The sequence below is a fragment of the Eleutherodactylus coqui genome, chromosome 3 (genome assembly GCF_035609145.1).
Source record: "Eleutherodactylus coqui strain aEleCoq1 chromosome 3, aEleCoq1.hap1, whole genome shotgun sequence".
NCBI classification, from domain to species: domain Eukaryota; kingdom Metazoa; phylum Chordata; class Amphibia; order Anura; family Eleutherodactylidae; genus Eleutherodactylus; species Eleutherodactylus coqui.
Window position 1 is genome coordinate 240,297,167 of NC_089839.1, and position 137,041 is coordinate 240,434,207.

General features: G+C 44.7%; 1 protein-coding gene across 2 annotated transcripts; it reads right to left on the reverse strand.

Annotated features, from left to right (window-relative positions):
• Positions 1 to 1,089: 1,089 nt before the first annotated feature.
• On the reverse strand, positions 1,090 to 119,522 carry CAMSAP2 (calmodulin regulated spectrin associated protein family member 2). 2 transcript variants are annotated; one of them, XM_066597167.1, is made up of 18 exons: positions 118,643 to 119,522; positions 89,618 to 89,877; positions 57,428 to 57,589; positions 52,508 to 52,591; positions 50,614 to 50,646; positions 45,018 to 45,159; positions 38,246 to 38,385; positions 36,909 to 36,999; positions 35,055 to 35,127; positions 33,324 to 33,358; positions 30,347 to 30,416; positions 25,716 to 27,870; positions 21,889 to 22,025; positions 19,736 to 19,959; positions 16,749 to 16,821; positions 14,986 to 15,110; positions 10,799 to 10,917; positions 1,090 to 7,783 (listed from the first exon to the last, which is right to left on the reverse strand). In XM_066597167.1, the coding sequence occupies exons 1-18, from the start codon at positions 118,782 to 118,784 to the stop codon at positions 7,478 to 7,480; spliced, it is 4,371 nt and encodes a 1,456-aa protein (XP_066453264.1). In that variant the 5' UTR covers positions 118,785 to 119,522; the 3' UTR covers positions 1,090 to 7,477. The 2 variants fall into 2 exon arrangements, with proteins under 2 accessions (XP_066453264.1, XP_066453265.1); XM_066597168.1 differs by lacking the exon at positions 50,614 to 50,646.
• Between the last annotated feature and the right edge of the window lie 17,519 nt (positions 119,523 to 137,041).

Genomic DNA, 137,041 nt, shown 5'->3' on the forward strand with positions numbered 1-137,041 from the left:
TATCAAATACTTACAAGTTTTCCAACAATTTGTCAATATAAACTGTAAGGCCTCCTTCACACGGGCAACACCGCATCGCTGCGAGAAAAATCGCAGCGATATTGCATTGCTGCACCGTGCGATATCGCTGCGATTTTCTCGCAGCAATACCACGTTTTTGTAGCGCTACAAAGTTGCATGTGACGCTACAAAATCGTGCGACTTTGTAGCATTACGTGTGAGGATTTTTGGGGGGGGGGGGGGCTTGAAATATAAGCCCTACCCCGAAAATAAGCTGTAACTAAAGCTTCTCCCCAGGTCCTGGCACGGATCTTCTTTTTCATCTTTTGGCTAGGGATTGAAAAATCCCCGGCTGCTGGAAGCGCTGGCTGTGATTGGCTGACATTCAGCCAATCACAGCCAGTGCTTGAAGAATGGCTGTGATTGGTTCAATCACTGCCATTCATTGAGCACTTGCTGTGATTGGCTAAGTGTCAGCCAATCACAGCCAGCGCTTCCAGGAGGCGGGGATTTTTGAATCCCTAGCCAAAAGAGAGGAAGATCAGTACCGGGATCTAGGAGGAAGCTGCCGCTGGGCTGACAGCTCGTCTAAGGTGACGTATGTGTGTTTTTTTTCCCCCCGGCAGTTAGGGCTTAGATTATAGCTTTGACAGTAGCATTTGCTATTGTCAAAGTTGCATCGCACTGCATGTAAACCGCGTTTTTGTTCAATGCGATGCAACAGAGAGGAAGGCTCCATAGAGAAACATGGGCTACAAAACCTCGTGTGTCGCGGGCATATCGCTGGACCTACGAGGTTTGTGTGTTGTTTTGTAGCATGCTACAAAACATCGCATGTGCGAAGAAACCCATAGGAAAGCAGGGGCTTAACATACATGTGATTTGTAGCATTGTAGCAATGCTACAAAATCGCACGACTTTGTTGCCCGTGTGAAGGAGGCCTAAAAGTATAAACATGCTGTTCAAAGTAGATAATCCACCACAGAATTTAAAGTTTAATTTTAACGATGAAGCAATCCGTAAACGGAGAGGAGAAGCGACTGAGGACAATGTCCTTCCCGATAAAACAACCAGAACAAAAGAACACAATGCAGTGAAGAGATCTTTTATTTTCCATTGCTTGCAGCGATGATAACGCAAGCTATAATGTGCAGGTTTCCTTTTACCTATCACATATATGTACATACACACCAATATACATAGTATCTACACAGTTCTTTAGATCTCATTTACATGCAAAGAATATGACACAGATTCATATTAATGAGACACATCCTTGTGAACATTCATACAAAACTTCAGGCATGGAAAGGTTTTGGATGCCTTTGAAGATCTTTAAAACATCAGTCATTAAATTTGTGTTACTCCATGAAAAAGACAAAAATGATCATCCTACAAAAAGCAGTACTCTCTTTAAAGGAAATGTGCATGTGTCTACTGTAGGAGCACGATCGCAATGTAAGGGTTAAAGTGGACACCCAATACTGTCTAGGTAGAGTATGACAGAAGAATGGGAAAAGATCATACAAAACAAATGATCCCGAATCACCGCAGAAAGATACATGGATTAAAAAAGGGAAAGCAAGTAGCAAAAATGATAATACTGAATAAATAGCTCTGACAGTGAAAATACGAAAACCATAACAGAACTAATAAAAAAAGGAAAAAAAAGAGCAGACTTATATTTTTAATATCAATAGACAGTTTGTAATACTTAGAATATGTAAGGGATTTTAGGGCAGAATAAATTAGCGCACTTTAAAATGGAATGTAGTAAAACCGTAAGAGGTTCTGTCCTAGGTCAAGGTTATATGCCTATAAATGGAACTTTTTAATGCACAGTAAGTCTTGGTTCAGTGCCGGATATTTAGGAGGTCGTTGTACGGGGTTGTTGTGGCTCATCCATGGATTGTGATGTAGGGACATGAGTAACTGTTCCCACTAGCACCATGGCTTCCATTTATAACAAAGCCAGAATGCAGAATGCTCTCGCTCACGACCTGAAGGTTGCAGGTTCAATCCCTGAATGGTTCAGGTAGCCGGCTCAAGGTTGACTCAGCCTTCCATCCTTCCAAGGTCAGTAAAATGAGTACCCAGCTTGCTGGGGGGTAAATATGACTGGGGAAGGCAATGGCAAACCACCTTGCAAAAACAGACTGCCAAGAAAATATCACGATGTGATATCAACCTAGGAGTCAGCCACAACTCGGTGCTTGCACCAGAGGACTTTACCTTTACCTACCATGACAGGTATACCAGAAATCAGGATTATGTTTGACATTATGACAACTCCAATGACCACCACAACAATTTTGAACAGAGCCAAAATGAACTCAACGCCTCTATACAGCCAGGGCCTCGAAAATATCAACTTGCAATGAATTAGAATATACTGTAAATTAAAAAAGTCTGATAACATTTTGTTTATAGCTCTATGAGCACATTAGTACAAAGCGTCTTCAAGCTACCTTCCAATAGGTGGTGCTGTGGAGGCATATTTCCATCTTGTATTTGCATAACGTTTTTCCCAGGAAGCATTGCATACCTTGTAAGACTCCCATCCTGGCTCTCTTCATAAGGAGAAACAATACCTCCCAAACCTAAAATGATTGCATTAGGAAACTGAAAGAAGAAAACACCTTGTATTTTATACAGTCTATCCATTTTAGACATGTACTGTACATTACTGCAGTGTTAGGGCCCAAATCTCTGCCCTTTCAAAAATGACTCCACTCCCCCACCCCACCCCCCTTCCTTCTTCCTTCAAACAGTCTACATATAAAGTTATGAAGCCTGCAGTCCCTTTACCGACAAACTCAAGAGGTTACTTGGGACACCATTATATGTCCAGTGGACTCTAGTGAATGTCATACTAGTGTTCAGGCTGCTTACATGGACACTATATGTAGTGGAATCAGTTAGTGAAAAGTAATCACAAATGTGTTCAGAACAGAAGGCTAGAGCTTTATACCGGTCATTAAACAAGATGCAACAAGGTGGAATGGAAGTTCCTATAGGGGTGAAGTGTATCATATATTTAGTGTGTAATGGAAATTAAAGGGGCAGCGCATCAGATACACAAATAACTGTCTTGATGCAGGCTTCTACTCTACAGATGAGCTGATCGCACACTGACTGTATAGATTTCCCAACGGTATCACAGACAAGAGGCCTGATACAATCAGTGTACAGTATTGTACCTATTCAGAGAGATGGGAATGTTCTATATTGTAACAGATATTAAATGCAAAGCAATGAACTAATACTAAAGACATTCCGTAACACTGCTATGTGTATGTGCTTTGCCATTCCATCACCTTTCATTGCTGCCAGGGGCATTGTGAGTCACCACTAATTGGGATATATATGCAGAGAACACACAGAAGGAGAAGTAAAAGAAATATTGGAGAAATATTTCAGAATATGATTAAGAAGGCAGATTTGCTGCTCATAATTAATGACCGTCCTAATTAGTGTTGAGAAAGTAACTTGCTGTTTTGAAACGCAAAAGATGTTAGATGCATGGAAGCCTTGTGGTATTGGAAAGGGGCAAACAGTACCCAACAATGTAACAGAGGGGGTTAAAGAGGTATTCCGGGAATTTAAAATTTTTTTTCTATTGACGACTGACGGGTCATAAATAGATGATCTGTGGGGACTTGCAGCTTGGATCCCTACTGATCAGCTGATTCCCGGGACCGCTGTCAGTGTGGTCAGCACAGGAAGCAGAAAGCGCTGACCAAAGCGCAGCGCCCCAGTTTGTGATTGCAGACGCAGCTCCAGTTGAATGCAATGCTTTGGGAGCGTGCGAGAGGCCATTGTGATGTCACAACATCAGTGCCAGAAAATGTGATTTGGCATTTGGTGCTGGACACCAAGGGAGAAACCTCTCCCTTCTCTTATAGCACGGATAGGCTGGCTGAGCTGTGTATTGCTTCAGTTAGCCTATCAGATTATTTCTTGGGGTATTTATTCTGGCTCCTCTTTAGGGAGGATGCTGGTAATGCATTTCTTTACTGGTCTTGCTCAGCAGTTTGTAAATCTTGCCTTTGAGTTTTTCTTTCAGTGCCTTGTTTTTTTGGGCTTTGGACTACGACTATCTGCTTATCCTTCTGGTACTGACTTTGGTCACTCTTCAACTCAGACCTCAGCTTATTTGTCTGTATTGTCCCACCATACTTTCACATATTCTGTCTGCTCCAGATCACACCAAGGGACGTATAGGGAAGGAGGAGTTTAGGTTTCTGACATGGGGTTGCCTTTTTTGGGGTGGTTTTTCCGCCTTTATTGGTAGGTCCAGTTGGAACAAATCCGGGAAAGATTCTAGTCCTCACCTATGTTTCTACCTCCCTTAGTTATCCAGTCTCAGACGTGTAGCAACCTAGAAACCTCCTGTGTTCTACGAGCTATTCACCCGGTCGCTCTCTGTTTCTGAATCTGTTGGCCAGTTTCCTTGGCAGGACTGGATGGATGTGACAGTTCATTGAACCCAGCAGCTTAACTTTACTGTGCTGCATACTGAAATAAAGAATAAACAAGCTAATTAAAATGCTTTAATTTAAAGGGAATCTGTCACATACTTTACGCTCACTGAGGGCAGTATAAAGTAGCGACAGACACTCATTTCAGTGGTCTGTCACTTAGGGGGAAAATGCAATTGCTTTTAAGAACTTACGTATTGTTCCTTCAGCTCCCTGAAACAGAAGAGGCATTCATGAGGCATTGCTATGCCACCCATCAAGATTGACAATTTTATAGCTATTACGGTACAAAAAAAACCCCTGCTAATAACGATGGCTGGCATCTCATCAATAAGTGTGACTCAATGCTTGCAGGGACTAGAAGGAACAACCAGTAAGTTCTTAAAAATGGCTGCACTTTAACCCATAAGTAACAGACCGCTAAAAATTACTGTCTCTCTTATTATTTAATGCTGCCCTCAGTGAGGGATGCATAAAGTACATGACAGGTTCCCTTTAATAAGCATTTTTACATTTTATGGCACAACCTGTGAATTTCAAATTATCATGCCCATGTCAAAAGCATTTTTCGATTACCGGGCATTGGGTACTATAACAGCAACATTCCAATGAACCTATGTAATGTCCCAAACCAACCGTTAATAATTCTCATTTTGTGACCTAGTTCCATAACGTGAGCCATCACTAAAGGAGGGTACAGCTGATTAACGTGATGCTTATTCATAATTTAGTGTGGAGTTCAGAAGCTGAATGGCCAAGCTTAATTATTCATTTAAGTATAAAAGTAAGACAACTACACTTCCCCCAACACACGGCTTTACTGCAATACAATAAATGATGGAAAGGTCTACAGCTCAGATACAAAAGGCCTGACAGGTAATGAATGCACCCTTCCCTGCAGCAGATCTAGAAGACATTGCACCATCATACATGGCAATGATTCACCGCTGGCCCACCTCCTATACATTGGCCTGTTTATACATGTCCTTTTTCGCTCTATTTTATTTTTTTGGTAACACGAGTGTCAATGAACTAAGTTACATTACATTCTGCAGGTCTTTGACCATCTCTGTTTAGTAAAAACAAATTAAATTAAATGTACAATCCATTCTCCTGACATACCTACTCGTATATAACAAAATAGATATTAAAAGTGAAAAAACACTATTCAAAATGTAATGACCATATGGTTCATCTTTGCATTTAGCTTAAAAAAATTCTCACATGATATGAAATACTTTACAACACATCTCATAAAAGCAACCATACTTGTCCTTGAAATGGAGAATATAAAACACCCACAAACACGCTTACCTTTCATCCCAGAAAGTGCATGCAACTAACTCGACAAGATGCATGGCCCTGTCCTGCAGCATTAGTGTTATACCCTACCTGTCGCCTAATGCTCCCCCTCGTAACACTGCTTCTAGTGCTTTACATTGGCACTCCGATCACCTTGCTGGTTCTCTTATTTCTCTAGTGTAATAGTTTGCATGTGATATAAGTTCAGGGCTTGTCATACTGTCTCTGATGAGGTCTGCCGATACCGTGTTTCCCCCGAAAATAAGATAGTGTCGTATAATAATTTTTGCCCCAAAAGAGGAACAGGGTTTTTATTTTTGGGGGATGTCTTATACTTACCTAGCAGGTGCTGTCAGGGTTTCTCTCGCTGGTCTCCGCAGTTCTGGCAGGCTTCCTTGCAGTTCTCAGCGCCGACAGAAGATCGTTTGCTGGTAACGGGGTTTGTAAACTCCGCCAATAGCAAGCGATTGCTCCGACTGCCTCTTGAGCGCCACAGCTTAGCCAATCACTGCAGCGCTCGATGAACCAATCACAGCCATCGCTGTGACGGCTAGGTGAGTATTGCTTTTTTTTCACGTAGTGTAGCCAGGGCTTATAGCCCCTGACTGAAAATGGGGATAGGTCTTATTTTTGGGGAAACACAGTAAGATGTCCCATGAATCGCCAGACCTTTGCATCCACCATATACCCACTCAAGTGACGTCACCCAATCTCAATAAATATCTTACGCAACAGTGTGCTAAAATGCTAAAAATCAAGCAAAAATCTTGAGATATTATGTTGACAGCAGCAAACTGTTAAGACAAGTGTTTGCCCACATATAAAGGATCTAGCACTAACCCCTCTTAATTTTGAGATAATGCTAAAATAAAAAATAATAATAGTAAAAAAATAAAATAAGCACAGATACAGTCACTCTCCATGAGGTGATAAAACAGTCATTAAAAATTAATGAAGCATAAATGCTGACTACACTAGGCGTTATATGCAAGCACATTGCACTCTAGGAATGTCAGACCGGAGAGAGTACTTAAATACACCACTTTCTTGTAAAACTTGCAGACATAAATATAAAGTTAGTGATGCTGTCATCCAAATACATGCTTACTGGCTTGCATTTTTGAGGTAAGCTGGCCTATCCAACAATCCTTTTACTGCCAGAGAGCTTGGAAATACTTCGTAAAAGTACATGTTGCCACCCTTCTTGGCAGTGATACCAATTCAATAACACATTTTACGCCCTTCTCCGAATAGAAAAAAAAAAACAGAATAGACAAAAAACTTGATTTATCCTTTGTAACTCAACATCATCTTGCACACACGCAAATGCAGAATAAAAAAAATGTATAATATATAAGGCAAGAGATGTCGAGTACCACTCACCAGACATGGACAAATGTCAGTGCTTCAGTGTCATACCGCACATGCTCCTTGAATTCAGACGGCACAAAGTTACTCTCCCAGTTAATGTGAGTCAAAAACATTTCGTGATAAATAACCCCCCTCCCTCACACATCCCTTTACTTTGCCCACCCAATCCCACCCTTAATTAATACTGTCCTACATTCCAGTTGTGTGTAAAGACAGCAGGAGGAAGGGTTTGTGTTCACGCGATACAAGTCTCATTGGCAACAAGTAATTGCTATCTCCAGAAAATTTAGGAGGCTCAATTTCTTTTTTTTTGCCAGCCACCGCTATGCTTTGGAAGAAAGTAGTTTTTTGGGGGTCATAGGTCTCTTAGCTTGCCATAGGTGGCTGTGAATGGTCACAGCGTCAACACTGGCAGACATGGTTTTGGCTGGGATCTGGCTGAACTGTTTTCGGTCGGAGTTATATTTGTAGAGACCATCCATCATTTTACGATTTATGGAACGCGGTCCGACGCCTGCCAGCTTGGTTATATCCTCCGTTTCTGGATAGTAATTATATATTGAGCGGAACTGACATCCGGAGTCGCGGAACAAGATCAGGAAGTTGTTGGCGTTAGATTTCTCCATTTCCTGTGAAGGTGGGATAGAAAACAAGAATTAGAATATATTGTAATGTGATATTCTACCATTCCTTATCTTTTATTCAAGCTTTTCAAACAGTCCTGTGATAAAGGGGTAATCCCATGTGCTTTGGGTCTACATTCCAACTGAAATTGGTGGAAAAAGCTACAATTCAATGTTTATGAATGTTTTATGACAAGTTCCATAGTGAAAATAAATGGGTTCACACATACACAAAGGCCAAATATTAATCGAGTAACCTGATAAAAATAGATATACATGCAAGATATCAAAAGACATTCAAAATATTAAGAAATGTATCACTATGCAAAACAAGATGTGAAAAGATACAAGATACAAAACAATCTTCTACTTAGCATCCATGGTACGAAGGTAAATCAATCTGGGGAAAGGGTCGATGTTAATCAGCCCCAGAGTTTGAGAGTAAACTTCACCAGTACCCTTCTATGGTGGACTCCCCCTTGCCATGGTCTTCAGTGAACTTATAAACCATGGATGACACTTCGTGATACTTCTACTAAATTATGCAATGAGACATTACATAGCCATACCGTCAAGTGTTGCAAGGCAAAGTTTTTTTTTGCTTATCTAGAGAGACACCATGCAAGTCCTTAAACATCATGATGTAAACATTTCTTCAAGCATCAGCCTGTGCTCGGTGTAACATGGGGGCTATCCAAGCTATGAGTGAATGTTCAATTCTACTAAGTTTCTGTTTATGAATTTAGAGTCAAAAATACTCCTGCCATACGCAATGCTAGTTCCCAATTTGCAGTGTTAGATAAGGCAAATCAGTAAGCATCTGGTCCCCAGAGAACTCTGAGGAGAACCAATAATAGACAATATGGCAAGACTATTTCCTAGAGTAGTTCCTACATTGATCTGGCAATCAACAGTGATCACAGTGGTCGAACCCTCATGATCGGGCAATGACAGCAACTCCTAATGATGTACCACCAATGTCTACACAAAGACAAACCTTGTAAAAACCTGTCAGATTGGTTTCTTAATTTTATCAATACTTGTATTCTGTAACTGTATGTCATTCTGATCAATACTTGTATTATGTAACTATGTCTCATTCTAGGAGTATGAAGCAAGAGCTGTTTCTTTAAGACTCTGTATGCTTCAAATTTTGGAAATGCTTTTGACCTTGAAAATCAGATAGAAGTACATCTATTGAAGGTTTTTGTTTCTCAGCCACTTGTTCTATATATATGTCTTTTTAATTAAAATATGTTGATGAAATTCCTAGACATGGGCACCTGCTCATTATTTACAAAAGCTGTCAAAAGAAATTTAATATAGGCCTAAGACTATGAACACGCGTAGTTTTCAGAAATTCTTGAAATTAGTATTAAATGTCTAATTTATAAAACAGTTGTTTCTGTAACTATTCATATACTCCCTATTTCTTGTATACATTATTTTCATTAATTATGGTGGTATTAAGCAACATCTGATGTTTTGACAATTTTTGTAAATCCTCATGTAGCCCCACAAAGCTATTTTGGAAAACATAGGTACTATGTCTTTAAAACTCTAATTAACTACTTCTTGTTTATTTCGGACCTCTTGACCACAACGCCAATTTAAAACTTGCAGAGATGAATCACATAATATTGGGATTTCCCATATTACGAAAGTCATTGCATCCTCTGCACAAGCTCAGTAGGCTCAAAAGGCTATAACTAACTAATGCTGTCTGTTACATTAAAAATTTGAGTGCTTTTGATCACACCACATCTCTGTGTGAAATTATTAATGCCACCCCATGCAGCTGTTGGCTGTATATAGAATGATCCTGGGCGGATGACTGGTCTTAGTGGGTAGTAATTTATCTACTTTGTCAAACCCTTTACCCATTCAAGGATTTCCAGTAGCAAAACATTCTAAGAGAGGTTCATTCAAAATTACTTGTTATGGAAATTAATGGTAGCCCAAGTTCACAGTTCACACCAATGTGATTTTCTCGTATGTATCTCTGATGGGTCTACAGCTTGTGAATCATGATCAAGAGGCCGATCATTGGTTGGTGCAGAGTGGATTGTGGGTGGTAGGTTAGTTAGTACTACAGAACAAAGTATATTTTGCAGTGCTGCTGGAACACTACTGGTTACTGCTCTTCAAGCTGCTTAAGCCGCAAGCAGGATAAGTCCTGTGGTCTGCATCACATCATTGAAGGCGGCATAAAAGAGAATTAAGTGAATTAAATTTCTTTTTTTCGGTCAGAGGGGGGTACTAGGGGCAACACTATTAGTAATGGGACTCTCTGGGGGAGAATAATCACTATTGGGGGAACTACTAAATAATGGGACTCTCTAGGTGAGCATTATTATTACTGGGAATACTATGAGGGAGCATTACTAATGGGGGCATTTTGGGGTAAAATTACTGCTACCGATGGAACCATGAACGGCACTCTGGCACAGTTACTTTTGGGAGTGCTATTATTATAGAAGGCATCATGGCAGAGTTAGTCTTGGGGTCAGTATGTGGTAGCACTATTACTGTTGAGTGCTCTGGTTGGAGATACTGTAGGGGAACACTGTGCGTGACACTATAGTAGTGGGTACTATATGTGTGGTACTAGTATTTTCAAGGGTACCATCTATACTGTGGTATAGTATCTGAGGGCACTAGACAGCACAGTAGAAACACTATTTGAGGTAGCAGCTGAGTGACAATTTTAGGCCACCAGAACATGGAATTTGTGTTGAGAAGGTGTGGAGGAAAAAGATGAGGAAAGAACTCCAGAAAGAGGAAACATCAACTGTGAGTGACTGTAAGTAATTATGTATTTTGTCTGTTACTGATCAGTGCCGTTCTCTCCTGTATGTTCTACAGCACTCTGTACCAAGTAGATCTCAAGGCCCTCCCAAAATATAACAGCAGATCTCCACTTCTCTAATGTTGCCTATCACTGGTCTATGACATACCATTTTTCACACAAAGTCATATCTGGCACCTTTGAACCCCAACTATTGAGTGATTAGCACTGACCTCCAAAATCTTGTTCTTCTGCCCCTCATTCACTTTACCAGCAAGACAACAATGAGATATAGCATTCTGGATAATGTACTTGTTAGATTTAGCACTGGGTTCCTTGTACAACTTTGGTCCTGTAAGAAAGAGGTAAGGTTGGAAAAATATAGTATGTAGCAATCAATTTCCTAGAATTATAACCAAACAAAGGCTAGCCAGTGTATGAATTACTAGGAACTTCACTTTTCAATTACAATTCTCTTTTTTTTCAATGATTTCCTGAATGCAGTGTTATGATTGATGTAATAGTATCTTATGCTCGGAGCCCCGATGGCATCAATAACATGTCTAAACATAGCAATGTCATGCCAAGTGTGTGGACCCAACGTTCATGTCACAAATGATTTTTGGAGGGTTTGGAAATTATCTGTATAGCAGCGTTTGTAAACTTTATTTTTGGAATGAAGGTGTCAATATTTCTCCATATTGTTAGTCTCATGTATTTTAGGCTGATGACATAGACAGACTTTATACAGTGATATGCCAAAAGTCATGTGACAGGAACTAATATCATGCAGGACGTCCTCTAGTCCAGCGAAGTTCAGCAACTTGACTTGGCATTGGCAGGATCTCGGGTGCGTATGGATCTCTCCACCATATCCCATAAAAGTTGAATCGGGCTTATGTCAGGCAAATGTGTAGGCCATGCCATTCGTAGGAACTCTCTAGAATGCTCTTCGAACCAATTTTGAATAACTTGGGCCCAATAGCACCGTGCATTATCCGGCTGGAATATCCATTATTGGGGTCCATGAAGCGCTGTAAATAGTCGTCAAGTAGCAAAATGTAGCAGGCACTGGTTAATGACATGTTTAGGCCGACCAGTGGACCCCACATGATAGGAGAACACACCTCCACACCAGTATGGAACCACCACCAGCTTGCACAGTGACTTGTTGACAACTGGGGTCCATGGTTTCATGGTGTCTGTGCCACACACAAACCCTACCATCAGCCCAAAACAACTGGTATCATGACTCATTGGATCACACCCAGGGTTGCCAGCCGCCCAGAAATTCCTGGACAGTCTGTAAAAATAGAGCATTTTCTTCTATCTATTAAAAAAAATAGATTTGTCCATGAATTTTTTTTGAGGCTGGTATTACTTGGACGGCTTATTATGATTGTAATTATCAGCATTTTACAACTCACAGAAAATATTGGTAATGAACTCATATCAGTATCTGACCTACAGGCCTGTTATCACTTATAATCTTTATCATTCATTATGGTTTTCTAATTGGTCTGTAAAAAATGTTGGCTTTCCATGATTTTTGGAAAAGTTGTCCAGGCAAAAAACAGAAAAGGAAAAAAATCAGGCTAGCAACTATGATCACGCCATGTTGACGGTCTTCTAAGGTCTAGTTAGCAACCTGACAAGCTCAGCCTGGTATAGTGATGTTAATAGTGGCACTCTGGTGGGTCGTCTTATTCTGCTCCCATATCCTATGGAAGCTAAAGAACGCAGCTCTGACCTGTGAGATGTGTGTGGGAGCTCCTGCACTAAATAGATTTACTCCGAATCACAGTAAGGCCAAATTCAGATGGCCGTATGGAAGTTGCACCCAAGAATCTTGGGCGTAACTTGCATCAGTGTACGGTTCCATCTGTAGGGACAGTGAACATTGTATGTCCTATTCTCATCTGTGATAAGGACGAGAATAGGCCATGCATCGCTTTTCTTCACACAGCCTATTGCTCGTGTGTATAGCCCCATAGGAAATACATGGATAGCACATATGCCAAAATTATGGCGGTCTGATTGAAGCCTAAAGTTCATGAACAATTAGATTATTAAAAAAGACGCAAACTGAATTGTTGCATGTAAGTCATGTGACAGAGTTAATATTGACGCGCATGTGTGTACGCGCTCTCATTGGAAACCTTAATGGGGCTTTGCAGAAAAGCTAGTCCCTTTCCATATGCCAAAGGCATATGTAAGTCAGAGAGCTAGTCTTCTGCTAAATGAGCGGCGAGTCTATACAATGACTAGCTGTATGATCCCTGGTCATACTAACCTTCTATACTGTGTGCAGGATCTTCAGTGTACTTCTAGGTGACGTTGCTTCACCCTGCTTTTCTCTGCCTCCTGTTTGTGTTCTGCTTCTCCATGTCAGCTTGTACAAGCAGGAGGCAGAGGGAGCAGCGTGAAGCTGTATCTCAAAGATAAGTAAGAGACTCTCTAGTGAGAGCTTCAGAAGTAAAGCACACAAACTCTATGGCCCAATGTCCATGGGCGAATTTGATTTGCGGAATCCGTGCGTGGCACCCGTGTGCGAGATTCGCAAATCAAGCCGCCTATAGGGATAGCTGCGCGATCTCCCTCCATACACGTCCTGCGGCTGCAGGATGTAAAAACACTATGGGGCCGTCACTAAGGGGTTAAAGGATTGTTGACGATTGTACTTCGAGAATCTTATTTTGCAAATTTTTCGATCCTTCTTGGGCATTTCTGTGCTTAAGAACATCCAGCCAGTGGATTCTTCCTGCGCTCTTTCTGAGTCCATTACAATCTGCCTTTCTTTCTGAAATCCAACCTTGAGGTTTGAGTTTTCTCAGGTCTTCCTCCCCTTTTTAACCAAAATTCAAGGATAGTATGATCACTGCCTCCTAAGGTCCCAGCCACCCTTACTTCCTCAACTATTTCTTGCCTGTTGGAAAGAATTAGGTCCAAGATGGCAGAATCCTTTATTGTTTCTTCTACCTTTTGGAAAGTTGTTGTCTGCAAGATCGGATAAGAATTTGTTGGACCCATTACTTTTACCTGAGAGAGATTCCAACAAATGTCTGGATAGGTAAAATCTCCCATGATCACTATGTTGTGCTTTTTTTTTTTTTTTTTTTTAAAGCTTGGCCATCTGATATAGAAAGAGTTCATCCATATCTTCTGCTTGTCCAGGTGGCCTATAGTTAATGCCCACAATGGTGTCCTTTCTGTTCTCTCCTTGTATTCTTATGCAAACAGTTTCTACAGAACTCCCATGCTCTGAAGCTTGAATCTCTGTGGAGATGAATGTTTTCCTAACATACAACGCAATACCTCCTCCCTTTTATCAGGTCTGTTTCTTATAAATAAGTTATATCCTTCACAGCTTGTATTCCAATCATGTGTATCATCCCACCAAGTTTCCGTGATGCGTATGACCTCATATTTCTCTTTCCGTGTTAGGAGCTCCAATTCTCCTTGTTTGCTTCCCATGCTCTGGGCATTTGTGTAAAAACATTTTAGTTTGTGATCGGTGTCTCTTGCTCCTCTACTTGCCTTCTGAATTTTTTTCTCAGTTTTTTCTTTCCACTTCTAATAATAAGGTTCTCAGTTTTATACTTTTGCCTGGCCTTTTACTTCCCTTTTCAGTCAGCCGAACCTCTCAAAATTTACCGTATCAAAAAAGTTACATTACTCAAAAAAGTAATTGTAGTATGAGGAGACTCCATCTTCTCTGTAGAGTCAGAGAGCATAGTGAAAAATGTAGGCGGCACATGAGGATACATTAGTGGAACCGCAAAAGGAATAAAAATGGCAGATGGCTCATAAATAGCATATCAACTTGAATAGGTATAATACACAAGAGCCTACTGCATTATTCTTTATTAGTAATATAACCTGTACTACACTATATAAGCAAAAATATATAAGTAAGTTGCTGAAGTGCTTCTTTAAGAAGCATGTTCTGCACATCATCTATAAGGCCTCATGTCCACGGGGAAAATCAGGCCCGCCGCGGATTCTTCATGGAGAATCCCACAGCGGGTCTCTCCTTTCTTGGGGACATGAGGCTAAAAAAAAAAGAATTTACTCACCTGTCCGGACGCTGCGGACCTGCCCTCTGTCGCGGCCAGATCTTCTTTCTTCGGCCCGGCGGATGTGCTCGGCACGCCGTCAGCGTGCCACGCGCATGCGCCGGGCACTCCATTTTTTTTAAAACTCCTGCTCTCCTGTGCGCAGAGAGCAGAATTTCAGGCGCGGGTGTACCGTGGTTCTGGACGGCTTCCATAGGCGCCTCAAGGGTAAAATGACATCGGCAGGTATTTAACTACCTGCGGGTGTCCAATGCATCCCTATGGTGCGCGGATCCGCGTGCGGGAAAAACGCTGCGGATTTTAAATAATCTTTTTACCGTGGACATGAGGCGCAAACCACCCACCTGTGTACTCTGTAGCAGAAGTCACTGAAGAAGTAGTGGAAGCATTTTCCCAGTCTTTTTCACCATTACGACTACCAGCACGGCCAGGCGATATAAAACCTTCTACAGATTCCACCCTAAAAGGACTGCCAAAAGAAGCAAGCAAAAAAGGAAAATGATGTATTAGAAAAGTAGAACTATGTTCAGAAAGACAAGAAGTCTGGCAAGTAAACTGGAGAAGGTAAAGTTGCTGGTGTCGGTATATCAATACGACATCATAGGAACGGTTGATACATGGCTGCATGACACAACTGGGTGGTTAATCTTCAGGGCTATATCCTATTTGGGAGGGATAGGATTCATAAAAGAAAGGGGTGTTTATATGTGCCTAGTGACCGTAGAGGGAGATTGAAGGGTGAACCCAACAATGCAGTAGATTTAGCATGGATGGAGCTTCAGTTAGGGGCATTATTAGAATATAGCATTTGGGGGAGATATCTTTCCCATAAAAGACTGTATACAGGAGAACTGGTAATAATGTACAAATGTCAATCCAGGAATCTGGCTGTAATTGGCTGGCGCTCTATCGAATCACAGCGCTCGCTTTGCTGGGGACGGGGTATTCAAAGCTCCATCACCAAAAAGAAGCTGAGATGTCAGAGCGGACAACACTGCAGTTTGCCGCAGCGCCGCTGGAGACCATCGCGAGGCATCGGAATGCCGCGGACCAGGTGAGTATAGATTTTTTTAATGCAGGTTAGCTAGGGCTTATTTTAGGGGGGTCTTATATTTCAAGCCTGTCTTGAAAACCAGGGTAGGTCCTATTATCGGGGAAACACCGTAGATGGATATTTCCTACGTGTTTAATGTAATAAATTAGCAGAGTTCAGGTAATCTTGGTTATGCGTCTCTTTTCACTACTACAAACTAGCCAGGAAGGCTCATCCTGCAACAGTGCTGCAAGGGGTTAAGTCAACAAGGTTAAGCTTTATATTATGAGTAAGGCCGACTTCACACAGGCGAGAGAATCTTGGGAGAGATGTGCATTGTCAGACGCACAAATATGAACCCCATTCTTTTGAATGGGGTCATACACATGACTGATGCTATGTGGGAAACAAATCGCGGCATGTTCTATCTTGCAGCGTGTTCTCGCATCGTAGCACCCATTGATTTCAATGGGGCTAGCGGGAGCAGCATCGGCTCCATTATAAGCAATAGGAGAAACTTTGCAATCCTCTGTGACAGCCGCAGCGGATTGCTTTTTCCCCAAAGTGATGTGTTGGACGTAGGACATCAGTGTTGCAAGGCAACAGTGCCAACCACTGAGCCACCGCCCGCAACCCTAAATGCATGGTCTTTCAGTCCTATCCACCTCCCACTGAGTACAATGCAATAAAGAAATGATCAGTTTGTATTCCGTTTTTGAAACGGTCTGCAGTTTTGATCCAGTGTAAAAATGGAATTCAGAAAGAAAATACAGAAACGGATTGAAACTGAAGACCTTCGGCTTCTCTACACTTTGTTTATTCCATTGGGTTTGAAAACTGAAATGTTTTTTTTCCCCGTTTTGCTATTCCCACGACGTCTCAGCTTTGGTACACAGACTGGTAGAGAGTTCTTAGCAAAAGGCTTTAAAGTCCCAAAACTTTAAGTCATGAAAAATGTATTTGGGGACAACATGACCGCAAGAAAAAATAAAGACCAAAAAATGTATCGCGGGCATTTAAAAAGGTCATCTTCCTTTGTTTCCCTTAGGTTCTTCCTTGGTGAACAGTTGTTACCTTGGTGTTCTTTTCCCAGAATTCACGCTTTCGCTGTCCCCTGTATTCAGTGAGGCCAGGGAAAAGCTTGAAGCTAAAAAAAAAACCAAAAAAACATTTTAATGCTGTAAATGATTAAATTCTACAAATGTAACATTAATGCAGAATCATGGAATTATTAAAGTGATTTTCCATGGGGAAATTAATTGTTGCAGATATCTTGCTATGTGACCCATTTAACGACCAGCGTCCTTGCAGTGAAGAATATCTGAACTCTGGGAACATATGGGGCAAATTGAGAAGTTTATTGCAGTCTTAAGCTGGATAAGAGAATATTAGAGCTTCAGGCACGTGTCTTTAGTGTGTGTATATCTATGCACTATATATACTAGATATCTATAAAAGTGTGCCCATCTGTAAGACGTGTTGTATGTATGTGAAGAGCAGAAATGGTGTGGAATTTACATGTAAAACCTCTGCCACTTTTTCTTGCAGATTGTGTGGTGAAATCTGTGGTAAGTGCGCAGCATTTTCACACCAATAGTTGCGACAAAAAACACATTATTTGGTGCCTTTTTTTATATTGAACTTTCTGCAGAATTGCAGAAAATCCTCAGCAGATGTGTGGCGGTACCCGGTGTGTGAGCTATGTGCCTTTAGACTGGTCTCCTATATACAGTGCTATTACTGGATATACTTTTCTTCAGCTAGCAGTCTTCCTTCTGTTACAGCCAATTATTTCACATTTTGACCCATCAGTCCAGGGGACCTGCTGCCATTCCTCTGCACCACAGTCCCAGGGTTTTCATGCATAGTTGGGTCGTTTGCCCTTGTTTCCACTTTGAAGTTACGGCTTTTTGGATGCAATTCTTCCATGAAGACCCCTTCTGGTCACACTGGTCAACAGTAGATGGGTGTACCGGGGTCCCACTGGTTTATGGCAGTTCTAAGCTGATGGCACTGCTGAACATCTTCCGATTTAGAAGTGAAGTAAGCATGTGTAGTCTTTCATCTGTTGCAATACGTTTTCTTGGCTGACTATTGCATTTACAGTCCTCAGTGTTTGTTTCTTTTGCTAGTTGCTTTGTGCTTCTTCAAAAGAGCTTGAACAGCACATCTTGAAACCTCAGTCTACGAGGGAGACCTTGCTGATGCAGTATAACTACCTTGTATCTTGCTGCAGTGCTCAGTCTTTCCATGGTGAATGACCTGTGACATGAAACGGTCTTCCACAACCTCACCTTTGTAGCAGTTTGGCTGTTCCTTACCTAGTTTTAAGCCTCCTTCACAGCTGTTTCTGTTTCAGTTAATGACCGCGTTTCAATCTACATGTGCAAATCATTATCATTATCACCTATTTGGTATACCGATATACTTGAGTTTAAGCAGAGTTTTTCAGCACAACAACGAGTGAGGTAAAAAAAAACAAACAAACAAAAAATCTCAATACTCACTTATCAGCCAGTGTCTGTGTCCACGGCTCGATGCTCTACCAGGTGGTGCGGCCAGCTGCTGCATTCTTCTCCCCGGCTTGTTTTTGAAATGCCTGCCGTCAGCGCTGTGATTGGATCGAACGCCGGCCAATCACAGCTGGAGCTCGATAACCCAATCACAGCCATTCAGTGATGTTATTCTGAATAGCTGTGATTGGCCGGCGCTCGATACAATCACAGCTCTGACGGCGGGGATTTCAAAAGCAAGCCCGGAAAATGACAGCGGGGAGAAGACTGCTGCAGCTTGCAGTACCGCCGGGGACAGCATCGCACCAGGTACACAGACACCGGCTAATAGGTGGAGCATTGCTTTTTTTTTTTTAACCTTTTATATACTGGAGTATAGCTCGGCTTACACTCGAGTCAATAAGTTTTACCAATTTTTTATGGTAAAACTTATTGACTCGGCTTATACTCAGGTCGGCTAATACTCGAGTATATACGGTAATTGGCGAATCCTGCAAAATCCCTGACTTTGTGCCGGCATACCTAGAAGAACTGATGCTGTTTTAAAGGCAAAGGGCGGTCACACCAAATATTGATTTGATTTAGATTTCTCTTTTGTTCATTCACTTTCCTTTTGTTAATTACAAAATGCAAACTATTAACATGTCTATTTTTGAAAGCATTTTACTTTGCAAAAGTTTTAGGCAAGTGTGAAAAAAATAAAAATAAAAAAATTATATAAAGAGTGAGAGTTGAGGTCGGCAGTAGCTTCTAAATTTCTGGATGCACTTAAGGCCTCATGTCCACGGCACGCGCAGATTCCGTGCAGGGAATCCAGCACTGCCTGCGGCCAGTGAGCCCTGCTTACCTGCATTTCCTCTGTTGCGGCGTCCGTGCGAATCCCTCCACTTCTGGGTTCGCTGTACTGCGCATGGTCCTTATGGCTCGCCGTCAGACATCCGCAGTACAGTTTTTGTTTTTTTTTAAATAAATCTCCTGCTTTCCTGTGGATCCATCCAAAGTGTCAGCTGTGGGTGTGCCGCGGATCGGAGGGCTTCCAAAGACTTCAATGGAAGTCAGCCATGCAGGATCAGCACAAAAGTGCAGCAAGCTGTGATTATTTTTCCAGATCAAAAGGTCCGCAAATTCGCATGTTTTGATCCATTTGTGGGTGCCCATGCATCTCTATGGGCAGCTTGATTTGCCGATCTCCCGCAAATCAAATTTGCCCATGGACACTGGGCCTAAGAGAGAACAACTTCAAAGACAGAGGTGATCTGCAAGTAAGAATTAGTGCATAAAATGATCATCAGGCGACAGAAGGAACAAGTCCCCAATCCACAGTACTGGACTTTTATCCAGTAAGTACAGAAGTTTACCTAGCGGATGAAGAAAAATGTAAAGAGCAACTACTGATTCATATGGAGTCATACTTCCTCACACGGTGCACATAGTCATCATGCCTATTTATACATCTATCATCAGTCTACATACTGGATTTCTGTCTATCTCATCCCATCATACCCTACAATACCTATTAGTTTAGTGACTCCAGTGCGGTTATATTACCTGGAGGTGGCCCGGTTGGGGTTCTAGGCAGTTCCACTTGCTGGTCTCTGTGGATGGATTTCGGCCTGGTCTTCTTCGATCTGTTAAGGTGAACTCGAGGTTTAATGACAGAATCCATGTCTTGCATTAACTTCAGTTGTTTCCTTCGTAGGTATTCTTGTTTGATAAACTCCCGCCTTGCCTTCTCATCTTCTTTCTTAGTCCGTTCCTCTTCTGACTTTCGTCTGTGTAAATAATGTTGTATATTGGCGTTATATATGGTGACGGCCTAAAACTCTAATGCAGATTATCAGATGATTATTGCCGTTGTTGCTACATTTACAAAATGATAAAGCACTTAGCGAAGCCTTAATAACCTTATTAGAATTCATTAAAGACTTCATCCGATTGTGCGGAGTGATTGCAGCACGGACCCTCTGTGATAAATGCTTCAGGCTCAGAATACACTGCAGGAATCGTTACATAGCACGCAGTCTCCGAGGATCATGGATTCAGTACAGGAGTCTTGCTGTCAAGTTCTCATTTATTAGAATAAGGACTTCACATCAATGCTTCCATATTATACACAGAAACCTTGGAGAAAAGGCACACGCTGTGTCCAGATTTATGCCAAGCCACAGGAAGTCCATGCTGCAATATCTATGGAGAGGTGCAAAAACCCTTAGCGCATTAACCCTTTCCAATCCACTGTCTGACGTCTTCCTACATCCTGATTGAAGCTTGTATAGCTCGAATGTGGGAAGACGTCCGACAGGGTATTCTTACCGTTTATTGCCAGCCACTCTGCTGTCGGAGCCTCTCTGGCGCACACACACACTAGTGTTAGCCAGCAGATGGCACCGTTGTAGATCAGCAAAAAGAGAAAGCCTTTTAGGAAACCCTGAATCCAAAATTGGATTGGAAAAGGTTAAGGGCTCTTTCACATGAGCCTTGTTTGAGTGCTCAGATAGCCGTGTTAAATCGCATGAATGCATAGCAGCCGCAAGCACATCGTGGCTGCCATTAACAAGACCAGCTCCCCCTCCCTTTGCCAGCCGGCTCCCATAGAAGTCTATTTTTTGACACATGATTTTCTCGGAACGTCAAAAAAAAAATTGCTCATCTGAAAGAAACCATAGGAAACCACCTTTTTTGACGCACCTAATCAGCGCTAAAACAGCGCTCGTATAAAAGCGGCCTAAGGAAGAGCTTAGTGAGCGCTGCATCATTTTTTCATGTAGTCTAATTCATACATGCAGATGTAAAATCAGTGTAGTTATGTATATCTACTAGTATATACACATTACTGCACTGACACTGTTGGATATGAAGTGCCAGCTGCTGTCTCTATTCTCATGCAAAGAGAAAAAAAAGGTAAATGAATACGGAAAATACTTAGAAATTCTTTGTATAATACAGAAAAAAATATATCCTTTTTGTGTATTTCTTAAAAAAAAGAAAAAGAAAGAAAATTCCTAATATTGCTGGCCCTAGTACACATATTGTATCAGATAGCCTTAAGGCCCATTTACAGGTAAGGTTTGTCGCTTAAACGAAAGTGCGTTACGTCTGAACGTGAGCTATCGTGCAGTTTTTGTTTGTCGCTCAGTTTCAGCCTGATCATGGCTGGATCGCTCACTTCTGGTTCCATCTAAACGCTCCCCGCTTGGTGTCCCACATAGGAATGTGATGAAGCAATGAAGGAGAAGTGAGCGATTCTCAACGACGATCCGCCTGGCTAAACATTCTACGCGAACAACTGAACGCATTAGCGGTGACGTCACTTGCTTGTGCGCTCGTTCAAACGAGAATCGTCGCATATAAAAGGGCCATAAGGCTCTATTCACATCCGTGTCATGGTGACAGTTATAAATGGCCACCACCCCGCAGTACCAGATATGTCCCATGATGGACACCAACCGTGTCCAATGGAGCAGTCGGGGTTCCATCCTGGTGTTTCTGCGGTTTGACGGGAGGAATAGCGCTGTATGCTGCACTATTTATCTTGGCAAATAACACAAAATCGCGCAGAGGGTGAAGATAAGAACCAGTGCGGTCAGAAACCATCTAAACACACACAACTGCATGCGAACCTGTGTGTTCAGCTGGATACCATCTCTCCAGCTGTGTTAACCAACCTGGACAACAGGTAAGTACTGGTCCTATTCTCTAACCTGGCTTCTTCTTTCTTGTGTTCCAACTCCATCTCTTGCTCCATCTTCTTCTGCTGATTTTCCCGTTCTCTCCTCAGTCTTTTCTCCAGAAGAGCGGCACGTTTTGCAGCCATATCATTCTCCTCCTGGCGATCATCCTGCAGCAGAGTAATGCGTTAGAGGAGTCTATCCAGAAGGTTTCCCAACCGTAAAAAATACTGGAGCAGAAGTAATACACTAAAGAAATCTAGTGTTTGGGACGGTAATGTTAATTTCCTCCACTGTTACCCCAAGTTAAAATCAAGTCATCAAATGAGAAAAAACACAGTAAAGAATAAACATAACATTTTAGAACCACTACAATATGATAAAGCTTTAGTGCTGCAGACTGGCCTTAGTGGAATCAAGGCAGATTGTGTAGACTTGGCCTCGTGTTCACGGGCAAATCGGATCTTCTATTTTTTTCACCGCGGATGTGTGTGGAAGCACCAGCCGAGACATCAGCGCAGCAGTGCACATTGGTGCACATGCGCAGTGGAGTTTTTTGTTTTTTTTTTAAACTCCTGCTTTCTTGTGGAATCCGCAGCCCGTCCGCAATTCAATTGCGGTTGGGCCTCGGATCAGACGGCTTCCATTGACTGTGGGAACCGCACTGAAATGGAGCATGCTGCGATTTGTTTACTGGACCAAAACAAGTCTGCATGCTTTAATTCAGCTGCGGACGCCCATGTGTCTCTGTGGGTGGCTTGAACTGCGGATCGTCCGCGTGGGTTCTGCAATTCAAGTCCGCCCGTTGACATTAGGCCTCAGGTCTTTTTTCCCAAAACACCACCAGTTTTGTAAATGGCCCATTCTCTAAAAGTGCACCAACACACACCGCCCATCAACAATACATAGCAGACCCTTTTAATCTCATGTAAAAACCCTCTGAAGCCACGGCTTTAAAACTAGGCCATTGTAAAATACTGTTTTCAGAGCAAAAACGTCCTTTTTATTAAAAAGATGGGAGTAAAAAATTCATACAAAAAGTAGATGTTCTAACTTTAGCCACTATCATCTCCCTGTCTATTTTACGATTTGTGGTTCCAGTTGTGTGTGAGGGAGGCGTCCGACTAAGACGGTATGGTTGTCTTCCTGCAGCTTATGCATCTGGGTTTTATCACTACTTCCACGTATGAGACAATTTACCCATTTATTAGGGCCCTACCCTCAGCTTGTCCCTCCATTTGGAAAATAAGGAATCCGCTACCTTTAGTACTTGAAATAGTTTCAATAAATAAAGGCGACCAATGACCGAACCCACTCCACCAAGTAGTCGGTCAGCGTAGATCGGCTCTTCAACTGCAATACTTTTAGAAAAGACCTTATCTATCCTACAGTATCTCTTAGATCCCACGGTAGGACGGTCAGTTCCAGCTAGAAGCTGCTGGGAGATCAATGCGGCTCTTTGACAAATTAGGAAAAGAACCTGACCTTGGTGTCCTCCATCAACCATGCTAAGGATATTACCCTACTGCATATCCTTTGCAGACCCTACAATACCATATGCTGCTTGGATAAATTTATGTCCATTTTCCTCAATGCTCGTTCTAGGTGCCTGGAGACCAGGAGCTGTTTTTATTGTCGTATTTAGACTTTGCTCAAAAAGAGGACACTGGAACCAAAAGTTCCCCTGACACGAAGGCCGGCTGCACACGGACGGGTCCGATTCCACATGCAGGAGCCCATAGCGTAATCAGACTGTTTCTGGCCGGCTACCTTGCGTACCTGGTCTTTTCTGTATTGCGGATGACCGTGGATGCTCGCCGTCGGTCATGCATAGATTTATTTTTTTTTTTAAATGTTTGTTTTTCCCACACTGCCGCTAGGTGATGACGCGGGTACTCATAACCTATCCGCAATGTCAATTGCAGATGGGCTGCGGGTTGGATGGCTTCCATTGACTTCAATGGAAGCCATCTGTGTGGAGCCCGCTCAAAAATAGAACATGCTATGATTTTTCCTCAGCTCTGGAAAAATGGCAGTTTGTTTCCGCGAGTGTGAAGGAAAAAGCGATTTCTCATTGCATGTTCTGAATGGTATTTACCATGGATCCTCCGTGTGGATTCCGCATCCAATATCCGTTTGTGTGCAGCCGGCCTAAGCGGAGCACAGGGTATCACCCTGCTGAGACTGTCAGCGACCAGTTCTAAAATCTAGTGGTAATCAGCAGCAAGTTAATTCCCCTGCGAGACCGCTTTACACAGTTCTCATTGAAATCAGTAACGTGTCTTTGTATTGCATAGATGTTCCTGGTCCTGCAGAACAAAGATAATTTGTAGCCATTTTAAGTTTAACTAGATATGAGCGAATATACTCGTTTCGAGTAATTACTCGATCGAGCACCGCAATTTTCGAGTACTTCCGTACTCGGGTGAAAAGATTCGGAGGGGGGGGGGGAGGCGTGGTGGAGCGGGGGGTAGCAGCGGGGAACAGGGGGAGCTTTCTCTCTCTCCCTCTCCCCCCCCCACTCCCCGCTGCAACCCCCCACTTACCCACGGCGCCCCCCGAATCTTTTCACCCAAGTACGGAAGTACTCAAAAATCGCGGCGCTCGGGCGAAAAAGGGGCGTGTCCGAGTAGGTTCGCTCATCTCTAGTTCTAACACATGAGCCTTCAATGGAGGATCTCCATCTATTAACTCACCCTGAAAAATATCCCATACCATAAAAAGGATATTTCTGTGTAGTGCTCTTAGTTGCCAGGAAGACTCTTGCTAAACTTCTAGCTCTCCTGCTGAACAACTGGCGACATGGACATAGAAAATGTAAGAGCAAGTTTCATAATACCCAGTTTCCCCCCCAAAAAGACCTACCCCGATCTGTTGGGATTTTCAGGGAGGCTGGACATATAAGCCCTAGCTGGATTACATAAAAAAAATACAGGCAATACATTTAGTACATTTACCTAGCAGGCTCAGTCCATGCCCCTCCCGCTGCTTCAGCAGGCTTCCTGCAGTCCTCGGCCGCCCACAGAACATCGCTTCCTGGTTACAGGATTCATAAATCCCGCCTCCAGGAAGCGATTGTTCTGATAGGTTTTTTAAGCACTCTTGTGGCTCAGACAATTCATAAATTCCACCTCCACAACATGATGGCTGTGATTGGCTGAGCAGCGCTCGAGAACCAATCAATGCAGCACTGGATTTACCAATCACAGCCTTCGCATTGATTCATCGAGCGCTGCATTGATTGGCTGAGCAGCGTTTGAGAACTAAGCAGAGTCATTGCTTCCAGGAAGCGGGATTCATTAACCCTTTCCAATCCACTGTCTGACCTCTGAAGACATTATGATTTAAGGCTGTACAGCTCCGATGTTCGAAGACATCCGTCGGAGTTCTCTTACTGTATATTGCCAGCCTCTCTGCTGTCAGAGCCTATCCAACGTGTCACCTCTTGCAGTACTGGCTTTAGCCAGCAGATAGCGCCGTTGTATAATGGCAGAAAAAGAGTAAGCCCCCTAGGAAAACCAGGATACCATTTGGATTGGAAAGGGATAATCCTGTAACCAGAAAGTGATCTTCTTTGGGCAGCCAAGGACTGCAGGAAGCCTGCTGGAACTCAGGAGGGCGGCGGGAGGGACGTATACCGAGCCTGGTAGGTAAGTATAATAAGACACCTAGTACAATAAGACCTAGTGCCTCTTTGGGGGGAAAAATATATAACAGGGTCTTATTTTCAGGGAAACACGGTAGCTGTAACCGACGGCCCGCCACTATTCACACGGCACACAACAGATTACTTTACCCTATACCAATAAGTGCCATCCTGTATTTACACATTTCAATATTAAAAGAACCCAAGTACTAACCTTGAAGAAGAAGCCACAACAAACTTTCTGCTCTTCAGTGATCGGTTCGTTCTCAGCTTCTGCTTTGCACTTTTCAGAAGTCTCCTTTGGAGGTTGTAGCTTTGATAGGGGGACCTCAATCAGATTGCCATTTTTAGTGTTTGCAAAGCTCCTCTGACTAAACACTTCATCATTGGGTGTAACACACACAGTTTCTTTAATAGGCTGTGACAACACTTCAGATACGGTTGATTCAATGGGTTTTTTCTCAGTTGGTTCCCGAGTCTGATAGGATTCTTCTCCTTTGTCAATGTCTTCATTTCCTGTGATCCCACTAGTAGAAGCTTTGTCTATATCAGACACTTCCTTAGCCCCTTGATCTTCAGTTACAGGTTTTCTATCATCTCCAAAGTAAACAAAGGATCTTGTTTGTGTCTGGCTTGGTGAGAACCTTCGTAAGCGTGGAAGACTATCTACAGATTGTGGAGGAGTCAAAGTGCGATTTAAAGGTGTTATTTTAAGCTCGTTGGGGCGAGGTGTCCTTTGGGGTTTCACAGGAAAAGACAGTGTCTTTTTGATTGAAGGTTGAGGGGGTCTGTGAGCTTGCCGAGGAGATTCCAAGGTTAAGCAAGGAATTGGGGACCATGTTACAGAGGGCTTCGTTGCTGGTTTTGATTCCTTCTGGGGCACTTTTTGTGGTGAGGGTTGTGGTGGAGAGATAACCCAGGCTTGCTTTTCTCTCATTTGCATTAACATGTCCTGCTGTAAAGCCAGTCTTTGCATTTCTTGCTGGAGAAAATTCAGAGAGGTATTTAGTTTTTCAATGGACTTCGTGTATTCTCCTACGTCAATTTCAGTCATGTTTTCTTCACTTGGGCTTGTGAGGCTCCAAGATTTTTCAGTATCTACAGGGGTTGTAGGCGATTTTAGCCATCGGGGTGATTGCTCACTATTAAATTTTAAGGATGGGATGCCAATATCTAAAGGTCGCATTTCCTTTCCTGTTGACTCTTCTAGATGGGCCTTCTCAGTTTCCAAAGATCCAGCTTCTTCTTGCAGGTTAGAGAGACCATCGCCCTTCTTTTTTACAACCGTCAGAAATGCAGTTCTTCCCATTTTCTGCCTTTGACGTGTAAAGGCCGCCTCCACCTTCTTTTTCTGTGCTTCAATAGCTCTTCTTTTTTCTTCTAATTTCATTCTTAGCTGCACCACCTCAGAGGCCAAGAGTTGGGTTGTGTCTTTGCTTTGTGGAAGAGAGTTTACCTCTTGGATCTGGCCAAATGCAACAACTTGTGGAATATTTAGTTCTGACCCCTCGGGGGTTGTTTTTTGGGAACTACTCCCACTGCTCCTGCTGTCTCCATGATTGCGTTTTCTGAATTTCTGTTCTGCAAAGCTGGTCATTTTGACACCAGAACTGGAAGAAGCTGTACTACCCGCTTGTGATTTGCCACTAACAGAGCTAGGACAAGGACTGACTGCTTCCCGAGTATTATTTATGTGAATTCCATAATCCTGTTGCAACTTCACATGGTCTTCTAAATCGGAATCTAAACTGACAGTGTAGTCCTTCAAGGAAGAATCCTCATCCATAGTTTCTGGAATGTCTTCTGACTGTATATGAATACCAGTGTCCACCTCTGTAGTGTCAGTAAAGGGACTTTGGGATCCTTTTCTGTCCATAATGTCTAAATTAGTCTCTGTAAGAGGAGATAATGGCAAACTGAGATTCACATCAGTGTTATGAAGAAAAAAGCCATTGTTTACTTGATCAGTAATGGTAGGAGTTGTCTTCTCTGGGTTGTGGATGATTTCAAGGGCTTCTTCAATACTTGGAGCTTCTATCTGAGCATCCTGTTCATCTGCAAGTATCTTATTCTCATGTGGGCCGTTGGGCTGTCTATTTTGGTCACCTTCATCTGAGTCCCACTGGTTGCTGGCGTCATCGTAGTTCTGTGGTACCTGACTCCATTCTTCATTAATGCTATCAGATTGGCCTTGTCCATTGATAGGTTGGAAGGAAAGATTTTTTCGGATGTGTTTTGGAACACGAGTCAGGTTCAAAGGGAAGCCTTCATTACTAACAGATCTTCGGATCGGTCTGCTTGGGGTTGTTACTCTGATTCCATCTTCTTTATCAAAAGAGATGTCAAACGATACACCGTGCATTGAAGAACTAAAATGAAAAACAGAACATTATTGTTCAAAAATCAAAAACACTTCCTTTCTCCCCTTGCATGTCCCGTCTTCCTTCCCTTTTTGTATTTAAAGCTAAGGAGTCATCAGAAAATGACCTATTTAATGTTTTTGTGTTAAACATATTTTTAAATAATTTTTGGCAAATATCTTAAACATTTTTGGTCACAATCTATATATTAAAAAAACTAAAGTCAAGCATTTTTCACATTGACCACAGAACCTAATACTAGTCTGTCACTTCCTGATCTGTAGAGAGAACTTTTCAGCAGTCATCTCATAAACGACACAGGCAGGATTACAATGAAAGGTAAACACACATACATTATATATATATATATATATATATATATATATATATTAGGCAATTAGTTGTGACTATCTACTCCACCCCATTTGCAAAATGACCTCTACATAGGTCACAGAGCATGTCTAGCACAGTCTCCCATACAAGTTAATGGGTCAGCTCCCGTCCACTGTGTGAATGGCCCATGAAACTGCTTTAAAGCATCTCTCTAAGCGCTGTAAAATGTATCTCAGCAAAAATGACAGTTGTAATATCTGGTTTTAATTAGTAAAAAATCTAGGCGATATAGTCCCTTAAAGGACTCATTTACATGGCACTATTTTCAGACCATGTGCTGCCCTTGTATTCGATAGACAGGTCACCTCCCCAAAATAGCTTATGAGGCTATGCAGGAGGAGGATTTTTCGTATTGACCAATGGTAATTGCTGCATATCCTTTTTCCGCCTATTTTGCAGGGTCCATGCAGGTCGGACAGAACACCGGACTGGTGTCCGTGTGCTGTGTGACATGAGTTGCACAGGAGTTTCTCAGTCGCAACTCACATAAGGCTGTATGAATTTGGCCTGAAGGTTTACATCCATGTATCGGATCTCACCTGGCACTGGTTCTCCCCTTACTTTTCAGATTTTGCTAAAACAATAGTTTTCCATTTTGTATATTTTAGGTTTGCTAATGAACACGATATAAATACGTTTTGTTTTCTCAGTGGGGTTTCAAGAAAACGGAAAGTAAACGGAAAAACTTCGGTTGGCTTTCTTTTGTCAGGTTTCAATTTTTTGCAACGGAAAAGTAAAGCCCAAAAAAATCTGGAAACCTGACTGAATGGAAGCAAACTAAAACCTTTCCATTTGCTTTTTTTTTTTAAACCATATTGAAAATCAATGAAAAATAAACCAACGGATCCAATGTTTTCCCCGTTTTGATTTCAGTTTTTCTCCTCTAGAAACGAAGCAGAGAGATGAAAACCCTACACTGAGCCCTAAAGCTGCCTGCACACGGGTGGATTTGCATTGTGGAGTACGCGGTGGATGTCCGCCTCCAGACTCCGCAGCAAATACCGCCCCATAGCATGCTATGGAAATACAGGATTTCATCTCCATGAGCGGAAATCGGTTGCGATTTTCTGCTAGCAGAGAAGATCATGGCATGCTTGGATTCTGTGCGGGCTACACACAGACAGCTTCCATTGAAGTCCATGGAAGCAGTCCATCTTGCGGCCCTTCTGCCGTGGACACGGCAAAAGTGTTGCGGAATCCGTGTCATCGCCTAGCGCCGGCGCCTACTGTGCATGCGCAATGGAGCAACAGCCGGCACATCCGCAGCGTAGAAAGAAGATGCCGGACAGGTACACAGGGGTCACCGGCCGTGCACCGAGTCGAACTCCGCTGTGGAAATCCTGCATGCGGGGTCTGACCCGTCTGTGTGCCGGCAGCCTAAAGCAGGTGTGAAAACATCCTCAGACTCATTCACTGTAATGTGAAAGTTACGGAAAAATAGTAAACACTAAAAAGCAAAAAACGTAATTTATCTGCATGCTCACAAGGAATAAACCTTCGTAATAAAGAATACTCCCCAAAGACCGATGACAAATACACTTTATAAGCTGAAACGTGATGAACTAGACATTAATTCAGTTCCCAAAGCTATCAGGAGCGCTAGAAATGTGCCCAACAAACAATTTTGTAGAATTCTGTAACTTTGAGTAAAAAGGTCTTCAATTGGCTTCCCTCCAGCAATAATAAACAAACATATCTGCTGAGTTAACATATCCTGTATCTTGACACTTTAACTCCCAGAACTGCGAATCACGTTCATTCTTGTTATGAAAAACGTGAGACATGAATAAAAATGGGGGCCGTTACATCATCACTTCCTGCAAAGAAGGTGCACCAGACTTCAGAAATGTCAATTAGAGGTAAACTTCCCATCTACAGATGGAAATTACCATAATTTATGTCTTCATGTGCCGCTTTAGAATGTGCATTCTAGCATTTACCATTTTTTTTTAACATGTTGAATTTATTCCACGAGGAAAAATAAATGTATTAGAAATGCGACTGCTCCTCCCTCGTACGTCCAGCATAGGAGGCACAAGATAGCAGCTTCTCAAGCCAAGCACATAGAGTTACAGTTGTCAGGTTTACTCACCGCTTCTCTTTGGGCCAAGTCCCAACCTGTCCGTCTACGTAGGACATTGAGGACGATCTTCGAATAACAGCTGAAAGGTTAACATTAAAATTAGTAACACGGATTTATGTTTTATCATCTGCAACTGGACATAAGCAAAATATTTTTCATTGTAGCTTTTTTTCTGGGTTTCACCTAAAGACGCAATATTGTCACCAAGACATGAAAAACGCTGCTTCATCAAGACATTAGCGAGACGCCAGCTGAGGCATAAATAGTCACTCCGAGAAAATACTGGAGGAAAAATGTGTGTGAACAGGAACCACCACAAAAGTGCATGCAGTTTGGTCATAAGGGGAAAAAATGCATCCGGGAACACTTGACATTTCCAGACAGTGGTATCTACTTAGAACAAACCCTTCATCTGTGCAGTCTTAAAGGGAACCTCCATAAACTAAGTTATAGTGCTGTCAGAGGAGGTGACGGGGAGTCAAGCCATGTATTTTTCATACTTACCAGCTCTCCTGCTCCCCCGGTGAAGTTCATGTAGAGCACAAAAATATGACTCTTTTCAGACTGCCGTACACATTGCTCACCAGTAGTGGTCTATAGTAGAGCACAGCACGGCAATCTAAAAAATAGTCAAATTTTCATCCTGTAAGAGGACTTCACTAAGGAACACCGTGGGAGCAGGAGAGCGAGTAAGTAAAAAAAAAAAATATATATATACCTCCCGGCTTTCCGTAACATCACCGAACACCACCATAACTTAGTTTATAGTGCTGTTTAAGGCCTCCTTCCCACGAACGGATTTCCGCCGCGTAATTCGCGGCGAAAATCCGCTGCGTTGCACGCAGCTATTAGGTTCTATTGAACCTAATAGCTCCATGCTCACGATGCGTAATTCCACCGCGGAATTACGCACCGCGATTTCTCCCGTCCTCACCCGCAGCATGCTCTATTTTCTGCGGGTGAGGACGGGCTGTACGCACTGACGGCTTCCATTGCAGTCAATGGAAGCCGTCCATTCACGCTATCTCCCGCTGTAACCAGCGGGAGATAGCGTGAAAAAACGCTTTCCCGCCCACCGCCGAGCGTCATATGACGCCAAATGACGCGGTCCGGCCGCGTCACGTGACACGGCTGGTGACGCGAGAGCGGTGGGCGGTGACGAGCGGTGACGCGGCGGTGGTGGGCGGGGAAGCGATTTCACGCTATCTCCCGCAGGTAAGTATAGGGGCTCTGGGGGGCGCCGTGACGGGCTTCACAGCGGAATATTACGCTGCGGAGCCCGTCACGCTCGTGGGAAGGAGGCCTAAGGCTGACAGGTTCCCTTTCAGTGGTGACCATTAAAACCAGGGGGCTGTGTGATCATGTACTGCACCCTCAGGCACTAGACATAACACAATGTATACGTTTTTGCCTAGAGTGTTCTTTTAGATAACAAGTGTCTGAAAAAGATGCCATCACCAATGTAATTGGGATACTGCGAGACAGTAACTCTGATGGTTGCAAAAACCCTTCTGGCAAAAAAAAAGGATATTCTTAAGCAACTGCTGGGAAAGACAGCCTATAGATTCATCATAGGTTCAATGTATCATGCACCATGTAAAGGGCCCCATAAGGACTTACGGTCCTCAGTCTGGAGAATCACTTCAATGCTCTGAAGCAAATCTGTATGCCCAGCAGAAGGTGCCAAGTCACGGAGGTACAAGATATTACTAACGCTTCTAACTACAGAAAAGGTTCTTTAGATGTTAGGAGTACAGCACTAGGAAGGTACTGCTATTCCTTATGGAGACCCAGCTGGTGCAGGAAGCCTTAACAACGATTATTGCTCAAAAGATGTCTTTTGAGCGACTTTTGAGTGATAATCATTGTGTCATTTACATCGCAAGATGATCGCTCAAGCAGGGTCGCTTGTCTTCTGCATCCAGCTGTTCCCCACTCCGAGCGCCTGGCTGTTATACAGCCGAAGGCTCTGAGCGCAGGATGCAAAAGACAAGCGGAGTGCCCCCGCATGTCTTCTGCATCCAGCTGTTCTCTGCTCGGAGCACCCGGCTGTTATACCCAGCCGGTCATCAGGGAGCCGAATACAGCTGAAACAATAGCATCAGCTGTATCCCGCTGTGAATCCTTGATAACACTCATCATTGTCTTTCAGCACGCTGAAAGACAACAATGAGCGACAGCTTAACGAAATCTGCACAATGTCAGTGCCGTTACACACGATTATCGCTCAAAAGACGGCTTTTGAGCAAATTTTGAGCAATAATCGTGTCTAAATGGGCCTTTACAGACAATGCCCCCTGGGAAAATGCAAATAAGCTCTCCTTTGGGAAGAGAAATTGTCTCTCTAGTGCCACCTATGGGTAGCTACAATTATAGCAATAACAGAAGGTAATTGCCAGTAATTCTTACATTCAAGAAGTTTTTATTAAACATCTGTTTGTCAGAAACAAGAATATATGACCCGGCATGGTAAGATACTCACCCACAAACTAGTTATACAACATGTCCTTGTCAACCACATGAATAGAACAACAGATTTCCATTTTACTACAAAATAGGTGACTACAACAGCTTATAAATCTATATTGGTAGAGGGAATAAATGAAAAGAACACGGAAGAGCAGCAAGAAGGGTAAAGTCATGTGACAAAAATATGTAGTGGCTAGGATAATGTGCTAATGTTCCATATGATAGCCAATTGTTTAAAGGGAACCTGTCATGGCCCTTGGGCTCCATAAGTTATGTTATGAGGCTCAAAGGAGAGGAAGCAGGGTGTCCAGGGACACTAAAATGTTGAAGACATCAACCCAAAATGCTCTGGATGGCCGTTCTCCATTAGCCAGGAATAGTTTGTCTCACAGCCAGGTCTTTTTACATGTTACATGAAGAAGGACTGGGCACATTTGAAGGACTTCCAAGGCCACAATAACATGCTTAGAGTGCTGATTTAGGTCATCGTTCTCACAGATAGAGACAGAACTCTTACCTGGACCGGGCGGTGATGACGCATCTTGGGAGTTTCTACAAGATAAATTATAAATCATTTACTTTTGTCACCTTGGAAAGTTAAAAAGTAGTTTAAAAGACTTCAGAACTTCCTGTAGCAGTCGTCAGGCACTTCTATGTAGTGATCTGTTGATCTATAGCTATTAATGTAGATGAAGAGCATTGCAATATTTCCTCTACATGTGGACACGCCAATTTAGGAGAGTGACTGTAGATCTCCAAAGGCAAAAGGAATGTACTCTGGGAAATTCCAGAACTTAGCAAAGTTTTTGGTCATATGTGGACTTAGGCCTCATGTCCACAGGCAGGTTGGATTCCATGCAGGGAATCCCGCACAGACTTTAGCCCTGTCCGCGGCCAGTGACCCATGCTTGCCTGTTTTTCCCCCAGCAATGGCATCCGCATGGATCTCTGCGCTTCCGGGTCTGCTGTACTGCATACGTTCTTCATCGCTCGCCGTCGGACATGTGCAGTACAGTTTTAAATTTTTTTTTTTAATCTCATGCTTTCCCACGGGATTCGCTGCACATCCGCAGTGTCAGCTGCAGAAGTGCCGCAAATCAGACGGCTTCCATTGACTTCAATGGAAGCAGTCAGTGCAAGATCAGCACGAAAAATGGAGCATGCTGCGATTTGTTTTCCAGACCAAAAGGTACGCGAAACAAATCTGCGTGCTTAAATTAATTTGCGGGAACCCATGCTTCCCTATGGATGGTTTGATTTGCGGATCTCCTGCGCAGGTTACGCAAATCAATCCCGCCCATGGACATGAGGCCTTACTGACCTCACAGTAAATGTGCAATGACTAGGTCCAGTTAGGTAACCTTTACACAATGATCCTACAAGGATCTTATCAAGATTTAGAATATGGGTGTAGGTTATGAAATACCTTTCAACAAACCATTTACATTGAAAGTGGCACCTGTCACCAGGGTTAGCATAACATTTCTATTACTATGCCTACCCAAAAATAAGACCTACTCAGATTTTTCAGTGGGGCTTGAAATATAATCTCCCCCCCCCGAAAATAAGCCCTGGCTGAGTTACATTAAAAAAAACAAAACAAAAAAACCCACAATACTTTACCTACATTTTTTAATTGCCGTAACGGCGTTTGTCCCTGCATCTCCGGCGACGATAGCGTTGTCTGCTATGGAGTGAGAAGCCGCCTCCGGAGATGCAGAGACTCCGCTGAGATGAATGCTGTTCAGCCAATTACAAAATCCTGTCTCCGCAATGCGATGGCTGTGGATTAGATCTTAGAGCGCTGCTCAGCCAATCAATGTAGCGCTGGATGAACCAATCGTAGTCATCGCATTGTTTCATTGAGCACTGCATTGATTGGCTGGCAGCGCTCCAGAACCAATCCAAGCCATTGTTTCCTGAAGACGGGATTTATGAATCCTGGAAGCGATCTTCTGTAGGCGGCTGAGGACTGCAAGCCAGTGCGCCGGAGCTCTGCAGGGAGGACACCGACCGCGGCTAGGCAAGTATGATTAGACAGCCCTCAAAAATAAGACCTCTTTTGGGGGCAAATATTAATATAACACAGGGTCTTATTTTCAGGGAAACACTGTATTTGGCTCAGTACACATAGCCTCAGGCACAAAATAGTAGGAATAGTATGACACAAGTGTCAGTTCAACCCTGGAGAAGGGTTATATCCATATCAATGGCAGATGATAGCAAGTGAAAAAATAAAGTAGCATACCTTGCATTTGAGGAACTTGATAGTGTATGCCTTCTGTTGAATCGTGATGATTTTGAGGATGCCTTCATCGGTCCTGAAAGCAAAAGCAGAATAGAATGGTATTACTTTTAGGAAATTCATAATGCACTGGATAGAAGGCTGTATGTATTGGGCCTTTTTATACCCCGTACTTATGTATCTAGGCCACAGAAGTAATGTCTCTCTCTGTACATTAAATGCAGCTGAGAAAAGGTAAGATAAGAACGTAGAACAGTAAGTGAAGAAATAACTATATAGGAGTTTTCACTAACAAGAGGATATGCGATATTCATGCAGGAGGTATTAAGGGGTTATTCCCATTACACAAAGTGATGGCAATCCCATATGATCCTTTTACACTGCATCCCCTTCCCAGTTATTCCCTACACAGCGGCATTCGTAACCACCCAGCCGTGTAAGGAGCAGCAGATCAGGTCCATTCAAGTGAATGGAGCGCAGGATAGGAATATGGAACTTAACCCCTTAAGGGCCAGGCTGTTTTGGTCCTAAAAGCACTTTTTAGGGAATTTATGGATGTGGTGGTTTTATTGTCCTATTTTTTTTTCTTTTAGCTATCAAAATTATTTTCGCAGCGTTTTTTTCCCGTGACATAGGGTGAATGCATACGGGTGGAAATTCCGCCACAGAATTTCCGCCCATACACGCTGCCATAGTAGTGCATTGGTTTATGCAATCCTATGCAGACAGCCACGATTTAACCACGTGAAAACTTGTGCAGTAAACAAATCGCAGCATGTCTGATTTCTGTGTGAGCCGCACGGAAATGTCAGGGCTGACGCACCGACTCTGCACTGCCCATGCATGGCTGTGTGCCAGCCGATACATCGCAAAGCAGAGAGAAGACACTGGGGGAGGTGAGCTGCAGGTCACTGCAGGGACCCGGCTGTCTGCATTCATCCATATAGGGCTATTTTTTATATATTTTTTTCCACTGACTTTTCTCCAGCTTTTTTTAGTTTTATTAGGGGTAAAAAAAGGTTTGCTTTCTTTAATTCATAATAGTTTGGGGTTTTTTTAATTTGTATTTTTGCACTAAAATAAAGTATGGGAATGGGTTCCTGATTTTGTTTCAGACGTTTTGATATATAATTTTGGATCACATGGGCACATATGATGGTGGTTTGGGTTGGCATCAGCTTTGGGTCATTCTCTTTTTAATGTATATATTTTTATTTTATTCTGTAATTTTTTTTAAACTTATTTTTGTAACTATTTTTTTTACCATCCACATCCCCCATGACGTCACACAAGACCACTGGGGGTCATTCACTTGGTCTTTTTTGTTTTCACACTTTCCCACTGTAGCAGCAGCAGCAGAATCCAATAGAGCCCCTAGTTACAGGGTAAAACACCCCTCTGTAGTGACAACAGTCACTAACGGAGCTGATTAGGACTAGGACCCTGCAGCTCTGTTGTAACAGGGCACTCAGCGGTCACGTGATCGCCAGGTCGCATAGTGGAAGTTATACTTCCACTTTCACTTAGAAGATAGGGGCTCATTGAGCGCTATGTACCAGGGAAAGGAGAAGGCAAAAGCGGTTAAAAAACGTTTCTCCCTTCTCCTCTGGGTTCTCAGCTATGTCTAACAGTTGGGGCCCAACCTGCCCCTGCTCGATTGCAGGAGCAGAGGCTTTAATCCAGCGCCATATTTCTACTATGGTAAACTTACCGCGCTTGGTCCTTAAGTGGTTAAAGATAACCTGTTTGATTGAACAAGCAGTCTGATCCACAGGCAGCACAATATAACGCAGAAGGAGATGTGCAGACCGATATACAGTTTTGCGGAAAAAGATTCAGTGCAACTTAAAACCTTACCTTGTGTATCAACCACTCTTGGCTGTACAAATGACGGCTTTACTACTTCAAACCACCAGAAAAGTTCTGCCATGAACACTAAATAGTTGGCCTAAAAAGACAAAAAAGATGTAGAGAATAAAAGAAGGGGTCCGCTAAATGCAATAAATTAAAAGGTTAAAAATATCACAAATGTAGTCGACTAGGCGCTATCCCCTTTATTAGGTCTAAATAGAGAAAGTTTGTTAAAGGGGTTTTTCCAGGGAAATACTATTGATGACCTATCCTCAGGATAGGTCATCAATATTAAATCGCCTGAGGTCTGCCGCTCGAGACCCCGGCTGATCGACTGATCAGACACCAACTGTCAGCGTAGCTACACACAGGGGGCGGAGCAGAAGCTACTGCTGCACCCGTATAAGGGTCGTCATTTGTAACTCTAGGTCCCATTTATTGTAATAAGAGCTGTGCTTACAGTTACAAGTGCCAGCCACTACACAGGGGTCGGAGAAGTAGCTTCTGCTCCATTCCCCTCTGTGTAGCGGCTCTGACAGCAGGCGCTTGATCAGCTGATCAACTACTGATGATCTATCCAGAGGATGGGTCATCGATAGTATTTCCCAGAATTCATAGAGTTTAACCAGAAGATGTTATGAGACTGGCACATCAAACAACGACCAGGTACATGGCACTAGTGAGGACCGACTTGTATTCCCAGTGTGTATATGGCAGTGTGCGAGGCAATGTCCACGGGCAAATTTGATTTGTGGAATCCGCGCGGGCCATCCCCAAATCAATCTGTCCATAGAGTAGCATGGGTGTTCACAAATGGATTAAAGCATGTCTTTTGGGGGGTTTTTTGCGGACCTTTTGGTCCGGAAAAACAAAATCACAGCATGCTCCATTTTTGTGAGGTTCACGCACGAACGGCTTGAAGTCAATGGAAGACATGCGATCTGCGGCACACCCACAGCTGACACTGCAGACGTGACGCAGATCACGCGGGAAAGCAGGAGATTAAAAAAAAAAAGACAACTGTACTGCGCATGTCCGATGGCGAACCGTGAGGACTATGCGCAGTACAGCAAACCCGGAAGTGGAGAGATCCGCGTGGACACAGCTGCTGGGGAAATACAGGTAAGCATGGGTCATTGGCTGTGGGCAGGGCTGGATTCCCGCATGGAAACCGAACCGCCAGTGGACATGAGGCCTATGGGTGCTAAAGGAGGCGACAGCTTACTTTTAAGCACGGTCCTAAACCATATACAACCCTCCTGTATAATTCATAAATATATATATTTTTTAAAGCCTCCTATAGAAAAGTCTTTACAGTTTCCATTAAATAAGCTGGTACAGACCTTTATAGCAGAGGATGCATACAGCATATCTTCCAAGCTAAAATGACAGCATCCATTCAGATACTCTTGGCAGAACTCCTGAATTAACTGAAGGTTATACAGGCTGTCAGCCAGCGACATAGACTCTTTGAAGCAGATATCTACAAAAAAAAAACCAAACATACATTTCTACAGAACATAATGATAAGTGGTCACAAATCCTTCCAATAAACTCACGTAAACTGAATTTGTAGCTTTTTCATTGCTAGAAGAGGACACACAGAAATACCCAAAATTCAAGCATAAACAAAATACTAACAACGACCTGTCCGTCCGTTTGTGAGTGACATACATGCTCCACCCCTGACCACATGATGGTGACATCATCATCGGTCCTGTACGTACTGTTGTCCAGCTAGGTGTTCGTTACATTCCATAGCAACTAAAACCGCAGTGGGTTTGCAGTCTGCCCGTAAGCTGCACAAGGATGCAGGACCTGTGATGACGTCACCGTAATGTGAGAAGGATAACAAGAAAATGTGGCAGCATACATACGGTGCAAAATCAAGCATCAAATCTTTATTCCTCATGTTTAGAAGAACAGGCGATGTTTCAACCTCTCTGGGTCTCTATAAAGCGAAATGTCGCCTGTTCGTCTAAACATGGAGGAATAAAGATTTGATACTTAATTTTGCACCGTGTGTACACTGCCACATTTTCTTGTTATATTTATGGACTGCTAGTGGAATCAAGGTTCAGGTTCTTTGAGTGGTGCAGCATTGGAACCACCTCACCCTATTGGGTTAGTTCCTTTATGCGCTGTTGGTATACGTAATTTTTACTAGTACGTCGTGTGATAAGGGGCGGAGCACGTAACTCCCTCACTGGCGATAAAGGACATTTGATGATGTCAGTCATGTGATCAGGGGTGGAGGACGCAAGTCATTCACTCGGGATGAGCGGCACCGTCATGCGATCAGGGGCGGAGCATGATGGTGATGTCATCACAGGTCCTTCATCTCCAGTGCTGTGCTGCTTCTGATGCCTGTTGTATGGGATGAACAATGTATGTAGCAGTGCTGTGTGTGTGACGTGCATATGGCAGTGCTGTGTGTGTGACGTGCACGTAGCACAGCTGTGTCACCAGAAACACTGCTACTATAATTTCCTAATAATTACTAGTACTGTATATAAGACAGAATGATAATAATCACTTGTATTCAATGTTTTTGTTATCAATCCTCTTTTCTGAGTCTCCATGTCCAAGTGTTATTGCTTCACCATTACTAAACCTAGACAGAGGGAACTGCATACATAGCAATCAGTCCCCCAAGAGTTCTCCATTATGGGCATTGCCTGAATCTTCCCCATCAACCCTGATTGGACATCAGCTATTTTAGGGCAGCCTGCACTATTGGGAACAGGCAGCCTCTCCCAATGGTGAACACTTTTTGGGAGAATTCAGACATTGTAGATCTGCAGTGCGGATTCTGCACTGCCAATCCACGGCACGTTACAGTACAATCCCTTACACAAATGGCGCAAAAACTCTGCGTGAAAAAATTGGCAGGCTGTGCTAATTATTTTTCAGACATCTGTGGTGAATCTACAGCCCAATCCACAGCAGAGTCCGGTTGTAAAACAGTCAGATTTTGCCCCAGAATTGAGACCTGCGGTGGAAAGCTTCTGTAATGGCTGGACTCAGCCTTAACAGTTTTGGATTTGCTTTAGTACCTTTAAAACCCCCAAAAAACACATAAAAAAATTGCAAGTGAAAAGCGGTTTGTGAACACGACCTCCACGCAAAAGTTCGCCCATGAGGAATCTAATTGCATATAGGATTACTGTACACAAGTATATTAGGTAATTGCTATATTTATAATTATCCAATGGTGAACTAAAGCTTTAAAGTCCTAAGTCACGAGGCGGCTTAACGGTTTGAAATAGTTACAGTGCGGGGACCGGATGAATAAAGCAGAACACCCCCGCATGTAATGGGAAGTGTAGATGTTGCCGTGTAATGCACACTTGGAGCAATGCAGACTTTTTACAGTACCGCCAATGTGAAAAATTAAACTGCAAAACCCAAAAATGAAAGTAAAAGTTTGTCAGTCTGCAGAAATCACAGGCGAAAAACTTCCTCTTGATCCCTTCCAGGGAAGGGGATGAGGGGGGGCTTGTAGCATTCCTGGTCGCCAACAGACTAGTGGGAGAGGCTGCTGCTGCTGCCAGTTGCCTTACCGCCAGAGACAAGTCTGATCTGAGGTGTGTAAGAAGGACAGGGAAACCCATGGTGTCCTGGGACACACATACAGGAATTCTTTGTATATTACTCACAGCTTTCATTGCAGTATGAGACCGGATCTGATCAGTTGCTCTTTTAGAACCACAGCTTTGTCTCCATACCCTTTAGGGCTCAGTCCGTAACACAGGCCAAAACATGGCATGCTATGCTTTTTTCATGCACGAATATATGCAAGTGACAGACGCAGGTCTGAATATCCCAATGAAAATCAATGGAGATTCAGCACTGTGTATTACACATGTATGTACATGCCCATGTGAATGAGCAGTTACAGTGTGGAAATCTTGTAGGAAGCAGTGACTGATCCATTTGCCTTCGGGTTGTTCACACATGTCTTTTTCAGAAAAAAATGAAGCAAAAGGAAAAAAATTGCATTGAAGAGAATGGAACTTCTTGCAACTATCACGTTATATTGGTTGACCTTGGATACTGAAAACCCTGTACCCTGAACATCTCTCCTCTGCGTGTGGCCACTGAACAGCGTGCAAACATATATGAAGTCGCTTTCAAATAGGCAATAACAAAGTAAATTACAGAATTACAACTGTAAAGACCTCACATCCAGACCGTGAAAAGAGCAGAGCAAAGTGGGTGGCCACTAACCGAATAGTATTTAACAAAGAGAAATGCAAAGTCCTGCTTCTGGGCAAGAAAAATGAAGAAAGCACAAACAGAATGAGAGGAATTGAACTAAGCAGCAGCACATGTGAAAAAGATTTGGGTAAACTAATAGATCACAGACTGAACATGAGTCAACAATGTGATGCAGTAGCAAAAAGGGCAAACACAATTCTGGGACATATCAAGAGAAGCATAGAGTCTAGATCACGTGAGGTAATCATCCCCCTCTACTCTTCCTTGGTTTGACCTCATCTTGAATACTGTGTACAATTCTGGGAACCCCACTTTAAAAAAGACAGACAAACTGGAGCAAGTTTAGAGAAGAGATACCAAGATGGTGAACAACCTGCAAATCTTGTCCTACGGTTAAAGGATCTGGGAATGTTTAGCTTGCAAAGAAGGCGGCTGAGAGGAGACTTAATAGCTGTCTACAAAATATCTGGAGGGCTGTCACAGTGCAGAGGGATCAGCCCTATTCTCATCTGCACAAGGAAAGACTAGAAGCGATGGGATGAAATTGAAAGGGAGGAGACACAAATTAGATATTATAAAAAACTTTCTGACAGTGAGGGTGATCAATGAGTGGAACAGGTTACCACGGGAGGTGGCGAATTCTCCTTCAATGGAAGTGTTCAAACAAAGGCTGGACAAATATCTGTCTGGGATGATTTAGTACTCCTGCACTGAGCAGGGGGTTGGACCAGATGACCCTGGAGGTCCCTTCCAACTCTACCAGTCTATGATTCTACTGCTTGGGGGTCTGTAAAATACATGCTTGTTAAAAGAGCGCATGACATGTACTTTATGCCGACCTCACTGTGTGTAGCATAAAGTAGTGACAGATATACTGATTCCAGCGGCCTGTCACTTATGGGACAATGTCGTGTGGCTTAAGAGTATTTAGTGAGTCAAACAGCAGCTTCCAAGATGAGAAGTACGACAGATTCATAAGGTGCCGCCACCCAACTGCCTTGACTGACACTTTTCTTTGTGGCGAGTGTCAATCATGGCAGGTGGATGAGGCCAGCAGAGCCTCATAGACCCATCTTATGCCAGGAGCTGCCACTTGACTAGGCAAGTGCTCCGAAACTACGCAACATTGCCCTATAAAGCGACAGACTGCTGAAATCAGTGCGTTTGTCACTACTTTATGCTGCCCTCAGTGAGGAGATCATTAAAGTACATGACAGGTTCCAGTGAAGTCATGCGTACACTGAAGTATTTATTTCATCAGCTTCCTTATAGGCTTCTTTCTTTCTTACTATAAGATGCACATATTAGAAAGAGATCTCGCTAACAAGTCTGTGTGCCTCATAGTTTGATGTCGGAAGCCTTGTGGGGTCAGATGACCTTTTCCCGCTTCCTTACGGATCGTGCAAAGTGCTCATAAAGCTAAACAAGAAGAACTCAAAACAGGACACATAAGTGGAGCCCGAGGAGGTACACAAGTAATCCACAAGTATTAATCCCTTCTATCCTAGATTACCAAGAGGGGCATGAACTCTTCCACTATACTAGATCACCAAGTATGCAACTATTAACCCGTCTGTTACCCTAGACCACCAGTAATGGTGGCATTAAGCTCAACACTACCTTAGAGCCCCGAAGAAGTCTAAATTTGTTTGCAATTCCTTTTTTTTTCTTAATTTTTTTGTTTTTTTAAACTCAAGCTGTTTAATTGTCCAAGTAATCAAGTATTAAAGGGCCACTCTGTCAAAAACACATTTTTCCATCCCTGCCCCCCCTCATTTAATTGGCTGTCATACTTTGGAAGCCTCCTCTGAATACTGCAGACACTTCCATGCAGGTGCGGCCTCCTGTCTGATGCTTATCAGACACCATTTTAATAGGCAGAAGACTCAGAAGGAAAGCAAAAAGGGGAGGAAAGACAAAAAGGTGCTTTCTGGTGAAGTATGATAGGATCAATAGATGGCAGGAAAGAGGATGTAAATGACTGTTCTGTATATCCTGGTGTGGCTGCGCTATAAATGAGTACAACAACATGGAAACATTTAAATAAAACCAGCTATCTTGCCTTCAATGCTTGGGAAAAGTAAGCCCAGAGCCAGGGTCACCAAAAGACTCCTTCCCAATACTCTAAACCAGGGTCAGAATTCAAACAAGCAGCAAAACGGATTACCACAGGTGCTTATTAGAGATGAGCGAGTATACTCGCTAAGGCTCATTACTCGAGCGAGTAGTGCCTTAGCCGAGTATCTCCCCGCTCGTCTCTAAAGATGCGGGGAGCGGCGGGGGAGAGCGGGGAGGAACGGAGGGGAGATCTCTCTCTCCCTCTCACTCCCCCCTGCTCCCTGCCACAACTCACCTGTCACCAGCGCCGGCCCCCGAATCTTTAGAGACGAGTGGGGAGATACTCGGCTAAGGAACTACTCGCTCGAGTAATGTGCCTTAGCGAGTATACTCTCTTATCTCTAGTGGTTATTCCAAAGTGGAGTCCACAAATATATTGTCAAACTGGTATAAAAGAATTAATGTATTTAAACAAAACAAAAAAAACAAAGCTACGAGTTTCAACTCTGGAATGAAGTCTCCCTCAGGCATGACTAAAATATGCAAGTCACAAAACGTATAACCTAACATTAACATGGAAACCTGATGATTCATCAGCACAGCACTAGCTAGAGTGCTCTACCATTTCTGCCTACTGAGGTAACAGATTAATTATAATCATCTTCTATATTCACCTAAATAAGCTACAGACATAAGTATACAGTCAAGATGATGAGTTGTGATCTCCTCTATTATAACTGTGTAACAGTAGCTGTGTAATCATCATCAGTAACTGGGACATGTTTGTGCCCCCCTCTAGGCAGTTTCTGTGGTAGGTTCCATATAATAGCAAAACAGACTGAGAAACTGACTAGTTTCAGACAACATAACCCCAAGTAAATCTGAGCTGGTCAGAACTAAGATCACATGACCATTTAAGGAAAGAGAGGCCAGTAGTTTCACATAGAAAGGAATACCTAACCAAGGTGACAGTAGCTCACTTATGTATACTTGGGATACCTATATAATGAATGGGGAAAAAAATCACCGAAGTGGCCCTTTAATAGGGAATGACATGGACAAGTTCTGAGACCTATGCTCATGCTGTACTCAATTTGCCCACAACCTATACAGTTTGTCTCCACTAGGCAAGCATTACATAATCAGACTGTCCTGCTGAAAAATTAGCACATGCTATATAAATGGAGTAGCAAATCTATAGTTTCTCACTTTCAGGAACTAAAAAAACTACTGTCAATTTGCCAATTATCTCACACTATGAATGAATGACGCATGTACAGAACATGACGTTCCTCTCCCACACAGTCATCAAAAAGAAAGGGTCTTGCTGTGATGAACAATGTTCTAATGTCATAGTCTGTTCTCAGGCTCCAAGGCACTGTGCAAAAATAGGCCGATAAATAGTAGATTGGAAAAGTCTCACATCCAATTCTAACAATGCAGCAGGCTGAGAAATATATAAAAGCCAATGAATTCGGAGCTCTGAGTCAAAAAAGGCAGACTGTGCCGAGTTATTCCCATTCGCAGCATGCTGATTGACAGCTACTCTCCATGCTTAGGTATAGGGAGAGCTGTCCATCAACATGCAGCGGGCGGCGATAATCTGGCACGGCTCGTCTCTTTACTCAGACCTCTGTTCTGAGACAAGCTTTAAAGTCTGTTTTTTTTTTCTGAAATGTCGCAACGTTTCAGAACGCCACATACACGGGGCAATAGACATACCTGTCCCGGGTTCATGCTACCTGAGGTTCAGCCAGCATGAACCTGGTTACAGGTTCCATTTAATAACATTCTAAACAAATTTCAAAAATCTATACATCACTGTACAAAACCTACCTTCCAATCTTATCACTTCTGGGCAGTAAAAGTGGATGAGGGCAGCGATGGCACATCCATCAGTGCCATCCTTCAAGATGTTCTCCATAAGCGGTATACATGGCAGCTGCTTGTACAAATTCTGATCCTTTCTGTATCTGGCCTGTAAAGGGACAGAATTGGAGACAGTCAGCGAAGCTGCACCATATTCAACCGGAGATGGAGTGGAAGTGAATGAAGCCTGTACTGTGATGATCTAGCTCCATGTGACAGCATTATATGGATCAGAGCTTCTTAAGAGACAAGACTGGCACAACAAGAACTCTGTCCTCATATAACACCATGAACAACCAGAGGACACCAGCCAGGCTGTAAATAACCTTTGTATAAAAAAAAAATGCATGCATAAAACCAAACGACATTTTTCAGGGAAAAAATAAACACAGATTACGGCCAATTTCTATTAACCCCTTAAGGACCAAGCGCAGTAACTATATGGTGCCTGGTCCTGGGCTTTAATCCTTGCTGATAGCAGATATAAAGCGCGGGATTAAAGCCTCTGCTCCTGTAATCAAGCGGGAACAGGTTGGGTTCTCAGCTGTCAGACACAGCAGAGGACCCAAAGGAGAAGGGAGAAGCATTTAACTGCTTCTGCCTTCTCCTTACCAAGCTGAATAGCACTTAATGAGCGCTGCGTACTAAAAAGAGTGAAAATGGAAGTATTACTTCCACTATGCGACCCAGCGATTACGTGACCGCCGAGTGCCCCTGTAATAGAAGAGCTGCAGAGTTCTAGTTGACCCTGATCAGCTGTGCCAGTGACTGTCTCTACAGGGTGAGGTCTTCCCCTCTAACTACGCCTCCTATGGATACTACAGGTGAAAAGTGTCAAAGAAAAAGACCATGTGAATGACCCCCAGAGGTTTTATATGAGGTCATGAAGGTTATAGATCGAAAAAAAACTACAAAAAAAATGTACACAATAAAAAATATATACATAAAAAAAGAAAATAACCCACCACTGACGCCAACCTAAACCATCCCTGTATGCGCCCTGTAATTTAGAACTATACAAATTATATAACAAATGTCCTAAACAAGATAAGGAACCCATTCCCACACTTTATTTTAGTATATATACACAAATTTTAAAAATAAATGAAATTTTTTTTTTAGCTTTTTACCTCCAATAAAAATAAAAGTCCAGAAAAACAGGTCAGTGAAAAAAAAAAAAGATATTAAAAAATAACCCTATATGTCACAAAAAAACAACAAAAAAACGCAGCAAAGTTTATTTTGGTAGCTGGAGAAAAAATAAATAAAAAAGGGCAGTTAAACCACCACATGGGCAAGATCCCTAAAAAGGGTCTGGTCCTTTAGGACCAAAACATCCCGGTCCTTAAGGGGTTAAATACAGGGTGGACCATGGAAAAGCAAGCGGCACCACACTTATGAAAAAAAAACAAAATCTGACTTAGTTGCCCATAGCAACCAATCACAGAGCAGATTTCATTTTACCTCAGCAGTATAAGAAATAAAGCTAAGCTGTGGTTGGTTGCTATGGGCAACAAAGACAGATCTTCTTTTACACAGCTTTCCTCAGAGTGTGGTGCCGGCCTAGTTTTATGTGGCCACCCTGTATATTCACCAAATGTCTGTTACATATCGCCCGCACCATGATGTATATATCTCTGTAACATGGAAGCCCATAGGATAGGTTCGATACTGTATGGTTGCATTCATCGTACGTTTACATTCAGCGAACGCTTTGAGAGGTTCTCTAGGCAAATACGGCAAAACCATGAAGTCAACAAAGGCTAGCCTGTCTAAAAACTGTTTTTCTATATAAAACCTTCCCTACTTCTGAATGTCCCTCTTCTAGTCTGCAGTCACATCCATATCAGCCATACTGGAGGTCCAGTCATCCAGTCACTCCTCGCTCGGCACGTGTCCCGGTCCGCACATCTCCAGTACATTACTCCCTGGTCCGGGATCTGCGCCTCTGGTGTTGGGATCTACGTGACCAATACCCAGGTCCTTCTAGCCAATTCTATTTCGACTGCCCACAATATCTCACAACTGTAAGGAGGTACCCCGTCTTTAGTAAACTAGAAGTTAGCCATCTCTTATTAACCCCCTTTCTTTCACATACAGGGATGCTGATAAACTGCTGTATTGTTGCGGCAGCCATTTTTACGAGAACAGAAAGTTCAGCCATAATAATTCTCACTTTTGAATGAGTTTCTTGACATTTTACCGAGAAGCTAATTTTATTTATTTTTTTTTCCCCGTTACAAAGGTTAATTGTATTGAATATGCTGTTTGTATATTAAATATTACCCACATAGTTGCAAAAAAAAACAAAAAAACAAAAAACAAAAAACTTTCAGTGTCCTCCAGAAAATAAACTGTATTCTTCATACTGACAAGAGAAGGACTGGTCATGTTAGAGTGGTTTCGTGTAGTCACAAATATCTCAATAGTTTCTCCCCCTCTCTGTAATCCTTCACTGGTGATGTGAATACCTGGGTCCGCTTCTTATGCATCTGAATAGCCGCTATGCAGCTGAAGCCCTTCTCTGATGTCGTCAGGCAGTTTTGTGAGCAACTGTGCTATACAAATAAAGTCCATCTGTAAAAGGATGTCTTCTGAGAAGCTAATTTAACACCTTAGAGGCCCTTTTACAGAATTCGTTAAAACGATGGCTTTTGACGAATCGTTGTGTGTAAATGCTACCATCATGTACTTTTCGTTTGAACGATGGATTTTTAGTTCAGCATAAAAAAACATCGTTCAGACCGCACACTGGGAGCAGGAGATAACATTGTATTCTCTGTGAAGCCCGTGCCTGCAGGCTGTTATCTATATGGAAGCTAGAAATTAAATTGTTTTCTCTTAGCAGCCCATAGCTGAATAATAGAGCTAATTGCAGAGCTCAGACCTCCTGCTGAGTTCCACAACAGCTCCAGGAGGCTCATTTGCACGCAAATGAAACTGATAAAGTACTAATGGGCATTAGTGTCCATTAGTACTTTATGCAAAATGATTGCTCAAAACTGCCATTCTCCTTATCTTTTGAACTACTTTTGAGCGTCCATCTTTCCGTGTGAATGGGGCTTTCGTATATGTCCATACAGGCTGGAAATTCAGCAAAATGTCCGTTGAGGAAAATCCTGCAGCATATCTGCATAAAATTTACATAAGCAAATTCAGACTGTGTTTTATGCAGAAATGATGCAGAATTTTCCTGGCAGATTTTCTGGCACAAGTTGTACTGGCAACATCTAGTCAATGCCAAGTCACTGGTCAGGTACATCACTTATCCTGGGGCTCGGTGCTCACTGGAGACTGCTGATAACCACTGTGGGATGTCACTATTACTACTGGGGGCCCCTGTGGGATGTCACCATTACCACTGGGGCCGCTCTCTCTTACACGTGGCGGAAATACTGCAGAATGTCCTCAGTGGAAATGTCAGCAGCAAATTCCACAGCATTTCTGCATCCAAAAGCAGTCTAAATCTGCACCCGGTCTATTTTGAAACAGCCTTGTTCTTTTAAGAACGATGGAGGTAAAAATCATACGCTGTGATAAGCCCCGCCCCCGACAGGTTGGCACTTTGCGATAAATAAGTGGGTTTTGGGTTGCAGTTTGGGCACTTGGTCTCTAAAAGGTTCGCCATCACTGACCTAGGGTGTGGATTTTGCTGCGTTTTATGCAGAAATGCTGTGGAATTTGCGGCAGCGGACATGTATCGCTTAACGTACAGAAAAAAAAATTCAGTTTAAAATGTGAACTGAAATAGAAAAAAAGATGCAATTCTGCCAGATTTAGAGAAGGGGGTTGTATGGTTTTCACAGCATACACACTGCAGCAAAATGGACTTGCCAAGTTTATTTTATTGGTCGGTACAATTGTAATGGTACTAAATTTAGTTAGTTTTTTTCCATACTACTTTTAAAAAATAAAATCTTTTAAAAAATTCCACTACCATCTTCTGCCATAACATTTTTCTCTTCAGGTTCATGGTGCTGTGTGAGGGCTTGTTATTTTGTGGTTTCTATTGGTACCATTTTGGAGTACACACGGTTTTTGATAACTTTTTATTCAATGTTTTTCTTGGAAACAGGGTGACTTAAAGAGCAAATTATCCGACGCTCTTCACCGTTCAGGATAAATAATGTTATTTTGATAGAGCGGACTTTTATGAATGTGGCAATAACAAATATGTTTTTTTAATTATAAATTAAATAGTTGGTTTTTTTTTTTAATTATAAATTTGGGGAAAAGGAGGTAATTTCAACTTCTTGTATTGTTTATTTATTTGTTACAATAATGAAAAAAATTTCCACTTAATTTTTGTTTTCAGTTCCCTAAGAAAACTTAAACTTGTCATAGTTGATTGTTTATACACTAATGCAATACCATAGTAATGCAATCCCGTAGTACTGCATTACACTGTAGTCGTCAGTGGCTTGTCTCGCTAGGCAATTATTCATGGCAGCCATGGAGGTCTTCCATACAAACCAGGCTACTAGAGGGTATATTGTGTGTGTATACCTTGTAGGGTTGAGGAGTTAAACATGAAACCAAAACAGTAGCATTTCTTAATTTTGACACTTTCAACAGAAAGCTAAATTCTTCAAAAGGATTCATGCTTGACTTGGAAGTATGAGAAATCTATAGCACAGATAACACTGCTGACCTGGTGATCTCTTAACACTAATTCAGGGAGCATAAAACCTTCACATTTATGTTTGCATTTCTGTTCTAGTATTTCTTTAAGTGCAAATTAATCCCACCATGTCTGTGCCTTGTCATAAGTATGTGTGTAATATATATATATATATATATATATATATATATATATATATATATATATATATATATATATATAAATAAAAATAATACACACATGCCTCTTCGGATCCATTTCATTATGCCTTGTTGAAGGACCCTGTGAGGTTGGAAAGCTCGCTATAACATCATGTATTTTTGTTAGCCATTAAAAGGTATCATATCTACAAGATTATTTGGTTATTTTAATGAGCAATCACACTTAATTTTGTAAAAATGACTGTTGCAACAAAACAGGAATTTCCTGGACTTTTTTTTTTTAGCAAAACAATTACGATGCTTTGGCTACCATCCTAAAGCGTATTTACACACATTCAATAGCTGCCAACCAAGCGCTCACCCATCTGACAGCCATTCCTTCCGACTCCCCAATATACATGAACACTCTGACAGCAACTTATATCCAGGGACATCAAAAGGATTGGGTGTTGAAATTCAACATGCACGATCCTTCTTTGCCCTACATCATCTGTCAGGGGGAAGCAAGGAGGTCGCCATACACATAGTAAAGTTTTCCAATGCTGTCAAAATCAGTGGGTTTGATGACTTTTCACTCATGTCTATATGGGGCCTTTACTTCTGCTTTAGTAATAACTGAATGAAGCATGAGATGTGGCAATGCTAAATAAATGTCTTTATGTGTCTGACTCCTGATGACTCTGGAGTAATACAAGAAGGGGAGGTAAGAATAGCGTGCATGATATGGAGGACAAGCCACTATGAAGAACACACCACAGATCATAAGCTGAGCGGCACTTACAGGGACCAGTTTCCAAAACCATTTGGAAGAAGACTTCATTGTAAACAACAGGAATTACAGAGAAAGCAAAGGAAGAAAAAAGCAAAACAGAAAGAATGAATCATAATTAGCTTCATGGAGCAGCCATAGCCTTACAAAGTAAATACTGGTGGTTTAGCAATAACGGCGTATGCAAATTGTGCCAAAATAAAATGGCGACATGTTTTAGCAAAGTATAGTTAAACTGATCAATCTGTAATTAAAACATCAAATGCCAGGTGCTATTAGTAGTAGCAGCAAGACCTTTCTGCACCTCAGATCTTGTTAGGATTCCCTGATGAACCTAAGAGCACCTAGAAACTTTTAAAACTTCCTTGATGTATTAAATTTCATGATTTTTTTAAATCCAGTATAGGCTGTTTATTTGATCATTGATTTTTGCCTTTGTCTTTATGCATTGCTTATGATATCTGGGTGGCCTAACAGCGTACATAAGTATAATCGGACTGTATTTAGTATTTCTTTTGTCTCCTATCCTTTCACTTGATCTCTACTCTTGCCCGGCATAGGGACTTCTAGGCACCTACAGGCATAGGTCGGAGGTCAGGATCGCCTTTGTCAGGGCGAGTGCCCCACTTAGGTAGTGGTATAGTAGGGACACACTAGTTTGTATTTTTTTCTTTTTCTTCATGCTTAAGTTTTACGTATACAATATGGACAGAAGTTGTTTCGCCAAGGCCTTCTAAAGCCCTGAAGACCCATCAGCAGGTATAGACTATCTCACAACAGCCATAACAGAGAGCTGTAATCTGATGTGCCAGTCGGGAGACTCCAATTCCCCATATCACTCCAAACGTGGGGTTTCACTGGAAGACCTCCTCTATCAACTGCAAATGCTCTCATTTGAAGAAGTGATGCAATGTGCTGGTGTTCAGGGGTATTCCCTGCAAAGTTAATGTTATAAACAGGCTCCAAGAAATTAAGGCACTTCAGCACAATCGTACTATTTTAATTACTGCACTTTGTATGAAGGTGCGCTATTTAGAGTTTAAGCTATTTTTTATGTATCAAAGCCAAAAATGATCACCGAATATCAAGAAAAGAAAAAAAAAAAAAAGAGAATGAAACCAGCAGGTACTTTGCAGAAGCAATTCTTGGTGAGGATCTGGTTAATGCTACCCACCAATTAGGGCGTTCAGGTAGTCCATCAACAGCCAGTTGTTATTTTTGGGCATATTGGTAGGCATTTCACTGGAGCAATGGCTATGTATGCTTAACCATGGTTTCATTTATGAGGTCTTGTACTCAGACTAGCCAAGAGCCAATAAAGACCAAGTGTTAGGACTCATTCCTATTAGGCCTCCAGCAACGATAAATTTACCGTACTGACTGAGCATTCAGAGGACAGCCTTCTTCTTATGCACTATGCTTACAGGGAATTTCTGGAACTTAAATATCCTCAGTAACCGACCTGTCCTGAAGTATGTGACATCACGTTCATCAGTGACATGGCCTGAAAGCAACTCAGTCCAATACAAATGAATGGCACGGAGCTGCAATACCAGGCACAGCCATTTTACAACGTACAGCGCTGTACCCGATATGGACCTGAGTGATAATGGCACTCAGCCAAGCACCACTGTCACACATCAGTTAGCCTCTTCATACATTTGGCGCTTCTCAGGCCATCTGTGGGTCTAAACAGAAATCTTCTACCCTTTCTGACAATCTCTACCCACTTTAAAACTGACATGAACTAGGGTTAATTTAAAAGTACACATTTTTGGTGCAGGTCTTCCTTAAACCAAAAATTGCAGAAATATAATGCTAGTTCTCCCTTCATAATCTCCCCTAAGTACAGCTGTGTTGTGCCTTTGTTGCAGTAACTACCACCCATGCCACCCTACGGACCTACCTTTTGTGTAGTGCTCGGGTCCATGTTCTGCTGTTCTTTCAACCGCTGCTCTTGCTCAAGAATTCCTTTTAAGTGTCCATTTACCTGAAACGTACAGAAAGAAATGTTAAAGGCTATGAAAACCTTTGTGCATGAAAAGTCAATACACAACTGAAATCTCTTTTAGCGATTTAACCCACTAGCAATTTTTTTTTTTTTTTTTTTTAAACGCTGCGATATCGCTGCATTTTTCTCAATGGAACTTTTTAATGTTAAAATCGCACCGCACACAAAATCGCAAAAGAAGAAACTTGCGATTTTTGTGCGATACGATTTTAACATTAGAAAGTCCCATTGAAAAAAACTCAGCAATTTCGCAGCATTAAAAAAAATAAATTGCTAGTGGGTAGAAGCCCTAACACTGAACGATTATTGTTTAGATTCTTACTAGATTGAAGGAATCTGAACGATATTCATTCAGTATAAATGCTGCCAGCGACTCAACGACGGACGAGAATTCTTTAATCGTTCAGCTTCTGCAGACATGAAAATCAGACGATCAGCCTATGAACAACTGCCTGCTTACTGTCAATGCAGGCGGGCAGCAGAAGAGTGCCGGGCGCTGAATTGTTCCTTGTAAAAGGACCTTTATTAAGTCCGTGCAGAAGAAAATAATGCACTTATCTATTTTTTTCATTGACTTTTCCATTACATACATTTAGGAAGCCTCATACTTTGTTTGCAGGCTTTCCTGCTTCTGGCTCAGGGCCTTTCCTGCACTGATCAGCTGGTCACTCATGACTGCACATCAGCCTAGCTCCCCCCATCATCTCCTCTTTTATAGGCTGTGCAGCACAACCACACCCACGCAATACTACACAGCTATCTCTCATCTTCTCTCTGAGTAGCTGCTGGTCATTCTCCCTCACTGCAGCTAAGAGCAGAAGATTCACCTGGAGTGATGTATAGCACTCTGTAATAGTGGCGTTCTCTGCTCTCTCTCTCTCCTCCCGATCTTTTCCAATCATTGTTGCAAGTGTCAGGCTGGATTCAGACGAACGTATATAGGCTCAGTTTTCATGCCCAGCCGATATACGTCGTCTCTCTCTGCAGGGGGGGGGAGCCTGGAAGAGCCAGGAGCAGCGCTCTGAGCTCCCGCCCCCTCTCTGCCTCCTCTCCCACCCTCTGCACTATTTGCAATGGGGAGAGGCGGGACAGGGGCGGGGCTAATGCTCAAAAATTAGTCCCGCCTCCTTACATTGCAAATAGTGCAGAGGAGCGGAGAGGGGGTGGAGAGGAGGCAGAGAGGGGGCGGGAGCTCAGTTCCTGCTCCTGGCTCTTCTATCCTCCCCCACTGCAGATGAGGACACCGTATATCGGCTCTGCGTAAAAACCGAGCCGATATACGGTCATCTGAATCCACCCTCAGACTGTAAGAATTACACCTGTTTGACAAGGATAATGATAACACCCAGTTGTCAATTTATTCATAAATTTCTAGGAGGAACAACAGAGGAACGGCACAACATAGTGTTATAAGAAGAGATGCTCCAGAATTGTTATTTTATGGGAAATGCAAATATTCAGGAAGACAAACATGTTCAGAGAAGCGATAGGTCCTCTTAAAAGGAGCAGCGAGACCGGTCCACTACCAAAATATATTGTGTAATGGGTCTACCATTGGCAATTCTTCTTTAGTTTTTGTGCACATAGGCATATTTTGACTTCATGCAGGAACAATATATTTAAAGGCCATGTTTAACTATTTTCTCTTAAGCATATGTATTTGGGTTGACTGTCATTTTTACAATACGGTTTAATAAAGAATTCTGCACTGATTGTTTTCTGCAGCTCATGCATTTCACTGTATATAGACACTGCAGTCTAACCCGAAATTGGAGATCTGAAGTCAAAGAAGCTGGACTGCTGCCTTAAAGCCCTTTTACAAGGAATGATTATTGTTCAAATAATCGCTGAATTGTGCAAAAATGAATGATAATCGTTCAGTGTAAGCATGGCCAACTATTTAACTATGAATGACAGTTTGTTTATTTATCCTTAATTTTCTACAGGCATAAAAACATTCATCGTTTGCCAGTTATTGCGTGTAAAAAGCGATCAGTCAGCCATTCGAAACCATTCCCAGGAATGTCCAGACTCCCATTGGAAACCAATGATGGGCTGAATGAACTGAACAAAAACGCCATCTTCCTGAACAGGAATGCCCTCTTTTCTCCCTAAGGAGAGCACCTAGAGGGTGAGTGAGGAGACTTATAAGGCCATTCATGCTCCTCTGGGTAATATGCAAATAAGGGAGATGGAACAACACCTCTGCATAGGACTGATAACACTGGACAACAAAAATACACTTTGAAATGTTTTCCTTTCTTAGAATAGTTAAACTCCCCTATTTTTGGGTTGAGAAGCACGAACATGGCATTAGATTGTTTATTAGCTCTGGTTTTTAAGATATACGAATCTGAAATCAAAATACTAAAGATACGCTTTGAAGTTCTTTCTTTTCTCAAAATAACTAAAACTGACCTACTTTTGGGTCAAGGAAAATAAATGTGTGACATGTTTTGTTTAGTGGGCCCAACTCTGGTTCTATAGATACACTAATTTCAAATAAAAGGGCTTAATCACGGGGCGGATTCTCTTTGCTAGTCGCTTGTACTCCTTCTCTGGGGCGTCTCTTGTCACCGTCCAACGGTAGTCTGCTAGCAGAGAAGCTTCCATTTTCCCCGATACCTTTGCTCCATTTTCTAAATATCCTGATGGAATCGCTCTCCATCTTTGTTGGTCACGGCACCTCAGCTGTCAGGGAAGAAGTCCGGGTGAGAATGTAGGACATGGATTTTGAGTGACATGTTGCTACCTAATCGAATGTAATTTTCTAGAAGTTTATTCACAATTCTCAACATAGTTGTCAACTCTTCAATTTCCCAGGAAGCCATGCACAACATCTTTAAATGCCTAACCTTGTGGATCTAAATAAAGGTAAATGTGTAACTTAAATTGGCTCTATCTTAAGCCCCATTTAAGGCCCATTCAGACGCAATGATAATCGTTCAAAAGATATCGCTCAAGCGTCTTTTGAGCGATCATCGTTGTGTCATTTACAGCGCAAGATAATCGCTCAAGATGAGCGATCACCTTGCACTGCCAGTGGAGGATGCAGAAGACAAGTGGTGTGTCCCCGCTTGTCTTCTGCATCCAGCTGTTCCCCCGCTCCAGCGCCCGGCTGTTATACAGCCGAGCGCTGGGAGCGGAGGATGCAGAAAACAAGCGGGGTGTCCCCACTTGTCTTCTGCATCCAGATGTTTTCTGCACAGAGAGCCCAGCTGTTTTACAGCTGAGCGCTCCATGCCAGGTATGGAGAACAGAGCTGGACTGTTCTATTCTTCATACCGAGCCTGTTATCAGGGACGGGATACGGCTGAAACAACAGTATCAGCTGTATGCTGCTGTGAATCCCTGATAAGGCTCATCGTTGTCTTTCAGCACGCTGAAAGACAACGATGAGCGACGGCTTAACGAAATCTGCACAATGTCATTGCAGTTACACACAACGATTATGAGCTCAAAAGTTGTTCAAAAGACAGGGAGAATGACAGTTTGAGTGATAATTTTGCATAAGCTGCTAATGGGCACTAATGCCCATTAGTAGCTTATCAGCTTCATTTGCAAATCAAGCTCTCTTCCCTGTATGCAAAGAACAGCTAGCGGTCTGTTATCTGCATACAGCCCCTTTGTTCTGCTGCTGAATACAATATTATCAGTGCTCCCGTGGAGAATTACAGCATGATGGTAGCATTTACACACAACGATTATCACTGAAAAGACATTGTTTCAGCAATAATCGTCCCGTGTTAATGGGGCTTTAGACCTAACACTCAAAGTTTTCAATGTCATTTTCGTTTCTTCCATGAAACGATTAAGAAATACCTATTTTCAAGTCGTAAAGATTTTCACTGTTGAAGAGGGTGTACTCACTGGGATGATTGTCTCCTCTAAAAAGAACCTAAAAAGTTTCCATCTGCGGCCCTGAACTTTATCAGCAGCCAATGTATGACCACAACAAACCTTATCTTTGTTTTGGTCATAAATTGGGTGATCTAAATTGCAGAAGAGGAAAAACTGAGGGCCTTTTTACTTGGGCCTATAAATCATTCAGATGCCGGCATCCAATGGGAACCTGTACAATTATAATCGCCTAGTGCTCTCGTTCAGTGCAAATGCATGCATGACTGAACGAAGAACAAGAATTAATTTGCTTCCCGTTGATCGTTAAGATGCTCCATGCAGAAAAGTGAAAGAGTGATCAGCCCGTGTAAACAGGCAGTCATTCACTGGAATAGAGGCGGGCGGGCTGGAATAATCCCAGGCCCGATCCGTGTCCATTCACTAGTGACATCCTACCGCTGGGACAACCTGTTGGGCATCTGCGTCCGACAAGTCCTGCAGTGTAAAAGGGCCTTTTTTACATTAAACGAAAAATCGTCGCTTTAAAATGCAATCAGTTTACACGCGCAGATAATAAGTTAATCTTTATCCTCATTTGCTCATTCACTTGATCGTTGGTCTTCCAAAGGACAGTGCCGGTGAATGGGAACAATTGAATGATTGCTTTTTACACTAAACGACTTGCAAACGACTAAATGATGATTTTTATGTCGGCATAAAATGGACGAACCATAAGCAGGCGAATGATCGCTCTTCGTTCAATAGTTGGCCATGTTTACACTGATAGATTATCGCTCAGTTTCATACAATCCAACACTTTTGTGTTAAAGGGCCCTTAGTTGTCAGTCCAGCCTCACCGATGGATCTCCTATTGAGACTTAGACTGCAGTATTTGTATACAGTGATATAAAAAAGCTGCAGAAGAAAAACTGCGCAAAATCTTATGTTAGTCTATGTGCCCTCGATATCACCTACCTTGTTTATCCAGTACATGACGGCGTCTTCAATGTCATAAGGTAGTTCTGCGGTCTGGAAGAAGGGGGAGTATTTGTGGACGCATGCAATGACTTTTTCTATGCTGACCATCTCCACGGTGTATGCCATCATCAGAGTGTCGATCATTGCAAGATGAGCGCTCTGCATTAAAATAAAGATCATTATTAGAATAATTATAGAAAATCAGGAAAAATATAGTTGAGATACATAATGTACACCTGTGAATATGCCATAAAAGTCTGAGATTGGACTGGACGATCGCTTATGCGCCGTTCATTTGTGCAACTCTGGCTTCCATGTCTAAGAGAAGCCACAGCGATCTGCCGAATCCCTGGCACGAATGTCTCCTCGATGTAGAACGGCTTCATTGGGTTCTGCTGACAAGTCTGTTGTGTTGATGGGAAAAATGTTGCTGCATGCATCGCTATGGGAATCAGACGCAGAGATGTGAGTGCAGGCGTATAGCTCACACCAGCGTTCTGCCTCCATTCAGGGTTTCCATCTGTCTTTTCTGCTTTTGAAGCAGAGAGACGGAATTAAATAGTAGCGTTTTATCATCACTTCAATGGGGTTTTAAAAAAATGGAAAGCAAAAGTAAAGCGGTTTGCTTCTGTTCCGTTAATCTGTCTGCAGCGCAATTAGGTTCCCATTTTTAAACAGAACAAACAGAATGGAAAGCGTTTTTCTTTCCGTTTTTTTTTAAACCCCATTGAAATCAATAGTGGCACAAACCAGACAGATTTCACATCCGCTTTGGAACCTCCAATCGGATGTTCCGCTGATCCAGCACTTTTTCTTTCATCTAAAAGCTGAAACGGAAAGCTAAGCGGAACCGAACAGACCCCATTATAGTGAAAAACAAGGCAAAAACATCAAAAGCAAAAAATTGATGGAACAACGCACTAAATAAAAACTTCCTAGAAATTGTATGTAAGCCACGGTCTAGGGTCTTCGTGAGCAGTGGGACGCCGTAGTAAATGGAGTCTTCGCATAGCAGGCAAGGGGATTATAACCTAATCTTTATAATGCTGTTAGGGTTTTATTTACGTGTCAAAAGCAGCAAGTGCAACAATCTCCTTCTCACCTTGATCTAATCTGTCCTCACAGCGTCCGTGCCCTGCGGCATTGTTATAAAGACCCGTTTACACGCAACGATTATCGCTCAAAATTCGTTCAAACAATGGCATATGAGCAATAATTGTTGCCTGCAAAACGCTATAATCGTTCATTTTTCGGTTGCACGATGATTTTAAGGTGAGTTAAAAATCCATCATTCAGCCAGAAAGAGAAAACAGGGACTGCACGCGGTGTTCTGCACAGGAGTTAGAGATTACATTGTATTGAGCTGACAACCTGTGTGAGAACAATGCAGCTGTGTGCAAAGCTCAGACCACATGCTGTGCTCTGCCAACAGCTCCTGGAGGCCCTTCTACACGCAAATGAAGCTGATAAAGTGTTAATGGACATTAACACTTTATGCAAAACGATCGCTAATACTGTCAATCTTTCAATTGTTTGAAAGATTGTCTTTGCGTGTAACTGGGATTAATAGATGTATAGTGAAGCCCCTTTTACATGGCATGATTATCATGCAGATCGATCGTTGGATCGAGTGGTTGGCATGATAACAGTGCAGTGTAAATGCATGCAATGAAAAATCGCTAATCAGATCTTTCATGCAGACCATAAAACCTTTGGCGTTCTGCATCTGCGTATACTGGCAGTCATTCCCCTATAAACGACTCCCTGTTTACTGTGAATGGAGGCGGACGGCCAGAACGTTCTGCAGATCACTCTGCCCTCATTTACTGAGCGGTGATCGCTCCTGCTTGAAAGAATGGGAGCGATCATTACTGGGACGGGTATTGGGCGCTTCAGCACTCAGTCTTCCTGTGTAATACGGGCTTAAACTACAGCGCAACATCCACAAAAATCTGTATAAAAAACCCTTACTTTCTTATTAACCCAATCCTGGCCATATTTAAATAACAAAAATAGAAGGTTTTGTACATTTTGCTTTATGCAATACACCCCAGTACAGATGTGATTGGCTTATTGTAGAATGGCCATCAGCCATTATCAGCAGCTCTTAGGAAAAAGTAACTCCGATGCCAACAGAAGGACATTTATCCAAACAATCGAGTTGCTGCCATGGGACCCCACTGATCTGCTATATGGAGGAAAGTTGTCCAACAAGCAGAACGGTTGGACATTATCCTGATACTACCTGCCCAGAGCACGGACAAATGTACAGGCGGTACTGATGCCAAGCTAAGGGCTGCGAGCATCCCGGACTGGAGTAGAAGTGCTGGGAGTGACGAATATGGAACCAATTATACATATAAATATATGAAATGTTTTTTGTTCAAAACATATAAATGTGACCAAACAAACCAAAAAGTAATTGGAAAAGTAATCTACTATGGCCTTGTGAGTCCCACATAAGTAAATGCTATTCTAGCACAGGGACTAGATACTACCACTCGTCCATACTCCCAGCATCACATATGAGCAGATTTCTGCAGCCTGGTATACCTGCTGTCAGGTCTGCTGTGCACCATATCATTCACAAGTTACAGAACAAAGTCAGGGGGGTTTCATACCTACACAGGGGGTTCTGACTTCCTACTCCGTTCAGGGAGCAGGAAAGGGGAACCCCCACGGCCGACTGACTCTGTTTCAGGACGGAACTTAACGGCGCCAAACGGACCTAATTGACTATAATGGGGTCCATTCGATTTCTGTGGTGGGGGTGGGGGACTCCATGCAGCGATTTTTCTTCCGGTATTTTGAGTCGCATCTGCGGCTGAACCTGGAGGTTCCAATGCAGATGTAGAGCCATCGCTGCCACTTTCCCTTGCCATGACAAATCTCACTTGTGTAGGTAAAAGTAGTGCCGGTTCTTCATAAATGTGGTACTTGAAAAATCAAGTGCAGTGAAAAGAATTGCAGAATTTTAAGTTGTCTATTTATACATTACATTTCTAGTCAATTATGAAGGGATCTGCCAACAATCTGACATTTAACCCCTTCAGTGGCGGGTTTCCTACCACCCTGTCGTACCCACCAGGGCAGGTTTTTTAAATGGGACAATTATTTAATTTCAACTAATTTTCCAGTTGCGTTCCAAGAGCCATAACCTTTTTCATTTTTCCATTGACACAGCGATATGAGGGCTTGTTTTTTGCGAGACAAGTTGTATTTTTTGATGGCATCATTTTTGGGTATATATAATGTATTGCATAACTTTTGTAAAAAAAATTTGTAGGGAGATTAGGGAAAAAAAAGAAATTCTGCCATTTGTTTATTGGATGCACGTTCAGCGTGCAGAATAAAAAGTATGATAACATTATTCTCCGAGTCAGCACCATTCCGGAGATACCGAGTTTATACAGTTTTTTTATGTTTTGCTATTTTTGTACATTTAAAACATTTTTTTTTTCCTAAAGGTTTGCTTTTGTGTCGCCACATTCCAAGAGCCGTGTTATTTTTTTCCCCATTGCCAGCGCTCTAGATGGCCGTGTTTATTGCAGGATGAACTCTAGTCTTCATTTATCTAATTTTTTGGAACATGTAAACTTTTGATCGCTTTTTATTCAATTTTTTCTAGGAGCAAAATTACCAAAATCTATAATTAAAAAATCTAAACCATAAAAGAAAAATACATATTTGGTATCACTGCGTCTGTAAAAGTCCGCTCTATCAAAGTAGTGCATTATTTACCCCACACAGTGAACGTTGTCCCCAAAAAAATAAAGAACGCCAGAAATGCACTGGCGCCGAGTATCTCCCCGCTCGTCCCTAAAGATCCGGGGGCCGCCGCGGCTGACAGGCGAGTTGCGGCAGGGGAGCATGGGGGAGAAAGGGAGAGAGAGATCTCCCCTTCGTACCTCCCCGCTCCCCGCTGGCCCCCGAATCTTTAGGGACGAGCGGGAGATACTCGGCTAAGGCACATTACTCGAGCGAGTAGTGCCTTAGCGAGTATACTCGCTCATCTCTATTAACTATCTAGTCTCTTTTTGGTAATAAACTAACTACTTAAGAGACCCAATTAGATCCAATAAGATGTCCCTAAAATGTTGAGTTGTTGAGCAGACCAATGTGCTGGGTTCCTCCAGCTGCACGTGATCATGTGCGCTGGCACCAGCTGGCTTTCCTGGCAGCTGGAGTTCCGTTGCATTCCATATTCTGTATAATACACATGAAATGAGTCAACTCCCTTACCACTCCCTTCGTACTTTCTTTACAGAGCATTAGCCCTCTAAATAAAAGAAACAACAAGTACCTGTGAATACATGTCCCAGAGCCATCAGCTATGCACAATATTGTGAGGCCACCTAAACATGTCCCATAAGGGAAGTCTTTCTGGCTTATAATAGAAAACATTACAATTTATTAGTAGAGGAAATATAAATCGTATTATTTGTATAGCGCCAACTTATTCTGCAGTGCTTTGAAGTAATTTTATTTATTCCCCCCCACGGAGCTGGGTACTCCTTTTACCGACCTCGGAAGGATGGAAGACTGAGTCAACCATGAGCCGGCTACCTGAACTAAGCGGGGATTGAACTTTCAACCTTCAGGTCGTGAGTGAGAGCGTAGGACTGCATTTCTGCTGCCTTAGCACTCTGCCCCACACGGACCATAGAAATATTTACAAGCGATTGCTGTCTGCAATAACACATTCATTTAGGCAGCGCCGAGTCTTAGCTGACAGGCGCTCAAACACTGAGGTCTGTGATTGGCTGTAGCAGCCTGTAATGTCCCGTACACAGTAAACACAGTGTCATAGCCGAGGCTGAAGAGGACGTGCTGGAGCTGCAGGGACCTGGGAGAGGTGAACATATGATAAAAAAAACTCAGACAACCTCTTTAAACCTCTGACCATTCTGCTTTTAGGAGTCCAGTAGGCGGTCCTACTAAGCCACTGACATCCAGACTTTCCAGTAAAAAAGTGTACATAGATATTAATCACCGAGTAGGACCGCCCACCTGACCGCCAAGATGAGAATGAGCTGAAGTTTAACCCCTTGAGTGACACGCCCGGAAATTTTCCGGGACGAGCTCCACTGCTCATAGCGACATAGCCCGGAAGATTTCCGGGCTATGTATCACTATGGGAGCTGCAGAGCACAATGCCACAAGCTGTGACAGTGTGCTCTGCCTGCACAGTCCCACAGAGAATAAAGCAAGGGCTTTGAAAAACCAGCAGAAGATATTGCCGATATGCCGGCAATCTCCTGCTTTGTTTACAGGTTGCCATAGAGACCATCGGCTTGTCAGAAGCAAGCCGATGGTCCCTGTGGCAGGGAGAGCTTGGTGCTTGGCTGTCAGAGGACAGCTAGGTACCAGCTCTTACAGCAGAGATCAGAGAAAACCTCCAATCTCTGCTGTGTTAACCCTTTACATGGGGCAGTCTATGTGACTGCAGCATGTAAAGGGCTGTCACTGCAGCATGTAAAGGGCTGTCACCATCGGACCCCCGGAATGTGATCAGGGGGTCCTGATGGGTCCCTGTGGAAGTCCCCTAAAGGGACAAAAAAATTAAATAAATAAAAATTAAAAAAAGGTAAAAAAATTATAAAAAAAATAAAAACACTTGTCTCCCTTTACTTTGTAAAAAATAAAAAATACAATCACACATGTGGTATCCGTGTGTGTCGTAATGACCCAGAGAAGGAAGTTAATACATTATTTAACCCCTTAATGACATGGCCCCTTTTTTTCTTTTTTTCCTCCCCCCTGTTTAAAAAAATCACAACTTGTTCCGCAAAACACAAGCCCTTATATGGCCATATCAATGGAAAAATGAAAAAGTTATGGCTCTTGAGACGCAACTGCAAAATTTGTTGAAATTCAATGATTAGACCATTTTAAAAAACCTGCCCTGGTGGGCACGACAGGGTGGTAGGAAACCCGCCACTCAAGGGGTTAAATAAATATTTCACTAGTTATACTAAATCTTTTAGCACAAATACTACATTAAATCTGCTTAGCTCATCCTGCTATACAACATGCTACCCACAAATTGGACTGCATTCGTAACATGACGGGTTCCTTTTAAGGATTCCTCTCCCGCTGTTTTCTATCGTCTGAGACTCTTTTCTTTGCTATATTACACTCACTGCCACTTTGACAATTCTCTTGAAACCCACCAATTACATTTGTACCAAACACCAAAAACCTTGTGCACATCGGACGCAATAATAATATCAAACAGGACGGGAATATACCACAAATGTGAGTGTTCAGACAAGCCAGACTACAGGAATCACACATCCATCTGACAGTGCTCAGACAACACTCAGTACAAACCAGACTACAGGCATCAGACATCCATCTGACGGTGTTCAGACAAGACTCAGTACAAACCAGACTACAAGCATCAAACGGTGTTCAGACAAGACTTTGTACAAACCAGACTACAAGCATCAGCCATCCATCCAATAGCGTTCAGACAAGACTCAGCACAAACCAGACTACAGGCATCAGACATCCATCTACCAGCATGAATGTGTAAACAGGAGGGGTGGGGGTGCATGGCACAGAGGTGACTGACGGAGGTAGAGGCATTTTTTCAACGAAAACCAAACTTTACTTAAAATAAATGGTTAGCATTTTTTTACTCCATGTGAGGGCATGAATAATGTTTGCGCCACTTTCAGAGTTTTGTTCCGTGCCGAGGCCACAGCAAGTCATCTGCTCCACTTCAGCTGGCTGTTGGTCATTATCAATTCTGTTACATGAAACCTAGACCTGGTCACTCCATAGGGACTGCATCTCTCCTACTGTAGAGCTTCCAGATTTATTGGTGACCCTCTCTATATGTCCTCCGTATTGTATTTTGGGAAACCATAGTAACTTTTAGTGCAACCCTTTTCTGTTTATAAAATAGGATTTCAGTGTATTGTATAGTATTTAAGATGGTGTCTATCTAAAACAATGGGTTACTCTACAATGCATCCAAGATACACTATCTAAAACAATCGTCTTCATGTTTGCTTGGCTGGCTTGTGACTCCTCCAGGTATCTGTCTCATTAGATGAGACAACACAGACAGGCAAATATTAAGAAGAGTCAGCACCAATGAACAATAGAAGGTCTATGTGCACACAGACATGGAGACAATTTTTGTAAATAGTATATAAGGTGGGCTTGAGAGTATGTGGGCAAGAAGCTTGCTTATAGATCTGATGAAATGCCTGGGACCTTTAAGCCCCCGCTTAGACGGAACGATCATCGTTCAGAAAACTAAAAGAGAAAACTTGTGAACACGATTTTTGGTGATTGAGGTGTTAGAACTTTTTTGGGGTGTTTTGGGGTCAGATTCTGAAAATGACAGTTTTTCTCCATCAGGTCTGCTTATCAGATATGACATGTCCATATAAATGTATACATGTTGCATAATACATGTAATAACTGCCAATTAAAAGCTGAACGAACAAAAAGATAAATTCTTAAGAAGCCTAGAACACAAACAAAAAGTTTCTTCACTGAAATGTCAATGAAACTACATTTTTCTGATTTCCCGCGATGAGATGTTCCTTGACATTAGCGCTGGATGTTTCACCAGTAGTTCGCCATCATATGCGTATCCCATCGTCCACAGTACTGGTCTTCCACGGTCACCAGTAGTCCGCCATCATATGCGTATCCCATGGTCCACAGTACTGGTCTTCCACGGTCACCAGTAGTCCGCCATCATATGCGTATCCCATCGTCCGCAGTACTGGTCTTCCACAGTCACCAGTAGTCCGCCATCACATGCGTATCCCATGGTCCACAGTACTGGTCTTCCACGGTCACCAGTAGTCCGCCATCATATGCGTATCTCATCGTCCGCAGTACTGGTCTTCCACGGTCACCAGTAGTCCGCCATCATATGCGTATCCCATCGTCCACAGTAGTGTTTTTCTACAGTCACCAGTAGTCCGTCATCATATGCGTATCCCATCGTCCACAGTACTGGTCTTCCACAGTCCTCATTTCCTGGTAAGATTGTTCACCCTGTTCATCACTTACATCACCAAGACAACCTGGAAATCGATCCAGAATGACTGCAGGTCCTGCAATCTGATGCTCGTGTTACACCCAAGTGTTCAGAAACAGAATTGAGCGTATTCTCCACAAGTTCACAGCAGTTTGCAGCCTTACAGTTCCCAAGGAAATGCTTTACAACCCTACTAAACAACAACCACGCCTCAAAGTTATCCACCGAATCTTGGAAACGCTGGACTTTCTTGAGTTCCCAGATTTGTGGTCCATCCAATTTCCCTGCCTTTAGCTTCTCTGTGCTCATCGTAGGAAATTTTCTACATCTGTAGCCGAAATACCTTCCATTGCTCTTCAATGTCTTTACACAATGTGTCATCAACCCAAGTTTGATGTGCGGCGGTGGTGATATGTAACAGATGTACTAATAGTAAGCAAATGCTGGCGGGAAAATGAAGGAAATATAACAAAAACACATCAGGAATATCTCAAAAACTAGAGTTCAATAGAATGAAATGGATGGGATTTTCAGAATCAGTGGCACAAACATACCCAGAAAAAGATCTAAAATTCAAGCCACCATGCAAAAAAATTCTTTTTCTTGTTCCCCAGTGTAATCATGCAGTTTAAACGCGGGCAAACGACTGAAAATGAACAAGAACTGCGAAGTTCTCGCTTGTCGTTTAGTTTCAGCCAACATAAAAACCAGCGCCAGATCATGAGCGTAATTCGCTGTGTGCTGCCCGCCTGTGACATAGACCATCATTGATTTGCTGGGTGGGATAATCCGTCTTACAACCAGACCAATCAACCAACAGCTACAGAATTTCATAGCCCAACAATAACAAGGAGCACATACAGATACATTGTGACACCTAGTCATCAGATTTACCTTCAGAGTTCATCTCTATCCCACTACGGAATCATAATTACCCCTGCCTATTGAATCTAGTAGGTTTCCGTATTGTTGTATCTTGTCTCCACCAGAAGAATGGGTGGAAACAAAATACACGCCCCCAACCAACGCCCACAACTTGATTGGCTGAGTCGGAGAATGGCTGGCCATTATCGTGTCTCTTTCTGCTGTGGTAGGGGAGCACTGATGCAGCAGAGCTCATCTACTCCCCTTCACTGAAGCCTTCCTGCATGCTCCCTCCTAAGCCCTCACGTGTCTATGGCAGTGGTAGCAGCCACAGTGCTCACTTTACAGGAGGCTTTCACAGTCCAGTGGCTCTCTGCAGCTTGACCCCTCTGCTCTGATGTCCTTCATGTCTTCTGCTGCACAGCAGGACCCGCCTTGTCTCGCAGTGCTTCAGGAACCGGATGGACGATCAGCTTCCTCGCCTGATGGCAGCAAGCATACTGACAGTGCAGGAGCTGGGAAGGGCACAAGACAGAGCGGCAGAGTGTCACTGGCCCCTGGCACTCTGCCTTTTCCTGTCCCTGCTCCAGCCCAGTCGGTCACTCGCTGTCAGTCTCCCTGCCGGCCTCGCATAATGGTTGCAATATGTGAAGCCAGCGAGGAGCCTCACAGTGCAGAAGCCGGTAAGGAAACAAGGCAGAGCAGCGGAGGGGTGAGTAACACAAGGCGGGAGGGGACATAATGGCCACCCATTCTCCACCCCAGCCAATCAAGTTGTGGGTGTTGGTTCTGGGCGTGAATCTTGTCTCCACCCATTCCTCTGGTGGAGACAAGGTACAACAATACTGCAGTTTTCCTCCTATTAACTGTAAGCAGAGATGGACAAGCTACTTATATTGCATTCAGTCTTGCCAAGAAGGAGCTTACAAATATATTGCTGTTCTATTCATATATCCAATATCATAGAAATGACTTGCATCCAGGACGAGACAAGGTAATTTGTAATTATATCCGGATAAATACACAGATCTCCCAGACATGATCATATCATTGTTTCATGGTCTGGGGTTATTATAATTCTGGGCAACGGGTCCCTTTAATAGCTGTAATTAAAACTGTGCTCTGCTTAAACCGCTAATTGTGCAGGATAGACAGCTAGTTAATTAAAGAGAGGTGCAATTAAGCCAAACTAGAGAATGACTGGAGTCACAAAACTTTACTATATGTCTGAGCTTGTCCAAATATTGTAAGATTTAATAACACATTTCGCCGAATACAGATATTTTCGAAGTATACAAAAAAGTATTTTATACATCTGTGATACATTATATATACTGAGATATAGGAATAGAACAGAACATGGAGATACAGCAAATTCCTTTACCTCTTCTTTATGATAGGCAATAATGTCATCAGTCATCACAGAATGGTCTGAATCTTGCAACATAATCTGAGAAATTTTCTAATATTAGTAAATAAAATGTATTCTATAAAGGTAACCGATTGCTGCCCATCCTTCTCTTGCCCTGTCTCCTCGCGGTGACAAAACTAATACAAGAAAAAAGTTTACTGATAATTGCTTCAGTGCCCATTTCCCCCTTTAAATGGTAAGTGACGTTCTGATCACTTCTGGATCATAGAATTGTCCATACCCACAGCTCTGCCATGTATAGAACCCATAGAGTGGTGGCATACTAGTGCCTTTCCTAAAACAGCACCTTAAAGGGGTTGTCCCGCGCCGAAACGGTTTTTTTTTTTCCAAACCCCCCCCCCCCCCCCGTTCGGCGCGAGACAACCCCGATGCAGGGACCTAAAGAAAGCTTACCGGAGCGCTTACCTTAATCCCCGCGCTCTGGTGACTTCTATACTTACCGGTGAAGATGGCCGCCGGGATCCTCTTCCTCCGTGGACCGCAGCTCTTCTGTGCGGTCCATTGCCGATTCCAGCCTCCTGATTGGCTGGAATCGGCACGTGACGGGGCGGAGCTACACGGAGCCCCATAGAGAACAGGAGAAGACCTGGACTGCGCAAGCGCGGCTAATTTGGCCATCGGAGGGCGAAAATTAGTCGGCTCCATGGGAACGAGGACGCTAGCAACGGAGTAGGTAAGTATAAAACTTTTTATAACTTCTGTATGGCTCATAATTAATGCACAATGTACATTACAAAGTGCATTATTATGGCCATACAGAAGTGTATAGACCCACTTGCTGCCGCGGGACAACCCCTTTAAGGAATGCACTATATATTAAATAATTAGGAGGACCCCAAACCAGGCTGTACAATCTTAAACCCCCAAGATTGATTTCTAGCCATTTTTCAGTCAACCGATGGAGGATATATGAAAGTTTTTATTTAGCACAATTTAAAGAGTAATGACCGCTTAAATACATTTTTCCCTACAGGCGTTGTACCAAAATAGGCGTTTTTTCACTTCTCAATAGGATAGGTGATAAAAGTTTGATCGGTTGCGGTCCCACCACTGAGTCCTCCACCAATCTCCAGAACTGGGGTCCCATATCCCCTTCTCCTCCTCACTACAGACTCACTGCACTCCCATAGTCAGGAAGACAGTGAATGTAGCGGCAGGCATGTATACGCGCTGGCGCCCCGTTCATTCCCAATGTGACTACCGGATATCGCTGTTTGCTTGTACTCAGCTATTTCCACCAGCCCTATTGGCAATGTGTATGTGTACTGCTTCAGTCAGTTGCCACGTCACTGCTGGTGGGTTCAGCAAGCCCGCAGTGAGGAGAAGATGACCCCCGTTCTTTGGATCGAGAGGGTCTCTGAATAGGTGATAAAAATCCATTTTGGTACAATCACTTTAAAGGGGTTATGCCAAGATATAAAAGTTATCGCCTATGCACAGGGCAGGGAATAACTTTACGATTAGTTGATGTATGACCTCTGGGACCCCCATCATTCTCTGCTCTATTTGTTTCAATGGTAGTGCTGGAGCTAAGTAGAAGCGCTCAACAATCTCTGGCGCTGACAATGATAAATGCATGAAGCGGCGGCACACATTGCAACCTTTGCTCCATTCGTGGGGGATCTTTGGGACACCCGCTCTCCTGATTGGTGGGGGTTCCAGGGGTCGGACCCCCACTGATCATAAAGTTATCCTATACCCTGTCAATAGGGGATTACCTTTATATCTTGGCACAACCACTTTAAGTCTATAGTATAAGCGAAGATGAGCTTTGTAATATATCCATTTATAATAAAAACGCTTCTTTCTCCACTTATCAATCGCATCCCTTTCCTCCTCCTCTCTCGCACTCACTCACTCTCAATCTACTGATAACATTCATACATAGAAGTCCATGTACAGAGATCTGATTACAGCTGATGCCCATAGAAGCCTACTGAAAGAAGAGGGGCAGGAAGGAGCAGCTCCAGACAGACAGAAAGACACACATAGATGGAGCTGCTTCTTCTACGGTCTCACACAGATACTGGATTCATAGCAGCACTGCTGTACAATGTCCTCCATGCTGCTGTTGTTGCTTCCGAAGGCGTAAGAGAGATTGGGGAGGAGGATTCCCTCTTCTCTGTGATTGCAATGTATGGGAGACATCATGGAAACTTTTCTCCAATCAATTTGGAGCTCTGCTCAGGGGAAACTGACAATCAGAGATGGAGTACATAGACTGGTAGAACTAGTGGAAAATGCCGGATACAAGTCATATAATGGCCAGATACAGTGGTATTCTTCATATGCACACAAAACACACACAAAAACAGCTCATTCTAAAAATTCACCTGAAACAAAAAAAGTACAATTTAATTAAAAGCGGTCCACCAACAACATTTAGGCTGGCCTGCCCATACAAGTAGAAGTGGTCTCACATGACTCGGCTGTCCATCTCATCTCACATCTGGACACTGTGCTGACAGCAGAGAATCAGTCTTGTCATTTCTTACATCATTCAGCATCATGGTCCCCAAACAGTGGCTTGCGAGCTGGACCCTTACTGTGGGGCTTTAGGAGTCTGACAACCGACATTATTACAGACATATTCTAACCACCAAAAACAGTGCCAGTTCAGCTGACATAATTGTAGGCCGAAATATTTATGAGCAAATATTTGCAATTTCACAATTTCTCGTTTCTCCAAATTTTGGCTAGGGCTACATGCCGGTTTTGGGTGCGAAACATTGCACAGCCAAATATTATACTATGGCCCGGCTTTATCGCATCCTAATGTAAGTGAATGCATTGTGACTCAGAAGTGATCTCGATCACAACCTGAGAAATCGCAAGAAATCAATCACTCATGATTTGGTCACAGCAACTTACGAGTCACACTGTGACCGTATTTAATTACATTAGGATAAAGCAGGGCTGGACAAAAAAATTCTCTCCTTCATTTTTTAATTGAATGTGGCTCCAGATCATCACTCAAAACAGAACGTGGCTCGCAAAGCACTAAATGTTGGGGACCTCAGGTCCGCATAATAAATTACAGGGTTTTTTTGGGAGGAGGAAGCTTTTTAACCTAATGCACACTAGAAAGTTTCAGCACTTTCAATGACAGCTCTGTCTTAGTGAGGGCTATGATTATATATGTAATCTAATTAATCCTGACTGCAGTTAATGATAATCACCATGTGTAAAAGGCCCAAAGCAGTTCTTCTCAATTGATGCTAATAGCTGCCATCATAAGTGAAATTAATCCAACATGCAAGAAATCGCAGTAACCGGCAACAGTCAACAGAAGCCTTTTCCAGTCATCGGCATGGAAATAACTCCAATATCAGTCTGCAGCCAATTTTATCACAGCGCATCACTGCATGGACTTTCATTCTCAAATATCATAAAGTTGGATCTATGAAAAATCTATGTTTTGAAACCCAGGAGAACTGCTTAAATGCAGCCAATATCCGGTGTCAGGAGTGATGGACGGTGACAATGGGCCGACGCAGCATCGTATCGAATAAGAACTTCTGGAAAAAAATTAAATGGAGCATCTGGAATTACATTCTGGAGGATGACAAAAAAACTAAATAGTCAGTCAATCATTGTACAACCTCCTCCAGACCGATGCTAATAGGGTGACTATATAACATGCCGTAAGGGCTAGAAAAAAATACTGATACATGAAGAGTTAAAGGTTTGGTATTGAGAAGGGCAAACAGAAGCGGCTTGTTCTCGTCCATGTAAACCACCAGAGAAAAGGGTGTCGCCAACCATTCCAAACATACCAGTGCGCCTGCCCGTGATACAACACAAGCCCCTCTGCCTGCTCGGTTAACCCCATCATGGCTGCTATTACTTTTTGGCGTTGCAATACTCAAAGGCGTTATATTGAGCTTCTGCCAAAGAAAAATTACTTTCTGAAGTTCACATTACTGCTGACTTTGCAAATCTCAAAAGTGATGCAAAAATTTTTAGTCAAGTCAATCCCACTCATCTCATTAATTACGTCTTTGGTGTAAATATCATATAGCCAGGTTACGAATAAGCTTGCAATGACTCTACACACAGTGCACGGCTCCTGATCCTGTATCCTGTATGTCCTACAGCCCTGTATATGCGCACTGCAGTTCTGTGTTCCCCCAGGGAACAGTAAAGCTGTTATCTCACATTCTCCTCTGTGACAGCTCAGCATTTCCATTTGATCAACAATCCCAATGTACAGTAGGTTCAGCCGTCCGACTCTACACACCAGGCAGGAAACGCTCGGCCGGCTCATCCGCGGATTCATGAATCGACAATAATTCAATGTAACAGAATAATAGAGATTTGCGCACGGACTTGTTATAGTGACAAACATCAGATGTGACCTACCAGGCATGTCCATCTAATAGCAACTAAGCAAACATATCTTCCTACCATCAGGTAACCGTCCGATGAAGAATCTGGTAATTTGTATCTAATTAAATGTTTGCATTGACCCATGTGTTCCAATTTGTCTGCTGGGAAGAATAACCAAATGATTCTAATTTTCTTTATTTCCATAAATCAATAGTACAAGCGAACACAAGAAATTGTGTAATATAATGCAATACCAGAAACTGCCTTTCTCCATTTATCAGCCACTTCTTTCCTGTCCGAAAATCCGTATACAGAAGTTCATACACTAAGGAACAAGGATAAAGGGGACCTGTCACCTGCCCAAACCATCGTAAACTAACTTATGGTGCCGTTTCCCATGAGCTCAGCTCCAGGATAGGTGAAAACTAGCTGTTAGGTCTCCCATACACTACACACACAAGAGGAGATCCTGCTCCCCTATCTCTGTAGCATGTCCTCAGAAGCAGCAGCATGGAGGAGCTTATACAGCAGTACTGAGCAGTGTGGCTGTGAATCCAGCATCAGGGTGAGATAGAGAGCGCCAGCAACAGCATCTCTGTGTGTCTCTGCGTCTCTCTTACTCCAGCAGTCACTCTCTCTGTAGACATTTATGGGCATCACCCGGCTCCGTGTCACCTCCCTTAACTTATGGTGCTGTGAGGGGAGGTGACAGGGAGGCGAGTGATGTATTTTTCACACTTACTCGCTCCCTTGTTCTGGCTGTGCACAAAAATCTGACTATTTTCAGAGTCCTGTGTGCACAGTTTCTCTTACAAGTCTATGGGAAAGAGCGAGTACAGGACTTGCGGGAACCAGGTAGCGGGTGAGTATAAGAAGTACATCGCCTGGCTCCCTGTCAACTCTCCTAACAGCACCATAGGTTAGTTTATTGTGCTTTAGGCAAGTGACAGGTTCCATTTAAAGCTGCTGCCCATAAATGTCTACACAGAGAGTGACTGTTGGAGTAAGAGAGAGACACAGAGATGCTGCTGCTGGCTCTAGTAACTGCTGTATAAGCTCCTCCATGCTGCTTCTGATGGTATGCTACAGAGAGAGGGGAGCAGGATCTCCTCTTCTCCGAGTGTAGTGTATGGGAGATATAACAGCTAGTTTTGACCTGTCCTGGAGCTGAGCTCATGGAAAATTAGAAACGGAGCCTACAGGTGGGGAAAACAGCTTATAAATGCAAGATACAAGTCATATAAATAGGCATAAATAGTGTTATTCCTCATGAACACATACAAACACTTATTTTGAAAAGTCATCTGAAAGTCAAGTTATGCTTTAACCCCTTCCCACCCAAAGATGTACACGTACATCATAGGAGTGAAGGGGTTCCTGTGAAATACTGTACATGCACAGTATATGGATGGCGTGGGCCCAAGACCTGAGCCCAAGTCACATCACAGCAGGAGTTGGCTGTAGCTGACAGCTAGGGTCCCGTTGCAACGGTGAGAACAACAGAGAATACTGATCCCCACCATTAACCCCTTACAAGCCCCAATCAATGTTGATTGTGGCATGTACTAGGTTAATTAATAGAGGCAAGAAGATCCCTCTGTGACATAGTCCTTTGCCATTGAATCACAAAGCGTCAATGGGTTTGCCATGGCAACTGGACGCCAGTCAGTGGCCTCTGGGTCTGCCATGGCTTCTAATGTGTCAGAAATGGGTTTTCTGACTGTCACTAAAAAAGTGAGAGTTGGGGATAGCACAAAATAAACTGCTCACTGTTCAGTTGTCCCCTGGGTCCAGCACAGCCGCTGCAGTCCGAGACGTTGCTGGTGTGACCGATGAGGCAGGAACCAGAGCAGCTGTGCTGAACCAATGAGACATCTGACTGGCGAGTACTGCAAGGTTTGTCATACTGTGCCAACCCCAGCCCTCGGCCACTTTTTTTTAGTCCACAATACCCCTTTTTACTGACCACACTAATGGGCTTTAACCCTTTCCAATCCAATGTCTGACGTCTTCCTACATTCTGATTGAAGCCTGTGCAGCTTCGATGTCGGAAAGTTTCCAGCAGGGTATTCCTACTATATATTGCCGTCCGCTCTGTTGTTGGGGCCTCTTTAGCATGTCACATACTGCAGTACTGGCTCCAGCCAGCAGGTGGCGCCATTGTATAATGGCAGAAAGAGAAAGCCCCTGGGAAACCCTGAATCCAAAATTGGTTTGCAAACGGTTAAACCTGCACATACATCTTCTTAAGCTGGTGGCTTAGTTAACTTCTCACAGCCAGGTTCCTGCTCTAACAGCCAGTAGCAGAGAAACCTCAGATCCTGGCAGTTTAACCCTTTGCATACCACAATCAATAGAACTGCATCATGTAAGCAGAAGACAGGGGAAGGCAGCTCCTTCTGTCACCCACTGACAGAAAGTACCAATGAGTTCCCATGGCAGCCAGAAGCCTGACAAAAGCCTTCATGTCTGCCATGTAACGCAGCCTATTAGGCCCCACGACCAGCAGAGTCTAATAGGCTGCTGTTATAGGCTTAGTATAATACATGACATAAGTAATGCAGTGTATTATTCTAGTGATCAAATTGCATCTTCAAGTCGGTATTATTGTACCTTGACTCCACCAGGAAGCTAGGGGTTTGACAGGGGTTGTATGCAAGAACGCCCCTGTCACACCCCTAGCTCCTGATTGAGTGACTTGTCAAAGGTCCTAGCAGCACACTGTCTATTGATAGTTGCCTGCCGTGAATGCTTAGGTATTAGCAATGTTTTACCTGTTAGCCTTACATTATAAACAGTACATTTTTCCATGTTACAACATGGAAGCATTTGCAACTAGTAATGTAAGGCTAACAGGTAAAACATTGCTAAACCTGAGCATTCATGGCAGGCAACTATCAATAGACACTGCCATGGATCTGCTGCCACCGGCGTGAAGGACAGAAGGGAGAGTGTCAGCGTGCATCACATACTAGCGCCAAGTGCAGGTGGGGACACAACAGCAGCACCGTGAACCGAGAAGAGGAGGTGGGACAGCACCTTAGAAGTAGCGTCGCAGTGGGGATCTGGGGCACCTGTGTCCAACGGCAGGTGAGTAAAGAGAAGGAGCGGGGAGCATAGCGCAGGGGAGGGTACAGCAAGAGCGGCTAGAACAGTTGCTGCCGGCTGAGGACCAGGAACGGTACAACAGGAGCGCCGAGCACTGTGAACAGCCGGGGAGCCTGCGAGCCGAGAAACGAGAGTTATACTGGCCTGCCAGGACCTGCAGGCAAGCCTCATCTTGCAGCCTACTAGGTATAAGGGGCGTCACCGCCCTGTCACTCTTGACTCCACCAGGACTTCTTGGTAGCATCAAGATACAATAATAGCCTTCAAGTCTACTTCAGAGACTAAAAATAATATTAAAAAAACAACCAAAAAACAAAGTTTAATTGAAAGAGAAAAAAAATCCAGTCTGCAACATATATTCGTTTTCCCCAACAAAAAAAGCATTTTAAATGAACAAAATACCCCCCCCATTGTTTTAATGCAACACATAATGGGTATTACCGCGTTCATAACAGCACAGACAATGAAAATATTTAGTTATTTATCTCACATGGTGAACGTCGTAAAAATAGTTTTTAAAAAGTAATGCCAGAATTATTGTTGTTTCTCTTTTGTTTGCCCGTCAAAAAATCCATTAAAAAGCGATCCAAAAGTCACATGTACCTCAAACAGGAGCCAATATAAACTCAACGCTACAACTCTTCCTGCAATAACAAGCCGTCACAGAGCTCCACCACTGTAAAAATAAAAATGTTATGGGTCTTACGCTAAATGCACACAGGTTGAAATTCCGCGGCAGGATTTCCCGCAGAATTTCCGCACATGTACACTGCCATAGGATGCATTATATAATGCAATCCTATGCAGACGGCTGCGATTTGACCGTGCACAAACTCGCGAGGTAAACAAATCGCAGCAGGTCCTATTTCTGTGCGAGCCTCGCAGAGGCCCGCACAAAAACGTCACTGTTGATGCGCCGGCTCTGCACTGCGCATGTGCTGCCTGAGCAGCAGCCGGCACATAGACATTGCAGAAGCCGGATAAGGTGAGCCGCGGGTCACTGCAGGGGCATGTCTCGCATCCCACTGTGGGAATTCTTGCAGCTGGATCCGACCCGGCCGTCTGCATGAGCCGTTAGAATTCAACGATGCAAGTTCAATTGTTTTTCTTTAAAAACGTGTTTTTATAGTGCAAAAGTAGTAAAAAAAAAACAAAAAACACAACATTACTGTATATTTTTGCTATTGCAGTAATCGTGCTAATCCACATAAGTAAGTTATGTTATTTTTACCAAATGGTGAATGCTGTAAAAACAAAACCCCAAAACAATTTCTGCATGTATTCTCCCCCCCCCCCCCCCCCCAAAAAAAATGTAAAAAACGTTATACGATGCATATACATGGTACAGAGTGGTGCCATTAAAAAATACAACTCGCCCTACTAAAGACAAGCCCTCATATGGCTATGCCAATAAGTTATCTTGCAATGTGATAATGACTATCACTCAGTTCTTACAGCACAAGTAGACTGGTCCCTAAGGGGTTAAGCGTATCTTCACATAGAACGTCATAAGCAGCAAAAAAATTCCTAACAAATTCCTAGAAGTGTTTTCTTTTCCCAGGCCTTAATACAAGCAAAAGCCTTCTGTTCACCGGATGGTGAATATTGTTTGCATCACTTGGTCCCAGTAACAGGGACTGTATACCGCCCCTCCATTAGTGCTGGAGTGACCCACGGGTATCTGGTTATGGCTGTACGACTCAAAAGTGTGTCCGCGTCTGCCTCCAGTACGCTCATTATGTTCCTGCGATTCACTTATGTGTTTATAAAGGGATTCTGTCATCGGCTTCACGCTGCCTCTCCCCGCCCGCTACATGAAGACTGACAGCCCTCTTCTTGCCAGTGTATACAGATCGGTCACTCCCCATGCAGCGGGTGGGAAGAGGCCAGCGTGGCCCACCTCCATGACTCAGAGCTCAGCTCCCAATCAAACGCCGGAGCATTTTAGAATAAAGACACCCACGGGGGCAACGGACATCCCTTTCTGGTGGTTCGGGCAGCATGAACCTGATGACAGAATCCCTTTAAGGTTATATTAAACGCTATGTTTTACATGGAATCATTTTTCTACTGGTTATAATTCTTTGAGGAGTCCTATGCTTTGGCATTGATTAGTGGCAGCGTGTTCTTTCGAAGCATGGTAAACAACAATAAACCGCAATCAGGTACTGCAGTTTGGCCAAACTGTGTACAGGCACTCTACGTACTGTCAGTGTTTGCATATAAAGGCCCTTTGGCTAAAAATGTGCATTATATTAGCTTCCTTCATCTGGCTTCATCCAACAGTGTTATCCAAGTTTTTGTATGGGTAGAGACGAACGGTAGGGACTAAAGTTTTTGGGACTCAGGTGCCAGTTTTAGGGGATGTAGATTTTAAATCCACACCGTATGAACTAGGATGCGGAACCCCATTAAACTCAATGGGATTCAGTCACAGATTTCAGCATGGAATCCACATCCAAAAAAATCTGTGTGAAGACGACCTTATTTTGTGAACCACGTCATTGTAGCTGCGACTTTATTGAAGGTGTTTGCAGTACATTTTATTTTGGGGCTTCCAGAAGCCTTAATCAAAAGCAGGGAAGACTGAAAAATGCAAAAAACTAACCAAAACTCCTCTCTGACTCACAATTACACCCCCACATTACACCCCCTTCGCACTAGGGGATTGAAAAAAACAGAACGAAGAGTCCAGTTTCCATGGAAACAGGGCAGGAAAGGGAATCCTGAGAACAGCGGGTTTGATGGGCAGCCAGGGCTCGGTGTCACGACGCTCTGCTTGTAGAAATGGTGCGTTACTGGATGCAAGAAGGGGTATAGATAAATAAATCAGGAACTGCATAGATTTCCCTAAATTCTACATATGCTACGGGATCTTAAGTCGTTAACCTGAGCCAAGAAGACATCTCCGTATCCGCCTCTATCTACACGTGTTGCCATATCAAATGCAGAGAATAAAAAGTGGCATTTATTCTCCGGATTCATCCGTTCCAGATCCCACTATCACTGTGCCAGCGGGCGGCTAAATTCTGAGGATTCCCAGTAAACAGTTGCAAGGCGCGATGCCAACTCTTACTCACTGCGCTCAAAGCTGCCTTTGTAACTGCGGCCCGGCTCACATTTTCCAACCTCACAGTGAATGGACTTCTCGTCAGAATTGAAGGGCAAACCCCTACATTTACATAAGCCCTTCTCTAACAAACCGAACGGCAAACAGTTCAGTCTACAAGGGCGGCCGCCTCTAAAGAAGCAGTAACCTCGAGAGAGGGAGCAATGGCAGCAATTTTAAGATTATTCAGAGGTAATTATGTAAATTAAGAAAATTGCTAATAACACTTCCCCAATATGGTTTTGTTATTCACTTTTGGGGCGTATTTACATGGGCAAGAGCAATATCTGTCCGAGTAACTCGGACCAATATCACATTCATAAACATGTGATTTTACATGCGTGTGAAAGTTGCATGTTGCTCCAGTAGTACTCGCTTGACGATGACATTTACATAAGAGGGCGATGGCTCCCATATGAAATAATGGGCGATTCTTGAACAGAATTGCCACAAAATGGGACAACAAAAATTGCAAGAAAAAAATAAAATAAAAATATCGCTCATGTAATACACCGACTGAAAATAATGGGTTCTTTTCAAGTGCGATTTTTGCGCATCTCACATCACACAGAAATCATGCCTGAACTCGCCCGTGTAAATACTCTCTTAACATTTCCAACTTCTCACCATTTACAAAACACTGACTAAATGCTTGCATGTTACTGCGGAGCCACTGTCACATCCAAGCACTTACAGCTAATAATGTAATCCTTAACACTGAAACTAACCCTAACCCACAATTCCAGCCATAATTCAATCCCGACGCTGCTAGGACCTTTCAGCAGCCAGCCAATCAGGACATTCGGGAACGTTACATACCCCTTAGCTGTCACTGAACATCTCCACCCCTACGTCCGGTGGTGGCAAGATACAATAGTACCGGTCAGGTCTCCCCTTGTGGAGACAGGTACAAGTCACAGAAGTGGGACTTGCGTCTGTTGAACATTTATAGCATACCCTTTGCATATGAATTGCATGTATGTTAAGGGAATAACCCTTTAAGTTCAGTTCAACACACAGTAAAAAAAAAAAAAAGTGTCACTCCACAATATTTTCACCCCATGTAAATTCACCGTAAGGGCTCATTCAAACGGTCGTAAGCGTATTTCAGCCATGTAAATATGCTGCATATTTACGCGATCTAAACAGATTAAAAAATAATAGTAAAAATCAAGATTATTAATAGTCCCCTATGCAATTTATCCCTGCTGTCTAAGTGTCCCCCTCTTCCACTATTCATTCCCCCATGCCACTTTGTTCCCAGTGTTCCAACTTGCCCTGCCTCTCCATGTCCCCATCTCCCTCTGTGCCACTGCTTGTTTCCCCCATGCCCCCTCTCATTCTGTGCAAGTGTCCGTGAAAGAAAAAAAAAATAGTCGTGTCCGTGATTTTTTTGAGGCTGTTGGTAGTTGAGCATGTCGTTATAACTGTAAATCATCGTCCTTTTAAAGTGAGGAGTTCCTATCCACTTCTACTCTTCATCATTCAGAATGGTTTATTGTTGTGTTCACAAAAAACGTCATCTGTCTATGATTTTTGAATAAAGTGTCCAGAAAAAAATAAAAATTCAGGTTGACAACTGTGATGCTGTCTCTCCGTCACATGAGTTGCCCAACCCTTGCCCGATGTCCACGTCCCCCTCACTACTGGCAGTCGGGTAAACGGTTGGGCCAGAACTCCTAGGAGCCTTCTACTCTTTTATACAGAGGCTAATGAGCACTTTACTTCTAACGAAAGCTCTCATCCATGCCCGCACTGTCACGTTCTGGCACTGGATTGGAGTGTCGGGTTATAGCCAGCAAGGGCGGGCAACGTGGTCAGGCAAGCCAGGGATCGGTACACAGAGAGGGCAATGCAGTACAGAGGATTTCAGCAGAGATGTAGTCAGAGAACAAGCCAGTGGTCAGTACACAGAGAGCAATCTTCTTTTAGAGGGAGCAGGTATAGGAGGGCTCAATAAACACGCAAAAGGAGGAACAAGGCTAGGTTTTATAGCATGTCCAATCAGAAACAGGGCAGATCTAAAACAGGGACAGGATAGCAGGAACTGGGAACAAAGCTAAGACCATGGACAGGAGGAGCTGTCCAAGGGGCTGAATGGCTCAGCAGGTAGAGCTGCTGCCACTCAGCCCCTTGGGACAGGAGGAGCTTTTCTGATTGGACATGCTATAAAACCTGGAACCGCGCCACCCTGGTGTACCATGGCAAAAGAGAGAGACAGAATTTTTAAAATGTTTTAGAAGCTATTTTTATGCATCTTTTTGCAAGGGTGCCATGAAATTAAAACTTTTTTTCAAGGGGTGTTGCAAGTCTAAAGTGGGTTGGAAACACTGGACTATGACCAGCAATAGTTGACACAGGCCATTACAAAGATGCGGGTATACAATGCTGCAGTATGTCAGGGGGCTTGTTATATGTATTTCCAGAGGAAAATATACCTGTAATACTGATTGCCATAGGCTGGCAGAAGACCTACAACAGACCTCTTATGTATGGCTTTTAGATGACCTTTTGCTTGAAGAGTTCTTGTGATGTCACTACAGATATCTTCCAGGATATCCTCTCCAAAACAAGAGACGGCAGCGTTATATTTGTTGATGGTGGTGTAAGGAGTGGAATAAAAGATCTTCAGATACCGGAAGAAAGGAAGGAAGGAAAAGCGAGAGACCACGCTCTATGTGAAGATGGCAGAGAGAGAACAACATGCCTATTCTTGACCAAGAAAATGGTTAAAAAAAACCAAAACACCATAAAATGATTGACACTGTATAAAATATCACGTGTTGCAGATGGGCCTTAGACCAGATCTGTTCCTTCTTAATAGGGTTGTCTTGTGAAGACAATTGCCCATATGACAGATTAGGGCATATGATCATCATGGGGGAAGCTGGGATTCCTATTCAGGACCCTAGTTTACATGCAAGGACTTAGAGCCTTTCTGTGGAAGTGGATCCAGTTCTGGTGGACTCGATCTATTTTATCAACTACAAGAATGGTATTGAATGGTGTAGGACCACTGTCCAGGAAGTATCTGGTGACCACGGCTTCCTCCTGGAAGTGCTGGACAAACCACAAACAGCTAATTGCCCAGAAGCCTTAGAATATGCGAGGATTTTATCACCACAGTTGATCTTTCTTTATTATAGCATGTTATAAGGTAGACCGCCAGCTCGACCAGTAATTTATATAGAGGCCGGTGTTGGCATTTAATTTTTTACAGGCCATAGCAATGGACACTAAAAAATACCTGGTAGGAGCACCTCCGTCCGGGCAACGGCCATATCATTAAGCGCTACCACTCACTCTCAAGTTACGGTCAAGATGGCGCTGCAGCGCTCCCAGAAGATCCTCACTCCTCCCCCTGCCGTCTGCGCTCCTACATGTACTGTACAAAGTGCAGACGGTAGAGGGAAGAGGGAGGATCTTCTGTGAGCACTGTAGTGGGGTGCTGACCGCAACTTGACAGCAAGTTATAGCACTTGATGATATGTTTGCAACTCAGCTGGAGATTCAGTGGTGAGGATGGCACTATTACTGCTGGGTCCACTAGAGGGGCTCTATTACTATTGGGGCCACTGAGAGGGGTTAATATTACAACAGGGGCAACTGGAATAATGAAGGTAAAAACATGATGCTGTGATAAGCCACACCCCTAAACTTTTACCCTTGGTTGGCTTGTTGTGCCATGTTATAAGTTGTTGCTTAAAAGAGTGCCCCTTTAAAGATGCAACATGTCACATAGACTATGTACCGAGAAACCTACAGGGTTAAGACTACATAGCAGACAGAGCAACATACTGCATACCTGATCATATATTGGAACTGGGATGACAAAGCTGACCACCTTTTACATGAGAATATATATATTGTAATACAAACACACACACGGTATTAGTGTATCTTGACGCCACCAGAAAGAACTGCTGGAGTCAAGATTGACAGGGGTGGGGGTGGTGGGGGGGGGGGGAGTGACGCCCCCTGTATCTGATAGGTTGTAGACATGGATGGGCTGCAGGTCCTGGCAGCCCATTAAAGTGATGCTGCAGCTGAAATCTAGGGACCCGTGCACCTGTGTTCCTTCACGGCCCCGCTGGAGGGACGCATTGGTCCTGCTGAAACCCCCATCCCGCCGCAGAACTGGGGCTGCTGAAACGCCCTCCCCGCCTGCTGGCCACAAGAAAAAGCCATCCTGCAGCAATGGACAGAAGCCTGCATCTGCCTTCCTTCCCCGTCCCCGATTGAGGCGCGCATTTGCTGTGGTCAAACCGGGTCTCTGCTCCTCGGCAAGAACAAGGCACCCCGCTGAGTATCACATCGCAGAGCGCCGTCGCCATTAGGTAGGCCACAGGAGCGTCCAGCTTCTATGGCTACGGCACCCTCCCCTCTTCTCTCACCTTCCTTCGGGCTGGTCTACATGTGGCAGAACACAGCAGAGGCCCTGCATGAAGTCATACATGCCGTCCAAGCACACCATGAAAACAGCAGGGAGCCAGCAGCGGAGGCAACAGTTCCTGACATGTGCCGCACACTGCTTTAGGATAGCATCCAGGCAACAGCGGCGGTGGAGTCAGCATTACAGGCACCAGGCCGCAGACAGCAAAACAAGGACGACAGCTGGGAGGACCTGGGACATCCGCTTACCTGCTGCAGGTGATCAGCAGCTAACAGACGGAGCCATCCTATGTGAGTTGGAGCGCTGCTTCTCCATCCATTTTACCTCCTTCCAAGACCTTAGGTTCCTGAGCCAAATCGGGAGCTAGGGGTGTGAGAGGGGTGTTCCTCCTGTCAAACCCATAGCTTTCGGTGGCGTTAAGAAACACTAATACCCACACACACTTACATAGGGGGAGGAGAAAAATATGGAAACACTGTACGAAATGCATGGGATTTTAATTACTAGCACTGAGCTGCCCTTTTGACCCCTGCTTGGCTGAGAGCTTTCGTGACAAATTTGTGCTTACTTCACCTCTTGCCCTGCTCAGGGTAGTTTTGGCAACAGCAGCTGAGTGGCTCAAACCCCTGACCAAGGGAGCTTTGCTGCCTGGCAGCATCTGTGTCCTATTACCTCCACTTAAAATCTGTCTCTACATGTCTTATTAAAATATGAGGTACTGTTGTATCTTGCAGCCACCAGAAGAATGGGTGGAGACAAGCTGCACGTTCATAACCATGCCCACAATTTGATTGGCTGGACTGGAGAATGGGTGCCCATTATCTCCCCTCCTGCCTGGTGTCACTCACTCCGCTGTCCCTTGTCTCCTTCCTGGCTCCAGTGTCACTCACCCTTCCATCGCTGTCCCTCGTCTCCTTCCTGGCTCCAGTGTCACTCACCCTTCCACCGCTGTCCCTTGTCTCCTTCCTGCCTCCAGTCACTCACCCTTCCACCGCTGTCCCTTGTTGCCTTCCGGGCTCCAGCACTGTCAGTCTCCTCGCTGATGTCACATATTGCAACCATCACGCGAGGCCTGCGAGGAGACTGACAGCGGGTGACCAACTACGGCAGATCAGGGACGGGAGAAGGCAGAGCGCCGGGGGCAGTGACAGTGGGGGAATGCAGCGGAGAGGGTGGAGGGGGAAAGAAAGGGCCACCGCTGGTAGGGGAGGAGATCACCGGGGAAAGTATAAGAGCAGAGCTCGGCGCACACATGGGACACCGGCAGGGTACTAGCGGAGACAGCCTTGACCCATTTTCCATCCCAGCCAATCAAATTTTGGCCATTGGTTGTGGGCATGCAGCTTGTCTCCAACCATTCTTCTGTTGGAGATATGATACAACAGTACCGAAATATGATTTATAATCCCATGTAATTTAAGGCACGCATTTGGTACGGTGTTTCCATATACTTGTCCACCCCTCTATATATCCATTCAGAGAAATAGGGAGGGCTGGCGCTCATGCCACAAAGTGCTAGTAAACCGCACCGCCGCGGCAGCAGCAGCTAGGATGAGCCCAGATGGCTGGGATGCTCTCACTGAGAGGACCAGAACTCCACATCTCTGGGGTTGCTACGGTAACCATGAGGGCAAAGCATTCTATCTCTAATCCGTCACATGGAAGGAAGAGGATTGCATGAAATGACGCTGTACGGGAACACGAGGCACTAAGCAGCTTCTTGGGAAGAATCCACAAAGTCTATTAATCATAATGCTAAAAAAGTTTTATTGATTGTTAATCCGCATCTTCAGCGGGACATCTGGACAAGCGCTTACTAAATATTTCCACGGTTAAATGGCGCATAGAGGAATTAGGATCACTTTACTGTGAGATTCAAGGATTTTATTTTTCAACTGTATACAGTGATCCCTCGCTATATCGCGGTTCAATGATTGCGGCGTCAGCGCATCACGGATTTTAGATAGATCATATATTATTCTGTTCCTGCTAATTTTGCTGTACATACAGGACATATAGTAGGCCACTAACGCTTGCAAATGCGAGATTGTACACGGCACATGATTGGCTGATGGAAGGTGTTCTGTATCGGGTGCTGATTGGCTCGCTGATCGTAGCATCGGTCTGTTTGTTCACTTTTGCGATTGATTGGCAGTTCACCCGACAGATTCATTTGTGTAAATACAACGTGCTACTTTGCGGATTTTCATGTATTGTGGGCGTCTCTGGAACTCAACCGCCGCGATAGACGAGGGAGCACTGTATTATCCAAGTGGAAGAAAAAAAGGGTAGGCGGGGAAGGGGGGAGGGGGGTCACCTGCAGACATATAGAAGTAAGAGGGTATTAAATCTTGATCTGATTTGTATAGCACCAACTTATTCCGCAGCGCTTTCAGGTAATTTATTTATTATCCTCCAGCAAGCCGGGTACTCATTTTACCGACCTCGGAAGGATGGAAGGCTGAGTCAACCTTGAGCCGCCTACCTGACGCATGTGGGGATTGAACTCGCAACCTTCAGGTCTTGAGTGAGAGTTTAGGACTGCCTTAACATTCTGCGCCACACCGATTGTATTATCTAAAAATTCTGTTTTAAGAAACGTTCTGTTTAACGCTGTACCCTCTGGGCACGACAATCCATGGCTGGCTCAGCACACCAAAAGTCCCTGTTCTCCTGGCAAGTAGGGTGTGATACATAATGGTAGGGCAGCTGTAGCACGCCCCATCATGGTGATGGGTAATAAGGTGCGCTAAACACGAAAAAAAATAGAGCAGACCGCGCTATAAAACGCTGCGTTCGATCACGTCTGCAAGGACCCATTGAAATCAATGGGAGCGTTATATCGCGAATACCACGGCGTTCAAAACCCTGCAGTAATCGCTGTAAAAAAAATGGATGTGTGGGAGTGGCCTAAGGCCAAGAAGTAAGCGAGGCGGGAACTACCACCTGAGCTCCACCAAATGTGCCATCCCGGCATCCAGAGAGAATCCAAGCGCCACATTAAAGGCTCCGTTGAAGTTTATTATGGATGTGTGTTCTGGTACTTCAAGCGGGAATGAAAACTGATTGTCAAGAGCGGGAGATAAAACGCTAGCAGAGAAACAGTCATAGTGGGGCGGATGACGTGGACACCAGCCAGGTAGGTCCCTGCCCCCCAAAGACTACAATACCGGTCAGCCGATCCTGGGGTGCAGAACTCTGCCGTAGCTCCCCTTTATGGATACAGAAAAGAGTGTGCAAACCACGATCATGTAGGCCATGCAGACACATGAGCCGCGGCGACCCAGAACATATAATACCCACCTAATGACCTGATTGGAAGAGTTATAACAGAGATCCTAGAGTTAAAGGGAAGCATCGCGTGTGGCAGAGCGCCGCAGCCCTTCATTCTTGTACACGGTGGGGCCGCGGTTCACGGACGCCATCATCTCAATGTGTTGGAGAAATTTCTGCGACTGCAAATCAGTTCCAAACATCTGACTAGGGTTGTTCCGGCAACAAGCACATGTTATCCATCTGCAGGCCCTATACAAATCAATAGGAGCTTCACGGAAACGTCTGCTACCAATATTCCCTTAAAGGCACACACACCTTTTAACCACAAGGTCTGCAGCAGATAGCTGCCTGTCATCTCCGGCAGTTCAGGAATGATCTTTTACACACAGAAAACATCTTCAGAACATAAAATCATTTAAATACTAAAAAATCATTACTGCGAAAGGAAATAAAACATTACTCTTGTCCTCGGCATCCAGACAATGATGGGCAAATACATCCAGTAAATAATAGCCCGGAGATGTCAGGATGACCGCAGAAGCGTGAGATCAGCACAGCCAATCAGAACAAGGATTTCCATGGTAACCATACTTGTCAGCGCAAATCTACCAAAAAGGTTCTGCAGTATTTAAACCGATCTAATACTTCATTTTACAATATTGAGACCTCTGAGCTAGTATACCTACTATACGGCACCTAAGACCGCAGACATACCGCCATATTCCGGCCAGGTTTATGTCTCCGTAATATGGATTTCTATGATGCTCGGAGTTGGGGTCAGAAAAACGGAAGCCAGGCCAGGATACTTGGCCATATTATGGGAGCATAAATGTCACCGGCCTAATACATAGTGAGCTATAGTGATCAGATTGTATTATCTTGGGTTCTATGTACATATTCTATGACATGCAGAAATAAATAAGGGGCTGTTCACATGAAAAAGCGTATGCAAGCGCATAGCATTTTAAGCATACCAGTACGATTTTAAAAAGTATACATTAAATCGGACAGCCATATGTTTGTTTTGTTGTATACAACTGTGCCACAGCATTACATCATACTGCAATCAGGTAGGCAGTATGATGTAATGCTGTGGCACAGTTGTATACAACAGAGATGGCTTGATAGGCATTCTGCCATGACAGCCATTGTTCAGGAGATTTAAATGCCACTGTCACAATTGACAGCGGCATTTAAAGGGTTAACAGCTCCGATCATCTACGTGGCTGATCGGAGCAGTTGCCGCTGGTAGTCAGCTGTAAGAAATAGCTGGGGGCCATGGTAAATGAAGGGAGATCGCTGTGCGAACTCTCTGCATACGTAGACTGCCGATACAGGCCGTCAAAGGCATACCAGCGGTCATTAAGGGGTTAATGACTAACAAAAATACATGATGTTATAGCGAGCTTTCAAACCTACTCTGGGCTTTTCCTCAGGAATAATGCAATAGATCCAAAGAGGCACGTACGCACGCACGCACGCACCTACTTATGATAAGGCAGAGACATGGATGTGATTAATTTGCACTTTAAAGAATACTACAACAGGTTGAGTAGAGAAAATAAATGCTTAAATAGGTCACTGATAAACATGTCCCATCCATGTCTGTGCCTTGTCATAAGCATGTATGAATGTATGTATGTATGTATGTATGTATATGCATGCCTCTTCGGATCTATTTCATTATGCCTGCAGAAGAATCCTGAGAGGTTTGAAAGCTCGCTATAACATCATGTATTTTTGTTAGCCATTAAAAGGTATGATATGTACAAGGTTACTGAGTTTCTCTTACTGGGAACAATCACATTTTGCTCTACTGGCTAACACCGTACCAAACTTGTTTCACTATACCTAAAGTATTAACAGACTTGACAGAAAGCCCCATATATTTGTACAGAACTACAGTATGCTTATTGCACATCATGAAGTAGACAACGTGTCACCCAGCAGAAAAGAGACATTATTCTTGCAGCTTCCACACGGGCAGAGACGATCAACTCCAGATAATCAGCTCATTTATCAGGACGCGGCACTGAAGAAGTATATACAGCACGGAGGACAATATGACCCCAGATAATAGACTGGCCATTATGTAGCACTTCTCCCTCAGCTGGACAGCAGACAAGAAGAGGCCTATTTATTCTACCACCAGTAAATGAACATTATTGGGCTCTGTTCACATCTGGAGCATCCGTGACTAAATGGTGTCAAAATCATGGAGAAAATAGCTCAGCATGCTGCTCTATACCATCTGGGAAACTGCAGTCATAAGGCCACTCTCACAGGAGCGGATGTTTTTTGCGCACCCTATTCATTTCAATGAGCGATTTATAGCGTGAAATACAAACTAAAATGCCCAAAATAAAACCTGCTGGGTGCGATTTTGCGTGCGTATAAGGTGCGGCGCAAAAACGCTACTGTGAGAAGCCCCATGGAAGTAAATGGAGGGTTAGTGCTGTATCTTTCGCCAACGCGTAATACGGAGCAGAAAAAACGCTCGCGTGAGTGTGGCCTAAGATGGATCCATATAGCCACGGGATTTCATTTATCCTGCATCCATAACGGAGCAGAAAAAGGAACCCACAACTAGGATGTGAATATCACCCTTCAACACGTAGCAGATTTATTGTAGCTGCAGACAAAATACAGTGCAATACCCCAATCACAGATACCAGAAAAGTCATTTGCATGTATTTTAGGGAACACTCCAAATTTTTCAAGTTGCAGTATGCCCTGTAGTTTGTCACAGTATTTCACAGTTTCGGCAATAAAATGCATAGAGCAAGCATAAAACATCCACTATAACCAAACGTGGCCTGATGACTCCATACATGGTGTTATTCCGTATGTTACTGAATATTGCTATAAGCCACAACAGACGCCATGCTCACATCTGTCTCTATTTCTAGCACAAAAGATAAAAAAATACCAACAGACTTTTCAGCAAAACTTAACACGTCCCATAATAAAGGGGTCCACCGGCTGCCACTGGTGTCTGATGTGCCACGGATTCAGCACTTATAAACGGAAGCCACAGTCCAAATCTTAACAGAACTTAAAGGGGTTTTCTCATTACTTAAAAATTGCTTCATAACCACTTTGTACTTCCTGATTGCTGCTATTGACCAGGACATGTGACTGCTGCAGCCAATCGCTGCCTATAGAAGGTCAATGCTGTGGCCAGTGATTGGCTGCAGAAGTCACAGGTCCCAGTCAGCAGCAACCAGGAAGGACAGAGTGGTATGAAGGAATTTTAAGTAATGGGAAAACCCCTTTAAGGCAGGATTCACTTGAGCATAAGCGTATTTGCAATGTATTTTTGCAGAATGCTCGTTGTGTTTTTTTTTGCAAGTGTTTCAACATATTTTACTGTACTTTGTGCGTGTGCATAGCATGTACAATAGTGTATGCAAAAGAATATACACCAATGCTCTCAGCCATTGAAATAGCCAATTAGTTTAATGAGTTTAAGATGTGTTCTTTGCAGGAAAATGGAGCGTGCTGCATATTTATTGTGTGACCGAAATGCGCATGACCACATCATCTCATTGGCTGTACAAACAGTCATATCCAACCAGGTGATGCGAGGTCACTGTTTTCAGCCATTAACGGTGCCCATCACTCAGTGTCATACCCCTCTCTTATACACAGACACCCGTACTCCTTACCATCTGAATCGGCTTCTTCCGCAAGTCTCTCTCAGTCACCAGCTTTTCATGGTCGGTCACATAGAGCCCACGCTGTGCCAAGGCTTGGATGACAGCATCGTGCCCCAGAAGAGGTTTGGCCGTGTCACTCTTAAGGATAAGGCTCCCTGCTCGGCAGTACAAGTCTGCAGAAAGAAGAAGGTTCACCACAGGTGGCTTCATATGCTCCTGGTCATACTGATCCGTATAGAATGGCTCTTGAAGTTCCTCTGGGATATTTTCTGAGAGGGATAAAAAAAAAAAAGATCTTTAGTTCAGACAAAAACACTATTCAAAACTTTTTGATTTTTATTTAATAACTAAAATAATTAAGAAACTTCTAACATGTCAGAAAGTTTGACTGCAGGGGAACCGGGCGCTGAGACACCCTCTGATTGCTAAAACAGAGCGGTAGAAGCACAAAAGAATAAAGTTCCGTGTCTTTAGATTATCGGTCGTCAACTTCTATTAAGCCATTAAAGGGTTGTCCAAATTATTTCTTAAAACGTCTGCTGCTATACTCACCTCTCCTGCCTCCCCGCGTGTTCAGCACAGGCTGCTGCAGCCAATCAGCAGATCTCCGTGTTCATATGCGGATAACAGCGATGCCGTGCTGGACATGTGGGGAGCCAGGAGAGTATCCCAGAGAATGGACCTCTGCCAGTCAATGTTATGGGATATTCTAGTGTAATACCATCACAGAACAGGAAGACAATGCCACTTTAAAGGGGTTTTCCAGGACCAAGATATTGATGATCCTCAGATGGGTGGGGGTCCATCACTTAGGACCCAACTGATCAGCTGACATGAGTGCCGCGGCCTCTTCTCAGACCTGTGACCTCATATACATTGGTCACATGTCCTCAGAGCAACTCAGTCCCATTCATGTGAATAGGCTTACGCTGCAATGAACTGTATGGCGCTGTACCTGCAGTAAAGTAGCCATGGTGCTTACCAGAGTGCCGCAGCCACTTTGGGCAGGTGATAGGTGGTGGTCTCAAGCAGCAGACCTCTACCGATCTGATATTGAAGATATATGCTGAGGATACGTCATTGATTAACATATTAGTTCCGGAAAACCCTTTTGATGACACATCAGCAGTGAAGGTTCCATTTAAAACCTCCGTCACTAACACACAAGGTTACAGTCCATTCCAGGTTGCATGAGTTGAACTATAAGATTCTGTCTCATTGGTATACCACACCTGACAGATTACACAAAATGTTCCCCCAATCCTCTTCTCAGTGCTGGAGGTGCTTGAGCGGAAGGGGGAATATGGTACACATCTGGTGGGAATGCCCCCCGGCGGCACTGTGGAAGGACGTGGAGGGGCTATACAATGATCTGTCAGGGGCTATACAATGATCTGTTCTCGCCTGAGATGGCCCTACTGTCTATGTTCCAGGGGTCCATAGCCCAGACGAGAAAAGGCCTACTGAGGTTTTTTGTACTGGCGGCTAGGCTGATAATCCCAAGGTTCTGGCGAGCCACCTCAGGCCCCACCAGGGCCCACTGTGTGGAGGCAGTGAATGAGTTGGCCAGATTCGAGGAGATGAGGGCAGAGGACGATGCTACGGTGGGGAAGTTCTTTGCAACCTGGCGGCCATGGTTGGACTTTAGATTGTCCCCAAGACCGGGGGAGTGGATCACCCGACAGACAAACGCATCATAGGTACACAACACCCGGACTCTGCCCCGCGAGATGAGAGGAAAGCAGTGCCCCCCTTCTGGCATGGAGGAGGGCGGTTACGCTCAAATCGGAGTCCCACATCCCCGGGGGAATCAAATCAAACCAGGCCACAAAAACCCACGCAAACAGGTGGTCAATACGATAGCTCAACCTCTATCCCAACCTACCCACACCCTACCCCCCCATCCTTCCCTAACTGCCCGCTGAGCTCTTCGGAGCCCTAACCCTGGTTAATTCTTCTGTCGTTTTTTCCCTTGTTCTTCTCTCTACCACCTCATGGACCCGGACCCTGAGGTGGGAAAGATTCCAGTTAATAAAAAGAAAAGTGTGGGCTGAGGCGGGCCAGTTACAGCCTCCACTGCGCCGAGGTAGTGGAGAGGGAAAGTGGGTGCATCACTAAGTATGTATACATTACAATTGCTTTTTTTTTTTTTGTCTGAGATGCACTCCATGTTTGTTCTTTCACATGCCTTCCAGCCTCAATAAAAATCTATTGAACTAAAACCTCCGTCACTGAATTCTGTTAAAAACAGGACAAAATAGTTCAACATGCTGCACTACTGCATTTTGTAAAAATGCTGAAAGCTCAGATGGAGACCAGTAGTCAACTGGGTTAATTTGATGCAGTTTGGTTCCATTATCTGACGTTGCCGGAAGATGAAACCCATAAGCGCTGATATGAACGAGCCCATAGGTGCTTCTTCCAGCAAATTAGCAGAAACTATTATAGCTGGCGACAGGACCCGCGTAACAACAGATCCTGTGTCCTGTGATCCTGCCTTCATCTGCCCAACCTCGACTGTCTTTAGGTTAGCAAGAAGAGCGTCCACTGTAGGATGATCTGTAACCATGGAGACACATAGCTTTGCATATAAACTGTATACACAAATATAATTGTAAAGCCAGTTTATTTGCAAAGTTGCTTAATTTATTTTAGGTGTATTGAAGCAATATAAATAATCGCAAGTGTGCATATTCCTATTAACTGCATGTGCAGTAAATCTGCTCTACAGGGATGATCATTAGTAGAGATGAGCGAGCATACCCGCTAAGGCTAACTACTCGAGCGAGTAGTGCCTTAGCCGAGTATCCTCCCGCTCGTCTCTAAAGATTCAGGGGCCGGCGGGGAGATCAGCGGATTCAGCACTTATAAACGGAAGCCACAGTCCAAATGTTAACAGAACTTAAAGGGGTTTTCTCATTACATAAAAATTGCTTCACAACCACTTTTTACTTCCTGGATAGAAAAGCATAGCATAACACTTTTCTGCCCCCCCTTCAAAAAAAAAAAAAGTATGCCTAGTGTATACTTGTCTTATTTTTTTTTTTTTAAAAACATTAGTCAATACGAAACGTAAAGATGTGTGTTTATGTTTTTGGCTCTCAAATGACTAAAAAAAAGACAAAAAAAAAAAAAAAAGTGTTGACCTACAAAACTTTATTCAAGAGCAAGACTTTACAGTGAAAAACATACAGACACAAACGTATGAAATTGTATAGCTAATATGTTTAACATACTGTGTTTCCCCTGAAAAAAAGTCTTGTATTTTTGCCCCAAAAGAGGCACTACCCTGTTTCCCTGAAAATAAGACCTATGCTCTATTTTCGAGGAGTCTTGAAATATAAGCACTACCCCAAAAATAAGCCCTAGCTGCTTTACATAAAAAAGAACACAATACATTAGCTAGCAGGCTCGGTCTGGGTCCTCCCACTGCTCTCTGGAGCCCCAGCACACTTCTTGATCGCTTCCTGGTTATGGGATTCATAAATCCCGCCTCCAGGAAGTGATGGCTGTGAATGGTTCTCGAACGCTGCTCAGTCAATTAATGCAGCACTCGATGAACCAATGCGATGGATGTGATTGGTTCATTGAGCACTGCATTGATTGGTTCTCGAGTGCTGCTCAGCCAATCACAGCCATCGCACTGTAGCGGCAGTATTTATGAATTGGCCAATCAATGCCGCGGCTCAGCCAATTCATAAATCCTACCTCTACAATGCGATGGCTGTTAACGGTTCAGCAAACACTGCATTCCTTGGCTGAGCAGCGCTCGAGAACCAATCACAGCCACTGCTTCTTAGAGGCGGGATTTAGGAAACCTGTAAATCAGGAAGCGATCTTCTGTGGGCGGCCGAGGACTGCAAGAAGCATGCTGGAGCTCCGGAGAGCAGCAGGAGGAAGCCGGACAGCACCTGCTAGGTAAGTATTATAAGACCTCCTGCGAAAATAAGATCTAGTGCCTCTTTTGGGGCAAAAAATAATATAATACAGGGTCTTATTTTCGGGGAAACATGGTGGATCTTATTTTTGGGGAAGATCTTATTATACTTACCTAGCTCTCCACAGCACTCAGCCACTCATACAACATCACTTCCTGGTTACAGTATTCTTCGACCACTGCTCAGCCAATCAATGCAGCATTGGACGATGGCTGTGATTGGCTGAGCAGCGATGGAAGAACCAATCAACAGCCATTGCTTCTTGGAGGTGGGATTTATAAATACTGTAACCAAGAAGGGATGTACGAGCGACTGAGGACTGCAGGAATCACACCGAAAGCAGCGGGAGAGACCAGGACCGAGTCTGCTAGGTAATGTATTCTATTTTTAATTTAGTGCAACTAGGACTTATTTTTGGGGTAGGACTAATATTTCAAGCCTCCCTGAAAATCAGGGTAGGGCTTGTTATCGGAGAAACAGGGTATACATAAAAAAATAAAAATAAATAAAAAAAACAACAAACACACGTATGCTTAAAAGCGCATGGTTGTATAAAGTATTTCCATGTACGTTTAACGAATATGCATTAACAACTTTACGTAATCAGCCCCTTATTTCTACAGATAAGTACAAATATACTGTGGAAGAGCGGATTAAGCAATAGATGCGCTCAGATTTTGTACCATAATATCTACGTCAATTTGGTACCTGAAAAACACACAGAACGGGTGAACAGTCACATTTATGGTTTCTGTCTGACTTATGTTAGGGGTTCTTGTAAATCCCTGAAAAAGGGAACCCTTCCCTTGTACTGCGGAGATGGAGACCAACAGATCCGCCATGTTATTCCTTCTGGCAGAGAATACTGGGAGCCAAGAGACCCCGCTGAAATTGAGAACTATTAGTCTCCATCTCAGTAAGGCCGGGCTCAGACGGAGGGAATACGCTGTGTGCCGCCTGTGAGGGACACCCTTGGCACGCAGTAAGTACGCCCTGGCATTGCATACATACTGCTTGCCACCAATCGCCATGCACCATCTTGGCATGTCGGCGTGCTTAATAAGCGCCAAGATAGAACGGGCTGTGATTATCCTTGCACGCATATTTTGAGCAATTTGTGTGAGCTACAGAATGGCAGCCTATGGGAGATTGGTAGAGCGTATTATGCACATAATACGCTATGACCATACGCTCGTGTGACGGCGCCCTAATACACGCGAATGGTGCAATCTATTTTTAAATAGAATTCCTGATGTAAAGAAAAAGCGTAAAAGTGATGCGAATGCCGGTGAGGATGGAGGGGATTGGAGTCTCCTTGTGTATTATCAGAGCGCCCCGGCTGCCATTCAGGTAAAGGTCATATTTAGGCTATTTCTATCCCAGCCACCTCCTAGACTCGCGCCGGCGTAGGGAAGCTCACGATACAACGAAAGCTTTTCATCCATTAGATTCTAAAACGTATTTACGGTAAGCTGGGTTTCCGTTCTAGACAGAAATGCGTCATCAAAACCAGCATTTCAGGCACAAGTCGGAAAATGTTACATTTGCCCAAGTAGAACTATAAACCTCCCTGAGCAGCTTACAGAAGAACACCCTACAAGCAGGAAAACCGCCAGTGCTTCTCCATACAGGCGGCCTGACATCCTCGCGCCGTCCGCGCTCGCCGTCAGCCTCCTTCCGTATAAGAGAATGGATGATACAAGGAAGACATAAAGATGCAGCACAGACAGACGGATTATAACGCTCCATTATGTCTATATAGGGCCAATGATTAGCATCTGTAGGAACTATTATCTTATATATGAAATGTTAAGTCTGTTTAGTTGTTTGTGTCGTATAAAATCCACAGTTCTGTCCGATTTGAGTGAAATCTTGCATCAGCGTTCTTCAGCATCAGGCGACGAGTAATGGCGGGATTAAAAAACAAAAACTCATTGACTTCCCCTGTAATTTATGTTGCCCATAGCAACCAATCACAGCGCAGCTTTCATTTGGTATACTGCGCTTGGTTGCCATTTCTTACACAGCTGAGGTAAAATGAAAGCTGCGGTGTGATTGGTTGCTATTTCTTATACTACAGGGGTAAAATGAAAGCTGCACTGTGATTGGTTGCCATTTCTTACACAGCTGAGGTAAAATGAAAGCTGCGCTGTGATTGGTTGCCATTTCTTATACTGCTGAGGTAACATGATAGCTGCGCTTGGTTGCTATTTCTTATACTACTGGGGTAAAATGAAAGCTGTGCTCTGATTGGTTGCTATTACTTACACAGCTGAGGTAAAATGAAAGCTGCGCTGTGATTGGTTGCCATTTCTTATACTGCTGAGGTAACATGATAGCTGCGCTTGGTTGCTATTTCTTATACTACTGGGGTAAAATGAAAGCTGTGCTCTGATTGGTTGCTATTACTTACACAGCTGAGGTAAAATGAAAGCTGCGCTGTGATTGGTTGCTATTTCTTATACTACTGGGGTAAAATGAAAGCTGCACTGTGATTGGTTGCCATTTCTTACATAGCTCAGATAAAATGAAAGCTGCACCGTGATTGGTTGCCATTTCTTACACTGTGAGGTAAAATGAAAGCTGCGCTGTGATTGTGTCGTATAAAATCCACAGTTCTGTCCTATTTGAGTGAAATCTTGCATCAGCGTTCTTCAGCATCAGGCGACGAGTAATGGCGGGATTAAAAAACAAAAACTCATTGACTTCCCCTGTAATTTATATATTATACTATACTGTAATTTATATATAACAGTATATATTATACTGTTGAGGTAAAATGAAAGCTGCGCTTGGTTGCTATTTCTTATACTACTGAGGTAAAATGAAAGCTGTGCTCTGATCGGTTGCCATTTCTTATACTACTGGGGTAAAATGAAAGCTGTGCTCTGATTGGTTGCTATTTCTTATACTACTGGGGTAAAATGAAAGCTGTGCTCTGATTGGTTGCTATTTCTTATACTACTGGGGTAAAATGAAAGCTGTGCTCTGATTGGTTGCCATTTCTTACATTGTGAGGTAAAATGAAAGCTGCGCTGTGATTGGTTGCTATTCCTTATACTACTGGGGTAAAATAAAAACAGCTGTGATTGGTTGCTACTTCTTATACTACTGGGGTAAAATGAAAGCTGCGCTGTGATTGGTTGCTATGGGTAACACAGATTTTCTTTTGGCCAGCTTTCATTTTTTGGGGCCCACTTTGTATATTTTAGGGCCACTAATCATAAAATCTGTGTACAACACACGGGTACATTAGCCAAAACATTGACATGTAGCTTCCACGTCAGAGAGAAGTGGAGTGCGATATGTATAATACACTGTTTTACCGCTGTGTGAGACAGCGTATCGCCACGTATGACAGCGATTTTTCACTGCACATGACGGCGCATCTCCCGCACGCTGTCCTGCAGTCTGACTAATTTCATTATTCTTTTAATTTCCCATTCTGTTGCTTAGCGACGTTGCATATAAACGCGGCACATATGCAGGGTTATTGCATAGGCCTAGCGTATACTACACACCCATAGAGAACAACAGGGCTGTATTGTGCGTATCATCACGCTGCGTTCTCTTTTACGCACGTATTAAACGCAATGAATATAGGCAAGTGTGAATGGCTCAATGAAAATCAACGTACTTTCATTGCTTCCGTTCATCGCGTATTATACTCGCTTATATTGCGCACGTAATACGCAATGAAATTACGCTTGCGCGACTGAGGCCTGCAAAGTCATCTTGTAAATAGGATACAGCAAGAGCGGATGTTAGGGGGACTCACATCTGCGTCGGCCCCTGCGGCCGGATCAGGCTGAAGACACTGGAAGAAGAAGCATTGCCTGCAGTGTTTTCGCTTCCGTCCAAAACCCGGGCAGCTGGGCGGAAAACGGGTCTTCATGTTGGAGAAACAGGGCTAAAACGTCTCTCACAGGCCAGGCTCACATGGCCGTAGGCATAAAACACTGCGGGGGTCCTGCAGCGTGTTTACAGCTGTGGAGTCGGCCGTGACCCTGCGTACTGCCACGTATGGTGGCAAAATTGTACCACGCATGACAGCGTACTCACGCATGGCACACCTTTTATTTTATGTAATTGCATATGGCCGAGCGTATATACGTGCCCATAGAGAATAATAAGCTCTATCTCGCGTATATATACACGGCGAAATAGAACATGCTGCTTTTTTTGCGCTCATGTATTACGTAATTCTGGCACACTAATGTGATCGGAACTGCCTGTAAGTTACTGCATATCATATAGGCATACAAAGCCCCCATCATACATGGTAAACATACGCCTGTGTGAGCCCGGCCTTACTGAGGGGGGAAAAAAAAATCCTATTTATGATGCACCGTTTAGCCGTCACCTCCGAGTCTCCCATATATCAGGATAATGGGGTCCCGTGACCTGTATTTGGGACTCCAGAAAGGATTTTTCGCGTTAGAAGTGACAATCTATGTATGTGACCCCCTCTCTCAATTATAGCTTATAGGAGGTGTGAAATACTAGGCGCTTATGACAACCCCCAATCATCACTGCCCAATGCAAACAACCACAGACTGGAATGGAGTGCCGATTGGCAGAGAACGGGACCCCATTTTCCTTAATAGGTGGAAGTCCCGGAAGTGGAAGCTGCACAATCAGACACCTATGACATTAACTTTTGACATGCCTTATGTCTCGAATTACAACCCCCCCCCCCCCCCCCCCCTTCAGTTTTCTGCGGCCCTCTGGAGCGGTTCAATATAGTAATGTGGCCCTCTGGCTACAAAAGGTTGTGCATCTCTACAGAATATGACACAGAAACATATAAATACCCTCCGTTACAGTGAATGAATACCAATAAATCTAAGGTTACTCAAACACAAGATGCCTGTTAGCTTCCTCACAATGATGGCACGATGGGATGATCATACAACTTCACGTCGAATTCAGGAGGGGCAAAATATGCTGCCAGACACCCCATGGGGGAAAAAAAAAGAAAAGAAAAAAAAAAGAAATACTTTGTTTTTTTTAAAAACCAAAGAGTAAGACCAGCTTTGCACGGCGGAATTAGCATTGCATCCGCTCCAGATTCCGCAGCAAATACCACCCATAGCATGCTATGGAAAAGCAGTTTTTCCTCTACACGAGCGGAAATCAATTGCGATTTTCCGCTCACGGATGAAAAAATAAATAAATCGCAGCATGCTCTATTTCAGTGCAGATTCTGCACAGACGGCTTCTATTGAAGTCAATGTAAGACGTTCGACAAGCGGCCCGTCAGCAATGACAAGGTCCCACCAGAAATATGGGGTTGGGACTAACAAAATAGCAACTCCATGGGGTCAAGAAGTCAAAAATAAGTCCTGCAGAGCCGATGTGTTCCTAGCCAAGAAAAGAAAATCACCGATGATCACAGCGCCCCATGTGTGACATGTGAGGAGAACTAAAGGAACTCTCCTGGGTGAGCATTCAACCGAACTACTCCCCATTATTTCTTCACCCCTGTGAGCGGGTCACGGAAGTAGCAGAGATATGAGGGATAACTGCATTTTTTTGGTGTTGTGTAGAGTTAAAAGGGTTTTCCCATCTTATGAAGTAACGGCATATTGCTAGGCTTTGCCATCACATTATGATTGGTGGACCTCCAACCTCTGAGTCTGCGCAATCCGGAGAGTGAGGGGGACAGAATGTGTCTCCTTCTAAACCTTCCCAGGCACCCGGCCCTGCAGGTGCCTACAACCAGCACCATTAACCTTATTTGAAAAACAGTTTAAAAAAAAGGGAAATTTGATCTGCACCGATTAAGTGATGGCATATATCTGCTCAATTCCATAACTTTATAGAAGTGGTATAAAAGTAGGAATAACCCTTAAACGTTTAAGACCCTTTGCAACATATCACTTCTGTCCTGAGAGGAGGTTCCAGTATTCCCGGCGCTGTTATTTTACCCGCCGTGCCTCCAGAAGGTGGAGTATACACGAATACCTCCTTTATCTTCCTGAACCGCTGGCCATTAGTTCAGCAGGTACGGCCATTCGTTCAGTAGTTCACACAGCATTGGATGAGAAGGAACAAGTCCTATTAACCTTCATACTTTCATCACTGTGACTAGTTGTAAAAAAAAACCTCATCATTTCCTTCTAGAAGGAAATTAATTAAGTGGATAAGTAATTACAGATGGAGTTTTATGGATAAGGTCTTGAGATACTATACATTTTTTCTTTATAAAAGGATATAAGTGTGATGTGCGCAGAGGCTTTCACAGTAATTACACGTATCTGTCAGTACAGATTAGCCGGCATTACACGGCTCCCGGCTAAGAACTCATCTGACTCAGTCACTGCAGAGGAATTTAAGCACATATTTCCCTCTCTGCTTCATCTTCCATGTTCACGTCTAAGCTGTGAGGAGTTAGATCAAACTGACTGAGGACACGCTGGAACACGAGCTCTTAGCCGCCACTTCAGGACTCAATATGTAGTGGGCCAGAATTCAAATTCCAAAAACTTAGCGTGGCCAGGACTGGAAAGGAGATGGAAAGCTGATTTTTCTTAATTTAATAGCAAGAGTTCTCCAATGGGTCACTGCCCAAAGACTAGAAGCCCCCAACACAAAAAAGTTTCCAGAGAACTATTGGGCATTTTCCTGGAAATGGGAATATTAGAAACGAAAGATTTTTTGACAAAGTGTCGCTTTCAGAAAACTGGAGCCTAGAGAAAGCCCCAAAACATTCTACTAAGTTTTTGGAATTCGGTGGAATCTTACATGGAAATATACACAAATTATATGCGAGTCATGTCTTAGTATCACGCAAATGGTACAGCCTGTAGCTATATAGGCCAAATTCACCATGTAGTCCAGTCCTAGAGGAACTTCTAGACCATGTATTGAGGCTATCAAGAAGTCAGAGTGATGTAGAGGAACCCAGAGAGTCCTGAAGTTACATACTCTATCAAGAGGTACATATTTGGCATGATGTATCATTTGGCATTTACATAAGTAAATGTATTTAAAGTTAGCCATACAAATCAGATAGATGTCAATCAAGTTCCAGACTGGCAGCAACTATGGTGGAAGTTCAGTCTTTTTACATCCAACAAAAGAAAAAAATAAATAAATAAATAAATAAATAAATAAAACTTATAAAAAGTTAAAGGGATTGTACCAGAAAACACTCATCACCAATCCATGGGATAGAGAGCGCCACCGATCCCAAGAACATGGATTCTGTGTCACCCCTCCTCCACACTGCAGGCTTAAAGGGGTTGTCCCGCGAAAGCAAGTGGGGTTATACACTTCTGTATGGCCATATTAATGCACTTTGTAATATACATCGTGCATTAAATAGGAGCCATACAGAAGTTATACACTTACCCACTCCGTTGCTGGCGTCCCCGTCTCCATGGCTCCGTCTAATCTCAGCGTCTAATCGCCCGATTAGACGCGCTTGCGCAGAAGGGTCTTCTCCCTTCTGGTCGGTCCGGGCACGAGCGGCGTTCTGGCTCCGCCCCTTCTACGCGTCATCACGTAGCTCCGGAGGCTGGAATCGGCAATGGACCGCACAGAGCCCATGGTGCACCATGGGAGAAGACCCGCGGTGCATCATTGGGAAAGGACCGGTGGCCATCTTTAAAAGAAGAAAAGAAGATGCTGCGCGAACTGGGAAGGAGGTAAGCGATTTTTTTTTTTTAAATTACAAACGGTATTGATTTTAATGGGGCAGAATGCGGGGGTAGGTTGAAAAAAAAAATTGCATTTCGCCGCGGGACAACCCCTTTAAGGCCCATTTAGATGGGACGAATGTCGGGCAAACGATGGCCGACCCTCGTCCCCGCGTATGCTCGCTCCCGTACTAGTATCGCTGTCTCGCTCACAGAGCGGTCAGCAGCAGGAGATTTCTCTCCTTGCACTCCCCCGCCCCTCTCCATTGACATAACATAGCGGCCGTTCAGTACTGAACGTCTGCTATTTACAATGAGCGATAAGCGATCAGCTCATCGTCCATGCTGCATAAACGATGGACGATTAGCAGATCGCTGATCGTTCAGTGTAAATAGCAGACGTTCCGTATTCAACGGCCGCTATGTTATGTCAATGCAGAGGGGCAGGGGAGAGCGAGGAGAGAAATCTTCTCCAGCCTGCCCGCTGTGAGCCAGTGATACTCGCTCTTGTGCTGCTGCAGGTGAGCTAGTATGTGCGGGGGACGAGTGTTGGGCATAGTTTGCCCAACACTCGTGCCGTCTAAATGGGCCTTTACTGCACCCCAGGTGGTGAGGAGCAGATTGAAGGCAGCGGTGGTCACACGTGTGGTGACGCTCCATTTATTTTCTACGGGACTGCTGGATATAACCAGGACTTAGATTTCAGGATTTGAGTAGATCTCAGCGGTGAGATCCCACCAAACGTTTAGCACCTATCCTATGGATAAGTGATTACTGTATATGTACTCAAAGTGGTGCCATTAACAATACAATGACCCCACAAAAACAAGCCTTCATATGGCAATAACTACGTTATGGCTCCAGACGGCCGTGCTGAAAAAAAAAAGAAAAAAGAAAACAGGCATGATCACTTAGTTGTAAAATAAACCTGTCTCTGAAGGGTTAATGATTAAATGCAATACGGCTTTTTACTAACCTAATGGGCATTAGCCCCTTAATTAATAGGGGTTGGAGAGATTTTACTCATGTGGCAGTTTTAACCCTTTAATGACGCGGCACTTTTTCTTTTCCATTTTCTTTTTTTCCTCCCCCCCTTTAAAAAATATCGTAACTCCTTTATTTATCCATCGATGTCGCTGTATGAGGGCTTGTTTTTTGCGGGAAGAGTTGTATTTTTCAATGGTGCTATTCAAAGTATTCAAGTGGAGTAAAATGAAAAAAAAAAAATGACATTTCGCCATCTTTTAGTGCGTCTTGTTTCTACAGCGCACAAACAGCAAAAAAAAAAAATGACATAACTTTATTCTATGGGTCGGTACGATTACTACGATACCAAACTTGTATAGGTTTTTTTTACTATACAATTTTTTATTTTTTTTTTCAAAGACATTTAATTTTTTTCAATTATTTTCTGCGGTCATTTTGTGCGCGCAATAACTTTTTTATTTTTCAGTCGACGTAGTTGAGCAAGGTCTCATTTTTTGAGGGATGTTCTGTAGTTTCTGATAGTACCGATTTGGAGTACATATGACTTTTTGATCGCTTTTTATAGCGTTTTTTCTGGGAGACAGGGTAACTAAAAAAGTGCATTTCTGGCGGGGGTTTTTTCCGGACGACGTTCACTGTGCGGGAAAAATAATGCACTACTTTGATAGTTCGGACTTTTACGGACGCTTCGATACCAAATACATATTTTTAATTTATTATTTAGATTTTTTAATAATAGATATGGCAAAAGGGGGGTGATTTAAACTTTTGCAACTTTTTTTTTTCAATTAAAAAAAACTTTATTGATTCTTTTTTTTACATTGCTTTGAAGTCCCCCTAGAGGACTTTAACATGCAATGCTTTGATCGCTCCTGCAGTATGACGTAATGCTATAGCATTACGTCATACTGCTTTTTGACAGGCAGTCTGTTAAGGCAGCCCTGGGGCCTTTCATTAGGCCCCCGGCTGCCATGACACCTGCACGGCTCCCCCGTTCTCAACGCGGGGGGGGGGTCGTGCGGGACCCCCGAACATTGTTTGGGGGATTTAAATGCCGCTGTGAGAATAGACAGCAGCATTTAAATGGTTAATAGCCGCAATCGGCCACGCAACCTCTCTTCATACATACCCCGACGCTCCATGACGTACCGGTACGTCATTGGTCGTTAAGGGGTTAAGGTCCTATTTTTTTTCTTCAGCTACCAAAATTATTTTTGCTGCATTCTTTTTTTCCTGTGACATTTAGGGCCATTTTTAAATATCTGTTTTCACTTTTTTCTACATTTGTTTTTGTTATATTACAGGTAAAAGCTTTAGGCCTCATGTCTACGGGGAAAATCAGGCCCGCCGCGGATTCTCCATGCAGAATCCCGCAGCGGGTCCCTCCTTTCCTGCGGACATGAGGCCTAAAAAAAAGTTTTACTTACCTGTCCGGATCTTCTTTCTTCAGCCCGGCGGATGTGCTCGGCACGCTGGCAGCGTGCCGCGCACATTCGCTGTGCACCCTTCTTTTTTTAAACTGCTGCTCTCCCGCGCTCCCGTGCAGGAGAGCAGAAATTCAACTGCGGGTGTGCCGCAGATCCGGACGGCTTCCATAGGCTTCAATAGAAGCCTGCGGGAGCAGTCCCCGCGAGAGACCTGGACTAAAATGGAGCATGCTGTGGGTGATTTCCCGCACACGAAATCCACGCCTCAAGGGAAAAATGACATCGCAGCTATTTAATTACCTGCGGGTGTCCAATGTATCCCTATGGGGCGCGGATCACTCGTACGGGACACCCGCTGCGGGTCTGTCCCTGTGGGCATGAGGCCTTACGCCCAATGCACACGGTCGTATTTGCATTGCAGAATCCGGAGCAGGCGTCTGCCTCCAGATTCCACAGCAAATACTGCCCATGGACATGCTATGCAAAATCGCTCTGCCGTGTCCACGAGCGGAAATCTATTGTGATTTTCTGCTCGCAGTGGGAAGTCCTATTCTGGCACAAATTGAATGGAATGGAAGCCGTCCAATCTGCGGGCCATCTTCAGCGATAGCTGCGGGTGGGCCGCAAAATTCCGTGTCATCACCTAGCAACGGCACGGTTTCATCTGTACTACGCATGTGCGCCAGCCGGCACATCTGTATTACACATGAACACTGGGGACAGGTCTGCAGGGGTCACCGGCTGGCTACCGGGTCGAATTCCGCTGTGGGATCCTGCATGAGGAATTCAACCTAGTCGTGTACATTCGGCCTTAAACAAAAATACCTTTTTAAATTCAATTGTTTATTTTTTTGACTATTATATTTACACTTAAATAAGCGTTTTGATATATAATTTGTTTAGTCTTGGATCACAGGGCAGATATGGTGACGGTCCAGGTTGACGTTGGCGATGGGTTGTTTTTTTAAATTTATATATGTATTTTTATTTTATCCTGTAATTTATTTATTATTTATTATTTGTTTGTTCTCCATGACGTCATGTTAGACCTCTGGGGGACATTAACAATGTCTTTTTTTCTATTTTAGGCTTTCCACTGTGGCTGGGGCATCCATAGAAGACTCAGTTGCAGAGAAAAACCATCTCACTGTAGTGACAATAGTCACTAACAGAGCTGATCTGGGTCTGCCAAGACCCTGCATCTCTACGATGCCAGAGGGCACCCAGCAATCACGTGATCGCCAGGTCAAATAGAGAAAGCGGCACTCCCACTTTCTCTATTCACTACATAGCGCTCACTGAACACTATGTAGCCCAGAAAAGAGAAGGCAGCAGCAGATAAGCACAGCTTCTGCCTTCTCCTCCAGATCCTTGGCTGTCACTGCTATCCAAGGAACTGACCTGCTCCTGCTCGATTGCAGGAGCTGAAGCTTTAATACTATGCTCTATTGTTATTATGGAGTAGGATTAAAGTCCAGGACCAAGCACCGTAAATTTACAGTGCTTGGTCCTTATTGGGTTAAACCTGAACATACATCTTTTTAAGGTGGTGGCTTGGCTGACTTCTGACAGCCAGGCTCCTGCTCTAACAGCCAGAAATGGAGAAATCTCAAATACTGCCTGCTTAACCCATTACATGCCACAATCAATAGCAACTTCAGCATGTAAGCAGATGAAGGGGAGTGGGCTTCTTTTGTCAGCCATCAGCTTCCAGCAGTGTGATTGCAAGGTACCAATGGGTTCCCATGGCAGCCGGAAGCCTGACAAAGACCTTCATGACTACATGTTACTCAGCCTAGTAGGCCCTGCCTCCCACAGAGCCTAATAGGCTGCTGACATAGGCTTAGTAGAATGCACAGCATAAGTAATGTAATGTAATGTCTTAGTGATCAAACAACTCCAATTAAACAAAATATATGCACTTTCCCTGATAAAAACATGTTTTAAAGGGATAAAATACCAAAATTTATTTAAAAAAAAACAAAAAAAAACACATAACAGATATTAGCACGTTCATAATGACCCAGACAATGTTACTATTTTGTTATTTATCTTGTATGGTGAATGCTGTAAAAATAGTTTTAAAAAGTTATGCCAGACTTGCTATTTTTTTTTTTTTGTTTGCCTCTCAAAAAGGTAATTAAAAGCAGTCCAAAAGTCACTAGTACCTCAATAAAAACTACAACTTTCTTCAAAAAACAACCCCGCACACAGCTCTATTGTGAAAAAATAAAAAGGGAAGGCCAGGTTCACACAACCGCATGCGGAATCTGCTTGCAGCGGATTCCAGCTGTGAACCCGTCCATGCCCCTGCGTATGGTTGCGGACCTGATGCAGGCGGTCTTGTGCTGTACAGTTTTTGTTTTTTTTTATCATAAAAAGGGGAACTTGAAGGCGGCTTCGCACAAGCTTAATTCGCTGCGTGCCACCCATGTGAGACAGTTACATGGCGCACAAATGACATACTTGCTGCGTGCCAAACGCCATGCATTATCTTGGCACGTGTGAATGGCAACACGGGAGCCTATGGCATATTAGTACATAATACGCTGTGACCACACGTTCGTATGAAGGAGTCCTTAGGCTGATTTATAGTGACCACGTTATCCCCCGAGTGGCACTTCCTCAGGATCCCACCTAATATACCCAATGCAATACAGGAAGGAGACGTGGCAAGCAGTGCAGAGAGTCCTCGCCATTCCACTGCATCGCTATCTGGCATGCCAGCGCAGTAGGCATACTACCTCTAGAGTAGTAGCAGCAGCGACATACAAGTAATGATGTGTTCTTCATACAGCAGAGATGCCAAACCAGCTCCTCCCGGAGACCACGTGACGTGGAACGCTGGACTTGTAATATGTTCTTTCCATCGCTAAATTGAATGATTTCACAAAGAGTATTTCTCAAGGGCAATGAGTGAGGCAGAGAAATGACTAGTCATCAGTTCCATTCCAGCGAGCCCGTGTGTGGTTTCCTTATAGACCCTGCTAGCAAAGCCGAAAGTGGAATGATGCTTGTATTTAGGCAAAGTCACATAAGGTTTAGCTAATTGGAACCTAAAACTTCCAGAAACGTAGACAAGTCTTCTATAGTGTCCGCCTCCATCCACCTGATAGGTCTCCTTGGTTTAAGATCACTCATCCAACATTCTCTGAAATATCCACGGTAGAGCTCCTTACTGTGCCACATTAGTAGAGACATGATGAAACTGGAGCAGCCCAGGTCAGAGATGCATAAAATGTGCAATACATGGATCCTTCACAAGCATGGGTATTGCGCTGTACCAATCTGCCATAGGCTCCCATCTTGCCACTCGCACATACTGCGCGAAATACCCCCACACACATAATAAAGATTGCAACACGTTCTATCTTGGCACATATTACACGCAAGATAGTGCATAGCAGCAAGTCAGCAATGTCACTGCATACATGCCGCGCACTATGCGACTGTCTAATACGGGGGACAATGAATTATGCTCGTGTGAAGCTGCCCTTAGAGGCCCCGCAGTAAGGCTGCTTTCACACGGGCTACAAAACGCATGTATGTGAAGCCCATGGTTTCCGATGGGTTCTTTCACATGAGCAATGTTTTGTCCAGAGACGACACTAGAAGCTCTTGGGCCCTGATGTAAAATCTGTAACTGGGGCCCCGACCTACTATGTGCCGATTATAATACTGGTGTCTTCTCATGTGATGGAGGTGCCTTTGGGCCCCCTAGGGCTACAGGGCCTGGTAGCAACTGCAACCCCTGCATCCCCTATAGATATGCCCCTAGTTTTGACTAATGTTATGTTGCTAGAAAAAAAAATTATGGCATGCTCGATACTGCTGCGATTTGCGATGTTTTGTAGCCTATGTTGCTCTATGGAGCCTCCTTTTTTATCGCATCACATTGCAGAAACTTGCGATTTTCATGCCATGTGATTTTAACAATAGAAAGTCCTGTTAACTTTCTCGCAGGTAGCAGCGACCCGATGCGAGATTTTATTTGCTTTCATTTTTTTTTTTTTTTTTACAACAAAAAGCATCTCTAATGCTACAAAATCGTGTGTACAAAGCTGTGATAACGCCGCAATTTTGTAGTGGCGATATCGCAGTCACCTGTATGACACAGGCCTAAAACCTAGGAATAATTAAGGGATCATTTCCAACTATTAGGGCTAATGCCCACGGCCATGCTACGGTATTCGGCTTGCGGAGCCCGTCACGGCCATGAACATGAGCCCTTAGAGTACCTTCACAGAGGACATATCTGGTATTAGTGTAGCTTGACGCCACTGGAACTTAGGGGTTTGACAGGAGGAACGCCCCCCCCTCTCACACCCCTAGCTCCCGATTGGGTCAAGCATAAAAGGTCCTAGCAGCGTGCAAGGTGGCCTGCAGCCTTCCTGTTCCTGGAGTTACACTGCGGTGTCCCCGCTCCCTTGCAACCTCCGTCCCCCTCCCTCCCCAGCGTGGTCGCCGCTCCTCTACAGCCTCCGTCCCCTTCCTTGCACAGCGCTGTCCTGCATCGTCCGTCCCCCTCGCTTCCCGCATTTACATAGTTGTGTCTGCGCTCCCCTGCTGTGCTGTCGCCACTGCTCGACCGCTACCTGGTTGTCCACCCCCACTATAGAGTGCAGGGAGGCCGCCGGTGAAGCCGCTCTTCCTCCGCCGCTGTCCACTGCAGCGAGGCTGCCGACAGAAGAATAAACCGCTGTGCCAGGGGGTTAGCTGATGGAGCACAGGTTACGCAGCTGTCACTTTGTACTGAGTTCCAGGACCTGAGAGAGGGTGTGTGCCCGGCCTGTCAAAGAGCCTGTATCTTGTCACCACCCACAGTTCCGGTGGCGACAAGATACACTAATACCGGCATATCTGCTGGGGGCTTTCCGCAGCAAATTTGCTGCAAATCTGCAATGTCTAAAGCTGCACCTAAATGCTATATCGTTGCAGATCTGCTGCAGGTTTTAACCCTTCTGTTTCATAAATAAGCTTGCTGTGGATTCAGGATGGAAGTTTTCCGACTGCGGCATACTGCCTTGAACTTACAGCCTGCGTGAAGCCAGCGTTAGAGAGACTAGTTCCACCACCAGCGGTGTGCTTGGGGATAGAACCACTATGAACACAGGACTACTTCCTAGCAGTGGTTTGTCATCTTGCCAGTGGATCAACTGACTGAACAGGTTGGATTGTAGTATGCCTGGTGTCTAGCAGCCTCTATCCCCAGACTGGTCGATCCGAATATGCATTTATGCGGGGGCTTTATGAGAATATATTAAAGGTGTTATTCGGGCTTTAAAATCTGATGGTCTATCCTCAGAAAATATCAGATTGTTGGGGGTCTGGCGTTATTGGTTTTAGTGAAGTCTACCCTCAATGCCAATGGGCAATGTGGCATTACCTACCCTGTGGCAGTACTTTGGTACCGCTGTGTGTCCCTACCAACATGACCGGGCACCATGACATACGGCACGTAGTGTTGAGGAGCCGAACATCTGCAGACTTCATTGGCCAGCCCAAAACTCGTAGTCCAATCCCATTGAGCATCTTTCAGACAAACTAGTAGGCGGTATCTGTGTGCGTCCAATATGCCGGTCATTTCCCGAATCACTATCTGAAGCTCTGGGTGTAAATCCCTCCACAACTCTATGGGAATTTGTTGGAAGGCGGTCTAGGAGGGTGACTGCAGTCATTGAGGCCAACGGCGACCCAACACCGGATGGCAAAAGGTTAACAAAATGGAATTTCATGCTTTGCACCAGCCGGTAGGTGCAGTCGAGAACTTGCTGACAAGCATTTGCCCCCGTGAAGTTTGTTCCTTGTGAAGTTACTCATTGATGGTATATAAACACCTTTATCCTATATGAGCGCTTCGCCTCCAATAATGCATAGTGTTCCCAGCTGTAGTATCTACCCTTGTAGATAAAGCTCCGCAGGTCAGATGTGACTAACACCTCTCCATAGGATCGTGGTCACAGCCTCAGGATTATCCAGAGAGCAAATGTCCCAATTATTGATTTAGTAAAACTCATAAAAACTAAAGAGATTTTTCAGTTGGGAGTTTAACCCCTTAACGACACAGGACATACATTTACATCATGGAGGTTTGGGGTATGTATGGAGAGGGATCGGGGGTCAATCTCGCGCCATACAATACAGGTGACGGCTGCTTCTTGCAGCCAACACCCGCCTGAACAGCTCAGATCAGCAGCGCCCTTATTCGCAGCTCTTAACCTTTTAAATGCCACAGTCAATTCTGACAACAGCATTTAAATCGATGTTTGGAGGTCCTGAGCACTCTCCTGCAATGAGATTTGTGGGGTGCTGTTCAGCAGTCATGGCAGCCGGGGACCTTCTGAAAGACCCCAGGGCTGCCATTGCAAATTGCCTGCCACACCATGCCTGTGGTGTGGCTTGATAGACTGCCTCTCAGGTTGCGGTATGAAGTAATACTAAGGTATTAAAACCAACTACATAAGAGATCAAACCATCGCAAGTTGTTGTCACCTATGAGAACTAAATAGAAAGAAAAATTTAAAAATTTACAAAATTAAAAAGGTCCCGTAATAAGAGTTTTGCCATATTTCTAATAAAAGAATCTAAATTTTAAAAAAATACAGAACAAAAACAAGCCACCACATATTTTGTATCGTTATGTCCATAAAGGTCTAAGCTATCAAAGTAACATTATTTACCCTACACAGTAAATGTCAGAAAAAAATTAAAAAAAATGCCAGAGTTGCGCTTTTTTTTGGTAAAAAAAATTTAATAAAAGCGCTCAAAAAGTCATATGTACTCCAAAATGGTACTAATAGAAGCTACAAGACAAAAAAACAAGCCCTCGTACAACAAGGTCAACGGAAAAATAAAAAAAAAACCTTATGGCTGTTAGAAGATGGCGGCAGAATTGGATCTTTTTTCCAATTTTATATTTTAAAAGTCTGAGACACGCCTCCCGTCTCATCATTGGTTCAAGGAGCCACGCCTAAGATAGAGCAGGAAAACAGAACCCCCAACACAGAGCGCTAGAACGCTCATGTCACTGACAACTGCCAGGCTGACCCTGCAGGCCGCTCTCACACAGCCCACCTGTACAGCGCCGCGCTGAACGCTGTAGAACTCCACCACTGATTATAACGGGAGGCTAGGATGCGAAGACGGCATTTCTAACTCTGTGATTTTCGACCGCTGTCTGTTCTATTTATGGCGTTTAAGCGCTTTTAAACACAACGCGTTTTACCGCATTTTTGAACGCAGTTTTCTACACCACTGGGAGGGAAAGTTAAATGGCTGACATCATTGGCTTTCTTTGCCTGCGTTGTTACTGCGCTAAGAGCTCACATACAGTGTCAGCAAAACGCCACCGTTTTGAACGCGGTGTTTTACTGTGATCTTACCGCCGTTTTCGTCTGACAGAGGTTACCAACGCACGCCTGATGGGAGATGAGGTGCATTAAAAAGCGCAAAAATGCTGAAAAACAAAAAGGAGACAGCGCTCAAAAATCACAGCGCTAGAAAGCGCCGTGTTCAAGCGTATGTCTGTAAGGCTCCATTGAAATCAATGGGAGGGTTATTCCACGATTACTGCGGCATTCAAAACGCTGCAGTAAAGAGCGCATGTGTGACAGTGGGCAAAGATACACAAAGCAACTCTGCCAGAGTGAAAACGCTGCGTTAAGGGCTTCTTCAGACTGGCGATCGCAATATCGCTGCTGGAAAAATCACAAGTCGTGATCCCCCCCCCCCTCCCTCCCCCATGATTTTTAAGGGACACTGCTTTTTTTTTTTTTCTTACAAAAACGTCACTGCCACTTGCAATTTTTTTGCGTGATTTTGCCGCAGTTTTTCAGCGCGAGTTAATAGGACTTTCTAATATTAATAACGCAAGTCTGTGCTTTGCAATGTCATAAAAAAGAGGCTCCATACGAAAACACGGGAGATTTAAAAAGAAAATAAAAATGCATTGTGCGATTTTTTTTTTTTGCCAGTGTGAAGGCGCCCTTACTAACGCCTGTGTGAGAGTGCCCTAAGGGCAAGTTAAGAGCGCTCATGCAATAGTACCCTAAAGGGCAGTTGAACAGGCGCCAATCTCATCGATCAACACTGATTACCCAGTTCCATAGCGCCTTGTAACAGGACCTTAAGAGCTTCTTGTAGTCATTATAGGCTGGGACCGGACAAAGGGCGCTTTTAGACAAGCCGATTTATTGTTGGAACGAGCGAATGACGCCATTGTTGACTCGTTCACTCTGTTTATACAGATACGGCGCTGGTTCGTTCCGCCGTTCACATCCGCTCTATAAGTGAATGACAACCACTCAACCAGCGCTGTCTAAACCGAACGAGTCAACGATGGTTTTCAGTCCTGCATAAAATGAACGATTATCGTTTGTTCGTGTTTAGACTGAAAGATTACCGTTCACTTTCGCACATTTTAATAACTTTTTGAATGTTAATCGCTCCATCTAAAAGCACCACAACTCCAGGAGGTGATGTACCTGTAACCGAGCTGTGGGCGCCGAACCTTTACGGTTATTTTCTCTTTAGGCCTCATGTCCACGGGCGGGTCGGATTCCGAATACGGAGCCCGCAGCGGAACCCGACCCTGCGTACCTGTGTCTACAAGCGGCGCCCCAGACCTTTCTTCTTCCGGGACATCTGTACTGCTTATGGTCCGCACGGTTTGAAGTCGGACAAGCGCACTGCAGATTGTCGTTTCTTAAAAAAAATCTGCTGCTCTTCCCGCGGAATCCGTAGCCCGTCTGCAATGTTAACTGCGGACAGGCCGTGGATCAGAAGGCTTACATTAACTTCAACGGAAGCCGTCCATACGGGAACCGCAGTGAAATGGAGCATGCTACGATTTGTTTACCGCAAACCAAATCCGCATGCTGTAATTCAGGTGCGGATGCCAATCTTTCTCAATAGGCTGCTTCAATTGTGGATCTTCTGCGCATAAGCTGCAAATCAAATGCCTCCTGTCCACGGGCATACATAGTTTACCAGTGCACAATCCCGCAGCGGATTCCAGCTGTGCCCACAGACATGAGGCCAAAAATGACATTCACCTGTCCAGACATGACACGGGTCTCCTCAGTCACGGCTGGATCTTCTTTCATCTGCACGGGATGCCAGCGGCGTGTTACACACTTGCACCGTGCCTTCTTTAATTTTTTTTAAAAAACTCCTGCTTTCTTGCGTATCTGCGGCACAGCCACAGTGTCATCCGCGGCTGTGTGGCAGATCGGATGGCTTCCACTGGCTTCAATGGAAGCTGTCCGTGCGGGAAAACTGCAGAAAATAGAGCATGCTGGGGGTGTTTTTCTGTGCGTGCGATCTCCATGCCGCTGCAAAATGACATCCGCAGGTATTTAATTACCTACAGGTGCCCAATGATTCCCTATGGGCGCAGTTCGCACGCACAGGAAACATGTACAGGTTTTTTACATCCATTTTCCCCACGGACATGAGGCCTTGGTCTATGCATGTCCTTATTTCCTGGCTACTTTGAAAAAAAATCTATTTTATTCCTAGAAAGATCTAAAAATGGCACCTAAAACAACAATTCATTCCCTTCTGTCTAGACCAGTGATGGCGAATCTATGGCACACGTGCCAGAGGCGGCATGCAGAGCCCTCCCTTCTGGCACACGTTGCCATCAACCGCTCACCACGTTGATGAATACCGGCAGGGGCCCTGGCTCCCTCTGTCGGCATTCAACCGGCTCTGCTGCTAGCTGCGCCGATCCCAGCGCACAATGTGACTTCAGTGTGCACTCGGAATCCTCCTCCCCCCTCCCCTAACGTCGGTACTGGTGTATTATGTCACCACCTGAAGTTAGGGGTTGAGACCTAATACAGGTGCCTTAACATGTAGGTGATGCCCCCCCCCCCCTACCCAGAGTGTGATTGGCTGCCATTTTACAGCTAGTCAATCGCTGTATGTGCAGCACATTGCGGAACGAAGGGCGCTAATAGAAGGAACCGCTGTGTCTCGGTGGGACGGAGGGGGCTAAGAGGAGGGAGCACTTTGTATAGCTGTATGTGGTGCACACTGCAGGAGCGAGGCCGGTGAGAGGAGGGACCAATGCCTTCCCACGAGTGAGCGTTGCACATTTTCTAGGCGAGTGAGGCCACCTGAGCGCAGGGGCTGCTGACTGTATTCATGGGAGGAGTTGAGTGATCAATCGGATTGACAGTGGCGGCAAGACGGGTGGGCACAGCACATGCTGCTGTACGCAGCGACAACCTCACAGGTGAAGAGCTCCGCAGACTTGACATTTCCCGCAGGGCTGCCAGGCAGGTGAGCAGAGCTGCTGTAGCGCCAAGGGAGCGGGGACCACAGTCAGAGGAATAGCTGGCTACAGCGCTGGCAGAGTAACAATGTAGCTGCTTACGGCTACTTCGGTCCCCTGCCTCCCCTCCCTTCAGCAGATGCCATGGCCACCACTGCTCACAGGCAAATGTGGAGGAGAGTACCCCTCCACAGCCACTTTTCAGCAGTACAGCAGGGGGGACGACCGAAGTATCTTGGAAGCCAATCCGCAGCTAGGGATGTGACAGGGCCGTCCCTTCATGTCAGGACTGTCACACCCCTAGCTTCCGGTGGCGTCAAGATACACCAGTACCCCTGACGTCACCTACTTGGTTCCGCGAAAGCAGGAAAGGAGGCGATTAGAGCCAGCAGCGGCGCCAAGGGATGGGTAAGAATATGGGTATCAAGGGGGGCATTATTACCACTGGGGGGCGCTGTGTGCGGTGTCACCATTACCGCTGGGGGCCGCTGTGTGCGGTGTCACCATTACCGCTGGGGGCCGCTGTGTGCGGTGTCACCATTACCGCTGGGGGCCGCTGTGTGCGGTGTCACTATTGGGGGGGGGGGGGGGGGGTCACTATGATTGCTGGGGTATGTTTAAACAAGGTAGAAATGCTGCAGAATGTCCTCGGCAAATTCCACAGCATTTCTGCATCCAAAAGCAGTCAAAATCTGCATGTTTTCTATTTTGAAACAGCCTGTCCTTTTAAGAACAAGAGGTAAAAATCATACATCCTGATAAGCCCCGCCCCCTGATGTGTTGGCACTTTGGGATAAATAAGCGTTTTTTTCCCCCACTTTAGGCACTCGGTCTCTAAAAGGTTCGCCATCACGGGTCTAGACAATCGTATGACAATTTCTTGGTGCACTGTACCTACGTGGCCCTCCAATTCTATAGAGGGAATTTCCCCCGATGGCGGTCTCATACCAGCAGAAGAAATATAATGTTCACACAACATATTTTTGCCATGTTATTTGCGCCGATTCCTCAACAAATCCACATCCCACAACATCCAATGGAAATCCGCACAGCAGTCTAAAAAGTCACCGATTTTTCTCCAAAAGCAGCTTGCAAATCCAAGTGTGAAAAAAATAGTGCCGATGGCAGATTCTTGCTGCGGAATCTGCGTTTGGCATCCTACATACGAATGTGCTCATCGAAAAGGGCTCATTTCACGTGTGGATCCACAGTCAAATATTTGTAGTGCCGCAGCTTAGCTGTGGATTTCTGCGGCGATTTTTAGAGGCAGTACCTACCTAGAAGAATCCACATCAAAATTTGCAATGTAAACATGCGCTGAATGATGGCGGACTTTTCACAATAAAGCTAAATAGCGCGGATTTTGACGCAGTTTTTAGTGTGGATCCGCACCAAAATCTGCAGCACAGATTGTGGATTCTGTTGCGGTTTCACAACACAATGTGTGAACGTAGCCTTAGGGTATGGTCACGTGGCGGAATGCTCCGCGCAATTTTCGACAGCAAATTTCCCCTCAAAGTCGTCTACCTTTTACTGCAGCGTTTAGGGCGGATCCGCACACGGAATTCGACTGGGCAAAATCCATTTGCGGAATTCTGATGTGGAAAAAAAAAAAAAAAAGTCACGTTTCCTTGCATTTTCACATCAAAAAGTGATGAATTCATACAGAAAGGTGTCCGAAAATTCATACACGGATTTTGGCCATTGACAGGCTATATCCGTGTGAGGATCCACCACAAAACACCGCAGCGGAGCAGCCATGGTTTTCTGCCGCAGTTTTACAGGTGGATTTGAGGTGAAAAATTCTGCAAAAGAATCCGCCATTTGAACATATCCTAAATAAGGCCGGGTAACATAGGCGTAATTTAAATGCGTATTACGCGGTGGAGTAAAGGAAAGTACATTGATTTCCACTGATCCCCTCACACTTGTGTGTATATTCATTGCATATGATATGTGTGTGAAAAAGAAGGCACGTATTACCTCATACAGCCCTCATTGGTCTCAGGGCCATACATAATTGCGTATGTACAGCGTTTTTTCGCAATGTTGCTTAAAAACAATATAAGTATAGTAAAAAAAAAAAAAAAAAAAGAAGGTACCAGGAAGCCGATGTATGCCCGCGTCCGTGAGAAACGCTGTCATACGTGATCGCAAACGCAGCGATACGCAGCTCCACACACTGGGAAAACACTGCGTTTTTTATGTAGCATTTTACCATACGGTCGTGTGAGCCCGGCCTAAGGATTCCATGCAGACGGCCTTCATTGATGTCAAAGGAGGCGTCCGACCCGCAGTCCTTCTGCGATTCACACTGTGTACGGGCTGCGGGTACCCGCGTCATCACTAAGCGAAGGCGTGAGAAATACGGATAAGCTAAAAACAAAGAAAAAAAAACAAAACACTATACTGCGCATTAGGCCGAACGCACATGCCAGATTTGGCGTTCGCCCCCCGGATTCCTCAGCAAATACCGTCCATAACCATGCAATACAAAAGCGGGTTTTCACGCCGACGACCGGAAATAAATTGCAATTTTCCGCTTGCGGGTGGAATGGTGCAGCATGCTCTATTTTGACCCAGATTGCGCATTGAAGGCAATGGAAGCGGTCCGACCGACCCGCAGCCCTTGCGTAATCATCACTGCAGAAGGGCTGCGAGATCCGCGTCACTGCCTAACAATGGAACAGCATTGTCTGCACTGTGCATGTGCGCCAGGCGACATGACCGCACAGGTAATCAGGGGTCATCGGCCGCATGCGGAATCGAACCTGGCCGTGTGCATGCGGCCTTACGGCCTCAGTTATTCGCAATATAGAGATAGCAGTTGCGCAGGTCGCCGTCCGGGTCACAGCTGGAATCCGCTGTGGGCATCCTGCATCAGAACCCGACCCGCTTGTGTGTGCCCGGCCTTAATTTGATTTCCTCAATCATCACGTAGAACAGTGAAGATCTCTGGTAATGCCTTCAATCTACTTGTATAGTTTCCTCCACGACAACTTGTGAGAACAGAAGAATTCGTATTCTTAGAGCGCCATTTATCTCTGGACTTCCCTCCGCATCCTCAGCAGACGGGGATTCTGCGCTGTGAATCCATAATCCTATTAATCCGTGTAAAGTGAACTTGTGGCACTAAGTAAAACAATACGTTCCTGAGCAGCGCGACCGTTTATTTCCGGGTCACACAGGAACATTCCAGGAGCCCGGAGGTCTGTTACTACAGCTGTATCCAGAGGCGGCCGGAGGCTCGGGGTGCAGCCTGCCATCCGCTGGATGTGACAGGCGCACACAAACACCACCGGCATCACCAAAATCACACAATGTGCATGAAAATCCATAAATGTTGCAAAAAGTAAAAACACCACAACTCCGAACATACAAGGTTCAAAAAGATCTGTCCCGTCATGTGTTCCAACCGTGCACAAGTTACAGCCGGGCGCTAGCGGGTATAGTGAGCAAACAATGCCGCCAGTCATATTAAAATGTGAACCCCACCAACATAAATGGGGTTTTCCAAGAGCACAAATCTCTGGCATGGTATACAGGATCCGGGACTTGGGGTTCACACGGGCGCACACAAGCGAGTATATTTAGCTTACGTGCGTAACACGCAGGGCTAGAAGCCCACTGATTTACATCGGCCCGTTCAGACCTGAGAGTATTACACGTCTGCAAAAAAAAAAAATCAGCAGGTCTTATTTTGGTGCATAACAAGCAAAATCATCAATTTGGTGCATAAAACAGGCAGTAAATACACGCTACATGTATGTTTGTTGTGTACTGCGTGTTACATGCATAAACAAATACGCAGGCTAAATATGCTTATCTGCGTGAGCCCTAAGGGAGGATCACGCAGGCGTAATATAATGGCGTACTAAGTGCACATAATAGGCGGTGAACGGAGTCAATGAAAGTACATCGATCCTTCCACACTTGCGTATAAAACGTGCGCAAAAAAGACCGCAGCCCTAATGTTCTCTGGTGATGCGTAATAAACGCTTTACGTACACAATTACATTTCGTATGTGCGGCGTTTATATGCAATGTTGTTATGGGCAGAGCGGGAAATTAGAACAAAAAACAAGGACGACTGCGCAGGAGATATGCGGTCATGCGCAGCGGTATGTTCGCTCACAAAGCGTTTTACCAAACCTTCGTGTGAGCTCAGCCTTAGGGCGCCATCACCTGGCCAGCGGTGCTGCGCTCGGTATAAGCCAGTGGGTGAAGGAGTGCGGTGACAGCCGAGGACTTTGGAGTCTCCTGAAATCAGCTGATTTCGAGTCAAAATCCACACCAACGGCGGAATTTTGATTCCATTTTGGATGCGGAAATGCTGCGGAATCTGCCGCTGTGAACATTCCGCAGCACATCCACCCCGTGGAAATACACCCTTACAGGGGGACCTTTCACAGGCGCCGAATATTTCTGCTATACACCCCTTAACTGCCGCTGTGGATTTCGGCTCCATAACCGGCGTTTGTACATTGGAATCGTCACGTTCTGCGTCTTCAGGTGCGTCTTGTAGCAATAGTCTGCCGGTGTGAGCGGTCCTTACTGCCCCGGTCAGAGCAATGCCGGTAGACCAACCCCTCCGGCCCTGACCAATGGCTCTAGGAATGGACGTTGCATCGGTGATCTAAATGGGATTTCACCAGGAACTATAAGCCAAAAGTGTCCAGTGGGGGTCCCGGCCCCGTCAGCGTGACAAACTGAATCCCTAACTTTGGAAAAGCCCCCCACATGCGTTCCCAACAACGTACCTGCACCGAAGGCTTTGGCAACTAACCAGGCCAGATTACTGGCCACCTTGGCCCTGTTGAAGTCATAGTGATCGAAAGGCTTGATGGCCGGAACGATGAAGGTCTTCTTCACCTCCTGCGCACTTTCGGCGAGGTCCACCATGGCTGATGTCGGCCGGCCTTGCCTCTTACATGATTTGAAGCATAAATCCAGTCTATATAATGTATTTCGCACCGCCACGACCCGAGGAGGAGGAGGGTGAACCCCGCAGCGTTACATGTTGTATGTAGAGGCGTGACCTTACCAATCTGATGAGCATGTAGGATCCCAGGTCATCGGGGGCAGGGGGGATCCTCTAATACCTGGTGATCCCCTAGAATGCTGCAGCAGATCTTCTACAACCTGGTGATCCCCTAGAATGCTGGAGGGGATCCTCTATGAACTAGTGATCCCTTATAACGCTGGAGGGGATCCTCTACAACCTACTGATCCCCTGTAATACTGGAGGAGTTCCTCTACGACCTAGTGATCCCCTATAATGCTGGAGGGGATCTGTCTGGTTTACAGCTGGATCTACCGTGATCGCAGCAGCTCAGATCTGGGAGGGATCCAGCTGTTAGATTACTCCACGCCGTCCATCAGTCCCATCCTGGGGAGTTGACAGCACGATCCGCTCTGTAGATCCTCGGTGATCCAGTGGGCAGTAGATCCCCGATCCTCCACAATGACATCCCATTCATTGACCTCCTTCCCATCTGACAGCTGCCATGTCTTCCATCTGCTCCGTTATCCCCCAATGATCCTCCCGCACTGATCTCCAGGCCCGGCAGCCATAATACTAATCGTGCTCCATCATAGTATGCCGCCCGCCCGCTTGTTGCCTCTCGCCCTTCTGTCTCCCCCTCCACCCTCTTCCCAGTCTCCCTCCCCCGTTTCCTCTCCTCCCCGCCCGCCGCCGCTGCGGGTTTTCCTGCCGCACTGGATAGAAGACACAGTCGTCAGAAGAGCGCATGCGCGTCGGCGGGAGGTGGTGGGTCGGCCGGGAAGAGCTGGCTCGGGGAGTCGCGGCTCCACTAAGTAACCCTTTCACTCACTGCTGGGCGGGTGACATGTGCTTACACTGCGGAGCAGCAGCGAGGACAGCATACGAGTTTAAGGGATAAGCAATGGCCGCTGAGGGATTTCCAACCGACAATTCTGACAACTTGCTGTGCGCTTCCTGTCACTGCAGAAGGTCTCTGAGCTGTCGTCTGTCAGAGAGCCCTCTGCGTCCTTCTATACCTGCTACTGGGCTCAGTGGAACAATTGAATAACCCTAACTGTCCTCACTGCATGTCAGCTTTCCAGATGTGGAAGGGTTACAGCCGAGTCCTTACCAGAGCGGACACCACGGTCCACCAGAAGGAGCCACTCACCCACAGAGGACCCAGCAGTACCCGGAGCATCCCAGTGGCGGAGGCTAAGACGTCCGCCAAATATCTAGTATGAGCGATGCAGAAGTGCTGCCAGCCAATGTGCATTTCATTTCCATCCCACCAATAAAGCTACATATCGTGCAGAGTATTCCTCCCGTACAAACGGCTGCGGTTTCTGTGTTCGCGACAGCATGAAAAATCGCAACTGCGATTATTCTTCTGCCTGTTAATGAGTGCAGGTTGACAATATGTAATTGTTCTCAGTAAGAGAAACCAAGTAATCTTGTAGATATGATACATTTTAATGGCTAACAAAAATACATGATGTAATAGCGAGCTTTCAAACCTAATCAGGGTTCGTCCTCAGGCATAATGTAATAAATCTTAAAACGTATTTAACACATACACATGGTCACATGGGAGGGGGGGCAGACATGGTGAACTTAATTTGCACTTAGGAGACAGGGTAAGAGGGCACAGACATGCTGGAATTAATAGCACTTAGATAAATACCAGGGAGGGATGAGCATAACAGTAAATAATTAGTCCAGTGACAAGGAATGTCACCACACGATTAAAGATAGAAAGACAAAATTATCGGTGGCAAAGCATTTTTCTAGTCACAGACACAACATATGAAAGTTATCATACTTAAAGGCAATTTTAAGTCCCAACTTCACAGAAGAATTTGGGAATATAAATTTATAACCATATTTGATACTATCAGAAATGGTATGAATCTCGGAGGGGGGTTTCGGTTTCTACATCAGTGGAGATTATGAGATGTGAGAAACCCAGAGCAGACGTAACACATTGGCCTGGTGTTGGCCCTTAACATCAATTTAGAGACTATAAGCTTTTACATTGCTTGTCACTGGACTAATTATTTACTGTTATGCTCATCCCTCCCTGGTATTTATCTAAGTGCTATTAATCCCAACATGTCTGTTCCCTCTTACCCTGTCTCAGGTAGTTATCTAGTGCAAATTAGGTACACCATGTGTGTGCCCTCCCATGTGATCATGTGTATTTATTAAATATGTCTTCAGATCTGTTCCATTATGCCTGCGAAAGAACCCCGAGTAGGTTGGAAAGCTCGCTATAACGTCATGTATTTTTGTTAGCCATTAAAGGGTATTATATCTACAAGATTACTTGGCTTCTCTCACTGAGAATAATCACACTTTGCTCTACTGGCTAACACGGTACCAAACTTCTTTCAATTGACAATATAGCATGTGGATCGGTGTTTGTGGCTGCCATTTACATGCAGGAGGGGCTTTAGAAGAAAAATGTGAAGTCAGCACTCTGTATAAAGATCCTTTTATTCCCACCTGTTATGTGACGCTTCAGCTCCTCAGCCTTTAAAGGGAATCTGTCAGCTACTTAGAGCCCTATAAATTAAGCTAAGGGTTAAAGTAACTGACCCGCTGAGTCCGTAGATGTAAGTTCTTACACTTACCCTCCCTGCCATTCCCCCGCTGTTAGCGCTGAAAGCCACCGCTGCAGTCCATTGAGCAGACTGCAGAGTGTGCGCTATGTAATCTTCTAATTAAAGCTCAGAATAGGAAGACTACTTAGCGTATCGCATTAACTACTTTGAGTGCTGACACTGGGGAATGGGGTGGGGGGAGGTAAATATAAAACTTAGGGACCTTTCACATGGGATGGAATTACGCCACAGGACACAGCCAAATCCGCAGCTGTGGTATTCCACACCAAAATTTGCAGGTGTAACTGATGATTTTGATGTGGACTTAAGGGTGCATTCCCACGAACGTATATCGGCTCGGTTTTCACGCCGAGCCGATATACGTCCTCCTCATCTGCAGGGTGGGAGGATGGAAGAGCCAGGAGCAGGAACTGAGCTCCCGCCCCCTCTCCGCCCCTCTGCACTATTTGCAATGAAAGGAGGCTAGACGGGGTGGGGCTAAGTCCCGAGAATTAGCCCCGCCCCGTCCCGCCTCTTCCCATTGCAAAGAGTGCAGAGGGGCGGAGAGGAGGCAGAGAGGGGGCGGGAGCTCAGTTCCTGCTCCTGGCTCTTCCATCCTCCCCCCCTGCAGATGAGGAGGACGTATAGCGGCTCGGCGTGAAAACCGAGCCGCTATACGTTCGTGGGAATGCAGCTTAAGGTAGGTTTTATGCGTTTTTTAATTATGCATCAAAATCCATGTTTTGCGGTGCATCGTGCGGCCTATTTCGTCCCGCGTGAAAGGTCCCTTACATTCCCGGACTGAGCGGGTCAGCTACTTTGAGCCTTTGAGCTTAGCTTACAGGGCTCAAAATAGCTAACAGTCTCTTTAAGCAATTAGACATTGCCAGACAGCAGTATTTAAAGACACTGAGGACATTTGACCGACAATTGGTGAATAATAGTTAAAAATCATGTGATGATTGTAAATATAGCACATATGTATAGATACAATCAGCGATGCGACAGCCATATCAGTGCTACAAAATCGCAGCGATACCGCAGCTTTGTACACGCAATTTTGTAGTGTCAGTGATGCCTTTTCTTGTGAATAAAATCTCGCCCCTGCTACCTGCGATTTTCTCACAAGAAAGATAATAGGACTTTCTAATGTTAAAATCGCATGGCACGAAAATCACAAGTTTGTGCAATGTGATGCGATTAACAAGGAGGTTTCATTGGGAAACATGGGCTACGGAAAAAAAATCGCAAATTGTACAGAGCAGGCCCTGATTTTGTTTTCTCACAATGTAGCAACCTACAAAAAAATCACTAATGAGAAAAAACCCATTGGAAATCATAGAGCATGGGCTTCACATACATGTCATTTGTAGTGCTGTTGCATTGCTACAAAATCTGCAATTTTGTAGCCCGTGTGAAAGCGGTCTAAAAATCTGAGTTAGATTTATTCAGTAAAGGTATGTTCTCCATACAGAAAAATAACAAAACAGCATATATTCACCTCTCCTGACTCCCAATGCGTCCTGCGCTGGTGCTTGGTGCTCCGCTCCCGTTGTGTCCTGCACAGGTGCTCCGTCCTCTGCTTCCGTTTTGCACTGCGCTGGTGCTCAGTCCTCCACTCCCGTTGTGTCCTGCGCTGGTGCTTGGTCCTCCACTCCAGTTGTGTCCTTCATCGGTGCTCAGTTTACAGGCCGTCAGGCACTGCCAATAACAGAGAATAGCTAAAGGCTCCCGGGCCCGGGTGCAAAAGTTTATCTTGGGGCCCCCCAACTTCTCTTAATGCCTTAACACACAGACGTAACGTGAAGCTCCTGGCAAAACCTGTAACAGGGCCCCTAACTATAATGCTTTATTCATAGTGCCGGGCTCCCTATATGGAGAAGAGAGGCACCAATATTGTGGTCTTTCTTTTGTATGGCTCTGCTGACAGCTGACAGGAAGGGTTCATCTATTCATGCTGCTTGCACCAAATTCTATCTCTCCTACCAGTATGTTGCAACAGAAGTCATTAGACCATGCAATGGTTCGGTATTGTTGTATCTTGTCTCCACCATGAAGAATGGGTGGAGACCTGGGTTGTGCATGATGAGTCATAGGGGAGGGTTAGGTGCTGCTCACAGCAGGCGATTGGCTGATGCAGGGCTTGCTGCTGACATGTCTGCTGTTAGTGCGTCTCTCACTGCTCTCTGAGCCGTGGTACTTTACCTCCGCCGGACGGACGGCAAGGTCCACTCTGAACACCCCTTTGTCGCTGTGATGGACTATCTTCTAGCATGTCCCGTTGACCTTCCTGTCAGTCACCCTGCCGCTTACCCATCTTCCCTTCTGGCTACAGCGCTGAGTGTCCCCATCGGCATCCTGTCACTAACCCCGCCACTCAGCCATCTCCCCTTCTGGCTTCTTCAGCAGCATTGCTCCATTTATGCTGCGAACTTGAGAGCGGGGTCAGGGTAAGCCCCGTTGCGGTACAACAGGACCATCCCCCGCCGGTGAGATTTACATCGAAGGAGTCGGTACGCTAGAACGTAGAGTGCCGTGGTAAGTGACAGGAGAGGACGCTGGGGGTGACAGGAGGCGGCAGCCCCGCTGCTGAAGAATTGGAGCACCACTCTATGGACACTTAAACGGTCGACCCTGGAACACACCTCCATCCTGCTGGGGGTGTGAGCTAGCCCTTCCCTGTCAGAGACACAGCCAAACCCTTGTCTTCACCCCTAAGTTCCGCTGGAGACAAGATACAACAATACCCAATGGTTCTCCACTGCTCAGTGATCCAATTTTTGTACTGTTTTGCCCATAAGAGTCTTGCCTTTCTTTTTCTCTTAGAAAGCTGTCATATTCCACAATCTGTGTGTTCTGACATGTTAGTTGGAGCACCAGCACTGTAGGGTGGGGGGATGGAAGAGCCAGGAGCAGGAACTGAGCTCCCGCCCCCTCTCCGCCCCTCTGCACTATTTGCAATGAAAGGAGGCTAGACGGGGTGGGGCTAAGTCCCGAGAATTAGCCCCGCCCCGTCCCGCCTCTTCCCATTGCAAAGAGTGCAGAGGGGCGGAGAGGAGGCAGAGAGGGGGCGGGAGCTCAGTTCCTGCTCCTGGCTCTTCCATCCTCCCCCCCTGCAGATGAGGAGGACGTATAGCGGCTCGGCGTGAAAACCGAGCCGCTATACGTTCGTGGGAATGCAGCTTAAGGTAGGTTTTATGCGTTTTTTAATTATGCATCAAAATCCATGTTTTGCGGTGCATCGTGCGGCCTATTTCGTCCCGCGTGAAAGGTCCCTTACATTCCCGGACTGAGCGGGTCAGCTACTTTGAGCCTTTGAGCTTAGCTTACAGGGCTCAAAATAGCTAACAGTCTCTTTAAGCAATTAGACATTGCCAGACAGCAGTATTTAAAGACACTGAGGACATTTGACCGACAATTGGTGAATAATAGTTAAAAATCATGTGATGATTGTAAATATAGCACATATGTATAGATACAATCAGCGATGCGACAGCCATATCAGTGCTACAAAATCGCAGCGATACCGCAGCTTTGTACACGCAATTTTGTAGTGTTAGTGATGCCTTTTCTTGTGAATAAAATCTCGCCCCTGCTACCTGCGATTTTCTCACAAGAAAGATAATAGGACTTTCTAATGTTAAAATCGCATGGCACGAAAATCACAAGTTTGTGCAATGTGATGCGATTAACAAGGAGGTTTCATTGGGAAACATGGGCTACGGAAAAAAAATCGCAAATTGTACAGAGCAGGCCCTGATTTTGTTTTCTCACAATGTAGCAACCTACAAAAAAATCACTAATGAGAAAAAACCCATTGGAAATCATAGAGCATGGGCTTCACATACATGTCATTTGTAGTGCTGTTGCATTGCTACAAAATCTGCAATTTTGTAGCCCGTGTGAAAGCGGTCTAAAAATCTGAGTTAGATTTATTCAGTAAAGGTATGTTCTCCATACAGAAAAATAACAAAACAGCATATATTCACCTCTCCTGACTCCCAATGCGTCCTGCGCTGGTGCTTGGTGCTCCGCTCCCGTTGTGTCCTGCACAGGTGCTCCGTCCTCTGCTTCCGTTTTGCACTGCGCTGGTGCTCAGTCCTCCACTCCCGTTGTGTCCTGCGCTGGTGCTTGGTCCTCCACTCCAGTTGTGTCCTTCATCGGTGCTCAGTTTACAGGCCGTCAGGCACTGCCAATAACAGAGAATAGCTAAAGGCTCCCGGGCCCGGGTGCAAAAGTTTATCTTGGGGCCCCCCAACTTCTCTTAATGCCTTAACACACAGACGTAACGTGAAGCTCCTGGCAAAACCTGTAACAGGGCCCCTAACTATAATGCTTTATTCATAGTGCCGGGCTCCCTATATGGAGAAGAGAGGCACCAATATTGTGGTCTTTCTTTTGTATGGCTCTGCTGACAGCTGACAGGAAGGGTTCATCTATTCATGCTGCTTGCACCAAATTCTATCTCTCCTACCAGTATGTTGCAACAGAAGTCATTAGACCATGCAATGGTTCGGTATTGTTGTATCTTGTCTCCACCATGAAGAATGGGTGGAGACCTGGGTTGTGCATGATGAGTCATAGGGGAGGGTTAGGTGCTGCTCACAGCAGGCGATTGGCTGATGCAGGGCTTGCTGCTGACATGTCTGCTGTTAGTGCGTCTCTCACTGCTCTCTGAGCCGTGGTACTTTACCTCCGCCGGACGGACGGCAAGGTCCACTCTGAACACCCCTTTGTCGCTGTGATGGACTATCTTCTAGCATGTCCCGTTGACCTTCCTGTCAGTCACCCTGCCGCTTACCCATCTTCCCTTCTGGCTACAGCGCTGAGTGTCCCCATCGGCATCCTGTCACTAACCCCGCCACTCAGCCATCTCCCCTTCTGGCTTCTTCAGCAGCATTGCTCCATTTATGCTGCGAACTTGAGAGCGGGGTCAGGGTAAGCCCCGTTGCGGTACAACAGGACCATCCCCCGCCGGTGAGATTTACATCGAAGGAGTCGGTACGCTAGAACGTAGAGTGCCGTGGTAAGTGACAGGAGAGGACGCTGGGGGTGACAGGAGGCGGCAGCCCCGCTGCTGAAGAATTGGAGCACCACTCTATGGACACTTAAACGGTCGACCCTGGAACACACCTCCATCCTGCTGGGGGTGTGAGCTAGCCCTTCCCTGTCAGAGACACAGCCAAACCCTTGTCTTCACCCCTAAGTTCCGCTGGAGACAAGATACAACAATACCCAATGGTTCTCCACTGCTCAGTGATCCAATTTTTGTACTGTTTTGCCCATAAGAGTCTTGCCTTTCTTTTTCTCTTAGAAAGCTGTCATATTCCACAATCTGTGTGTTCTGACATGTTAGTTGGAGCACCAGCACTGTACGCGGCTGCAATGTACTTACCTGTGCTCTGCCTTTTTGTCAGAATGATTTTTTGACGTATTCTGGCTTGATAGAGTCTGTCAATTATTGACGTTTTTATATATTTTTTATATTTTTGTATGTTTTTTCAAATTTACTGCAGAGTGGACGAGAAATACAATAGCAAAACCAAATTTACACCTTATGCTATTTAAACTAGACAGGTTAGTAGAACTATAATGTAGATTCTAGAGGAGCCATAAGAAAACTGATGGATATTTACAATAAGAAACTCTCTACGGATCAAATCACCACAGTCTCTAAGGCCTCCTTCACATTGGCAACAGAGCCGCGTGATTTTCTCGCGATGCAACAATGCTTCAAATCGCATGTATGAAAAGCCCATGAGTGCCTATGGGTTCCTTCACATTATCGATGTTTTGTAGCATGCAATATTGCAAGACAAAAACCTTGTAGGTTTTGCGATATGCACATGACCTGTGAGGTTTTGTAGCCCATGTTTCCCTATGGAGCCTTGCGGTTTTAGTGTGGCGCAATGCCCGGCACTGTTCTTCTTCATCTCTTCTGGCCGGGGTTTGAAAAATCCCTGCCTCCTGGAAGCACTGCCACTGATTGGCTGATGCTTAGCCAATCAGAACCAGCACTCAATCAATCAATCACAGCCATTTATCGAGCACTGGCTCTGACTGGCCAAGTGTCAGCCAATCAGAGGCAGCGCTTCCAGGAGGCAGGGATTTTTCAATCCGGCCAGAAAAGATGAAGAAGAACAGTGCCGGGGACCGGAAAGAAGCTGCAGCGGAGCCCCGGACAGCACTTCTAAGGTGATGTACCCTGCCGCTGGGGCTTATTTTTGGGGAAGGGCTTATATTTCAAGACACCCCCTGAAAATCCTTGCATGTGGTCACGTGACTTTGTAGGGCTACAAATTCGCGGTATTGCTGCGAGAAAATGCAGTAATAGTGCTACTATTTTCTTGGATTTTCAAAAAGGGGCACATTGATGTCCACAACAGAGACAGCGAAAGTTCCTACACTGGTGGTGTCTGTATGACAGCTAAAAACCTGTTGTGAGACAACTCTTTTACATTCTAAAACTCTTTTTGCTGCCACTTCAAATAGAGAGCTTATTGTATATCATTATGCTTTTGAGTTCACTAGGCGCTACCTATATTACAGCCCATGGTCATTAAGCTCTCTCTAGTGGTGGCTTAAGCAGACACAATTTTATTATATTCCTCTATGGATATGTGAATTTGGAGCTCTGTATAAGTAAACCATAGCTCCGATGCCTAAAAAATTATAGGTACACATTCCTGTTCTTGACTGTTAAATGCCCACAATGTAAAGATGAAGTATGTAATAAATGTAGAACGTTCTCAAAGTCTGGATGTCTATTGTATATTTGCTATCATCACGTCTCCAGGCAGAGTTCCATTGTCTCACTGCTCTTACAGTAAAGAACCCCCTTCTATGTCGGTATAGAAACCTTCTTTCCTCTAAATGTAGAGGACGCCCCCTTGTTACAGTCACAGTCCTGAGTATAAACAGATCATGGGAGAGATCTCTGTATTGTCCCCTGATATATTTCTACATAGTTATTAGGTTGCCACTCAGACATCTTTTTTCTAAACTAAATAACCCCAATTTTGATAACCTCTCTGGGTATTGTAGTCCGCCCATTCCATTTGTTACTTTAGTTGCCCGTCTTTGTACTGGCTCAAGCTCCGAAATGTCCTTCATGAGTACCGATGCCCAAAAATATACACAATATTCCATGTGTGGTCTGACCAGTGACATGTAAAGAGTAAGAACAATGTTTTTGTCATGTGCTGTTATACCTCTTTTGATGCACCCTATGATCCTATTTGCCTTGGCAGCAGCTGCCTGACACTGGTTGCTCCAGTTAAGCTTACAGTTAGCTAAAATCCCCAAGTCCTTTTCCATGCCACTGTTTCCCAGTGGATTCCCATTTAGTGTATAATGATAATGAAAACAAACATTTGGTACCGTGTTAGTCAGTAGAGCAAAATGTAAATGTTCCACATATCTTGTAGAAGTGATACCTTTTAATGGCTAACAAAAATACATGATGTTACAGTGAGCTTCCGAACCAACACTGGGTTCTTCTTCAGGCATAAATGGAATAGATCCGAAGAGGCATGCATATTTATACACACTTATGACGCGCATACTTATGACAAGGCACAAACATGGATGGTTTGCACTTAAAGGAATACTGCAACAGAAAGAAAACCATTTTTAACTAGACACTGAAAAGGGAGTGAAAGTTTTATGGTCCCTAAATTACTGTTGGGGGGTGGGGTTACCAGGCCAGCAGTCTTATCTGTACTATAGATGTCTCATACTTCTCATTCACGCAAAAATCCTCATGTATAATTTAATCCTCCATTGAAAGTGTCAAAAGATGTTATAAATTTATATTCCCAAATTCTTCTATGGCTTTGTGACTTGATACCACCCTTCAGATGGCTTTCAGTCTTTGCCCTGTTTCTCCAACATAAAGGGCCCCAAGAGGACATTCACTGCAGAGGATCAGGTACACAACATTGGATGTGTAACATGTGAATGTCCCCAGGATCTTATAGTCCTGCTGTGTGTTGGGGATCCATATCCTGTCCACGGTCAGTATATGTGAGCAGGTCTTGCAGCTCCTTACATTACAGAGATACATTCCTTTTTGTGTGTCCGAGGGCAATGCACTCCTGATTATAAAGTTACTCAAATTTGGAGGTTGCCTATAACCCAGAAGCGGAGGGTCCAGGAATATGGTTTTCAGACGGTCATCCTTGTGTAGGGTTTGGTGGAGTTTCTTTGCCGATATTCAAAAAGGGGTCAAAAAGTGAACCTGGAAACTAACAGGCCGATAAGGGTAACAATACAGTAATAATGGCTTAGACTATAAAATTGTGACCAGACATTTTCTTGACACCAGAAATGTGTATGAGGTTTTGTTTTATAGCCCGGCTGCACAATATCTGAATGAATTCCATACCATAATACAGGAAGCGGTTGATAATTTAGTCCTATCACCAGATGAATTCATCCGACATGCAAATGTATTTCTTGGGTGGTGGTAATCCACTGTTGTTTTTTCGGATGCCCTTGATTCGTAAACTAATCATGTCCTCTTTTGGGGACGATTCGTAGATGATATACTTATCCTATGGTAGGGCAGCAACACCTTGTTTTCGGAATTAATTAATGTGTTAATCAATAATGATATTGGCATGTATTTCATCTCGGAAATACATGACACTTATCAGTTTTCTGGATCTCTCCATCATTATTTGCCCTGAGGGTACGTTACAAACTACCACCTTCAGAAAATCCACGTCCACCATTGGCTTTCTACCGTGGGATAGCTGGCACTCCACCTCACTCAAAAGGGGGGTACCAAGTCCACAATTTTTTAAGGGGAAGAAGAGACTGTTCTGGTAATTAACCTTTTAAACATGAGTGTCAGAACCTCTGTAGAACAGGGAGTTATCCATCCAGGTGTTTACAAAGAGCCTACCATAGGGCTAAATGGAGAACAAAGAAACCCTGCTCAGCAATCACAATAAATGTTGGAAAACTAATAAAACTGTAAGATGTATAAGAACATACGATGGTTATTCTGACCAAGTCTTGAGGATTATGAGATGATAATGGCCAATCTTACAGGCAGATCCTGATCTGAAGCCAGTCATTCCAGCATATCCTAGTGTCACATGTAGACGGGGTCTCAATCTTAATAGCCACCCAACCAATACCAGTGGTAGTGGGGTGAACTGACTATGGGACATGAGTGTGGGATGTTAAAGATGGCAGGAAATACTTCATGAGACAATTCATTACTTGTAGATCCATTGGCATCATATATGTGGCATAATGTCCATGCCCCAAACTTTACATGGAAAAAACTTGTCAAGAGTTCAGAAAACATACATCCAAACATCTCAGTTGTGTGCCAACAAATAGGTACACCTCAATAGCAAGACATGTTAATGGTCACCATGGTCTTAATGGCAATTGCCTCAGTTTTTAGGGACTATGCAAACTAAAATTGGAACCATGCAGGCAACCTGGATAGTCGCCTCTTACATTGGAATGCATTGACCACCCGCGGGTAGATAATAGCCGCGGATGGTATTTAAAAGTGATTTAAAAATTTTATTTGCGTGAAAAAAACCGCGACATGCTCCATTTAAGTACGGATCACGCATGCGGGAGCTCATAGCTCAATTGATCCCCGCATGAAAAAAAAAAAGGAATTTAAGCTCATCCACACTGCATCCGCAGCAGAAATCCACGTTACATATCCGCAGCGGACCTGATTTTCCCCGTGGACATGAGGCCTAAGTCCGGCTGCACACGGCCGTGACGGGCTCTGCCGTGGAATTCCGCGGCGGAGCCCGTCACAGTGCCCCCCCAGCGACCCACAAACTTACCTGTGGATCCGACGTCCTCACTCCCGCATGACTCTTCGGCGTGACTTGCCGCAGCGTCATGTGACACGCCGGTCACGTCACATGACACGGTCGGCCATGTCATATGACGGGCCGGCGGTAGGCGATTTCAAGCTATCTTCCGCTGTGCTATAGCGGAAGATAGCGTGAACGGACGGCTTCCATTGACTGCAATGGAAGCCGTCCGCGCGTAAACCCGCGGCAAATAGAGCATGCCGCGGGTGAGAACGGGAGATTTCACGGTGCGGAATTCCGCGATGGAATTCCACACCGTGAGCCCTGAGCTATTAGGTTCAATAGAACCCAATAGCTGCGGGCAACGCAGCGGATTTCCGCCACGAATTACGCGGCGGAAATCTGTCCGAGGGAAGGAGGCCTTTGTCCAGTAATGGAAGAAATGGCAATGCGCCAGAATGGGGGAAGTTACTTCAACTATCCAGCTGTGAGCGCCTCTATAGTATTGGCGCTCACAATTACGGCACTTTGATACGAATGCCTAACCATGTCTGGAGCTTGTTATTGGAGCGCTGTGATTGGCACATTGCCCTGCCTGTTAGAAGCGAACACTCAGTAATGATTGGTGTTCACTCCAATGGCGTTTGGATAGGTACATGAATCCATCCATCAAGGATTCTAACCGCTGTTATTTGTGGAGCATCTCATTGAGTCCTGCCTTCTTATTCGGATTGGCTGTGCATACACCTTGGACACTTAGCTGTTGGGTGTGACCGTCTCATAAGCATATAGCCCTTTTCCCCTGAGGATGCCATGCTTGTGATGAAACATGTCGAGGGGCTGTGTAATTCTTTTAACTGCAGGGATTGCTGAGAGTTGTAGTACTTTGTATTTAGGCGACTCTTGTACTACAGACTAGAGCCACATTCTTGTATTTCTAGTTTGGGATACTAGTATCCTACTATCTATACGTATGAATATACTACACAATCTAACCATTCTATATGGACTTCTGGACACTTGAACTCAAGAATTCTTGGGCTTTTAGATCCCATGTATGCCCAAGGCTACATTCACACAGGTGAGCGCGATATCGCACTTGTCAACGTGCATTTTACCTGTGGATGCAAAAACGTCTCACACCGCTTCTGTGAAATTCCGATCTTCACACGTCTTTCACACACGACTGAGGATTGCAAGTGTTTTCCATTGATTTCAATCGGAAACATTGTATTGCACTCGCATGCACATCGCACGGCATGCGATGCCATGTGATGTCTTTAAGGTCCTATTGAAAACAATGGGCGATGCGTTCCAAGGAACGCGAAAAAATATGCATTTTTTTTACCTCACAGTATCCCTTGTTTTTTGAGAGGCAATGTTACATAGGATATGGACTTGGGCTGCTTTTTGTTCAGTGTATTTAGGTAGGCAGTACTTACAAGTATCTTCAATAAAAGTCAAAGGGGTTGTACCAGACTTTCAAGCTATCCCCTATTCATAGGGTGCTGGGTGTGTCTGATGAATGGAGGGGGCTGATTTTATTTAATTTAAGCCAACTTTTGGTTTGGGGTCTGAATTTGCTTTGAGGGTACGGTTTGTTAGAGCAGGAGCCCAGCTGTCAGTAGACGGCCGAGTACTGGCTCTTCCACCATAGCACTTTTAGAACAACCTCTCTTAAGCCCCATAGTAATCATTGTAAAAAAAAAAACTTATGGTCGCTCACTAAGAAGTTAGAGATTCCCATAATATGCAAACATAAAATGAGATTATTTCTTTGTTCTCTCTACTTTCCCCCAGGCTGCCACTATGGTACAGGCAGGCACCATTTCCCGACAGGCTCCCACTATGGTCCTGGTAGGCACCATTTCCCCCAGGCTCCCACTATGGTCCTGGTAGGCATCATTTCCTCCAGGCTCCCACTATGGTCTAGGTAGGCACCATTTCCCCCAGGCTCCCACTATGGTCCTGGTAGGCACCATTTCCCCCAGGCTCCCACTATGGTCCTGGTAGGCACCATTTCCCCCAGGCTCCCACTATGGTCCTGGTAGGCACCATTTCCCCCAGGCTCCCACTATCTTCCAGGTAGGCACCATTTCCCCAAGCCTCCCACTAGGGTCCTGGTAGGCACCATTTCCCCCAGCCTCCCACTAGGGTCTTGGTAGGCACCATTTCCCCCAGCCTCCCTCTAGCGTACAGGTAGGCACTATTTCCCCCAGCTTCCCACTATGGTCCAGATAGGCATCATTTCCCCCAGGCTCCCACTATAGTCCTGGTAGGCATCATTTCCCCCAGCCTCCCACTGTGGTCCAGATAGACACCCTTTCCCCCAGCCTCCCACTATGGTCTTGGTAGGCACCATTTCCTCCAACCTCCCACTATGGTCTTGGTAGTCACCATTTCCCCCAGGCTCCCACTACGGTCCAGGTAGGCATCATTTCCCCCAGCCTCACACTATGGTCCAGGTAGGCATCATTTCCCCAGCCTCCCACTAGGGTACAGGTAGGCACCATTTCCCCCAGCCTCCCACTAGGGTCCTGGTAGACACCATTTCCCCCAGGCTCCCACTATCTTCCAGGTAGGCACCATTTCCCCCAGGCTCCGACTATGGTCCAGATAGGCATCATTTCCCCCAGGCTCCCACTATGGTCCTGGTAGGCACCATTTCCCCCAGCTTCCCACTATGGTCCTGGTAGGCACCATTTCCCCCAGGCTCCCACTATTGTCCATATAGGTACCATTTCCCCCAGGCTCCCACTATGATCCAGGTAGGCACCATTTCCCCCAGGCTCCCACTGTGGTCCAGATAGGCATCATTTCCCCCAGGCTCCCACTATAGTCCTGGTAGGCATCATTTACCCCAGCCTTCCACTGTGGTCCAGATAGGCACCCTTTCCCCCAGCCTCCCACTATGGTCTTGGTAGGCACCATTTTCCCCAGGCTCCCACTATGGTCCAGGTAGGCATCATTTCCCCCAGCCTCCCACTATGGTCCAGGTAAGCACCATTTCCCCCAGCCTCCCACTATGGTCCTGGTAGGCATCATTTCCCCCAGCCTCCCACTATGGTCCAGGTAGGCACAATTTCCCCCAGCCTCCCACTATGGTCCAGGTAGGCACCATTTCCCCCAGGCTCCCACTATGGTCCTGGTAGGCACCATTTCCCCCAGGCTCCCACTATGGTCCTGGTAGGCACCATTTCCCCCAGGCTCCCACTATGGTCCAGGTAGGCACCATTTCCCCCAGGCTCCCACTATGGTCCAGGTAGGCACCATTTCCCCCAGCCTCCCACTATGGTCCTGGTAGGCACCATTTCCCCCAGGCTCCCACTATGGTCCTGGTAGGCACCATTTCCCCTAGCCTCCCACTATGGTCCTGGTAGGCACCATTTCCCCCAGGCTCCCACTATGGTCCTGGTAGGCACCATTTCCCCCAGGCTCCCACTATGGTCCTGGTAGGCACCATTTCCCCCAGGCTCCCACTATTGTCCAGATAGGCACCATTTCCCCCAGGCTCCCACTATGGTCTTGGTAGGCACCATTTCCCCCAGGCTCCCACTATGGTCCAGATAGGCATCATTTCCCCCAGGCTCCCACTATAGACCTGGTAGACATCATTTCCCCCAGCCTCCCACTATAGTCCTGGTAGGCACCATTTCCCCCAGGCTCCCACTATTGTCCAGATAGGCACCCTTTCCCCCAGCCTCCCACTATGGTCTTGCTAGGCACCATTTCCCCCAGGCTCCCACTATGGTCCAGGTAGGCATCATTTCCCCCAGCCTCCCACTATGGTCCAGGTAGGCATCATTTCCCCCAGCCTCCCACTATGGTCCAGGTAGGCATCATTTCCCCCAGCCTCCCACTATGGTCCAGGTAGGCATCATTTCCCCAGCCTCCCACTAGGGTACAGGTAGGCACCATTTCCCCCAGCCTCCCACTAGGGTCCTGGTAGACACCATTTCCCCCAGGCTCCCACTATCTTCCAGGTAGGCACCATTTCCCCCAGGCTCCCACTATTGTCCATATAGGTACCATTTCCCCCAGGCTCCCACTATGATCCAGGTAGGCACCATTTCCCCCAGGCTCCCACTGTGGTCCAGATAGGCATCATTTCTCCCAGGCTCCCACTATGGTCCAGGTAGGCACCATTTCCCCCAGGCTCCCACTATGGTCCTGGTAGGCACCATTTCCCCCAGGCTCCCACTATGGTCCAGATAGGCATCATTTCCCCCAGGCTCCCACTATGGTCCTGGTAGGCACCATTTCCCCCAGCCTCCCACTATGGTCCAGGTAGGCATCATTTCCCCCAGCCTCCCACTATGTTCCAGGTAGGCATCATTTCCCCCAGCCTCCCACTATGGTCCAGGTAGGCATCATTTCCCCAGCCTCCCACTAGGGTACAGGTAGGCACCATTTCCCCCAGCCTCCCACTAGGGTCCTGGTAGACACCATTTCCCCCAGGCTCCCACTATCTTCCAGGTAGGCACCATTTCCCCCAGGCTCCCACTATTGTCCATATAGGTACCATTTCCCCCAGGCTCCCACTATGATCCAGGTAGGCACCATTTCCCCCAGGCTCCCACTGTGGTCCAGATAGGCATCATTTCCCCCAGGCTCCCACTATGGTCCAGGTAGGCACCATTTCCCCCAGGCTGCCACTATGGTCCTGGTAGGCACCATTTCCCCCAGGCTCCCACTATGGTCCAGATAGGCATCATTTCCCCCAGGCTCCCACTATGGTCCTGGTAGGCACCATTTCCCCCAGCTTCCCACTATGGTCCTGGTAGGCACCATTTCCCCCAGGCTCCCACTATTGTCCATATAGGTACCATTTCCCCCAGGCTCCCACTATGATCCAGGTAGGCACCATTTCCCCCAGGCTCCCACTGTGGTCCAGATAGGCATCATTTCCCCCAGGCTCCCACTATAGTCCTGGTAGGCATCATTTACCCCAGCCTTCCACTATAGTCCTGGCAGGCACCATTTCCCCCAGCTTCCCACTGTGGTCCAGATAGGCACCCTTTCCCCCAGCCTCCCACTATGGTCTTGGTAGGCACCATTTTCCCCAGGCTCCCACTATGGTCCAGGTAGGCATCATTTCCCCCAGCCTCCCAGTATGGTCCAGGTAGGCACCATTTCCCCCAGCCTCCCACTATGGTTCTGGTAGGCATCATTTCCCCCAGCCTCCCACTATGGTCCAGGTAGGCACCATTTCCCCCAGCCTCCCACTATGGTCCAGGTAGGCACCATTTCCCCCAGGCTCCCACTATGGTCCTGGTAGGCACCAATTCCCCCAGGCTCCCACTATGGTCCTGGTAGGCACCATTTCCCCCAGGCTCCCACTATGGTCCAGGTAGGCACCATTTCCCCCAGGCTTCCACTATGGTCCAGGTAGGCACCATTTCCCCCAGCCTCCCACTATGGTCCTGGTAGGCACCATTTCCCCCAGGCTCCCACTATGGTCCTGGTAGGCACCATTTCCCCCAGCCTCCCACTATGGTCCTGGTAGGCACCATTTCCCCCAGGCTCCCACTATGGTCCTGGTAGGCACCATTTCCCCCAGGCTCCCACTATTGTCCAGATAGGCACCATTTCCCCCAGGCTCCCACTATGGTCTTGGTAGGCACCATTTCCCCCAGGCTCCCACTATGGTCCAGATAGGCATCATTTCCCCCAGGCTCCCACTATAGACCTGGTAGACATCATTTCCCCCAGCCTCCCACTATAGTCCTGGTAGGCACCATTTCCCCCAGGCTCCCACTATTGTCCAGATAGGCA

Coding starts and splice junctions, on each gene's coding strand:
- CAMSAP2 (XM_066597167.1), bottom strand. CDS start 118,784: ATGGTGGACCTCGCCGAAAGTGCGCAGGAGGTGAAGAAGACCTTCATC. Junction 27,871..30,346: donor ACTTGGCCCAAAGAGAAGCG/GTGAGTAAACCT, acceptor TTTTCATTTTAG/TTCTTCAATGCACGGTGTAT. Junction 10,918..14,985: donor TTCTGCTACAGAGTACACAG/GTGGGTGGTTTG, acceptor TCTTTCTTACAG/GACCAAAGTTGTACAAGGAA.